A 144,179-nucleotide genomic window follows, 5' to 3' on the forward strand; every position below is an offset into this window, starting at 1 on the left:
TCGAGGCATTATTCTCAAAGTTGGTATTTCTCAGAATAGCGAAACGTTTTTTAATTTCATTTTGCAAATCTCGCCAAATAACTTTCAAAGCGGGATCGCAAGATCTTTGGTATTGCCTTCGCCTCACATTTTTAAGACGGATCAGTAGCTGAAGATCGTCGTCAATAATAATGGAGTTGAATTTAACTTCACATTTCGGAATTGCAATGCCTCTGGCTTCGACAATTAAATTTGTCAAAGATACGAGCGCATTGTCAATATCACTTTTGGTATCCAAAGGAATATTAACATCAAAATTTCTATCGATATACGTTTTATATAAATCCCAATCAGCTCTATGATAATTAAAAGTAGAGCTGATTGGATTATAAATGGCTTCTTGTGAGATTTCAAACGTCACAGGAAGGTGATCAGAGTCAAAGTCAGCATGAGTTACCAATTGGCCACACAGCTGACTTGAATCCGTTAAAACCAAATCAATTGTCGAAGGATTTCGACTGGAGGAAAAACAAGTTGGGCCATTGGGATATTGAATAGTATAATATCCCGCAGAACAATCTTCAAATAAAATTTTACCATTGGAATTGCTTTGAGCATTATTCCATGAACGATGTTTGGCATTGAAGTCACCAATTACGAAGAATTTTGATCTGTTGCGAGTCAGAATTTGAAGATCAGCTTTCAACAAATTCTTTTGCTGCCCGTTGCATTGAAAAGGCAAGTAGGCTGCAATGAAGGAAAATTGTCCAAAATTTGTTTCAACAGAAACTCCCAAGGTTTCAAAAACTTTGGTTTCAAACGAAGAAAATAATTTATGTTTGATACGTCTATTAATGACAATCGGATCGCCAATGGGATCGCCACCACAGGCGCTGTCAAGATGATCATTTCTGTAGATAAAATAGTTTGGATCTCTTTTAATGGAGAGTCCTGGTTTTAAATACGTTTCAGTTATAATGGCAATATGCACATTATGAACTGAAAGGAAGTTGAATAATTCATCTTCCTTACCCTTTAGAGAGCGGGCATTCCAATTTAGAACTTTCACACAATTATTTGGATCCATTGAAACGGAGTCCGATAACAATTTTTTGTGTGTACTTTATACCAACCTGAACAGCTTCAGGAATGGTATTTGCTTTGAACATTGCATCAATCATGTGATGCAATTGTTCAGTTAAAAAATCAAAATCGGAAGCAGTCATGCTACCTGATTCGGCAACATGACCGTTATTTTCCGTTGGGACATGGGTATAAACCTCAGTTTGAGAAGAGAAATTTTGTCTACCAGCAGCGATGTTTGCATACGTAGGTACATTGGAAAAATTGGAATTTACTGAAGTGCTTGCTACCCGTTGACGAGCGGCAAAATTTGTTTGAGAATTGTGGTGGGTATGAATTGCTCGACCGGTAACCGGTTTCGATTCTACCCGTCGAATCTGGGATCCGAGTGGAATTACCCGTCATCAATTTTGCACGGGAATTCAAAACTTTTTTGCGTGAAGGGCATTCCCAGAAATTGGATTTATGATTGCCCCCACAATTTGCACATTTAAATTTATTGGAATCTTCTCTCACAGGACATGCGTCCTTGGCGTGAGAGGTTCCACCACAAATCATGCATTTAGCATCCATGTGACAATGTTTGGTTCCGTGACCCCACTTTTGGCACTTACGGCACTGAGTGGGGTTTTGGAAATTTCCCCCAGGCCTGCGGAAATGTTCCCATGCAACACGGACATGGGACATAATACAGGCCTTTTCCAAACATTTCATATTATTTAGTTCACTTTTGTTAAAATGAACTAAATAAAATTCTTGATAAATGCCCTTTTGGGAAGTACCAGAGTGGGATTTCTTTTTCATCTTAATTACTTGGACTGGCGCAAATCCAAGTAATTGAGAAATTTCAATTTTAATCTCATCCAGTGATTTGTTATCACTGGGGAGACCTTTCAAGACGACTTTGAACAATCGCTCAGTTTTGTCGTCGTATGTGAAGAATTTATGGCGCTTCTCAGTTAAATACTGAAGAAGACGTTTGCGATCGTCAAAGGATCCCGGCAAAACGCGGCAGTCACCCTTCCTAGCAATCTGAAATGAAACCTTGATCCCCTGAAGGTTACTCAAGATTTCATTCCGAAAGCCAGAAAACTCGGCAACAGATACCACAATTGGCGGAATCCTTTGTTTCTTCGCATGAATCGAATCACCTGGGCTAGAGATAGATTCGATTTTCTCAAATTCGTCGTTAATCAAATCGAACTGATTGCTCAGTTCGATAGGAGATGAAATAATGTCAACATTAGAGTTAGAAGGAATATCTGAAGTCTCCAGCTTCCTTCTATTTTTACCGCGCTTGGGCAGGACGGTCTTGAAACCTTGTTTCTTTGAAGGAAGTGGAGAATTCAGAGACTCTCCCTTCCTCTTGTTTTTATTAATGCTCATTGCTGAGCGTGGAGACGTGACCTTCTAAGAGGTTTTTTCCCAGAACGGTGTCCCTGCAGGATTACCACCGCTTGTCGGAATTTTACTTCCGCAAACGGGTCCAACGTAAAACGAAGGCACGGGTCCTTGCAAAGATCGTAACGGGATCAGTGGGTACAAATAGCGCTAAGAAGCACCGTTGAAATTAAAATAGCTTCGGGTAGTATTAAAAACTTCCTTCCGCAAAGAGAGAAAGAACCGCACAGCACGAAAGCACGATGCGGTCTAGGAACAGTAACGGTGATTTTCTTTCGAACAGGCCGATGATTTTCTCAGGAACCCCCTTGCGTCTCAGGGCGCCCCACATATTCTCGTGATTGAGACGGTCGAAAGCTTTTTCGTAGTCAATGAATACCAAGTGAAGGGACTCTTGGAATTCGTTGACCTGCTCCAAAATGATTCGGAGCGTGACAATACGGTCCACACAGGATCTTCCGGCACGGAATCCAGCCTGCTGCCGCCGGAGAGTCGCATCGATCTTCTCCTGAATCCGGGCTAGGATAATTTTGCACAGAACTTTGAGAACGGTACACAGCAACATAATGCCTCGCCAGTTATCGCATACAGTCAGGTCACCCTTTTTGGGTACCTTCACTAAGATACCTTGCATCCAGTCGACCGGGAAAGTTGTGGTGTCCCAGATATTACGAAATAAACGATGCAGTAGTTGAGCGGATGTCATGGGGTCAGCTTTGAGCATCTCGGCTGATATGCGGTCGACCCCTGGGGCTTTATTCGGTTTCATGCTTTGGATGGCTGTTTGAATCTCTAGCAGCGATGCAGCTTCAGTATTGACGCGTGTAATACGTCGATCCTAGTCATCATGCCGAGGTGGTGATGGCCTGGCTGGCACTTTAAAAAGTTGTTCGAAGTGCTCGAACCAGCTTTTCAGCTGGTCAGTTGGGTCGGTCAATAACATTCGCGTCTTTCACATGCATCGTTGCATTCATCTTCGCCCCACTTAAGCGTCATGAGATATCGTAGAGGAGGCGAATGTCTCCGGTTGCGGCAACTCTCTCTCCTTCGTCGGCCAGAGAGTCTGCCCACGCTCGCTTGTCCCGTCGACATGAGCGTTTTACTTCCTTCTCAATGGCCACGTATCGTTGACGGGCTAGGACTTTGGCTCCTCTGGTTTTCGATCGCTCTATCGCGGCTTTGGCTTCTCTTCTCTCCTCTATCTTCCTCTAGGTCTCATCGGTGATCCATTGTTTCCTCTGGGTGCGTTGTTCGCCCAGATTGTTCTCGCTGGTGGCGATGAAGGCATTCTTGATGGCGGTCCATTGGTCTTCCACGCTGCCACCTTCCGGAATATCTGCAGCACGCGTCTCCAGTTCTTCAACGAAGGACCGTTTCACCGTGGCATCTTCCAGTCGGCGTGTGTTGAATCGTCGTCCAACTCTTTCCTCCTGCCGACGAATCCGCGCAATGCGCAGGCGTATTTCGCCGATAAGGAGCTGATGATCAGACGCGAAATCGGCACTACGTTTATTCCGTACATCAAGAAGGCTCCGTTTCCATTTTCGGTTGATGCAGATGTGACCTTGTGAACCGGTCGATGAGGGAAGAGCGATCCCCCGATCACCATGTCGTTATTACCACAAAATTCTGCGAACAGCTCTCCGTTTCGCTCATTTCTCCGAGACCATGGCGTCCCATAATGCGCTCATGGTTCGAGTTGTCGGATCCGATCTTCGCATTGAAGTCGCCCAAACAGATCTTGATATCACCTTTCGGAATTCTATCTACGACGGCATTGAGTTGACTGTAGAAGTTCTCTTTGTCTTGCAGATCGGCAGCATCGGTTGGCGCATAACATTGGATTATAGTAAGGTTTCGGACCCGTGTTCTAAATCTGGCAACGATTATCCTTTCACTTTCACATTCACAACTCCGCGATGCCGGGGAGCGTGTTCACCTCGTAAACCAGAGTATAGAAGAACTTGTCCCGACGGCGTTCAGTGTTCTCCAAAGTTTGGCCAACGGCCTTCACTCAGTCCCAGGATCTCAAGCTTCATGCGGCGTGCCTCATTGGCAAGTTGTGCCAATTTACCCTGCTGGGCTAGGGTTAAAACGTTCCATGTTCCTATTCTTGTCCGTTGTTTCTGATGGCCGAAGAACAAAACAAATACTAAAGTTCCATCTCTACACCACGGCAGGCTACTGACTGATACTTCTGCCAGCAGCTACAGTTCTCTTTATTCAACAATAGGTATATACAATAATCCATAACAAACTTCCTTAATCTATACCAAAGATCAACTACAACTAACCGGCGCCCGCTTCTTATCCATCTTCGATCTACAGCGAAGCGTCGCACACTACCTGATATTCCAACACTCCTCCTTAGTGTGCACGCCTCGCAACTCTCCTGGCTCCTTCTAACACCGAGCCTCCCGTCCAGAGCTCCTCCTCGCCGAACAATTCCTCTCCTGGCCCAATCCGTTGCCCATACAAATGGCCTCTATCCGACGTTTGCACAGCACCCTCTGTTGACCAGCTCCTGAATGTTCCGACGCTCCTCCGGGAGTTCTGCTGACCAGCCAGCATCCTACCGAACGTTCCAACCTCCTGATGAATTCCGTCCGGCGCTACCCAAGACTTACGTGGCTGATCCATGATCCCACTGCGCCTCGCGACTTATGCGGCCGATCCATGATCCCACTGCGATAACGTGGACGGCCATAACATCTCACTAAGATCACTAAGATGGAGAACGGGAATCGTTCCTGGGCCCATAACCTGTTGGCCTGAGAAAAGGGGGTTCCCTTGTTTCGCGCTAAGAGTCGTCGCCGTAAAATCAGTCCGTATTCTTTCATGATCGGATTCTCGAACAAATTGATGTTTCGGGAACAGTAGGTTGTTGGCCCAAGGTTCCCTAACCACCGGGATGGGGCTGCCATCTTAGGTATAGCTTCCGGGGAATAGCATTTCATACTCAGCCGCTGGATGCCAGAACAGACGCTGTTGGAGCCGCACCTCCTTGGTGAACAGACGCTCGGTCAGTCGGATCAATTTGTTTAAAGTCCCACCCAATACCAGGACTAGGCTAGTGCGCTTTGAGCGGCACACAGTCGCTTTGATAGGGCCTGCTTGGGGACACATGCAGCTTTTTATAGAAGTTAAACAGAGCCCACTGTCGAACCCCACCACATCCTAGGCAGACCCCACAGGACTCACTCTAGCTGATGTCAGAAGGACAACAGTGCCCAGGCTGCACTACCAGCTAAGTACGCAACCCTTAGCTGGCGGTCAATTGTCATCGGAAGACCGGTGGAAGCGTGAGTATTGGAACTTATGAGGACCAGAGCTATGTTAGGCGCTCCTTCCCGGATGTCAACTCACCATTTCGCAGCCCGGATGACTACCTTGTAGTTGCAAAAATTCGGGCGCGACTCTCCAGCGTCACGAATTCACGAAACAACAGAACGATGCGTTTCAATATCCAACGCTTGTCAGTTGAAGGAGTTGCTGAACAGTACCACCAGATGCCGGATGAGCGGATAGGAGATGCCACCGGTTCTGGCGACGTTAACAGATTGTGGGAGCATATCCACTGTGAAGCTGTGACTACAACAGCGCGGGAAGTGTTGGGCACTGCACAGCAACGCCAACGAAATGGTTGGTTTGATGAGAAGTGCCAGCAAGTGATGGATGAGAAAAATGTTGCTAGGAGTCGAATGCTTTGTTGGTCCGGGTACGACCCGGTCCAACGAAGAGCGGTACAGTGTAGCAAGGGCAGAAGAGAAACGAATCCACCGTAGAAAAAAAAGGCAACACGAAGAGAGTGTGATAGCTGAAGCGCATGGAATGTGATAGCTGAAGAACATGGATAGAAATGATATGCGGAGGTTTTACGCAACTGTCAATGGCGCGTGACATAAGACTGCGCCAGTGCCGAAAGGGGAATTTGCTGACAGACAAAACTATGGTGGCAGCCAGGTGGAAGGAGCACTTTGAAGATTTGTTGAACGGTGAAAATGAAGGTGTATTAAGGAGCAGGATGGACATAATCGGCGACGGTCAAGTTGTGGAATCACCAACGCTGGACGAGGTTAAAAAGGCTCTAAACGAGCTGAAAACAGTAAAGCTGCTGGGAAGGACGAGATCCCGGTCGAGCTTCTCAAAAACGGAAGTAAGCAGCTGCATCAATCAATCCACCACTGACTGAGACCACTTGAGGAGTCCTTCGTCGACGAATACCAGGCAGGTTTTCGTGAGGGCCGATCACAGACGGATCAGATGTTTGCGGATGATCCTTGATAAACTCCGGGAGTACTACTTGCAGACTCACCATCTGTTCATTGATTTCAAAGCAACATACGATTCAGTGAAGAGAAATGAGCTGTGGGAGATAATGTCCGAACATGGTTTTCCGGCGAAACTGAGTAGCCTGATAAGTGCAACGCTGGATGGCTTGAAATCAAGTACACCCAGGTTTTTTTACGCGGTTGGAATTCATTAATTTTTCGGTTAACCTGAACTTTTACAGCTTTTCAAATACCCCCTGAATTTTCTTTGATTTTTTGTGATTTTTTTGGTGGGGTTAACTCATTGCTTCATTGACCCTGAAGGTCTTAAACGACCAAAACCAAACCGTGTAAAAAAAAAAACCTGGGTGTATTCGGATTGCAGACGAAGTGTTAACCTCGTTCGTGACCTTAAACGGATTGAAGCATGCTGATGCACTTTCGAGTTTATTGTTCAACATTGTAATCAAAGGCGCTATGATGTGCAGAAAACGGCACTATCATCACACGGTCGCATATACTTCTGGGTTTTGCGGACGACATCAACCTTATTGGTATCGATCGCAGAGCAGTAGTAGAGGCTTTTGTCCCACTACTGAAGAGGGAGACGGCGAGGATAGGCTTAACCATCAACTAAGACAAACTACATGGTGGCAGGTAGAGATAAAGTAAGACCTAGTGGTGGGGATGTGTTTGAAGTTGTTGAAGAATTTGTTTACCTTGAAACGCTTGTGACATGTTACAATGACGTTTACCGTGAAGTGAAAAGACGTATTGCTGCTGCGAATAGGGCCTTTTACTGATTACGTAACCAGCTTAGGTCCCGCAACATGCAGACGGAAACGAAATTTGCTCTATACAAAACTCTGATTCTACCAGTGGCCCTTACGGACATGAAGCATGGACGTTAAAAGAGGCCGACCGGAGAGCTTTCGGGGCTTTCGAGCGAAAAGGGCTGCGTACAATACTCGGAGGGAAACTAAAAAATGATGTGTAGCCAATCAGGTATCCATGTACATTGATTTCAAATCGCGAATCAGACCAAAGCCTAAATTACCTACTCTGACATCAGCATGGATCACGCAAAAGCTGAAACCGATGTCTACCTTTTCTAAGCCATGCCTAGTAGCTTTACAACTTCATCTAGAATGCTCCACCAACGATGCAACAAATTACGAAACACACATTACGAAAATGCGAATATGAAATTTCTAAATAGGTAAATACTGGATTGAAATCCAGTGACCTCGCAGCAGAGGCAGACTCAAGGGAGTGATGGTACTTATTAAACTAAAGATCATAATCAGATGGCGATTTTAATTCCCCCGATGGTTTCTTGGGACGCCCACTCTAGAATTTGTTTAAAAAATAATTAAGCCTTCATCTGTTTAATTACAGAATTGATCATCTATTTAAAGATTCATAATGTTACAAACGAATTCTTTTACAGTATTTAATATTAGATTACCATTTAATTATACGTGCTAAAAAATGTCGTACCTACAATGGTTTATCAAAGTTAAGAAACTGAATGACAACACTGCACAATCGCACAACCCTCAGGGCGCGTGCTTTTCACAACACCCAGTTTAACAACAATTCTGAACACATTCCTCCTCCTTTAATCCTTGGGATTCTTTTTGTCCTTCTTCTTTCGTTTTTTCTGCTTTTCATCACCGTGCGATTCCTGCTTCTTGCCTATGCACACCCGGCAGTACCAGTCCTCGTTGGAATCCGGTGGAACCTGAATTCCGACGCACACCCAATGGTACCACGCGTCGCACCCGTCGCAACCGATCATGGGGGTTCCGTCGTCGACGCGGCCACACGCCGGACATATCCACACCACATTGCCGTCGGCGTCCTGCACATTGATGGGGGTGTTCAGCGGGGCGGGGATGGTCACCCCCAAGCTCGCGGACGCCGACGCCGATTTGGACGATTTCGGTTCCTTCGATGGTTTCTTGGGGTGATCCGACGACGACGAGGAGGAGGAGGGAGCGGAACCAACCGCGGGAGCCGGTTTCGGTAGCGTTGGCGGGGTTGGGGTGACCGAAAACAGATCGATTGAATCCGGGAGAGCTTGGATGCCGCGCGGTCTCGGCTTCGCCGGTTGATCCGTGGCGGAGAAATCCAATTTTCCGGCGGCTTTGCTCGAATGGTCGGCGGAGAGCTTGGGAGCTTTGCTTGGCTCGTCGGATTCTTTGCTTTTGCCTTTGCTGCCGGGGGTTTTGAGTTTGGGGGGCCTTGTAACTAGGGCGGATATCCGGGCCAGCTCGGGCGATGCTTCTCGTTTGATCTCAGCTGATTTGGTAATGGGTTCCGCGGGAGGTGGTGGGTGGTTGTCTGGGGTGTTGGATCGCGGCGATGGAGTGTTGGTGGAACCGAGTTTGAGCATCAACTTCGGTACGGAGGCGGCGGATGTGACGTCGGGGCTATTTCGGTGTTCCGAGGATCCCATGTACGATGTCGATGGGCCACCCGGCGTGGTGAGGTCGCCTACGTTGGAGCCGGAGAGGGGGAACGTTGTGCGTTGGTCCGGGAAAGAGGATTCCAAGGCGGCTGCAGCGGCTCGTTCCTTCTCTTTTCGTTTCTCCTTTTTGAGTTTCTCTTTCTTCTTTTCCTTTTTCTCCTTCCGACGTATCTGTTCCAACTGCATGGGATCGTCCATAGGAGGGGCACCGCCAATTGCAGAAAACGACGTTTCCATGGGACCATCCGAAAGGTCTTGGTTCATTGAGTGGGATGACCTGAGAACAAAAATAAGTATTAGATGTTATTAAATACAGCTCTAAAGTATCCTTTGCCGAAAACTAATTTTGGACTACTCACTTTGGTCGCTCCCGGTCGCGATCCTTGCTTTTGTTCTTATCCTTTTTGTCCTTCTTCTTCTTAATTTTGCCCTCCTTTCCTTCCTTGACTTTCCGATCCTTCTTGTGTTCTTTGTTCTTTCGCTTTTCGGATTTATCTTTGGAGGCCAAGATAGGCGCGGAGCCATCGCCGGGCACCGGTGCCCGGCTGGATGCTGCGCCGGACGATTGCGGTGGCGATATACCCATTGCGGCCATCGTGACCGTCGATTGGCTGTTGGTGTCCGAGTCGGTTTCGATGACGATGGTTTCGCCCGGGGTGATTGGAGGCACCGTGGGCGATGCCGCTGCCAGCGTGGGAATATTTTGCGGGACGACTGGCGCTGGGGACGGCGCAGGAGGATGATGGGATGGAGCGATCGTGGTAGCGGTTGTGGCGATTGTGGCCGGGATGGGCAGGTCCTTTGGATAAGTGGGAGCTTGGGAAAATTTGGGCTGTTGGTGAGCTATCGGAGGCTGAGAGACTACCGACGAAGGGATGGTGTGATTTTGATGCATGACGTTGGGTTTGATAGAGAGGTTCAGCGATTGCTCTTGGGGAAGATGCTCTTTGACGACCGGGGACATTGTGGGCTTTTTACGGAAATTACCGCCGGTTGGTGGAGTAGCGGGATCGATTTGTAGAGAGGGTGGTACCAAGGGGGCCACGTTGCAAGTGCTTTTCTGCAGATCGAGCGGCGTGTGAGCCAGTTTAGTTTCTGGATCCAAATTATCAAAGTTTTCCATAGGAGACGCCTTGGTAGGGCGTGGGTTTTGAAGCAATTTGTTTATGTCGAAACGAGGTGGCAATGGCATCCCGAATGGTGCCGGCGGAAGGAAAGATTGTCCCGGGTTGAATGGGTTGAAAAGAGGGTTATCCGGAATGAGTCCCGGACCAGACGGTAGTGGGAACATTCCGAACATTCCAGGATTGCGCATTTGAGAAGCAAGGAATCCTGGTTGCATAGCGTTGTTGAGCATCTTGCTGTAATTGGAAATGGCATCCTGAAGAGGTTTCTTGTCAATCGTGGGAGGACCGGGCGGAGCTGGAGGGTACTGCTGATGTATTTGTTGAAGGAGTTTTAATTCTTCAAGCAAACCTGCGTTTTTGGCTTTCTTTGCAGCGGCTGTTTCCTTCGGTTGCTTTGGCTGCCTTGGTTTCTTTTTCTTTTCTTCCTTTATAGGGGGAAGGCCAAAATTGGGGAAATCGCCAAACATAGGACTAGGTCCGGCGGAAAGTTTTCCGGAATCACTCATCCACGAGGCGGATGAACTTGAGCTAGATGGCATTTTGATATCGGGCGTTTTCGGTAGGTTGGATGGTGTTTTGGGTGGAGAGAACTCCCGGAACGAACCGGACGGGCCCATACCGCCGGAGTGGTCACTCATGTTCATGCCAAAACCCATATCCGGCGATGAAAGGGCGTCTTGAAAGGAAAATCCTGAACTGGGCATTTTGGGCGCTCGTTTTTTGCCCATCGGCGTCATTGGGAACTGCGGTTGATGGGGAGGACTTTTGTCGTCATCGATGACGATGATTGGACCCTGGGTGGTTGGTGTCGGAGGAGGTTCCTTCTTGGCAACCTTTTTGAAAATATTCAGTTTGTGTTTCTCTGGCGAGGCATGCATTAGAGGACCTGACAAAGGTGGGCCAGGGGCTGGAGTAATTTCCAAACTCGGATGAAGTTTCTGCAGAAGATCTAACTGTGATTGGGCGACGTTGTCCGGGAATTTGGGTTGCTGGTGCAGTGGTGTTTGCTTTTGAGGGGGAGGGAAAAGGGGCGATTGAAACAACCCAGGGAGAGGCTTCTTGCCCGGGGGAGTAAGCATTTCTAGAATGTTCTGAGCATTCAGGGGACCTCCTTGGAATTGCTGAAGCTGTTCCATGTACTGGCGTTCGATTTGCTTTTTGGTTAACTTTGTACGTTTGGGCTTTGGAGGTTTGGGTGGTGTAATCTGATTTACTAAAGGTGAATGAATAGGATGGGGAGGCATTGTTTGACTCAAAGGGGGGAATAAAGCACCGACATCCAATCCTTGGTTTGGTATCATTCGAGGAAGGGGCGTTTTCAATTTTGGTTCCTGTTGCTTCTTCTTTCTTGGCGCTTTCTCCTTTTTCGGCTTGGTCATAGGAGTGATCGGGACAACTGGTGGCGGAATAGGAGACTTTTGCAGCTCCGGCGGTACCGGTAGTGATGGTTTGATATCCGGAACTGGTGTGGGAGGTTTTGGAGTTGACATCAACTCATCCGGAACAAAAAGTGGTTTGATATCTTCTGCAATGGTCGAGGTCGGTGTAGACAAAGATGGAATGTCAATCTGCTCTGCCATCGGATGAATTGTCGGAGTTGCTGGTCTACTCTTAGAATCCTTCTCCTTATCAATGCTTTCCTTCTTTTTGTCCACTTTCTTCTCTTTCTTTTCCTTCTTCTCCTTTTCAACTGGTTTTTTCTTCGCTTTTTTCCCAAACTTCTCGTCAATTTTTGCCACCGGTAGAACAGTAGACACCGGCGCCGGTGGTGGCGGTGGAGGGGGCTTCGGCTTTTCTTCCGGAATTACCGGTGGTTTCGAATCCGGTAGCCTGCCCTCCCGGGCCGGTGATATAAAACCCGACGTGGTCATAATAACGCTACTAATCTCCCTGGTCGGTCGCCTTTCATCCGAAAGAGACTTTGACTTCTTCACATCTAGTCCAGCATCTGCTACCGGACCATCCAACGGTCTCTTAAACGTCACAACTTCCTCACTTTGACTAGCATCCATGATTGCCACTTCTTCGGCGCCCACCTCTTCCATCTTCTCCACAACTTCGCCGATGTCCGGCTTCACCTCTTCTACCACCTCCTCATCCGCCTCTGCCATCAAATGCAGCTGCATCTGACGTCGCCTTTCCTCTTCCTCCTGCTCCTCCTCCGAATCCACTAGCATCGGAGGCATGTGCTCCGGAATGTGCACTGGCCTCGTCAGCGTTTCCTTACTACCCGGTTTCATGAAATTCAAATGACTCTCCTTCGGCAGCGGATACTTCGGCACCTCGAATGGCCGCTCGATCGGATCCACATACTGCAGATACTCCTGCAGTTCGGTCAAGCTCATCCCCATTTCTCGGTATGCCAGCGCTACGTCATCCAAATTCGGATCCGTTCGATTGTACAGCTCCGTGTAGCGATGCGTCGTCCGAGTCACATCCCGCAAATATTGATCCAAAATGTCGATCATCAACTCCATCGGTGTCGACTGGATCGAGTGCCATCCGATCGTCTGACATATCTGAGCCACCACCACCTTCAGCAACTGGTGCGTGTAACGCTCCGACATCTTAAACGAAAAATATCATCGGACAAATTTATTTATTTTATCGTTACTTTTACTTTGTTGTTGTTTACCTTGATGAAACCCGCTGAAAAATCTAGCGGTACTTGCGCCCTCCCACAACCAACCCTCCCACCGCACAAAATCGCACGCACAGAACGAACTTCCACTATATTCCCTTTTTTTACCAGGACCACCCTCCTAACTTCCGCACCAACTTCCAACAGACGATGATGGAAGAAGCCAGATAGGCAAAATTTTCACTTCATTTTTTCGGCGCCATCGCGCACGATTTCACGGCAAAATTCACTTCCGTTCGCCGACCCGTATCCCACACCACCGGTGGACACTACTTTCCGACGTATTCGAGCACGAAATACGGACCAAATTCACGGAAACTTCCACGACTGTACGTAATCGCAAAACCGTGAGCAAAAGATGCGCGTCGATGATTCGTCGTTTTCCCTTTTGTTGCGCTTTCTACTCGGTGACGTTTCTTTTGTGTTGATTTCTGCTCGTTGGCAGTTTTGTTGTCGGTTTTTGACGTTATGCTTTCCTCCATTTATTCGGTTCAAATATCTATGGGGTAGGAATATGCATACACAGAAAAAATAAAGAACTTTTATAATATTGTCTACACGGTTAAACTCATCTACTCAAAATAAAGTTCAAACAACTCAAAATTCAGTTCAATTCACTTAATTTGGACCGTTGGTGGGGGAAGCCAAATTTGAGTTGGATGGCCGAACTCGGATTTGAGTAGTTTTCGTTTGATCCCGTGTGAAAAAGTACCTCAATATTAAGTTGTTTCCACCTAATGTTAAGTTCAAATAGGTTGAAACAACCTAAATTTGAGTTCAACTCCTTTAACCTACACGCTTACTTCAGTTCACCCAAATATGGGTAAAGAGTACCTAAAATCCCCAAAAAGTGCACATACCTAGATATGGGTGAATCACCGTTTACCCATATTTGGGTGTTTCAGTATTGGAGCGGTTTATAGGTAAATATCTGGGTGCTGCGGATAGAGCCGCTTTTCTGCTCTCAAGCAAGTGGAGGGATATTTTGAAATTAATCCCATAAGCAAAATTATTTTGCAGTTTCTTGGCTGTCAAACATTTCCCGCTCTTCGAATTTCTCTTTCCATGCTGCATGAAGGCGCACAAATGCGCAAGACTCTACATGACTTAACGATGGTTTACATACATTCCTGCTCCAATCAGCTGTTGAATTTCGGAAAATTTCGTAACGAGTGCTATTTAATTGCATTCCTATTAATATTCAACTCGAAATATAATGTGAAAATATTTGTTACAAAGAATACAAAACTCAATCTAAATTTATTTTTATTTTTTTCACAAATAATAACAATACTTCTCAATATTGGATCTGAAACGAACATAACCACAATCTTCAATGTTTGGCTCCGGCACAATAGAAAAGTTTGGCTTCAGTTTGACAACCAAATCGATTCTATTCGCACCACCCAGGTAAATATTACCCAAATTTAGGTACTTTTTAAAGCTTTTACCATGGGGCCTTTCCAATAGGAATTCAGAATTGCATTTTGTATATTTCGATTTCTTAATTATCAAATGAAAACTAATGTTTATAAAATAATGTGACAAAAATCATTTCTATTTATTCAAATTATGTATAACAAATCGCTCACCCATGTTGCATCTTATTTCACGGCCGATCGACAGCTGATTTTTGTTGACCGGTAGTACAGACGTGGCAACATGCCCACCGTGCAGATAAAATGTTTGAATTAGAAATAGCATCCCTCGCTTCGACTGCCAGGCTATAAATTCACCTTCTACCGAATTTCCTGTTCGAGATGTAGGACGAATTTACTTGCAATGTAGCTTCAATTACTGCCGACTGCAGTTTCCCTGTAGTTGATGTCCGGCCGGAAGTAAAATCTGAAATTACGGAAGAAAATGTACGCGTAAAGTAAAAATAAAATGCTTCTAGCCATTGTCTTTACTTACTCAGTTGAATATTCACCAGTAAATGATAAAAACGTCTTTAAATGCAAGCATTCCAGATCAAGGAATGAATTGTGAACACGACCGAGGAGCACACTTTATAGTCTGTCATGTTCTCGACTGAGCTGAACGAAAATGTTTTATTTTTCATCCAAATATGGGTAAACTCATTTACCCATATATGGGTAAAGCATGCTTCACCAACATTATAAGTTAACTTTACTGATATTATTGGTATATTTCACCCATAATTATGGTATACTCAAATATGGGTGAATCAAGTACCCATAAATAGGTAGAGTGAACTAAGCGTGTAGCGTTGGCTTCCCCCATCGAACTGCTATCGTTGGGTGGTTTTCTTTCTCTGTTTTAAACATCAAACGATGGAATGAAAGTTATGCCAAATCGAAAACAACTCAAAATTTGGGTTGTTTGATCTACCCGTGTATATCCGGAATAAAATTACACGCTAACCTGAAACAACTCAGTCGCTGGGTCGTTTGTACCTCAGTTTGTACCCGGATTTTTCTGATATTAGCAGTTGTCAAAATTTGGGTATGTCAACAAAATGGATATGAGTCAGACGAACCCGAAATCTCGCATGCCAGATCAAATGCTACGATTTTTTGCAGAATGCAGCAAGAAACAGATAAGAAGTGTTGAATTTATCATGGCAGAACCGAGGGCAGAACATTTTCGGCACAGCCGACAAATTACAAGTGTTGGGGAATTTGTTTTATTTAATATCCCGGATAAAAATTTACAGTTCCTTGTATGGTATGATCCATTGGAATTCAATTGGTTGTATGGTAAATAATACAATCTATTGTACTTTTATTGTAGATTTTTCACGGTTGTAAAAATCCTTTATTGTACTTACTTTAAAAGTACAATACATTTAAATGTGACCGATACATTCTATAATATTTTAGTTGTTCGCTTATGTTTTATATTGCTCATCCAAAAATTAAACAAATTATAAAAGTATTCCATCTCGGTGATCAGATAATCCGTTTTAAAGAAAATAAAAATATAATTTTAGAATATTTCATTGATTCATTATGTTGATGGAATAACAATTGAAAACAATAAAATAACAATAACTTTCATTATTACATGAAAAAACGTTCTACTGATTTTCAAATATATGTTTTAATTGCAGGTCTTGAAATATTCATGTTCTGATCAATTTAAATTTAAAAATTCGAAGGAACAAGATCTTTCACTTTTAATTTTACTTGGAGAATGACTGGATTTTGATGAGCGTGTACAATTTTCGGTTCAATCAAAGGTAATTGCCTATTTTCGGGGATTAAACCACCCGACTTGGACGTTAATTTACAATGTTATGAAAACTCATATGCGAATATGTACGTTATGTGGAAGATATTGATTTGGAAAATGTATTGGAGGTAACCACTTTCCCTTCGATGGGACTCGAACCCATGACCCTACTGTAGGGTCATGGGTTCGAGTCCCATCGAAGGGAAAGTGGTTACCTCCAATACATTTTCCAAATCAATATCTTCCACATAACGTACATATTCGCATATGAGTGTACAATTCTGTTTGTGATTAGTGAGAAGACGAAGTAAACGAAGTGTTCCTTTTATAATCGTCTATCCGGTACAAAGTTAGTACGCTTTTTATATCGAAGTTGGATTTTTCTCCAGATACAGATCCAGATCCAGATACAGATTTTCTCCCAACTTCGGAAGTAGTGCGCTGGATTCGCCTAAAGATGCGCTAAACAGCACATCAATTAGTTTGACAGATAAAATTTCGGAAGAAAGTTCGGTTCGGAAGTCCCGACTTCCGAATTCTAAGTTGATGCTACGTTGACAATACTGATTCTGCGAGCAAGCAACGGCCGATCATTTCCCGCTGTACCGTGGTGAGTATCTATCAAGGTATCTATAGTGTTATCATCATGATACCGGATCATTTTGATGTGGGATAAATCTTTCAACACGTAAAGAAAAAAACTTATAAATTAAAACCTTATAAGCAACAACATTATGCCATCTGATGAATGATCCCATACCAAAAAGCAATAATATTCATAAGTTAATGAAAAGTATCAGTTTTGGAACGTACGTGCCTAGTGTAATCTTAATAACATTATTGGTTTTTACGTGAAAGACCTTCAGGAAGGGGTCCCTCCCTAGTAACATTTCGGTTTTAGGCTGGTTTTATTACACTCTTGAAGAGTAAATTATGGTCTTCAAGAGCGTTATAAAACTTAAAATGTTACGTGGGCTTCATTTACACCGCCGAAGCAGTTCGCAGATTTTTTATTAACATGTATCCTTGTTCCTTTTCAGAAATTGAATTAATGATAAAACACTGCTGCATGCCACCATCACTGATGATTCAATATCGTTCGGCGACTATCATCGAGCTATATCACCAACGGGATACAATAAAAAATTAAACAGGTAACTTTTGTTTTTCTTCTCGGCTTATACTTTTTGTAAGAAACCTGACATGATCTTATAATTTACGTCTTACACAGAAAAAAAAATGCGAGCAGCATTAGTTACAGCGGCTTCAGTGAGTATAGCCGGTTGCATAATTGGCGATTGAAATCTACGTTTATGAATCCCGGTCTGAATAGCAGTTAACGCACTTAACAATACCACTAATAATTTTAATTTTAATTCGAACATAAATTGAACTAAAATCATTTTGAAACAAAAATAAAATTGCATTAAATTTTAAATTGAAATTAATTTAAAATCAAATTGAAATTAAATTAAAGCTGAATTGAATTTAATTAAAACTGAAGAAGAATTATCTTAAAAATATATTAAAAATGAAACAAAATTGAAATTTACTGATTACAAATAAAATTTAAAACTAAATAATAATTGATAAAATAAATTGTACATCATTAAATTGAATTGTATTTTGATTGTAATATTGAAGTCGAGATTGAAGTGAAATTTATTTAAAATCCCATTGTATTTCTACTGTAAAACAATAAAAAAATTTGAGAAAAAACATTTGAAACACATTGTTTTCTATTGTTTTGGCCTTCGAAATCATCCCATTGAAGAACCGTTAAATCAATTGTTTTGCTCTGAATTTTGTATGGAAATTTTTCGATTTTTTTATTGTAAAGATACATAACAACCCCCCTTTTTTATTGTAAAAGTCCCATTTACCATTCATTTAATCGTGGAAAACAATTGTCTCTGATGTGATTTAGTTGTTAAAATTCCATTACATTCAATGGTAATTTCTATGTTTTACATGGTGATGTAACAGTAAAATTTATAATATTCTAATCATATTTTTTATCCGGGATTGTTTACACAATAATAATTTTCTGCACCGAAAAGAGCTGGGTTCCGGTTACCCAGATTTTTTCGCTTGTATACGGTTACCCAGATGTGAGTCAAGGTACCCTTACCCATATTAGAGTAATCACGGTTTGGCCGAATCTGGGTCACTTTGACATAATTTTGGGTAGATCCAGGTTAGCGTGTAGAACGCTTTTTATACCGAAGTTGGATTTTTCTCCAGATACAGGAAAATTACCCAACTTCGGAAGTAGTGCGCTGGATTCGCCTAAAGATGCGCTAAACAATTGATGCGTTAGTTGGTTGACAGATAAAACTTCGGAAGAAAGTTCGGTTCGGAAGTCCCGACTGCTGACTGCGCAAAGCCGGACTAGTCGAGCAAAAACTGGAAGCTGGAACAACCTGAAAAAATATGAAATATGTCTGCGATTCTACCTACCTTGCTGAGCGATAAAAGTAAAATGAATGTTTTTCTCAAGTCTCAAGAGTAGTCGAGCCAGCTTGTTAAGCATTTAAAACTTTATTTTTCGGAAAATCGTTGCAATGCTTGAAAAGCATGTTAAGCTACATTTATTTATAATCCTTGTGACAATTATAATTTGATAATGCTTTAGAAGGAATAAACAGAAAGCTAATAGGCGAATTCGAGAAGGATCCAGTGATAAAGTGCGCTGCGAGAGTTTGGGAGAAAAGTCGTCAGAAGCGATTATACATTCAAAATCAAATTTTCTCCATCAAATTTACTTAACTTTTTGGTAAATTGTCTCATGTTTTCCACTGGCAATGGCTTCTTACAGTCTTTAAGCAGCTGTTGAAAACAAATCCCACCCAAATAACTCGCGAATTAAAAATCCGGGTATTCATAACCAAGATTGTGCGATGGAGGTACTGCAAGAGATGTGCTGTTTAATCGGAAAAATCATATGCAAGCACCCACCGGATGGAAGCTCATCCTAAAGAAAACAAAATTTTCTTCCTATTTGCGACTATTTCAGCTTTCATAAATGACTGGATTAACCAGAAAACGCAAAAACCGTACTACCTCCGTATGCTACCAATGCACACGGACATTTGGAAGTACCCATTAAACGGGTATCGAGTACCCATTTTTTCAAAAGGTTCTGGAATGTCAAAAAATGGGCATTTTTCTGATGACATAAAATGTATATTTTTATCCCATTATGAAATAGCTCTTCTCACACAAAATAATGGGTAAATTCGGCCCATGTTGTTAATTGTTCACCACCGCCATATTTTTTCTTCAATCGAAGTGTGTGCTTGAAAATTAACAAGTAAGCCCAAAAGTAATATTTTATTAGAGATCCGCTATTCGTATTTCCAATGTGAGATGCTTCGGAAGATAATAATAGTGATCAGCAAGATAACGGAAGACCTCGCGAGCTGAGCCAAATAGTAAGTTTTTCTTCATTTGTTCATCACTTTTTCCTTTGTAACACAGAGCATTTTTTTAGACAATTCAACATTCCTACAATTCCCAAGCGGCTTGCTCCCAAGTTTGCATCTCTCGGTACACAAAGGATTTCAAGTATTTCCCGGGTGTTCATTTTACAAGGATAAGCTGGCCGTATGCGGACAGGAAAAATCAAATCAATCTCCCAAGGCAGCGCAAAAGCTATATATGTTCAATTAGCTTAAATCCCACAACAATGTTTAAACGTTGCGTTACAATAAATATAATAAACTCATTGGTTAAAATTCAATATTTAGAATTTTCTATTCCAAACAACCCTTCTTGAAAGAACATGAAATCCGCATTACATAACCTCAATTTATCGAAAATAAAAATGGGGCTTATTTACTCATTTTAACAATGAAAGCCAGGTGTGAAAAGTACCCATTATTTGAAGTTTTGGTAGTGTACTCATTAATGAGTAAATCGCGTTTACCCATTAAATGAGTTATGCCGCTTTTCTTCGAAATGGGTACGAAAATACCCATTAATGGGTACTGGGTATGGGTATTAATGGGTAATGATTTTTTGGCCAACGACACTTTTCTCGTGGTTCTTGTGACGACCACCAGATGTCGAAATGATCGATGAGTTTTACTCAAATTCGCCTATAAGCTTTTTTCATTTTATCCGTGTAAATCAAATTTATCTTTCAAAAGATTAAATCGAAAATAATCCTGCAATGAGTGGGATAGACTATCCAGCTTTCCACGCTTGGTAATGGCGGCTTGTCGGTGCATAAAAATCAATCGGTCACTGTACTGTTTGACACTAGCTGGAGGAAAGCTCCCCAAGTAACCATGAAGCTATATATGTTTGCAAATAATACAGTAATTAAAGTTGACTTAAAGTGGAAAAAGGCCCTTTTACGACCGAAATAATGCGTAATTACTTCGACATGTTGAAATAAAGCATAGGTAACGTATCGTTGCATTCCGTTCGTAATACTGAAGTAGTGTATCGTTGCCTAACAGTTGATAAATAAATGCATCTTTACATTGGTAAAACTGATCTAATGCCATTAGCATTTAATATGCTGATTTTTGATTGATTAGATGCCTGATTAGATGCTTTAATTAATGCTTGGTGGTTACTTGGGTCACTGGCGTTCCTGGGTGAGGGGAAGGGAAAAAAGGCCTTTTCGCCAGTGAGTTTTCCTCCAGCTAGTGTCAAAAAGTACAGTGACCGTTTGATTTTTACATATCAATAAGCCGCCATTACCGAGCGTGGAAAGCTGGATAGATAGTAGAATCTATAGATGAGCGAAAGCAAGGCTGAGTCGATTTTTAGCCGTTTGACGTTTGACGTCACAGCCCTTAACGTTTCCATTGAAATCGTGACGTCATGCTCGTTTGGAGACACGTTTGACAGTTCGTCTGGAGACAGAGGATTTATCTTCGCTCATCTATATATTCCACTATCTATACACATTTAATTTAGTTTACCGGGCTCGAATTACCAAATTCTCAACAGCTGAGCTCTCGATAGTCAACCCGGTAAACGACTTCAACAGTTTGCTGAGTTCTCGGTTCTGCATTCAGGATGGCGAAATGTCAAAAAATACCGATCAAATCTGTAAACTGCTACTGAGCACTCGGTAAAACATTACTGGTAAATCTGTAAAAATACTGCGGACTTCTCTAATCAAAACTAGCGATTAAAATGTAATATTGTGGATTTACTTGACCAATGGATTCGAAGGTCGGTTCACTTGCCTATTTCAAACGTTCCCTTTTCCAGCAAGGTTTGCCAAAGTCAATAAATGTTTAGTAGATTACCTTGTTTTTTACTCCTTGTCCATCAAAACAGATGTCAAAACATCAGAAAAAGAAAGAGAAGTCCGAGGGAAACAGCAAAAAACACGAGGAAGACTTGTCAGTTTTGACAGATTTTACTATGAAGACGGGTGTGAAGGTGAAAACGGCGATTTCAACGACCGTTCAAGGAACAACTATTTCGAACGGTCGGGTCCAATAGGGAAATCCACGTACAATAAAATATTTGATTTTCTTGGTCATAGTAAAATAAACAACAAATTATAATTATTTTCAAGATTTTTTTTCATTGTAATTTTTATTTTATTGGTCACAATTTTAAGCGGTTTCATCAAAATAAACAATGGCGATGCGCAGATTCCTGAAAACGCTTTAATCACAAACCTGGCGCAAGTATTAAGTAGCCATGCATGGACCATATTCAATCTGAAGGTCTAGAAGAAATGACGGTTTGTTAATCAGTTGCTCAATTTGAGCGGCACCTGAAAAAACAGATTATTCAAAATTGGGTCCTAAAATGAAGAATCGATATTCGATTTTCTTTCAGGGAACGATGAAGGTAATCATTCTAAACGTGTCAGTTTTTTTTAGACTCAAAAATCGAAAAGAACATTGTTTAATTTAAAATCGAAAAATATATGAAAAATGCTTCCTCGACATTTTCGGTCTTGTTTGACGTACGGATTCAAACGCACTAGCAAAACACCGCAGGGCACTTGACTCAACCTTTGACAGTTAATATATGGGGCTGACGTTTTGAGCTGATGGTTTGTTCGCTCTGAAATGTTGCACAGCCCAAAATTTGCCTTGAAATGTCTTAAACACAAAAATATTATTTTTACTGATTTAGAATTTTACCAGAATTTTTATAACAACGTAATAAGTATTCTTGACCGATGCACTATCGTTTGCAACCATAAACGAGGTAGGGCTTTAGGACCCAATTGTTAATTTGAATCCAGTTTTTTTTTATAACAGTTAGACATTAATTCAGATATATCTATCAAAACTTCCCGGCAAATTTGAACTAGACGTGATGTTTCCACCACAAATTTAAGCTATGGCACTTAAATTTCCCAAAACATTTTAAAACACAATGCACATTGCTTGAAAGAAAACTTCGGAGTAGAAACATGGCGGCAAACCAAGCGTCATGAAGGACTTTTAGGAACTGAGAGCTCGGTACATAAATTACCCTAGGCTCAGTAAAACTTATAATTTTTACCGAGTGCTCGGTAAAATGACTTGTCAGAATCTAAAGTTTCAATTAAACCGAACAACTCGGTAGTTTACACTACTGAGGTCCAGTATTTTAATTCATTAGTGCTGAAACAACGGTATAAACCAGGCTATTGACATCATATTGTTAAGACCATCGCCAGATCGTAGCCATCAGGATGTCCCGGGCTATAATTTTTTATTCATACTGCGTTTCAACAGCGGGCTATGTCTATTGATGATGATGACACCACGCTTGTCACCGGCTCGGTATAAACTATTACTGAAATCGGTAAAATCTGAACATTTTACTGATCTTCAGGTATAAATTATCTATTACTGAATAAAATAGGTAAAAATCTTTCCCGAGGTGAAATTTGGGATTTAAGTGTGTAGGATAGGCCGAATATCGTTTTAGCTTAAATTATATTTTTTTAGCTTTTATCCGTGTACACGGGCAGATAAATCAACCCAAACTTTGAGTTCAATATACGCTCTGATGAGAACATCGCAGAAAAAATTTACCCAAATTTGGCTAGTTTTCCCTTTCTTTCCCATGATTGCTATCAAAACTAGAGCCAGATGCAAACACCTCACCGAGGTTGCTCAGCCCAATAACCCAAATTTGAGTAAATTCAATATGCTCTATTTTGGGTTGATTAAGGTCCGCTTTGGATAAATTAAACTCAGCTTTGGGTAAATTGTTTACACGGGACTAAAGGCAAACTACTTAGGGTCTGTCTCATTTGGAGAATTAAACTTAAAAGTGACAGTTCGAAAATTAAGAAATCACCCCGTTATAAGAATGGCTGGTGCTACCCAGCAATTCCAACAGGACATCGATGGAAAATGATTCGATATCTGTCAAAAGTAATCTTGCTCTGCGAGCAGGGTTATTTGATAATTATTGAAATGTCACTTTTAAGTTTAATTTCAGTTTAATTATCCAATTGAGACAGACCCTTAGTGCCAGAAAAGTCATTTTACTCAAATCTGGGTTGTTGGCCCAAACTACGGTTTTGAGTGGAAACAACCCACTTTTGGGTAGTTTTGGTTTTCAGTGTACACAGATACCCGCATAATTCTAAACCATTCATAGACAGTATCTCTCACTGTTGTCGACATTTTCTGTTAAAGTAAAATAACCATATATCCACATTCTGTCGAATGATTTTGACCACATCACAAAAGGTTATTAGCCGAATCACCATATGTTGAATGGGTTGTTAAGTTATGTTACCATAAAAAAATGGCAATTTTCGCGAACAAAATTTTCGCTCTACTTTATACCAAGAAGTCGATGTACTCTCCATTTTCTTGAAGCTGAACTACAACACATACTGTGGAGTAATTTTTGGAGAATATAAAGAAAAAAAATGGTTTGCACCTTATTATATATGTTTATGCCCAAATTAATAATACATACTTTTCAGAAGAAAAATAAAAAAAAGCGCATCATTATATACATCATTAAACTTTTATTTAATATAAATTACTTGAATCATTAGTTCAATTATATAATCTAATTCACCTCGAGTTCCCCGTCATTCATAAGTAATTCGTTTAGTTGATCCACTTCAGTATGCGCAGCTGATGTTCGACCTGCCAATTGACACGAAAACCACCGCATCAGTCCACTTCTATCCACGACATGGAATCTTCCGGATGTAAGAGGATGATTCCCGTTCATTTTTTACCTGTTGCAGAAGTCACCTAGAATAATTCATATGGAGCTTCAATGTAATGATGATCATCAAGCTAAAATTTCATTATTGCTTACCTTGAATCATGCTACATTGTGCACTGTATGAGGCAGGGTATGAGGGTTCCGGCTGAATGAAATAATGGTGATACTGAAATATAAAAACATTAATTTATTTCCATGTAATAGCTAAGAACAAACTCACATTTTCCATCACGGCTAGTCTGTGTTTACAAAGATGGCAGTTGAATAAAGCGAAAAAAGTGACTAAAAGATCTTGCATGCACACAAATGTTGATAACTGTAACAGATGCAGTAGCTATAACCTGAAACAGTATGATGCATCAAAGTGTGTGTGACATGTTTTGAGGCTATATGGAGAACACGCAATGATGTTCAGACTGCATACCAAAAGGTCACACCTTGTTAGATAATTCATATAAAATATCATATTATTCATTACACTAAAAAAACAAAGATGGAACCAAGGGAGGAACATAAAAATCTTTCGTTGACAATAAAACATAAATTGATAATCAGAGATGATGTGGAGTCATTGTTATGTAGAGTGAAACACTGAAGAAAAACTAAAGTTGGACATTTCCTCAATCATAATGTTAACGGTGAGCTCATGTGTTAAACTTTGTATTTGGTTGTGACAATTCGACCTAATGTTTTTCACTATGCGGGTATATACACGCTCATTTTGATTTTACTCACCGGTGAGTAGTTTTCTATCGTCGTCTCTTTTTTTCCCAAAGAAATTTTAATCACCTTTTGAAAAAAAGTGGAACTACTCAAATTTTGAGTGGTTCCACTTTTTTTCAAAAGTGAGTAAAATTTCTGTGGGAAAAAAAGAGACGGCAATTCAAAAGAAGTTGACCGAAATCTAACCTGGCAACAGGTTAAAGCGATAGCCGGGCATCGCTCAGGATGGAGATCTTTCAAGTCGGCCCTTTGCACCACCGGAGGTGTACAGGATCCATAAGTAAGTAAGTAAATTCAAAACTACCCAAGTAACACCAAGCATTACAATATTGCACATATATCAATCCCAAATCGGCATGCTAAATGCTAATAGCATTAGATCAGTTTTAACGATGTGAAGTTGCATTTATTTATCAACTGTCAGACAACGATACACCAAATCAGCATAACGAATGTAGCGATGCATTACTGATGCTTTATTTCAACATGTCAAAGTAATGAACCATCAATTCGCTCTTATAATTGCCCTTTTCCACTTTAAGTCAACTTTTAGGGCTGTGTTTTTTTCAAGCATATATAGCTTCATGGTTACTTGGGTACTCACTATTGAGTAGAAAAAAATGAGCCTGTAAATCAACCCAAAATTTGAGTTCAATTTACGCACTGATGAGATAATATCGCAGAAAAAATGTACCCAAATTTGGGTAGTTTTTCCTTTTTTTCCCATGATTGTTGCCAAAACTAGAGAAAGATGCAGGCACCTCACCGGGGTTGCTCAGCCCAATAACTCAAATTTGAGTAAATTCAATATTCTCAATTTTGCGTTGATTCAGGTCCACTTTAGATAAATTAAACTCAGCTTTGAGTAAATTGTTTACATGTGATTAAAGGCAAATTACCTACACGCTTAGATGAGATTACCTAAAATTAGGTTTTTATTATACCTAAAATTAGGTAGTGGATGTTTACTAAAAATGTCGATAAAAATTAACGATAATAATCGTTAGTTTTTACCGACTTTTGAGTATTTGACGATTTCAGATGATGACGTTAGTTTTTACCTAAAATTTAGTATTTCTTGACTTAAAAAAATAAGTGATTTTTGTGCCGCTGTCTCTCTGTTGTGCAGATCCTTTTAATCACATGCAATCGCTACTTCCTGTTCCTGCTACTGCATTCGTCAGAATTCGATCGTAAATTGACGGTAAGTATTCAACAGGGCAAATTTCCGAGGCCAATACACGAACTTTTGTAAATTTGCAGGAGTCTGGAGGATGGTTTCCTGGAATCATATTCCTCCTGAAACATTGCGGCAGATCAGTGTTCGAAAAACATATCCACAGATATTTGCTGGGTGGCTTTAAATTAGTTGGCCATTTAAGCATGCGCACATGAGCACGAAAACGCCAAGGCCATGGAAAGCCATTGAAATTTCCACCCAGATAAACTCCTAGACTGCAACAGGATTCGAACCCAATAAGGCAAAGACAAAGGTGCTGTTTGAACAAGATGGCGCCACAACATTTAAAGTAAAATGAATTTCCTTGTATGGACAAATCATCCGTTCTCATTAACTACGCATCGCATCAATATGAAACCTAAGTCAAAAAGCAACAAATAATTTTTAGATTTTTTGTTCCCACGACTTGTTTTACAGTTCTAAACAATAAAAGAGATTTCATTGTACCTCCATACTAAATTCTAGCTATATACTTTCAATTTCTTCAAGACTGTTCTCCACCTCGTGTGTGTGGAAGGAACATTGAAAGCTTACGATATCGAACAGCAGATGTCACTAGTGTATATGCAATATTACATTGATACAAACACACGGCAACACCACCTGTCGCCTGATAATGGAAATATTGCAATTATACCGTCAACACAGTGGCTGTTGTTAAAATATTTAGGAAGGGCCTCAAGCGGAATTTTTGCTAGAACGCAACTGACGATCTCCTATAAGGTCTGTTTTAAAGAGCGCGATTTTCATTGATTTTTATTACATTTATTTAACATTTCTTCAGATAACAGTGAATCAACAATTTGATGCCCCAACACTCGGTTCGTGGATACATCCCATTTTCCTCAGCTGCGCACCATCGCTCGCCAAGTGTTTTGCATATTGCTTGATTCGCTGCACTTCCGTTGTACCACCCGGATCGGATACGAACACTGCGAAAGCTGCCTGAGACAAATAATGGTGCATATCCTTCCTGAGACTGTACCGCCAGATAGTCCCGCAATGATGTGCATCGGCTCATTCATGTATATCTCTTTTCTAGCTCCCATATTCATCCTTTTCTAAAATAAAAGATATAAAGATATATCTTATTAACGAAACACCAAATAAAAACCTAATAATAGGTAATTTTTAACGTTTTCATGAAACCGAAACAAACAACATTTCGACACGGTTGTTTCATAAGGGCCAATGTCGTAAACGTAAACAATGCCTTTTCCTGCAAATTCCTCAACAACTACGACCGCTCCCAGCTAACAAACACTTGGAACTGGTGGCGCTCTGCGCCTTCTATCGAGCGGAAGTGGAAAATACCGCCATAAGTCTCTAATCTTCCTGAAATTAGCAGAAGAAGTCAATGTTTACGTTTGCGACTTTCGCCCTTTTGAAACAACAATGTCGATTTACCTATTTTACGGTAAAAAGTAACGTCCGGAAATCGGTAATTTCCAACGATAATTCTTGTTTACCACACGCTTAGTTCAGTTCACCCAAATATGGGTGAAGAGTACCTAAAATCATCAAAAAGTGCACATACCTAGATATGGGTAATGTGGGATTTACCTATATATGGGTGAATCTAGTAGGATGAATTTATAGGTAAAATTAACCCACATTTGGGTGATTTTTATGTACCGTTTTGTTGGTGCAAAACATTTTAATTACGTTCTAATGAAATAAAATAAAAAGCAAATAAAATTTCTAACCAAAAGTTCAATTTAATTTATTCAAAATAATATTTGAATTAATTCAATAATCTTGGTTTGATTTGGACTAATTACCATCGATATCGTACTGATATCATTCTGAAAATATTGGAGAGCAAACCTATGAACAGAGAATACACATCACCAGGTATCCATAACCCAGCCGCACCGGGTTCATTAACAGCAAGTACCGGAAAAATATTATCGTTAGCAAACCTCTCCTTGTAGAGACATGATTCGAGCTTACAGCGGCCAATCGATTATTAGTTAAGTTAACTGGAATAAAAAGGTTTCATTGAGAGCGATGCATTAGATAACAATATGAAAACTAACCTTAACGGGACCGGAACATCGCTTCACTGGTCCGGAGGTATTAGAGAGAACTAGCAGGATCCTCTGCTGTGACTATACGGTTCCGAAAGATGCGGCGCCGTTCTGCAGAAGTATTGAGAATGGTTTTCCTGCTTCACCTTCTGGAGCCTGGAGCGTAGCATCCTGTTGCTTGGATTTCATTTGATTCCATGAGTTTGAGCTCTGTAACAAATGATAAATATATGTTATTGAACAGAAGTAAGGATCACAATATGAAAACTTACCTGTACGTGGCCGGAACGAAAGGAGCTTTTCATGCTGAGACTGGTTAGAGTCCGCTCCCCGCTGTTTCTGTAGAGCAGTCGCTCTGGAGATAATGGACCATATTCTTTGCTGCAGCCGTTCTATAAGATTCGGCACCAGGCAGTCTGAGGAGTGCATTTTCAGTACCTATATCAATGAAAGCAGTAAGAATGTATTGCTTTTTGCATTGAAACTTTTCGTTTCGTCACTGAAACCATTGACACTTGTCTTCAGCAACTGCTTCCGCGATAGAGCATTTCCACATTTTATTCACTCATACATCTATATTGCTGTCAAAATGTGCATTTGACAATTAAATTTTCAGCTAAAAGCTCTATTTTTTGACACCGGTGCACTCACACAACCAATCGACATCAGTTGTCAAAAAATCAGGAGTACCAACTTGACCACTTGACCTTGTCGCCGAGTCTGGCGCTGAGTGTTCGGCGCGGAAACCCAAAGGTGGGAATAAAATTTTGGGGCTTATGCGCAATATAATGATGAAAGGTATATAGGAATGTTAATACTTACATTTATTGTTCACGATTTTTGAGGCTCTGACTTCAGTAAAATTAGGCAAAGTTGTTTTCGATTAACGGAACGAAAACAACTGAACTATACGAAGACTATTTTTTCAACCAAATATGGGTGAATTAATTTACCCATATGTTGGTAAAGTCTCTTTACCAATATTATCAGTGAACTTCACCGATTTTCTCGGTATATTTTACCAATAATATAGGTAAAAGTATACTATACTCAAATATGGGTGAAACAAGAACCCATAAATAGGTTAACTGATCTAAGCGTGCACCATTACCTAACTTTAGGTAATCGATGATTACCTAAATCTTAGGTATGTGCACTTGAGTTCAATTATCGGTATTTTTTACCGACTTTTAGATTATCCTACCTAAGCGTGTAGTGCCAGAGAAGTCATTTTACTCAAATTTGGGTTATTGGCCCACACGCTTAGATCAGTTTACCCTGGGAGCTGCGGACTGAGTCAAAACGATTGTCAAAAAATCTCCAAAGTAACCTGTCAAAAAGTATCCATCGCATCGAGAGAGTTTGTGAGCATTCTGAGCGCAGTCGAGAGAGCACACGTGTAAATCAACTCATACTAATTATAGTTAATTTTAAACAAAATCTCATTTTCTGGTGTTATTTCAAATCTATTGAGGAATAAATATAAGGAAATGGCATCAACTAGTTTTACAATCGGCACAATAATTTATGCGACGTAGTAAACTAACATTTTTTTTGCAATGAATACACACTTTGCAATAAAGATAAACACAATGAGGATTAAATGTGAGGAAATCGTAACGTGTACATTGGACACTGAGAGGAAATTTGTGGTTTTCAAGCAAAACATCTTGAAAATTTGAATCGATCGAGTCCGCAGCTCCCAGAGTTTACCTATTTTTGGGTACTTGTTTCACCCATATATGAGTACTGTATACATTACCTATATTATGGGTGAAATGTACTGATATTATCGGTAATATTTACTGATTTTATTAGTAAACTGAGCTTACGCAAATTTAGGTGACGGCAATTCACCCATATTTGGATGAAAAATGGAACTTGACTGAATCCGTCAGAGTTGTTTGAATTGTTTGCAGAACATAACTGATCTCGCTATAAAGAGTAAGATAATTAAAAAATTGAATCCAGTTCTTTATAATATTTTCAACTTTTTATTTTCAGATCCAACGCATTTGCCTCCTATACTGTTGTTAAATTCCTTGCACGTAGACCGAAGCCCTGAGATTCATATTTATTCTCTCCGCTGCTTTCCGATGGTGCTGCTGTGGCTTCCGGACCGAACATTTTCATTTGTAAGTTATTTAGTTTAATGGAATTTTAAAAACTTTATTATAATCAACTATATTGTTTTAGAACTAAGCATGCGGCGGATAACCAATTGTTTCGCCTAACTGATCCGATCTTGAATTACTGTTTTGGCGGGTCCGGAGAAAGCTGACGACCTTTCCCAGAGGCAACCGAAAACATGAGAGTTGGAGGAAAAACCTAAAAGAAGTCATCGAGAAATCGCGAGATGAAATATGAACGCGAAAAAGTGAAAGCATCGAGCGCTGATTCTCTTTAGTTTTTATTATGATTTTAAATATATTTTTAGATATAGTACCTGTGACGACGGATCGTTTGTTTCTTCGTACTTCTATCATCTTTTAGCTACCATGTTTCTGGATTATACACCGTCAAATTTCCAGCAGGTGACCCGATGCCTGCTGCGATTAACGATTTTCGACTGAAGCTGCTGCCCGACCCCATCATCCAAGCTGTCGTAAGTTGTCGTAAGTTCCGGTTTCGCGTGATATTAATGTTTCGATCATCAGTTTTGATAACGCAGCCGTTTCCCAACACTCGACAACGAGTAGATTATTATGTATTGTGATTCGATTAAAAAGGCAGGTCAAGATACTGCCACCAATTAATAAATAAAAATGATAACAATTCGCACAATTGGCTTATTTATTACGTGCATGCGGAATACGAAAATTTTATCGAATGCTATTTTCAATACCAAAACAAAAAATTCACCCATATGTGAGTTAATTTCACCTATAATAGTATACCCATAAATAGGTAAACATTACCAATTTTTCTGAAATTGGCTTGTACTCAAATATGGGTAAATGCCATTTCACCCATAAATAGGTATGTGCACTTTTTGGCGATTATGGGTACTATTCACCCATATTTGGGTGAACTGAACTAAGCGTGCAAACTACGGTTTTGAGTATCCAGTTTTCCGCGAGCGGTAATGGCCGCCAGCTTGCCTGCGGGTCAGTCTCTGATTTGACGTTTGTGGAGGTCAACTGCACCCACCGCTCCGAGAATTCTAACCAATGTTGCATATAAGAAGGTGCTGATTCAGTGAATTCAAGCCTTCTTATATACCACATTGATCAAAATGCTCGAATGGTGGGTGCAGTTGACCTCCAGAAACGTCAAATCAGAGACTTACCCGCAGGCAAGCTGGCGGCCATTACCGCTCGCGGAAAACTGGATAGACACTATAGCAAGGGGTGTCTCACATAGAATAAATTGAATTGATTTGCTGAAAATTAATCAAGCAACCGAAGCGACTTTATTTCGATGCAAATCGAAATTATTTAGGCTCAAAAGTTGATTTTAGCAACGCAACGATTTTTACATCTGTCAGATCGAACAGTGATTGTCAAAATATGACGACGCCTGCACAAATAATGTAAAGTTTCTCGAATTTGTTAAATACCGATAGAAAACATAGAGCTAGCCGGAAACAGTTTTTTTTAAGAATGCAATAAGTGAATTCTGTCTGATGACTCATAGCATAGATGTCGTCACTTCCAACACAGAGTAGTACAAAATGTGATGCGTTTGGATTGTTAAAGTGCCAGTGCACGCCGAGTGCGCGCTGTGTACTTTTTAGAAATTTCGTCCTGTCTCTTGATAGATACGTTGCGTTGCTGCTTTTTGAATTCATCTACAGCTGCGCCCAAACAATTCTTTGTCATATATACACAAGAACAAGAACCATAGTGCAATAATAGCGCATTCGATTTCGAGGTAAATTTATTCACTACAGGAAATACTTAGGGATTAGAAACATCTTTGTAGTTTGAAGTATGGACTAAGGACTTCAACCACACAACTCGCCGATTGAATTGAACTGATGACGAAAGAACGACTCGTGATCTTTGAGTTTAGAAAATGAAATATAATACTCAAGTGTTTCTACACGGGAACCACGTCAGATCATATCAATTAAGTCTCAGACAGTCTCTGAAAGAAGTAAACCATATCAACTATATGAAAATGCTGCCGAATATAGATGAACAATCAGCTCAACGAATATGAAAGTTGTATTTACTTCAATGAAACAACTCGACAATAAACTATCACGTTTACGGCCGCCGCAATTGCAAAAGCTTAGTTTCTATATTTGCAAATACAATAATTAGCACTGGGTAGGACTTTCTTATAAATCATCTAAGCTCCGTTTAGTGTCGTCCTCAAGCATATTTTTCCAACTAAAACCTAAAATCAGAAAACAATTTATTAGTAATTGATATAAGTACACAAAAATGGCTATTTCAGAAATCATGCCCAAGTTTATTTGTTGATGGAAAAATAAACAATCCGGTCAATGTCATTGGTAACGTACGTAAAGTCCCAGTTTGCTAAGATCAAAATTACAGTTCAGTGTTACAGAAGGTGTGTTGCAATATTGATCGAATAGTACCTTTTCATAAAAATCAATAGAAATCGACTTTATTTTGATTGAAATTCGCTGCCATCGATAGATGTGAGACACCCCTTGCACTATAGGTTCCATAGACGAGCTGAGGCGAAGGCGAGTGTAGCCAAACGAACTGTCAGTTACACGGAGAAACACGTTTACTCATTAATGGGTACTTTTTCTTTTCTATCTCTTTCCCTCTGCTGAAAATTTTACCCATTTTGGGAGAATAAGTGGATCTACTCATTTAAATGAGTAAATCCACTTATTCTCCTAAAATGGGTGATTTTTTCAGCAGAGAGAAAGAGATAGCAGAGAAAAAGTACCCATTAATGAGTAAACGATTTTTACCGGGTAGTGTAGCCAAACGAGCATGACGTCACAATTGTAATCCAAGCAACGGAGCGTGTGACGTCAAATTCACGTGGTACACTGTGAAAAAGTGTAAAAACACACTTAATCGAAATTACCCAACCGTTCCTGCGCTCGTCTACACGCTTAGTTCAGTTCACTCAAATATGGGTGAACAGTACCCATAATCTCGAAAAAGTGCACATACCTATTTATGGGTGAAGTATCATTTACCCATATTTGAGTACAATTGGTTCATGGGAATATTGGTAATGTTTACCTATTTATGAGTATTCTGTTATAGGTGAAATTCACCTAAATATGGGTGATATTTTCCTGTTCTTGTTTTGAAAATATTTTTGGATAAAAATTATTTTTATAAATATAAGTAAAATATTTGATTGGTTATAAATATACATGCAAATTATTTTATTATTCTATCTACCGCGTTTTTCATAAAATAGTTTTAATCCATTTTATTATTCAACTTTCATGTTGCTGGTTGCATTACCAACAACAGTGGCTGATGGCAGCAAATCCCGAACGAACCGGAACATCCTTCAGCAGCAGCCTTGGTAGCAGCTTCGTGTCAGTGAGGGAGTAAGCACCAAAAACTGGTGTGGAAGTTCTGCAATTCTGCCATTCCCGAACGAACCGGAACATCCTTCAGCAGCAGCTACGGGTCAGTGTGGTGTGGAAGCGGTGCGGAACGGCATGTTATTATGGAACTGTGGACAGCTGGCGGATGGTAACTCTTCCGGGCGCAGATATGCTGAATGATCCGATTAAATAGTTGCATCCAACCAAATAACCACATCCAAATATGGTTATTTATCGGGAACAGGTTGAAAAACATGCAGATTGGAGCGAACATTCCCGTTGGAGTTGTTAGACGGTTGCTGGAGGATTTATGGATTCCATTGGTACGCAGCTTTCAGCAGAAGTTCTCCGCCTATGGTTCTGGAACTAGCTTCCGGTCCTGCTGTTTGCGATTATTCGTCATTCGCCGATTACGAGGAGGTGCTGCTGATCTGCTGATTTGAGAAGATAGTTGAGAAGCTCCAACCTAAAAAATGTGTAAAATACAAATATCAAAAATACAACAATCTTAATAAAATACAACAAAATAGTTACCTTATATGAAGAACTTTCGGATCAACTTTTCTCAACTTCGACCGACTGCGTGAGAGATAAAAAAAGGAAATTTCACAAACTACTGCGATGTCGGTGCGGCGGCCATCAGTTCGAATTTGTTTATCTTTATTTTTTCACCCAAATATGGGTAAATGCGATTACTCAAATATAGGTAAAGCCGATTTTTTCAGAACATCAGTAAATTTTACCGATTTTTTGGGTAAGTTTCACTAATAATATTGGTAGAATTGGAATTACCCATATATGAGTAAATTAAGTACCCATAAATAGGTAAACCAATCTAAGCGTGTATGGAACCTATAGTGTCTATAATTCGGACGTGAGAATCTCAATGGGGTGTCTATAGTTTTGAGTGGAAACAATCCACTTTTGGGTAGTTTTGGTTTTCAGTTTACTCTGATCGACAAGGGGTAGGAATTAAGGCTTCTTGATAAAATAACGCTACCTCGCATTTTTGAAACCTTGACCGGCATTTTGCAAAACAAAATTTAATTTTGTTTGTAAACAAAACTCAAGTTTCCATAACTTTTTACTTGCGCTTTATTTTATTAAACGTAGTAAAATTCTTACCGTTATTCGTAGTGTTAATCAATAATACTTAAAATGCAACGCGAGGAAAAGCAAATGGACATGCTCCTTGAAGCCGTTCTCAATCGGCTGAATGATCTGAAGCACTCGATAGGAGCCATGATTCACCGGCTCCAAACGGAACATGAAACCATCAACTGGCCTACATTTCTGGACAATTTTGCGCTCATTTCAAGTCACGTATGTTCAATTATTTGATTATATTCTTGTTATTATATAGAAGCCTTTTTTCTTCCCAACCCAAAGCTCACCGGTTTGTCGAAAATCCTGTCATCCGAAATTGGCACCCCGCTTCGAAATTTGACCGTTTTGCCGCTGCTGCTCACGCCGGAGCGAGACGAAGCCCTGCTGCAACTGACGGAGGGTCGCATCCCGGTGTTCTCTCATGATCTGGTGCCGGACTATCTGCGTACCAAGCCAGACCCCGGAGCGGAGTCCCGAATGGCGGCCCACGAAGCCAAGGCCAACAACTTGCAGCCCGACACGGCCGCCAAACAGGTGGCCCAGTACAACAAAGTAATATCACACGTTTGGGACATTGTAAGCAAGGCCAAGGAGGAATGGGACACGGAAGCGTCGTCCCGACCCGGTATCCAGCAGACCAGTTCGTTGGCGGACACGCAGGCACTGGTGGCCGCCGTTGGCTTGGGTAATGGTTTGAACATGCCGGTTGGGCCGGGAGGGGTACCCAACTCGGGCATCATGATTCCTCCCGCCATCCGGCAAGCTTCACCGATGAGTGCCGTGTCGCCTGGAGCGGGACCACTCGGGAAGATGCCCTCCGGTATTAAGACTAACATTAAGTCGGCCAATCAGGTTCACCCGTATCGTTAAATAAAAGAGAGATGACTGTAACTTTAGATGGTTGTGGTATGTACAAATTTATTATTACTAGTTGTGAAAGCTATTTTGTGCAGGAAACTCGCTCTTAGAATCTACTTCCTAAATGTTTTATTTCTTGGGAACAACTCGCGGAAGTCTACTCTTTAATTTTCTCGTCCTCGTAAATGCATTCGCCGAAAACGTCGCAGTGGCCCATTTCCAGTGGTTTGAACCAGTGCAGTTCGGGTGGAATGTCGCAGTTGGCCCGGAGGGTGCTGCGGGGTGGGTTGAATTCGGTGATTGGTGCTCCCTCCCAGTCGTAGCCCTCGAAGCGGAACCCATCGGACCGGTTGCACTGCATGCTGAGCGGTTCCTCCAGATAGTACTCGAACAGTTGGTCCGAACGGGTTTTGGTCCAGTGGATGGAATGGTAGTTATCGGAGCGTGCTCCGCCTGGAGTCATTGACTGTTTCTCGACTCTGTGGGGAAAGAGTTTTTTTTTCATTGGATTGAAATTAGTTATGGGACTAAATACTGAGTTTAAATTAGATTGAGTTTTTATTGGGTTGATATTATTTCAGATAACTTCTTCGTCGTAAACCGTCGGAAACCTGCTGGACAGGACAGAAAGTGGTTTCAAAGTTTTGGACAAGATGCACCAAAGCGTGATTGGGTGGTAGCCAATTATCGCAAGAATGTCCAAGCTGATGATAAAAGGACGTTTCTTCAACTACAGCATTGTTAGCCACGAACAAAGTAGTCAATGATTACCACCAGTCGCGACCCTAGCGACTAGTTCAGCAAGCGCCCAGTTCCTTTCACGTCCATGGAGAAGATCGATGCGGAGCTGGACCGATTTCAATCGATGGGCATCATCACGCCTGTCGATTTCTCGCGGGGCTACCTCAAATGGCATAATGCCATTTGGCATAATGCCGTTTGGCATAAGTCCGTTTGGCATAATGCCATTTGGCATAATGATTTGAATAGCCCGGGGCCATTTGGCATAAAGACCATTTGGCATAACGACCGTTTGGCATAATAAAGAAAAATAGTCATAATGATTTTAGGGCCATTTGGCATAACGACCATTTGGCATAATGACCATTTGGCATAAAAATTAAAAGAATTATCAAAACTCTTGGAAGAAGCTCAATTTACATCTGTATTATTGCCTTTTTCTGGGCATATGCGTATTTTAAGGAGCAGGGAATCAATATTCGAGCAACGCCTAACAATATACCCATTGTCGTCAACAGAGTTTGTTACTGACAAACGCACCTCGCAACAAGCCTTTGTCAGAGCCCAAACACAATATGACAAGAATCATTTGGCTTGCATGTTCTGATATTTCCGAGAATACGATACTAATTTTGTAATCATAGTTAGATTCTCGAATATTTCCATAAAAGCAGAAACTATGATAGCTTAAAACCGAGATTTGCTGTAGAGATAATGCAAAATAACGGAATGAAAAGTTAGCAACAAAATTGTCTTCTTTTATGTTGCTGACAAAAAATTTCGGATCTTTGTCATTATTATCTCCGACCAAAACAAAGCTTTGTCGTTGGCTCTCTTTTGTCGCTTGTTTTGCATGCGCATCGAAGAAAAATTGATTCCCTGTTAAGGAGTGATTTACTTTTTTTTCTAACGGGTGCCAACCAAAAAAATGGGATTAAAAAATGGCTCGGGATAAAAATACAAAGAAGTACAGTTTAATCTGATATATGTTATACAAAGAGTTGTCCTTAGTCTTCAAACTTAGACTAATTAATTGGCATATGTTCCGTGGTTCGCCGTGCTGCTTCTGATCCTGCTTATGAGTTGCTTCTTGGCTTTGGCATTACAATCACCTTTGTATACAATAGAGCTGAGTAGACTAAATAATGCTTTGGCAGTTTTCACAACATTTTCACGTTTAAAATGTTCGACCGTGTACTTTTTCTATGATCTTTGTTCGCTTGAAAAATTTACAAAGCGCGCCGCAGTATTTTTTGTTTCTACGGCATGTTGTGAGCAGTGTTGGAGTGAAAGTGTGTGTGTGACAATTCTTAAAGTCATATTTCTTTTGCCTTATTTCGGGTAAATGCGTACTTTTAAAGAAGCAGTCATTTATTCTTTTGCTTCATCCCGGGCAAATGCGTACTTTAAAAGAAGGAGTCATCTACTCTTTTGCTTCATTCCGGGCAAATGCGTACTTTGAAAGAAGGAGTCATCTTCTTTTTTGCTTCATCCCGGGGAAATGCATACTTTTAAAGAAGGAGTGATCTACTCTTTTGCCTTATTCCGGGCAAAAGCGTACTTTAAAAAAATGAGTCATCTACTCATTTGCCTAATTTCGGGCAAATGAGTACTTTTAAAGAAGGAGTCATCTTCTTTTTGCTTCATCCCGGGCAAATGCATACTTTTAAAGAAGGAGTGATCTACTCTTTTGCCTTATTCCGGGCAAAAGCGTACTTTAAAAAAAAATGAGTCATCTACTCATTTGCCTAATTTCGGGCAAATGAGTACTTTTAAAGAAGGAGTCATCTTCTTTTTGCTTCATCCCGGGCAAATGCATACTTTTAAAGAAGGAGTGATCTACTCTTTTGCCTTATTCCGGGCAAAAGCGTACTTTAAAAAAATGAGTCATCTACTCATTTGCCTAATTTCGGGCAAATGAGTACTTTTAAAGAAGGAGTCATCTTCTTTTTTGCTTCATCCCGGGCAAATGCATACTTTTAAAGAAGGAGTCATCTACTCTTTTGCATTATTCCGGGCAAATGCGTACTTTTAAAGAAGGAGTCATCTGCCCATGATCGCATAAATGTAACATTTGCATTTTGGTTGATTTTGTAAATCGTTTGTCAATCCTCCCCACAAACTCAATCATTTCCAACTTACCACAGATAAGCAAGACAGTAAAGCCTATTTTACTGTTGTTGGATTAGATGCAGTAAATTGAGCTTTCTGAACGATTCACAGGCTTTATACAAAATGGACAAAACTGCGAGTGTTACAAATATGCGATCATGGGCAGTCATCTACCCTTTTGCTTTATCCCGGGCAAATGCGTACTTTTAAAGAAGGAGTCATCTTCATTTTTGCTTCATCCCTGACAAATGCATACTTTTAAAGAAGGAGTCATCTACTCTTTTTTATTATTCCGGGCAAATGCGTACTTTTAAAGGAGTTATCTTCTTTTTTGCTTCATCCCGGGCAAATGCATACTCGCAATCGTAAACAATGCCTTTTCCTGCAAATTTCTCAACAACTAGGACCGCTCCCAGCTAAAAATCAATTGGAACTGGTGGCGCTCCGCGCCTTTTATCAAACAGAAGTGGAAAATATCGCCAAAAGTCATTAATCTTCCTGAAATCAGCAGAAGAAGTCAATGCTTACGCGACTTTCGCCCTTATGAAACAACAATGTCGATATATTCCTACGATTAACCTTTTTTGTGCCAAGTGGTAGTTTTGCTAAACGGCCCGTTGTATTTAATTCATTTTTCAAGGATTATGCCAAATGGTCATTATGCCAAATGGTCGTTATGCCAAATGGCCTCAAGGTACCCAACAAATTATGCCAAATGGTCGTTATGCCAAATGGTCTTTATGCCAAATGGCCTTTAGACATTTAAATCGTTATGCCAAATGGCATTATGCCAAACGGCCTTATGCCAAACGGCATTATGCCAAATGGCATTATGCCTTATGGGCTTCCCCCATTTCTCGCAGTGGGCGGCTCCGATCGTCGTAGGGAAGAAGCCCGGAGGAAAAGTACGAATCTGCCGATTACTCAACTGGACTGAACGCTGCCCTGGAGCCCAACCATTGCCCGCTACCGGTCCCTGATGACATCTTTACCAAGCTCAATGTGAAGAAATGAATCAATCGAAGGAATCGGTGAAACAGAGACGTTATTGACATGTAAAATCCGAGACCTCATTCCATGACAAGCCTTCAAGCTAACCAGATGTTTTAATCATAGCTCTTCAATAAACCTCGTTACTTTGTTCTGTTGAAGACCATCTGTTCCATTCTTTGTCAATCCATACTAGAACCTCCTTAAGGTTATGGGCTCGTCAATGAAAGAAGGATCTGGTATCCCACAGCTGACTGGACCAAATTATGAAAATTGGAAATTCCGAGTCAAGCTTTATCTGGATGCGGCAGAGGTCTCGTCAGTGTTGAAGGAAAACAATTCCGGCTGTAACTGATGAAGCTAGGCCAAATAGGGATAAGCTGGACAGAAAGGCAAAATCGCTGTTGGTGGGATTCATTTCGGACGAATGTTTAGAAGTAGTCCGTGAGAAAGAATCAGCTTGGAGCATGTGGAAGGCCCTAGAAGAAACATTCGCCAAACGTTCTGTGACCAGTCAAACTCTTTTGAGAAAGCAGCTTGCAAGATTGCGAATGAAGGAGGGATCATCTATGCGTAGCCATTTCGTGGTGTTCGATGACATAGTCCGGCAACTGAAGTCTGCAGGTGCCAAGCTGGAAGAAAATGACTTAGTTTCGCAGCTATTTCTAACACTACCAGATAGCTATGATCCTTTGGTAACAGCGCTCGAGAACCTGGACGAAAAGATCTTGACCCTGGAAACAGTGAAGCAGCGGCTGCTAGCTGAGGAGTCGAAGAGAGTTGATCGTCAAGATTATGCAAGCGATGATAAAGGAACAGCTTTCGTTGGAGGAAAGAAAAATGAAAGGAAGAAGTCAACACGCGAGTTTACTGGTAGATGCCACCGGTGTAAGAAGTCAGGGCATATGAAGAAGGACTGCCCATGGAACAAATCGGATGCAAAGGCTCATTCTGTTTTTAAAAATCGAAAGGCAGTTGCTTTCATGGGAAGATCCGGAGCGAAGACACCTAGTGGCGGAAGCATCTCGTTTTGTGTGGACTCAGGATGTAGTGACCACCTCGTTAATAAAGAAAATTATCTAAAGTCATCACAAAATCTAAAGAATCCGTTCGTGGTCGAAGTCGCAAAAGAAGGTGTATCTTTGATCGGCAAATCAGTCGGAGAGCTGACAAGATTGTCAAACAAGAATGTTGAATTCCGTATGAAGGACGTAATATTCATTCCAGAGCTGAGGGAAAATTTGCTTTCGGTCAAGAAACTTTCTCAAGCTGGAATTGATATCCTGTTCACTGGCCGAGGAGGAATCGAGCGAGCGAGCAAGCTTAATGTTGAAGTCATTGGTGTGGCTTACTTAAAAGGTAACTTGTATCAATTAGATCTAGCCTATGCTGGTCAAGCTAACATCAGCACGATGGAAGCAAGCTGGTTGTGGCATCGTCGATTGGGACATGCAAGTCAACAAGCGATGGAAAATATTGTCAAGCATGAAATGGCTACCGGTTTCATAGATACAGTATGTCGTATTGGATTCTGTGATACGTGTGTGATGGGGAAGCAGTATCGTGAACCGTTCGATGGCACCCGAGAGAAAGCCACGCGTCCATTAGAGCGTATACATTTTGACGTGTGTGGGCCGATTGATCCACCGGCCTGGGACGAATCCAGATTTTTCGTTTCGTTCATTGATGATTGGACGCATTTTGCAATTATCTATCCTATCAAGCGTAAGTGTGAAGTCTTTCATTGTTTCAAACAATATGAAGCAATGGCTACCACCCACTGGCAAACGAAGATTAGTAAACTGACAGTTGACAGGACGGGAGTATTTGTTTAATGAGCAAAAACGGTATTATCAAGACAGAGGCATTCAAGTTCAATCGGCAGTGGCATACTCTCCGCAGCAGAATGGCGTTGCTGAGCGATTCAACAGAACCCTGGTTGAAAAAGTTAGATTTATTGATTCCAAGATGCCAAAGCGAATGTGGTCAGAAGCGGCCTTGGCGGCGACGTATATCCTCAATCGGTCTCCTACAAGTGCACTAGACCGAAACATTACCCCAGTAGAGCAGTGGACAAATACTAAGCCAGACCTCAGAAAACTTAGAATTTTCGGATGCAAGGCCATGGCTTGGATCCCTAACCAACTACGAAAGAAATTGAATCCAAAGAGCCGTGAAACCGTTATGATTGGGTACGCACCCAATAGCTATCGCTTGTGGGATAGATCGTCAAAGAAGATTGTCGTAGCAAGAGATGTGAAATTTGATGAACAAAATTTTCCATATGCTAGTGATGATGTTGATAGACAACCGTTAATAATTCCCTTAGTCTATGAGCCAGAGGGGGAACAATTAAGTACCATAGCTGAACCCCAAAATATAGAAAATACAACCAGACAAGATTCAAATATTGAATCTGAAGATGATGAAATTTATGAAGAAATACTTGATGAACCAAACCCTGGCGTGCTCCCTTCGCATGAAAGACGTGAAGACTGTTTAGAGTCAACCACGAGGCGCAGCGAACGGGAGCGCAAGCTCCCAGGTAAGCTATTAGATTTTTTCACTGGATACAGTGCATCCGCTGCTGCTGATTATTCCAAACCTACAGATTCGCCATTTACGTACAACGAGATTCATCAACGTGACGACAGAGATGCTTGGATGGTAGCTATTGGTGACGAACTACAGTCTATGGAAGTTAACAAGGTATGGAAAATCGTTCCGTGTCCGACTGGTGTGAAACTATTGCAATCAAAATGGATTTTTTGCATAAAAGAAGATGCCGATGGTAATGTTCTTCGGCATAAGGCAAGACTGGTCGTGAAGGGAAACCAGGTATTGACTATACCATGAGACGTACGCGCCGGTAGCTAAACTAACGACAATCCGGGTCGTACTGGCTGTGGCTTTGCAGAAGATATACATTATTCACCAAATGGATGTCAAAACGGCTTTTCTACACGGAGAACTCAAAGAAGACATCTTTATGGCGATTCCTGATGGTGTAAAAGCAGCTCCTGGAATGGTATGCAAACTTGAAAAATCACTATACGGATTGAAGCAGAGCCCGCGATGCTGGAATGAGAGGCTCAATGAAGTACTACTGAAGCTTGGTTTCAAGAGATTTTTTCATGATTATTGTGTGTACACCCGAATCAACGAGAGGGGGAATGATGTGATCTATGTAATTATCTACGTTGATGATCTGTTAATCATTGGAGAGAAAATCAAGACAATCGAGGATGTTAAACACAAGCTATCAACATATTTCAAAATGACTGATTGAGGTGAAGCTAAATATTTCGTTGGAATGAAAATTATGTATGACCGAAAACAAGGAAGTTTGGAATTATCACAAGACTCAACTATTAGAAAAATTCTGAAGACATTTTGCATGGAAGATTGTAACCCGGCCAAAACTCCAATGGAGAAGGGGCTGCAGCTTTGCCAGGGGACGATGGAAGGAATTGAAGCACCGTACCGAGAATTACTGGGCAGTTTGATGTACGTTATGATGGCTACACGGCCGGACATTTGTTTTCCAGTTGGATACCTAGGACGTTTTCAGCAGCAGCCGTCTTCTCCACACTGGACCGCCCTGAAAAGGGTGGTACGTTACCTGAAAGGAACTGAAAAGACTTTTCTGAAGTTTACTCGCAATACTCAAATGGAAGCAATAAAAGGATATGCCGATGCTGATTGGGCAACTGATCAACAAGATCGAAAATCTGTGAGTGGTTACCTATTCCAGGTATTTGGCAACGTTGTTTCCTGGTCAAGCAAGAAGCAGACGACCGTAGCAACATCATCTAGTGAGGCTGAGTATGTGGCACTCGGTTCTGGAGTAGCAGAGGCGCTGTGGCTATCTGGACTTCTTAGAGATCTAGGAATTCAAGACACTAAACCTGTAACAATATTTGAAGATAACCGCGGTTGCATTGGGATGGCCAAGAACCTGGAAAGCAAACGAGCAAAGCATATAGACATAAAGCACCACTTCATACGAGACTATGTAGCTGCAGGAAATATCGAGGTGAAACCAATCGGGACGGAGCTCCAACTTGCTGATATTTTCACCAAAGCACTAGAGGTCGGACGTTTTCGTAATCTATGTCAAATGATCGGAATCCACGATCGAGAGGGGGTGAAGAAATGAATCAATCGAAGGAATCGGTGAAACAGAGACGTTATTGACATGTAAAATCCGAGACCTCATTCCATGACAAGCCTTCAAGCCAACCAGATGTTTTAATCATAGCTCTTCAATAAACCTCGTTACTTTGTTCTGTTGAAGACCATCTGTTCCATTCTTTGTCAATCCATACTAGAACCTCCTTTACAATGGGCACCGGTATTTCAGCGTCATCGACCTGAGCGACGCCAATCTTCAAGTGGAAGTTGACGACGACTCGAAGCACCTGCTCACAATCAACACGCATCGAGGTCTCTTCCGCTTCAACCGACTCACACCAGGAGTAAAATCCGCTCCCGGGGCCTTCCAGCAGTTAGTGAACAGCATGGTTGCCGATCTCTAAGGAGTGGACACGGTTCTGGACGATATCTTCGTGGCCAGCAAAACCGAAGAGGAGCACCACAAGATGCTCAACGCACTGTTTCAACGCCTTCAAGCCTGAGGGAAGAAAAGTGCAACATTCTGCAGCCGGAGGTAAAGTATTTGGCGCACATCGTAGACGAGAACGGTCTCCGTCCAGACCCATCCAAGGTGGAAGCCATTGTCAAGATGCCACCGCCCAAAGATGTCACAACTCTACGCTCGTTCCTTGGTGCGGCGAATTTCTACGCGAAGTTTGACCCGGAGATGCACCAACTGCGGCGGCCACTCGACGCGCTGCTGAAGAAGGATGCCAAATTCGTTTGGAACAGCGAGTGCCAGAAATCGTTCAGGCGCTTCAAGGTAGTACTCCAGTCGGATTTGCTTCTAACACACTACGATCCATCACTAGACATCATAGTTGCTGCCGACGCTTCTCAGACCGGAATCGGTGCCTGCCTTCTACACAGGTTCCCCGATGGCTCACTCAAAGCTGTTGCACACGCTTCCCGCTCACTCACCCCCGCGGAGGCAAATTACGGACAGATCGAGAAGGAAGGTCTTGCACTGGTGTTTGCCGTAACGAAATTCCATCGGATGCTGCTCGGACGCAAGTTCACCCTCCAGACGGATCATCAGCCACTCCTGCGGATATTCGGACAGAAGAAGGGTATTCCGGTTCACACGGCCAACCGCCTTCAACGTTGGGCCCTGACGCTTCTGTGCTACAACTTCGACATCGAGTACGTGTCCACCACGCAGTTTGGATATGCCGACGTACTGTCCCGCCTCATCAACGGTTACGTCAAACCAGAGGAGGACTTCATCATCGCATCGATTCAACTGGAAGACGCCATCGAGATTCCACTCCAGGAAGCCATCAGTTCGCTGTTAGTTGAGTTCAAATCGGTGCGCAGCGCTACTCTCCAGTGCCCGATTCTCCAACAAGTGATCCAGTACAACCAGCGTGGATGGCCCTCCAAAATCGATGACATGGCTAACCCTGAAGTTCGCCCTATCTTCGCTCATCGAGACGCTCTATCGGTAGTGTAGGGGTGCGTCATGATGTCCAACCGTTTGGTGATTCCGGACAGTTTTCGGCAGCGGATTCTCAAGCAACTCCACCGAGGACATCCGGGAATGGAGCGGATGAAAGCTATCGCACGTAGTCACGTGTACTGGCCGAGGATCGATGACCACATTGCTGATTTTGTGAAGAGATGTGAAAGCTGTGTCACACATTCGAAGACACCGTCTAAGGTTCCGCTACAGTCGTGGCCACTCGCTCAATCTCCCTGGGAGCGTATCCACATCGACTTCGCCGGCCCAATCAACGGTCTGCACTTCCTCATAGTGGACGCCTTCACTAAGTGGCCGGAAATTCGCATCGTTCGATCCCCGACAACATCAGCAGTGACCGAGTTCCTCGACGAGCTGTTTGCTCGTTTTGGCGTTCCCAACGTCATAGTCTCCGACAATGGAACGCAGTTCACGTCGGAACAGTTCGCGGTTTTGTGCAGGAAGAACGGCATTCAACATTTCCGGACATCGCCGTATCACCCACAGTCCAATGGCCAGGCGGAAAGATTTGTGGACACCTTCAAGAGGTCGTTGCGCAAAATCAACGAGTGGGAAAGTATCTCGGAATCGCTCCAGACGTTCCTCCAGGTCTACCGAACCACTCCCAGTCGTGTTCTGAATGGCAGAACTCCTTCGCTGCCGATGCTTGGTCGAAACATCAAGACGGTTCTCGATCTCCTGCATCACCAACAACCGAAGCCAGTGGTTCTCAATCAACGCCAACAGTTCAACCGGAAGCATGGCGCAACTCCTCGTGGCTTCCGAAAAGGCGACATGGTCTACACCAAGGTCTACCGTAGCAACACCAAGTGGCAGTGGGCGTAATCATCGAGGTCATCGGACGGGTCAACCCCATGGCATGGACGGAAGAAGCCCATCAGATCGCACTCCAACCAGCTCAAGCATCGTTCCAGTGAAGCAACAACCGGCGCAGCAGATTCCACACCACTGGGTATCCTGGTGGACATGTTTGGAATTCAATCTCCTGGACCAGCAGTACAGCCCGCTCAACAAGGTCAAGCCGAGCAGGAACCACTTCCTGTTCCATCAACCTTCAACGTCCGATCCCAGGTCCAGCCACGAACCGAGGTGCAAGCCCAAGTAACATTTCAAGTTTTAATCCGCTCTAGGAATAGTTTTCAAGATCTAATTATAAGAGCTAACAATAAAACCCACTACTAAATGACAACCTTCTGATGACCACTATAAGAGTAAGATATTGCCAAATGGCCCTCTCTAGATTACCACTATAAACCTGTTATAAGAGTACAATAGAAATCCGTTTCAAGCCGCCCGCAAAAAAAAGGGAATTTGGCTGCGGCAGCTGTCGAAACTGTTGCTTTGAAAAAGAGAAACAAAAATAATAACAAAATAAACGATGATGAAAATCATTATGAGGATGCATTCAAAATAATATTTTTTCAGGTTTGTTTTCCAAAGTACTTTCATGGAAATGAGGTGCGCTTTCGATTTCATGGTGAAAGCTAGTGTAAAATTAAGATTGGAAACCACGCGCCCGCAAAATAATATAGTTCTGGGCAATAAATTTAAAATGATTACTAAACCAATATCGTAGATCTTCACTTAATCCATTATATTTCCACCCAAATATTGAAATCTATAGCCAAAAGGTGTTTTTCGCGAAGAAAACATCGTCTAATCATGAATTTCCGTGGTAAATTCCACCGACTTGAAATTGCGTCTCCTTTTTCAATATGGCCATCATAGTTTTCAATCAGAAAAATGTTGCTCTCGTTAAACACCGTTATAAACTCTTTGCAATGTAAATATTCTTATTGTGGTTATTCTTTTGACCACATTACGACCAAAAATTTTGGATTTGATAGAGTATTGAAAATAGGACTTATTACGTTCTTCGTCATAACCGTAGAACTACTCATAAGATCAATCAGCTTTTGGCGTTTAAAGCCTTTTCAGTGAATTTATTAGAGGTTTATTGATAGCAATAAGATCGCCAATAAAACTGAGCAGCTAGCTATGGTGACTGCTGTCATAAATCCCTTTTAAGAATTAAATAAATCCAACAAGCATGGAAATTGTTACTTGGGAGTAGTGCCAGCGGTTTCCAACCAAGAAGTCGAAGCAGGTTCCAGTCAACTCGATGATGTTCCCGAACGCGGTCGCATTCAGACCGGCCAACCAGAACCGGAGCATGAAGAAGATAACCAGCCACCTATAGATCCCGTTCCAGAACCACTATCGGTCCGGCCACAGAGAGTGATCCGGATGCCTTCCAGATTCGAGCCTTACCTGTTCTGGAAATAAGAAGGGAAGAATGTTAGCCACGAACATAGTACTCAATGATTACCACCAGTCGCGACCCTAGCGACTAGTTCAGCCTTAGCAACTTGATAATCAACAAATGTGAAAATTGATGACTTTGTACCCAACCATCCTAGAATAAAGTCGTATTTAAAGTACAACAAGCATCATCAACGTGCACTGTCCACACGAAGGGAAACCCGACGACGATAAAGAACCGTTCTTTGCACAGCTGGAGCAGACATACGATGGATGCCAACTGAGGGACGACAAAACTGTCATCGGCGAGATGAACGCTCATGTAGGCAGGAAGGAGATTTATAGACCGATCATTCGGACCAATGATGTATAAACTTTGCGGTCTCCATAAAATGGTAGTCATAATCACTTTCTTCCCCCTTAAGAATATCCACTAGGCCACATGGAAATCACCTAACCAAGAAACGGTAAACCAAATCGACCACGTTCTAATCGACAGCAAATTCTTCTCTGACATCGCGAAGGTCCGCACTTACCGCATTGCGAATATTGAATCCGACCACTACTACAAGGCTACAAGACGATAGACTAGCCCAAGACTATGCGCAGCAGCTGGAAGTGCCCCCCCCCCGGAAGTGAGACTATTCTCGCGCAAAGTGATTGGGCTGGAAGAGTGTGCTTTATACCTTCTTCACTTTGTGAAAGCTCACTGAGCTCCGGAAGGTTAAAGTAATCTTTAACGTCTGATCTTCAATCTGATGCTGTCCAATGTCACCGTGTTCAAGGATTCGGTCACGGAATGCGAAACTGCAATCTTTCCCCACTATGCGTTATATGAGGTGATAAGCACAACTCTATCGACTGCACCTTTCTAAGGAAAAGGAGCTGGAGAATGTTGACAGGAATGCGACGCGCGAACATATTAGCCTCAAAAACTACATTGAGGATCTAGCGAAAATCAACGAAGAACGCAGGTTACAGCCAGCTCCTGTCCTCCGCCACCTTCCCAAAGTCGCCGCTTCCATACACCATACACCGATGACAAAACCATACGCCCAGGTGTTGAACGATGAGGTGAGTAACACACAAGTTCTGTTTTCGATGTCCGAATTCCTCACTCTCGCGAGAGTGAGGCAGAGTTGTAGAAAAACCTTCGCACTAGAAGTCCTCCATACAACACATTTTGAAATTCAGCTTCTGGAATGAGTTATTGACAAACCTCTAAATGATCGAACGCAAATTACTAAATGATCGATATCATCCTTGCTTCCTTGTCCTTCCTGCAGTCCTTCTTCATGTGGCCGCACATGTGGCACTTGCCCTTGAATTTGTCACCACGCTTGTGACACTGATGGCCCGCAAACGCCGCCGGCCTGTCGTCGACGGTCTCGTCCATGCGGTCCGCACGTTTTTGCTCTACCGCGAGCAACCGTTGCTTGACCAAATCCAAATTGAGGTCCTTTTCCTTAATGTTTTCCAGCGCCGTTACAAGGGGATCGTACGAGTCCGGTAAACTTAGGAACAGCTGGGACACGAGATCTCTGCCCTCAAGCTTCGCACCTGCCGTTTTGAATTGTTGAGTTCTGAGTTTTGAGCAAGGAAGTGCATCCTGCCATGAGCCAGAAAGGGGTGAGTTTTTTGGTAAACCGTGACCAGCCTTCCACGTCAAACGGTGACGTCATCCATTTCAAGCTGGATTCGGGCGCAAGTGACCATTTGGTGAACGAGAAAATGTTATTCCATTCGGTCGAAAAGCTGCCGTGCCCGGTGGTTATAAAAGCGGAGCGGATCTGGTGGTTAAGGTAGAGGGCGAGATAAATTGTTACAGCAACCACGGCGTACTCTTGAATATGCAAAAGGTGCTGTACATAGCGGACCTTCGCGACAACCTGCTCTCGGTGGAAAAGCTGGCAACTGCTGGCGTTGAAGTGCTGTTCCTCAAGGGCAAAGCGGTGCTAAAGAAGGATGGCAATATCATCGCTGCTGCTCCGATGAAGGGCAACATGTACGAGCTTGATATTAAGGTGAGTAGCTCAACTGCTAACATTTGCCAGGTGGAACGAAACGAGCTGTGGCATCGTCACCTGGGGCATCTCGGCCAAGGAGGAATGGCCAAAATCGTGCAGAAGAAGATGGCCACTGGTGTCGACTTCAATTCTGCGATGCGTGTACCCAGGGTAAGCAGGGTCGGGACTCATTCGAAGGTCTCCTCATCGAGCGAAGCGGCCCCTCGAGTGAATTCACTCGGACGTTTGCGGCGGCCCCATTGATCGACCGCGCAGAAAGGCTTCTACAAAAAGAGGGGCATCCAGGTCGAATCCTCAACAGAACGGCGATTCAATCGGACGTTGGTGGAAAAAGTGAGGACCATGCTGATTGATTCATCGATTCCGAAGTCAATGTGGTGTGAAACAGCCCTGACAGCGGTGTATTTAATCAACCGCAGCCCATCAGCAGCGTTGTCGGAGGGTACCACACCGGCGGAATGTTGGATTGGATCCAAACCGGATCTGTCAAAGCTACGCGTGTTTGGATGCAAGGCATACGCGTGGGTCCCCGGCCAACTCCGCAAAAAGTTGGATGTCAAGAGTCAGGATGTTGTCATGATCGGCTACGCTCCCAATGGATACCGCCTCTGAAACAAGAAAAGCAGGAAGATGGTGATTGCTAGTGATGTCCGTTTCGACGAAACCTGTTTTCCATTCGCTTCTGAAGGAAGAGATGAGAAACCGTTAGTAGTGCTACCATCGTACGAGCAAGAGGAGGAAAAAGAAAAAGTAACTGGCGAGCCTGCGATTCCAGAGCCTGCCGGAGATGAAGAAAATTCGGACAACGATGAAAAAGACTTCGAGGATCCGGAAGTGGACGAGCCAACCGAACCAATAACTGTTGTGCTCTCTTCGCCAACAGATAGACGCGATGCTTCATGGCGAGTCGTCGAGGCGCAGCGAACGGGAGCGCAGACTACCGGGTAAGTTGCTTGATTATTTTACTGGTTTCTGAGCAACCTCTGCCGCATTTCCCCACACACTAGATGTTCCTGAAAGCTAACAGGAAGTCTTGAACCGAGACGATCGTGACGAGTGGCTAAAAACCATTCAAGACGAGCTGTAGTCCATGAAGAAAAACCAGGTGTGGCGGCTGATGCCATGTCCTGCTAACGTGAAGCCGTTGAAAACGAATTGGGTCCTTCGGAGCAAGGTGGACGAGAACGGACGTGCCGTGCGACGCAAAGCTCGACTCGAAGCGAAAGGTTTCCTGCAAAGAGGGACAATGTTCCGTCCAATTTCCTGAAAAGACACATTTCCAGTTTGCAGTATCCGTTGCTCCTCCTGTTTCGGTTTTCCTTATCCAGTGGCATGGAAACCTTCCTTCATGTTGGAACATTGCACAAATGTTTCCTGTGCTCAAGAAAGGGAACAAACGTGACGTGGACAATTATCGAGGAATAACTTCGCTGAGTGCAATATCAAAACTGTTCGAACTCGTTGTGAAGGATCCTCTGCTTTCCCACCGCAAGCAGTATCTGTCTGAAACTCAGCATGGATTCATAGCCGGTCGCTCCACTAGTACTAATTTATTGTGCCTTACATCTTTCATCACGAACAGCATGACGAAAAGAGCTCAAAAAGATGTCATCTACACAGATCTGTCAGCTGCTTTTGATAAGTTAAACCACTGCATCGCTCTCGCCAAGTTAGACAAGTTAGGAGTAAATGACAATCTATTGGAATGGTTCCGATCATATCTATCCGGCCGCCAACTAACGGTTGCTATCGGCGACTGCAGATCTGATTCCTTTGTGGCTACATCGGGAATACCCCAAGGAAGTCATTTGGGTCCGTTAGTCTTCCTACTATATTTCAATAACGTGAATTTTGTACTCGAAGTTCCCCGCCTATCGTATGCTGATGACCTGAAAATGTTCTTGCAAATCCAATCCATCGACGATTGCTACCTATTTCCTTCAACGTCAGTTAGAATCCTTTGCCAATTGGTGCAACGTAAACCGTATGATAGTCAATCCGGCAAAATGCTCGATGATCACTTTTTCTCGGATTAAAAATCCCGTTAGATTCGACTACACGCTTTTGCATAGAACGTATGAGTCATGACAAAGACTCGGGCGTAATTTTGAATTCCCAGCTGACGTACAAAATGCATGATGAAGAGGGTTCGACTGAGGTTGGTATATCGGAGCTACTTCTAACGGCGTTGCAGTCTTGGATAATCAAAACAAATCTAAAACATTCGTTTTGATTATCCAAGACTGCAACGCCTTTAGAAGTAGCTCCGGTACAAAATGCATATTTCATACGTTGTAGGTAAGGCTTCCAAAACCCTGGGCTTTATCCTTCGGATGGCTAAAGAATTTTCTGACATTTGCTGTCTAAAGTCTTTGTATTGCTCACTGTTGCGGTCGATACTGGAGTATTGCTCCGCCGTTTGGAATCCCAATTATACGAACGGTGCCGAACGAATTGAGTCCGTGCAACGACGCTTCCTACGATTTGCTCTGCGTAGACTACCGTGGAGAGACCCATTACGCCTGTCAAGTTATGAAAGCCTCTGTCGGCTTATCGATCTGGAGCCGCTAAGAGAACGCCGTAACACCGCTCGAGCTGTACTTGTTGCAGACGTTTTGCAAGGCCGAATAGATTGTAGTGACATTTTGGAACAGATTAATATTTTAATGTACAGCCGAGAACACTTCGCAATAACGCTATGTTAAGAATGCCATTTCGTCGAACTAACTACAGTATGAACGGTAGTATTGATGGATTACAGCGTATATTTTACAGGGTTTCTACAATATTCGACTTCATCCTGCCTCGTCAGACGCTGCGTCGAAGATTCAAAGGATTTTTCACATCGCAATAGATAGCTGTTTTAGTGTTTGTGTCCTTTTTTTTAAAGTTTTTGTCGATATGTATACTAATATTTTTTTTATTACCATCATTAGGACATAAGTAGTCTGTTGATGTTGGGAAAAAAATATACCTATAATATAAACTGCCACGTTGTGGACTTAATGCCGGTGAACCCTATCGAGAACTGCTTGGAAGCCTGATGTACATTATGTTTTGTGGCAGGCCAGATGTGTGTTACCCTGTCGGGCACCTCGGGGGGTTCCAGCATGATTTGTCGACCGTACATTGGAACGCATTAAAGCGAGTGGTGCGGGACAAAAACCCTTTGTCTAGAATACCCGAGGAACAGCGAAGCAGAAGTGCTCGTCGGCTTTGCTGACGCCGATCTTCAGGACCGAAAGTCGGTAAGCGAGTTCATCTTCAAGGTGTAGGAGTGCACCGTGTCGTGGAGCAACAAAAAGCAATCCACCGTATCGTTGTCGTCAAGCGAAGCGGAGTATGTCGCTCTTAGGGCCGCATGGGACAGAGGCCGTATGGATCAGTTGCGTCTTGGAAGATCTGCATGTTGCTGCCAAACCGGTGACCATTTTCGAGGACAATCATGACTGTATGTGCATAGCATAGTTACGGTGTACTTCGTAGCGACACCCTCATAAGTACCACGGAGTTGGATATTGGGGAAGGTATTCGTTGGGTCAGGATTTGCCTGTAGCTGACAACGTGACCGTGGTAGATCTTACACCGTAACACACAAAGGTGTCTACCCAGCGTTACGGGGCGACAATCGGGGCTATGTGTGCATGGCCAAAAACCTGGAGAGCAAGAGGACCAAACACATCGACGTGAAGCATCACTTCATCCGGGATCTGGTAGAGAAATGTATGCTAAACGTCGAATCCATTGGCACTCGTGATCAACTGGCTGATCTGTTCACGAAGCCTCTGGAAGCCACCCAATTTCAACTGCTGACATCAAACCTAGGAATGTCGGATTGAGAGGGGGTGAAAACATGTGAAAAACAACACATTTCCGCACCCAGATTTCTACACCAAAACAAAAACACACATTTCAGATTTCTCTTGCGTTCTCCTCGATTGTATGTCTAGTGAAGCTGAAAGAAGAGGTGGTGTTCTGATTGCAGTCCGTAAAAGCATCAATTATTTACAAATCAATAGTTCTACAAAAACCATTCAAAGCGTTGACATCTCAATCAACACTGCCGATACGAAAGTAAACATAATAGCTGCCTATTTTCCTAGAGCAAAGAGGCGTTCGATCTGGACTCAGTTTCGCCGAGACATCTCAACCATAACAAGAAGTGATGAATCTTTTTTCATAGTAGGTGATCTGAACTCACGCCACCGTTACTGAAACTGTTATGTTATGTCCAAAACCAACCCCGTGGCTACGCCACTGATCAGATCACCTTCCAGTGATCTTTAACATCAGCCTATCAGTACCTACCGTAGAACACACACACCTGAAATACGCTGCCACGCGCGTTCGGATTGGCTTCGCTTTCAACATGAGATTGACTCAAAAATCGATCGGTTACATCTAGCGAACATTAGCCTTAACAACAAAGCCGAAATTGATGCAGCAATCGAATTCCAATCTTTAACTATAACAGAAGCTGAAACTGTTTCGATTCCCGAAGTTCGCCAACGAACTTATCAAACCGCAGAGATTCCAGTCAATACTCGACGAATGATTGATTTACGCAATAAAATACGCCGCCAGTGGTACAGAAGAAGGGATCCCATCTACCACGACATCGTACTATCGCTGAATCGTCGTATTCGGAAAGAATGTGACCAAGCTAACTTCAGCAGATTCCAAAAAACGTTACAGACCTTGAATTCAGACCGTAACACACTCTGGAGAATCTCTATAGTATTGCAAAAGTCAACGAAATAAATCCCCCCCTTGCTTGAGGACAATAATTTCGTCGCTTCCTCTTCAGAGAAGGCTCAATTACTGGAGATGGGATTTGCGCAGGCACACACTAATCGAATGCCAGCCGATCCTGAAATTGTGGATGGTTCGGTTGATCTCATTGATCGCACAAATCTGGAAGATGGGCACTCTTGGCTGATCCACCCGAAGGAAGTTTCTCAATTAATCCGGAATCTGAAAACAAAGAAGTCTCCCGGACAAGATAATATTCGGTCGTCAAGAAGCTACCCCGGAAAGCTCAAATTTGGTTGGCAAAGATCTTTTCCGCTTGCCTTCGACTTGGGTACTTCCCAACATGCTGGAAACACGCAGTGGTAATTGTTGTCCCATAGCCGAACAAGGATTCCAGGATTACTATAGGCTGATAAGTTTATTGGCTACAAACTCTAATTTTGAAGCGCATTGAACAACATTTGGAAAACACTCGAATAGTGCCTGATGTGCAATTCGGTTTTAAAATATAACACTCTTCCAACCACCAACCCGACAGAAAATTGTCTTCTGGCATGGTGCCATTAGACGTTGAGGTGGCATATGATTCTGTGTGGCAGGAAGCAATTCTGCATGAATTGTATCAAGGACATTTTCCTATGTTCATTTTGAAAATTATCCGATCTTTTCCGAGGAATCGCTTTTTTCACGTTCTCGTAAACGGTCAAAGTTCAAATCGGCATGAGGTTCCTTATAGTGTCCTACAAGGTGCCTTTATGAGTCCAATACTGTACAACATTTTCACTTCCGACTTGGTAATGGTCGACGGCGTTCAATACATCCTTTTTTCTGACGACACTGCTTATATAGTGATTGTTCGCTAATTGGGATACGATCTCACCTCAACTAGCGAATGCCGTTCGCTAATTGGGGCGTTTTGACAAGCGTCAACGTTGTTAAGTTTTTGCATTTTCATTTTGCCATTGAACAAAGGAAAATTTTACGCGCCAGAAAATATCGATCCCGTCAAACATGGAAACAAAACGTCAACGCGTTTTCGACATCACATTTTGATCTTGACGTTCAGCTGATTTTTAATTGGGATTCGCCCCAATTAGCGAACCCTCAACTAAAAAGCGCCCCAACTAGAAAAAAAACCAATTATCGAACGTATACACTGTATCATGAGGCTAACACGATGATACTTTTATGCCCAGGGAAGTCGAGACAATTTGTAAACCGAAAATTGCCTACACCGGCACCGGAAATCGAACCCAGCCACCCTCAGCATGGTCTTGCTTTATAGCCGCGCATCTTGCCCCTAGGCTAAGGTGGGCCCCGGGTAATCTTGAGACTCCGGTATTTCAAAGGACTTCCTATATCCACACATTCGAACAGGTCGTGCTCCTCCAGCAGCACCTGCGTCAGAAGCTTCCAAGCCATACAATTGCTTCCGTCGGACAAGTACACACGCTCACTTTTTCCATCTTCTTTTATCGCGAAAACTCTATTTCACGTTCCGTTGATGATCGGAATACTCTGGGTCCATAACCTAACAGAGTTATGCAAGGCTACATGACCAATAACTTGTGGTTTTATAATCTCAAGTTATAAAGTTTGAATGAGAAAATATTTGACAGCTTAGGCAGACCAGCTTACTGCGTTTTAGTATAGTGAGCAGTAGCTAGGCAGTATTCGATTCGAGTGCGACTGGTTTCATTCGACGGAGTTGGACACTATTGTTCTTTGTTTTGACGTAGGACTTACGTCTCTCTTTACTATACCGGGTGTCATTTCAAAATTTCTAAATCGGCCGCGTTAGTGCCCAAACACAATGTGAACGGCAATGCGGCAGAACGGTAACGGCAAATTTCCAACACATGGAACTATATGGTGCAGCCCACAATGACGGCGCTGCGGCAAAAGTGACATTGTACTAAATCTCAGAAATTTGGAACTTGGCGGAACAGCAAAGCGGTAAACGTCAAACGTCCCAATCAAGATCAACAAATGAGAATGCCTGAGGTGCTTTTTAAGATGATTTGTAAACAAATATATTTTTGCCTAAAAATCTGCTCACGAATGTATATATTTTCGAAGAAACAGCAAGTCATGATTCCCTCCTTTTATTATACTAATAAAAGTGAAAATAATGACAATAATGTTACAAAAATAAACTGTTTGTGGCTATTTTGAACTGTCAGTATCGCCTTTGAACCGTTCACATTGTGGGTTGGTTAGCGGCAAAGCGGCAACGGCAGAACGGCAACGGCAGTTTTAGAACAATTCCGCTCTGCCGCAGTTCCGTTCTGCCGCATTGCCGTTCACATTGTGTTCGGGCACTTACGCTGTGTTGAAAGATTTCAAACGTTAATAGCTTTTACCCTAGTGAACAGATTTCTGCAGTTAACCCCTCAATCGACAGCTTTCAAGTATGCCTTTCATATTAATGCTTGATAATATCCGAAAACTTGTTTCAATAGGGGGCCATCCAGAAACCACGTGGTCATATTTTTGAAGATTTTCAACCCCCCCCTCCCCCCATGTGGTCTATCGTGGTCATTTGGCAGAACCCCCCCTCCCCCCCCCTTTGACCACGTGGTTTTTTTTTCAAGCACAAAAATTATAAAAAAACCTATGTATCTAAAACATATGGTTAATCCGATCAATTTTGAAGATGGACAATTTCAACTGATTCAAAATCAAACTAAAACCCAGCATGGAAATTATAAATTTTCATTATTTCGAAGATTTTTATGATGTTATCATGTTGTAATGTGTATCAGGTATTAGGTTATCTAGAACTCGCATACCTTCGATGCATCAGGAGGATACCAAAAAATGCGGACTCGCGAATATGTTATAAAAATTTCGAGAAAAATTTGTAATGGTTTAGAAATTTTCCAAAATATCCCTATATTTTTTAATTTCTTTATTGGTGATTTTTTTAAATACATAATTGCAATTTTTGCTTTTACAAGTGCTAATTTATTATTGTTTTGTGGAAAATTTTCAACTGTTTATGGAAATGTTGCATTATTTGCATTATTTGTCTTTCGAATAATTTCCCAAGGAACTTCTATTCCATATCTCGAATATGCTTCAGTCAATGGTCTTTTCATAAGCGACTCATAAAAGAATGAATTTATTATAGATCAATTATCATTTTGGAGTTCGGATCATTCGATTTATCCAATTAACCAAATTATGAATGATGTATGATATAATATCCCATTAGGTCCATTGGGTTGATATGACAATTGTTATTTGTACAAGCTACTACACTGCCGTTCTACGCATAATTGTCCCATGTACATAGGAAATCCCAGCAAACATGGGACAAATATGCGTATGACGGCAGTACAGACTTTTTAGTTAAAAAAATTATGTTGAGCTTTTTAATGGAATGTCTTTACTTGTCATAAGACGAGTTTGTACCTTCCATTTAATTCCACCACTTGATTGTACCTTGACACATACGTATTTCGCCCTCAACAGTAAGGTCGTCTTCAGTGTCTCGTACTTGACTCGACTTAGGTTATACAAAACTTTTAGGTTTTAAAAACGTCCTGGAAGTCGTATTGTTTGAACTACTTAATCATCCAAGTCCGTGAACCCAGTGCTTCTAAGGCCCTACAAAAAGGCATAGTCATTGTGCAGCTTGATGTTGACTCAAGATAATTTTGGGTACCTTGTCTCTTAGATCTCATGTTAATGGAAATTAGGATCATATTCTTATTTCATCGGATTGGGTACATACCGATGATGAGGACATTACAAATGTCATGATTGATCACCTGAGAAGTCGTGGGCTGAACTAGAGAGCAATCACTGGCTTAACGTTCAGGATGACGCATCTTATCTGAGTGTTCAGAATGATTCAAACATTTCAACTTCATTTGCATGCTCTTAGAATCGAAATCTTCCCAAAGTTTCGGATAACTGAGTTTTCAGGGTCAGTCAAATTTGAGCTCCCATATTTTTTCTGTAAAACCAATATCTAGATGAACAATTTTACTGAAGAAAATGGTGGTCTAGCTCTCTTTTGTGATTTAATAGACAATCTAAAACGCTGGGCATATATGACCCATCCGTCCTGAAAGGGTTGAGATTTGTTTTGGAATTCAATTTCAATCGTTATTATAACATTATTTATTACCTAGATTGTTTTAGAAATTGGAGAGGTTTTATCTGGAAAACTGCCACTTTTTTCATATCGCCGGACTCTTCTTAGTTCTAAAACCCTTTTATGAATTTAAAAAGCATTTTATTTAGAATTTCATGTTGATTTTTTAAATGCAAACTTCTCTATGTCATAACCTTTTTCATACGCACTACTAGAATTTTGTGCATTATTGATCGAAAAATTTAAAAATGCACCTAAATGTTCTAATTAGGTGCATTATTAAATTTTTCGATCAATTAGCCTAATTATTCAATATCATAAGAACTAGGCTTCTTAATCCTAAATAATTGCCTACATGTATTGCTTGGATGAATTTTAAATTCCAAGATCTTCCTAATTTTCAAGAATAATTATTCTGGAGTTGCAAGGGAAACCCTTCAGAATAGTTAGAAGAAATTCTTCGAAGTCTCCACGGAAAAATCTTCAGTATTTCAACGATTTTTTTTTTCGAAATTCTGTGGAAAAGTTCCTAAATAAGGTTCGGTAGAAATTTTGAAGAACTAGAAGAATCCGTAGAAGGATCTTAAATGCATATTTACGATGAAAATTCCAATAAACATCAAATTCCGAAGAACTTCCGGTATAAATTAGAAAAAAAATCCAGCTTACTTTTTTACAGAATCTCTAAAGATTTTTTTTCAAAATCCTGGGCAAATTTAATGAATCTTCAAAGGAAATTCTTCTAAATTTCCAATGGAATTTTTTTTCGTTTTTCAAAAAATAATCTTAGAAATTTTCAGCAGTTTTTTTAATTTCCAAAAGAAATTATTTGGAATATACCAAAATATTTCGGATGGAAATTCCTAAGATTTTCCAGTAGAAAATCGATGAAAAGTTCATCTAAAACACCAATAATGAATTTCCCGAGGATATTTCGATGTTTTTACAAGTGGAAATAACGAAAAAAATTGCACTTTTGTAGTACTTGTGAAGGTTGTACTTTAGAAGCAATTCCAATAGGAATTCCTTAGAAAATTAAATCAAAATTTTAAAGATTTTCTGATTTGAAAATTTCTTAAAATGTTTAAATCATTTCTTGTGCTTCTTTGCATGGTAAAGATTTAAAGCAATGTTTAGCTGAACCTACAAAGAAATCAAAATGACTTTCCGAAGAAGAATGAATTTCCCATGAAATTTTGGAAGAATTTATGGTGCAAATTAAAAAAACACGAACCTTGTGAATTCTAAAGATTTATTCTTTGAAAATCCAAAGTATTTGTTGAAGATAATCCATAGACTCTTCCGTGGAAATTCTAAATAATGCCTCGAATAAAAAAAATATTTGGAAAATTTAAAAAATGTGATAGAATTCACAAAGAGCGTAAAAAATTTCATTTCAAAATTCCAAATTTGAAAACAAAAAATCAACGGTAATATCAAAGTGTTTCATGTGGCATTGGCTATTTAATTTCTCATGAAAATTCAGAAGATTTTTTCTTGAAAAATTTAGAAGTCTTCTTCTTCTTCTATGGCTCCATATTCCAACTGGAAGTTGGTCTGCTTTTCAACTTAGTTTATTCTTTTAGCATTTCCTCAGTTATAAATTGAAAGTTTTAAATGCCAGCAATTGTACGATTATATATCTTGTGTAGCAAGTACGAAGGATACATTATACCTAGGATGTCGACAATGTTTGACACCCGAAAACATCCTAGACAGGAACGAGAATCGAACTCGTCATCTCCGGATTGGCAATCCTATGCCTTTGGTCGTAAGGCTAACTGGAGACTAAACATTTTGAAGTGCACTCCCAAAATGTTCGAAAAACTTATTTTGGAAATGAAATAGAATTTCTGGTGAAGATTCGGAAGAACTTGTCGAAGAAATTCATTAGAATGTAAAAAAAATATGAAAATATGAACATTTTTTTCCACCGAAAATTATATGTATTTCCCACGAGACTGTTTTGAATTTTCAGACAGAATTCACATAGAATTTATTTCGGCATTTACACTGGCGATATTTTGTTTTTTTTTTCATGACCAATTTGTAGCAAAATTTACAAGCAAAATTTTCCAGAGAAAATTGTTCAAAAAACATGCTGAATGCTAGCACTTTATCAGGATTGTATGAAGTAAGGTCAAAGTTTTTACAGGAAATTTTTTTACTGGATTTTTCCTGAATATCCACAAGACATTCTTTTGAAGATTTTTCTTGAATTATTGTAAAAACATGAACAGTTTTCAAAATTGTAGCTGTAGTCCGCTGATGCAAAAGTGTCGGCGGCGTGATGCCAAAAACCATCTGGGGCTGAATTTAAAAAAATATTTTTCATTTTCTTTCCCAATTTTTTTGATGAAAATTGAGACTGAAACGCAACCTGCTTTTCGTTTATTTTTTTATGGAAAAGGATCTAAAGCTAAGTTGGCCAAATAACTCAGATATGCATCGGCGTTGCGACCGACGCTGCGTTACCGGGTTTTCTCGATGCCTAATGCTAAATTCTTTTTAACACTGAGTTGAAAAGACGCTACGTGGGCATCGGCCCTAAGATGCGCTTTGCGTTTAATGATTAAATCATTAAATTTTGATGATTTGTATTTTTTACACCGCTATTGTTATTTACCAAAAATTTTCGTGTTAAAAAAACCACGTGGTTCGAGAGCAACACCCCCCCTCCCCCCATGTGGCTTATCGTGGTCATTTTCCAAACCCCCCCCTCCCCCCCTATATGACCACGTGGTTTCTGGACGGCCCCTAGGCCTAAAACTGTTTTCAAAGCAAAACATTGAATTCACGAAAACCTATAAATATGGGTACCGCATCATTCTTGCATCATTCCATTACCACGCTCTGATTGGTGCAGACGTCAACGAATGAGCTCACGCTAGGTCTGCTAAGAAGGCATAAAACAGCGCAGCGCGAATTTTTCCTCTTAATCTGACCGAAACAGGCAAAGCAATAACAGCATCGCATCGTCCGAATTTTTGAAAGGTTGCATCATCGTATCAGCCACGCATTCGCAAACCTAAAGCCTTTTTAAGAGCAAGGCAGAATCGTCAGCATCATCGGCATTTTCAGCCCGGCATTGTCGAGAAGCCAACAGTAAGCGCGGCACGGCGGTGTGTGACGATAGAGTGTCGACAACAACACTACTGATCAAGTTTTCTCGGCCGATGGCAGCAGCGGTTAAGCGTTTGGTATTCCTGCAGACATCGATTCATAATGTTTTAAACAATCATAAACTCCCAGTTGAACCGCTCAAGAGGAAATTTACATCTAACATTGTGAATGGATCTTTTCAGAACCACTAATATACTTAGTAAAGAGTTTTGACGTAGGACTTACGTCTTTCTTTACTATACTGGGTGTCATTTAGATTTTTGGAAATCGAGAGCGTTACGCTGGAAGGGAAGATTTTGAACGTTACTAGCGCCTTTATCTTTCGATGGATTTTTAAGACTTATATATCAATCGACTCGGACACTCTCCAGCAATTTGCGTATTTCATTGAAACTTAAGATTATTAACGATAAGCTATTGAAAATTTCAATTCTTGTCAAATCCAGTAAAAATTTCATATGTAACCAATCCCGTGCATTCCTAACACGGACATCAGAATGCGGTATGTTACGGGCCTTCGGGTCTATCGGAAGATTTTCTTTGTGTATAAAAGAAGCAGTGTTTGCCGTGTGCGAGTCATTACAATTTGTGGCAGCAGCGCGTACTGACGTGCTTTTTGCTCGCGCATTTTATCGTTCGTCGTTTCGTTCGTCATTCGTTCGTTCGCTGTGTTTACCTACATAGCGCATCATGCAGTCACCAGCGGTAGAACTGCCGGTGGGTCTGCGAATATGCATGAAAGAAGTGGGCGCATTTTTTTTTGTCATTCTGTGCTTGATGATGGTCGGATGCAGTGGGGTCGGTTGAGATGGATGCAATCGCCCATCGTATCGCTCGGAGCTCACGGCTAGAGGCCGATGATGGCTGCTGCCAGTGGTGGTTGATGAAGAAGTATAAAATTAGAGAGATTTGGTCTGCTCATCCAGGTGATTGGTTTCATAGTCCACATGATCCCGGGATGGGTACGAGTCATGTCATATTTGTTAAGTTGTGCTTGGTACTAAACGACACGTACATTAAAACATGGTTATACTATAACAGTTCTGATTCCCCAGCAAACAAAATCAACTACACTGATGAAAATAAAAATTTGATTTAAATAATTACTTTCATTTGTTTGCAGAAGGCATTCGCAATTAAAGATGCACAATCAGCAATAGTGTTAATATCCATTTTAGCTTAGACAATTTCGCTGTATTATTTGTAAATGTTTTAAAAAAGTTCACAAAAAAATATTTCCAATAGAATATTTAAATAAACTTTATCTTATTCTTTGTTTTGCATTTTCTGAGAAATTGTATTTATAAACTTGACGTAGACTTAATAAACTTGACGTAGAGTTTGGAATCAAAACATTGAATATTTTTTCGTTGACGTATTAGCAGTACCTCCTCTATTTTAGTAGGGTTACTGCTCCTTGATTGTTTCTTATTGTTGGGAATTTTTTCAGCAGTAAGCACGCATGTTACCAAAAAGAAGCAACGAAATTGGTGCTGTATTTCTTTGTTTGGAAAACGGGACAGTTCCCCTAAAATAGCACATTTTGCACAGGTCTGAAAATTTTATAAATAGATTTTTGAAACTTCAAATATTATCATTAATAAAAAAATATATAAATGACCTTCATTTGCTTGAGTAAATAAGGGCTTAATAGTTAGAAACAAAGCAATTCTAAGTATGTATTTAATTATTAGTTTTATTTCCAGAGGTTTTGAATAAACAAATTGCTAATAATTCTACAAAGCATGGAAGTAGTCGTTTCCAATATCAATACCTATAATCATACTCCATAGATGCAAAAGTAAGAAGTTAAATGTAAATACGTTACGTTTATACAAGTCCTACGTCTACTCGCGGTTATGTTGAAAACATTACCCATTGCTTGTTTTTTCAATAAATCAAGTAGGGGGAATGACGGCTTTGGCAGGTTTTGTTCTATTATTGGCAGGGTTTTTTATGACTGACAATGCTCAAATTTGGCCTACACATTCTTGGCATCTCAAAGAATATTGTGGCCAAATTTCATAAAATTTGGTCGACAAAAACCCCGCTGACAATAATAGAACAAAACCTGCCAAAGCCGTCTTTCCCCCTAGTTTGGTTCTAAGTGTCACGTAATTTATGAACGTTCCCAAAGTGTTTTATATTTTTCCGGTAAACTCTCCAAGATTTCATTGGAACATTTTCGGAAAATTCTTCGGAATTCCTTCGGGAAATTCTTCAGAAGTATTTCGTCTGCTACTTCTTCGTAATTTGCCCGGCAAATGCTCTGGAGTTTCCTCGAGAAATTGTTTAAAAGGTCCTTAGCTAATTTTTCGGAATTTTCTCGGATTTTTTTTCTGAATGTCATTCAAAAGCTCCTCTTCTTCTGAATTTTCTCGGCAAAATCATTGAGAACTCCTTCAGTAATTATTCGGGATTATCTCTGGAACTTTTTTCGGATTTATTCGGCAAATTCCTCAAACAAATATAGGACTTTGATTGGCAAATTCTTCGAAATTTTCTGAGAAAATTCTTCACGATTCACTAGGCAAACTGCTTGTTAGTCCTTCGGGAAATTCTTCGGAAATTTCTCAGGCAATCTTTTGGAAGTACCTCGATAAATTCTTTTCTTACTTCGTCGAGATTTTCTCGGCATATTCTTCGGATTTTCTATGAAAATTCTACGAAATTTCATCGGGAAAATCGTTGGGATTTCCTCGAAAAATACTTCGAAAGACTGACACAGTTAACATGAAACAATCCGTGAACCGTGGACGACAGTGCCAAATCACAGTAATTGATTTCACATACAAAAACTTACTCTTTCATATATTTGAAGTAGTTGTAAAGCGATTTCTCCGAAATTGCGCTTTTGCACAGTTCTAACTCTGTGGCTGGGAAGTAGTGAATGTAGTTGACGCACATTTCATCACTGATCGAAAACCCACCGAGGGTGGCCGTCTCGTAGCCCCTGGTATCGTAGTAGCAGGTCGTCATCAGAGCATCACCCTAAAAGTATGCAATAAAACAATTATCACAATAAATACCTCTAGTCTAAATAGACGTCGCCACCTACCGGCAAAACTTTCGGGCGATACCTCAGCTGTCGTATCTCCTGATAGTGATGCGAATAGAAATCATCCCGATTTACCTCCGGCAGCTCAACCCCTTTGCGGAAGTGCCTCGTCAGAACTCGAACCCCCCTCAGGTGGGTATGCAATTGGGATCCAAAAATGTGAATACCACCAGACGGCAGGGCCACCTTCGTACACTCAGCTATGCAATATCCGGTCAACGGGAACGCCACCTGCCCCGGCGGAATGGCCATCTTGTCTGTGTATTCCAAACCCAACTCCATTATCGCCGCGTCGTACTTCCGCAATTTGGAGACAACATTGATGCGCATTCCTGAACTGTCTACGATTCCCTTTTTCATATCAGGATTGTTGAAGTGCACCTCCAATCTAATGTACGGATTGAATCCTTCGCCACCAATCGGTAGACCTGTTTCGTGAGGATAAGTAAACGGCCCGGCGCCCATTGCCCACAGCGCCATCACTTTATTGCAGATCTTGGCTTCCGCCGGCATTTGCGCACAATTACCCTCGTACAGTGGTATTTTTACTCCAGGATCCACCACGCACTGAAAAACCTCCATATGGTGAACCACGTGTTCATGGCTTATGACCGGCTCGAACTGCACTATGTGATGCTTCTTCTTCGCCAACCAATCGTCCAACCGTTGAACCTTGCACCAATAAGTCGTTTCCTCAGCCGGAATTTTTGCTTTATCGAGTAGAATCTCCACACGCTTGACCACAGACTTCGCCTCCGGAATGGTGATCGCGTCAGCACGCAAAATTTGCACCGGCAGCACACCTTGATCCGCCTTCCCAACGGTCGGCATCACGGTCCAGTTCTTGCCGAAGTTCAGTTCCGTTTTGCCCCGCAGCCAAACCACGTACATGGTTCCGCCGTGAATGCTCACATCCTGCGGATCGCAGCTATCAAACTTACGCCGGAAGGCAACGGAATTCTCGTCGATCCGCATGACTTCGCAGTTCTGCTCGCTATCCACGTAGATCCGGTTGAAATCTCGCGAGGTGTATGTGTCGAGGGCTTGGCTAAACGCACCACCAGCACCCGTTAAAAAGACGCACAGGTCGGTCCGTTTGAGTTCTCCCCGAGGGGAGAATCCTAGGGCGAAAAACTTGTAACGGCCGTGTAGAAACGTGTTCTGTACGTGGAAGAGAACTTCCTTTTTGTACCAATCCATCATCCATGTCAGTTTGAGGTTGTGGTCTAAGCGGAGGGTGTGAATTTGTGTGGCGGATATGTCTGTGGGATATAGAAAATAACGTGAAATGTTATGAATTTCCTGACATATAAGAAACCTAAAACATTTCTATACGATTACTAGCAGACCCGAAGAACTTCGTTTCGCCTGAAATCGATTTATACTCTGATTAGTTATCGAGTTATGAAGAAATTGGTTTATCATTTGTATGGGAGCCCCCCTTTCCAAATGAGGGAGGGGCCTCAAACCATCCTAAGAACCTTCCCTGGCCCGAAGAAGTTTTAATAGTTTCCGACTCTATAAGGTTCAGACAAACAGAAATTCATTTTTATGTATATAGAAGAGAAGATTATGTATATAGATTAATGACTCATACTGCCTATACTTGCATATTATTCCTATCTTTGCTGAGTTTTCTATTCTTACTTGATACTTGATGGGCTACAGCTCTTCGATGAACCTACGCCGAATGGAGTATCCTTCTCCACTGGACTCGATCCTGGGCCAATCGCTTCCAGTCGCCCTGAACATTGAGCGCCCTCAGGTCCTCTTCAACTGCAAAAAGCCATCGTGTACGCGGCCTTCCACGAAGCCTGCGGCCTCTTCCGGGTTCTCTACTAAATATTATCTTCGCTTGACGTTCTTCCGGCATACGAACAACGTGACCAGCCCACCGTAGTCTGCCGTGTTGTAAATAATATCCAGCCCTTTATACACCTGGTACAATTCGTGATTCATGCGACGCCGCCAGATACCGTTCTCCTGTTTACCGCCGAGTATTGTCCGCAGCACCTTACGCTCAAACACTCCGAGAGCTCTCCGATCAGCCTCCTTTAACGTCCATGTCTCATGGCCGTATAAAGCCACCGGAAGAATCAGAGTAGTATACAGCGCGAGTTTTGTTTTCGTTTGCAGACTACGGGACTTAAGCTGGTTACGAAGTCCGTAATAAGCCCTATTTGCAGCTGCAATACGCTTTTTCACCTCGCGGGTAACATCATTATTGCACGTCACTAATGTTCCAAGATACACAAATTCTTCTACCACTTCAAATTTTTCACCATCCAGCACTATTTCGCTACCACCACCACTAATGAACCCACGTTGATTGCCAGCGACCATGTACTTCGTTTTGCTGGTATTGATCGTGAGTCCAATCCTCGCTGTCTCCCTCTTAAAAGGCGTAAAAGCCTTTTCCACGGCACGGCGATCAATTCCGATAATATCGATATCGTCCGCAAATCCCAGGAGCATATGCGATTTTGTGATAATGGTACCGCTTCTTTGCACCAGCTCTCTAATCGCTCCCTCGAGCGCTATATTGAACAGTAGGTTCGAGAGTGCATCACCCTGCTTTAATCCATCTAAGGTAACAAATGACGTCGATATTTCATCCGCAACCCTTACACTTGATTTCGATCCGTCCAACGTTATACGAATCAGCCGTATCAGTTTCGCCGGAAAACCATGTTCAAACATAATTTGCCATAATTCATTTCGTTTCACTGAATCGTACGCCGCCTTGAAATCAATAAACAGATGATGTGTCTGCAAGTTGTACTCCCGGAATTTATCAAGGATTTGTCTCAGGGTAAACATTTGATCCGTCGTTGATCGGCCCTCACGAAAACCTGCTTGGTATTCGCCGACGAAGGACTCTTCAAGCGGTCTCAATCTGTTGAACAGAATACGGGACATAATTTTGTACGCCAAATGAAGGAGGGTTATTCCTCGGTAATTGGCGCACTCCAGTCTGTGCCCTTTCTTAAAGAGAGGGCAAATGAGGCCGTCCAACCAGCTAGCAGGCATTTCCTCGTCTTCCCATATTTTCGACATAATATGGTGCAGTTTTCTATTCACATAGGACAAATATGTAGAGTGTGTCAATATAGAGGGATCACCCTTCTGAACTCAGCGTTCAAAATCCTGTCACGTATCCTGTTGAACAGACTGAGACCGCTTGAGGAGTCCTTCGTCGGCGAATACCAGGCAGGTTTTCGTGAGGGACGATCAAAGACGGATAAGATGTTTAGCCTGCGGATAATCTTTGATAAATTCCGGGAGTACTCACCATCTGTCCATTTATTTCAAAGCAGCGTACGATTCCGATAAGAGAAATAAGCTGAGGCAGATAATGTCCGAACATGGTTTTTCGGCGAAACTGATTAGGCTGATACGTGCAACGCTGGATGTCTCGAAACGAAATCAAGTATTCGGATTGCAGACAAAGTGTCAACCTAGTTTGTGATCTTAGAAGGATTGAAGCAGTTTGATGCACTTTCGAATTTATTGTTCAACATAGCACTCGAAGGCGCTATTAGGAGATCTGGCGTGCAGGGGAACGGCACTATCACCACACGGTCGCATATGCTCCTGAGCTTTGCGGACGCCATCGATCTCATTGGAGTCGTACTCAGAGCAGTAGTGGAGGCTTTTGTCGCACTGAAGATAGAGATGGCAGGTAGAGTTAGAGGTAGACCTAGTGGTGTTAGTGCTGAGGTAGTGCTTAATGGGAATGTGTTTGAAGTTGTTGAATAATTTGTTTATCTTGAAACGCTTGTGACATGTGACATTGGCGTTTCCCGTGAAGTAACCAGCTTAGGTTCCGCAACATGTAGACGGAAGCGAAATTTGTTCTATACATAACTTTGATTCTTCCAGTGGCATTTTATGGACATGAAGCATGGACGTTAAAAGAGGCCGACCGGAGGGAAACTAGAAAATGGTGTGTGGTGTGACGCATGAATCATGAGCTGTATCAAGTATACAAAGAAGAAAATATTGTGAATCGTATAAAATACGGCAGACTTCAGTGGGCTGGTCACTTAGTGCAAATGTCGGAAGAAAGAATAGCAAAAACAATATTCAAAAGATAACCAGATAGGGGCCGGCGACTTCGTGGAAGGCCACGAACACGCTGGCTGCACGCGGTGGAATCGGACATGGGGACCCTCAACGTTCGAGGAAACGTTTTTAGGGTATGATGGGGCAAGATGGGTCGCCTAAGGCGAACCCTGAATGCCTCAAAACAGAAACATTTTAAGAGATGGGCTCCCTTTTAATTCTGCAATTAATATTGTTCTTATTCACAATATTAAATCACACACAGATAGATAGGTTTATTGTCAATGATTTCATTGAATAAAAAAAAAACGGTTTTTAAGCTTCGGATGAAGAAATGGATCTACATATAAAAATGTCTGCAATTTCTTATGAAAATAAGCCGTCCGTGTAATGCTTTCTTAAAGACAAAATTTATACATTTTTAATTAACAAATTATCATCAGTATGCTCAAAAGCAACCTTAAAATGATTAAATCAGCAATGGAAAATATGTTTTGAATACGAACTATGCCCTTCAGTATGTACTGACCCATCTTGCCCCATTTGCAAGTTCATATTAGAATGTCTAATTTTCGATCAAGTTTATTTGTTTCAACGCAGTTAGTACGACATCGCCTACATTACTTATGATACTTACACTATATCTATTACTAAAAATGTTTAAATTTTAGATTGCTCGACTAGATTACACGTTTTATAGAAAGTGTGTTTCGCATAAGAAACAATGTTGAAAAATATTTTACCATGCCATACTCTACGAAAATGAAATTTTATCATCAAATCGAGCGACAATAAAGTAGAACCAAATTATTCGTTCTAGAAAGTCATAATCTCCACATTAAAATGTAGGGGAAACTGGACACACATGATCCCCACTTTTTGTTTAGCATATTTCTCGATGTAACATGCACAGATTTGCACGCTTCTTGATGGACTTGATAAAGAATTTAATTAGCTTTTCAAAAACGTCATTGGAAGCCATTATTTGTTCATGAAAGTAACCAAAAAATCGATTTTGCTGAAAGATAGAAAATTTGGCATTTTCAAAACTTGCGGGAGACTTGATCCCCATATAGGGGGAAATTGATCCCGTTATGAGCTGACCAAAGTTCTTCCAAGTTCTTCCAAGTCCAAGTATAATGAAAAGACGAATTGGTCTAGCCTCAAATCCTAACACTTCTTCATAGTCTGTCGTAATAGCAGTCGTACGAAAATTAAATAATGTTGGTATTAAGTAAGGCAAGTTTTTTGGTTCTCGAATAGAGTAATAGTGACAGATAGAATGTTTGCTATAGCAACAAAATTGGCATAGTGATGATGATTTATCTGCAAACCATTCACTCCATTGAAAGACAGTGGTCATATCACGACAACCATGATGTGCCCAAGAGGATCTCGTTTTGTGATTGATACAATTATGATTCCAAAAATGGTTGATCGATACATAAATATATCTTTGTAATTTTAGAATCCAATTTTTTTTATTAAAACTCTGAAAATTGGCCACACTGCGAATGCCATGGCAAATAGTAAATATCCCTGAGTACCTGTTTTGAGATCAATAACAAACTTGTGATACATCTAGATCGCCAGACTATTTACTACCAATACCACAACCGTAATCATACCAGGATGGTGACTTCATATATCAATATGGTACTATCACGCATCATCATTTTTATAGTGTGTGTTATTATTACACAAATGCGATTTCTCTTAAACAACTGACTAAAAGTTGTTGAATGTGCCTATTATTGAAAAATTATTTAAGAAGATTTACAAATAAATGGTGATTGTAAGCAAACAAAAGGAAAGAATTTAGTACCAGATAGAACAATACTGATTTTAAGCCCTGTGATTTGTTGAGTATTTTTAAAGCCTAATTTATACACTTTTTCATAGAAAATTATGTTAAAATGCATTTAATAAAACTAATAAAAAATAAGGATGTTCAACTACATTTTCTTCTGGTTAATGAAATAAGGCTGTTGAGAAATTCAAATTGCGCGTGTATCGTCTGATTGACAAAATTAAATAGAAATAAATTTGTTTATACTTTTTAACTAGAAAAGAATTTTAACAGATCGATTAGTTACATACAATACAATAATATGCAACGGTATACAGCAAACGCCTTAATATATGCAATTTCGGGATCAAGTGTGTCCAAACTGTGGGGGATCAAGTGTGTCCATGTTGAGTATTTATCTTGTTTTGTTTTTTCTATTCAATGGAAAATAAGCAATAGTTAATTGAATGAATTTATTCAATTCTACAATGATAAAACTTTGTTCAGTAAAAGTTTGGTACGTTTTGGTTGGACATATCCAAAGTTATTAAACTTTTATCTCTTGAAGAAAAAAAGGATTGAGAATGCTCAAATAATAAAACCTCTCTAAAACCCATATACATAAAGTAACTAATATAAAATGTTACTCAGATTCAATAATCTATCTAACGGATCCGTTTGCACATATCACTGGTATAAAAATGTGATTAGTTTTCGAGAAAACAGGGGGGGATCATGTGTCCCCGGGGATCATGTGTGTCCAGTTTCCCCTATACGATGCTCGAAAACGGCCCTGACCCATCTAGCCCCGCCTAAACCTATTGTTGTTTTAAATTTTCAAAATAGTTAGAGGCGTCATAAAATATGGGTTCTTTGGGAAAGTTGACCTTAAATAAGTCAAAAAATCGATTGAGCGAATAATTTTTTTTGACGAGAAACGTCAATTGGATTTGGAGTTGCTTGATCTGGATAGAATTTAAATTGGGTTTGGATTTGGATTGGATTTAAATTGGATTTGGATTTGGATTGTATTTGGTCTGGATTGGAATTGGATTGGATTTTGAATGGCTTTGGATTGGATTTGTATTGGATTTGGATTCGATTTGGATTGGATTCGGATTTTTTTTAGATTGGATTTGGATTGGATTTTGATTTAGATTGGATTTGGATTGGAATTGAATTGGATTTGGATTGTATTAGGATTGAATTTGAGTTGGATTTGAATTGGAATTGGATTCGATTTGGATTGGATTTGGATTGGAATTGGATTGGATTTGGATTCGGATTGGGATTGTATTTGGATTGGATTTGGATTGGATTCGGATTGGATTTGGACTTGGATTTAGATTAGAATTTTATTGGATTTGGATTTGGATTGTAATTGGATTGGATTTGGATTGGATTTTGATTAGATTTGAATAGGATAGGATTTGGATTGGATTTGGATAGGATTGGATTTGGATGGATTTGGATTGGATTTGAATTGGATTTGGATTGGATTTGGATTGGATTTGAATTGGATTTGGAATTGCATTGGATTTGGATGGATTTGGATTGGATTTGGATTGGATTTGGATTGGATTTGGATTGGATTTGGATTTGATTTGGATTGGATTTTGATTGGATTTGGACTGGATTTGGATTGGTTTGGTTTGGTTGTATTGGATTGGTTGGAGTGGATTTAGATTTAGATTGGATTTGGACGGGATTTGGATTGGGTTTGGATTGGATTCGGATTGGATAAGTATTGAATTTGAGTTGGGTTTGAATTGGAATTGGATTCGATTTGGATTGGATTTGGACTAGGACTTAGATTGGAATTGGATTGGATTTGGTATGGATTGGATTCGGATTGGATTTGGATTGGATTTTGATTTGGATTGTAATTGGATTGGATTTTGATTAGATTTGAATAGGATAGGATTTGGATTGGATTTGGATAGGATTGGATTGGATTTGGATTCGGATTGGATTTGGAATGGATTTGAATTGGATTTGGATTTGGATTGGATTTGGATGGATTTGGATTGGATTTGGATGGGATTGGGATTGGGATTGGATTTGGATTGGATTTGGATTGGATTTGGATTGGTTTTGGATTGGATTTGGATTGGATTTGGATTGAATTTGGATTGGATTGGGATTGGATTGGATTTGGATTTGGATTTGGATTGGATTTGGATTGGATTGGATTTGGATTGGATTTGGATTGGATTTGGATTGGATTTGGATTGGATTTGGATTGGATTTGGATTGGATTGGATTTGGATTGGATTTGGATTGGATTTGGATTGGATTTGGATTGGATTTAGATTTAGATTGGATTTGAATTGGAATTGGATTCGATTTGGATTGGATTTGGACTTGGATTCAGATTGGAATTGGATTCGATTTGGATTGGATTTGGATTGGATTTGGATTGGATTGGATTTGGGTTGGATTTGGATTGGATTTGGATTTCATTTGGATTGCATTTGGATTGGATTTGGATTGGAATTGGATTTTGGTTGGTTTTGGATTGGATTTGACTTTGGATTGGAATTGGATTTTCTTTGGATTAGTTTTGGATTGGATTTGGATTGGACTAATTGGATTGGATTTTGATTAGATTTGGATTTGAATTGGATTTGGATTCGGATTTGACTTTGGATTGGAATTGGATTTTATTTGGATTAGATTTGGATTGGATTTGGATTGGACTAATTGGATTGGATTTTGATTAGATTTGGATTTGAATTGGATTTGAATTGGATTTGGATTTGGATGGATTTGGATGGATTTGGATTGGATTTGGAATTGATTTGGATTGGATTTGGATTGGATTTGGATTGGATTTGGATTGGATTTGGATTGGATTAGGATTGGATTGGATTTGAATTGGATTTGGAATTCATTGGATTTGGATGGATTTGGATTGGATTTGGATTGGATTTGGATTGGATTTGGATTGGATTTGGATTGGATTTGGATTGGATTTGGATTTGATTTGGATTGGATTTTGATTGGATTTGGACTGGATTTGGATTGGATTTGGATTTGGATTGTAATTGGATTGGATTTGGATTGGATTTAGATTTAGATTGGATTTGGACGGGATTTGGATTGGGTTTGGATTGGATTCGGATTGGATAAGTATTGAATTTGAGTTGGGTTTGAATTGGAATTGGATTCGATTTGGATTGGATTTGGACTAGGACTTAGATTGGAATTGGATTGGATTTGGTATGGATTGGATTCGGATTGGATTTGGATTGGATTTTGATTTGGATTGTAATTGGATTGGATTTTGATTAGATTTGAATAGGATAGGATTTGGATTGGATTTGGATAGGATTGGATTGGATTTGGATTCGGATTGGATTTGGAATGGATTTGAATTGGATTTGGATTTGGATTGGATTTGGATGGATTTGGATTTGGATGGGATTGGGATTGGGATTGGGATTTGATTTGGATTGGATTTGGATTGGATTTGGATTGGTTTTGGATTGGATTTGGATTGGATTTGGATTGGATTTGGATTGGATTGGGATTGGATTGGATTGGATTTGGATTGGATTTGGATTTGGATTTGGATTGGATTTGGATTGGATTGGATTTGGATTGGATTTGGATTGGATTTGGATTGGATTTGGATTGGATTTGGATTAGATTTGGATTGGATTGGTTTGGTTGGTTTGGATTGGTTTGGGTTTAGATTGGTTTGGTTGGGTTGGATTCGATTTGGATTGGATTTGGACTTGGATTCAGATTGGAATTGGATTCGATTTGGATTGGATTTGGATTGGATTTGGATTGGATTTGGATTGGATTTGGATTGGATTTGGATTGGATTGGATTTGGGTTGGATTTGGATTGGATTTGGATTTCATTTGGATTGCATTTGGATTGGATTTGGATTGGAATTGGATTTTGGTTGGTTTTGGATTGGATTTGACTTTGGATTGGAATTGGATTTTCTTTGGATTAGTTTTGGATTGGATTTGGATTGGACTAATTGGATTGGATTTTGATTAGATTTGGATTTGAATTGGATTTGGATTCGGATTTGACTTTGGATTGGAATTGGATTTTATTTGGATTAGATTTGGATTGGATTTGGATTGGACTAATTGGATTGGATTTTGATTAGATTTGGATTTGAATTGGATTTGAATTGGATTTGAATTGGATTTGGATTTGGATGGATTTGGATGGATTTGGATTGGATTTGGATTTGATTTGGATTGGATTTGGATTGGATTTGGATTGGATTAGGATTGGATTGGATTTGAATTGGATTTGGAATTCATTGGATTTGGATTGGATTTGGATTGGATTTGGATTGGATTTGGTTTGGATTTGGATTGGATTTGGATTGGATTTGGATTGGATTTGGATTGGATTTGGATTGGATTTGGATTGGATTTGGATTGGATTTGGATTGGATTTGGATTGGATTTGGATTGGATTTGGATTGGATTTGGATTTGGATTGGATTTTGATTGGATTTGGATTGGATTTGGATTGGATTTGGATTTGGATTGGATTTGGATTGGATTTGGATTGGATTTAGATTAGATTGGATTTGGATTGGAATTGAATTGGATTTGGATGGGATTTGGATTGGGTTTGGATTGGATTCGGATTGGATTTGGACTTGGATTTAGATTAGAATTTTATTGGATTTGGATTGGATTTTGATTAGATTTGAATAGGATAGGATTTGGATTGGATTTGGATATGATTGGATTTGGATGGATTTGGATTGGATTTGAATTGGATTTGGATTGGATTTGGAATTGCATTGGATTTGGATTGGATTTGGATTGGATTTTGATGGGATTGGGATTGGGATTGGATTTGGATTGGATTTGGATTGGATTTGGATTGGATTTGGATTGGATTTGGATTGGATTGGGATTGGATTGGATTTGGATTGGATTTGGATTTGGATTTGGATTTGGATTGGATTTGGATTGGATTTGGATTGGATTTGGATTGGATTTGGATTGGATTTAGATTTAGATTGCATTTGAATTGGAATTGGATTCGATTTGGATTGGATTTGGACTTGGATTCAGATTGGAATAGGATTCGATTTGGATTGGATTTGGATTGGATTTGGATTAGATTTGGATTGGATTGGATTTGGATTGGATTTTGATTGGATTTGGATTAGATTTGGATTGGATTGGATTTGGATTGGATTTGGATTGGATTTGGATTGGAATTGGATTTTGGTTGGATTTGGATTGGATTTGACTTTGGATTGGAATTGGATTTTCTTTGGATTAGATTTGGATTGGATTTGGATTGGACTAATTGGATTGGATTTTGATTAATTTTGGATTTGAATTGGATTTGGATTCGGATTTGACTTTGGATTGGAATTGGAATTTATTTGGATTAGATTTGGATTGGATTTGGATTGGACTAATTGGATTGGATTTTGATTAGATTTGGATTTGAATTGGATTTGAATTGGATTTGGATTTGGATTGGATTTGGATGGATTTGGATGGATTTGGATTGGATTTGGATTGGATTTGGATTTGATTTGGATTGGATTTGGATTGGATTTGGATTGGATTTGGATTGGATTTGAATTGGATTTGGATTGGATTTGGATTTGGATTGGATTTGGATTTAATTTGGATTGGATTCGGATTTGGATTGTATTTGGATTTGGATTGGTTTTGGATTGGATTCGAATTGGATTTGGATTGGAATTGGATTGGAATTGGATTGGATTTGGATTGGATTTGGATTTGATTTGGATTAGATTTGGATTGGTATTGGATTGGATTTGGATTGGACTTGGATTGTACTTGGGTTGGATTTGGATTAGATTTGAATATGATTCGGATTGGATTTGAATTGGATTTGGATTGCATTAGGATTGGATTTGGATTGGATTTGGATTGGAATTGGATTGGATTTGGATTGGATTTAGATTGGACTTGGGTTGAATTTGGATTGGATTTGGATTGGATTTGGAGTGGATTTGGATTGAACTTGTATTGGATTTAGATTGGATTTGGATAGGATTCGGATTGGATTTGGATTGGATTTGGATTGGATTTGTATTGGACTTGGATTGGATTTGGATTGGATTTGCATTGGATTTGGATTGGATTTGCATTGGATTTGGATTGGATTTGGATAGGATTTGGATTTGGATTGGATTTGGATTTGGATTGGATTTGGATTTGGATTGGATTTGGATTTGGATTGGATTTGGATTGGATTTGAATTGGATTTGGATTGGATTTAGATTGGATTTAGATTGGATTTCGATTGGATTTGGATTGGATTTGGATTTTATTTGGATTGGATTTGGATTGGATTTGATTGGATTTGGATTGGAAGTGGATTGGATTTGAATTGGATTTGAATTGTATTAGGATTGGATTTGAATTAGAATTGGATTGGATTTGAATGTGATTTGGATTTGGATTGAATTTGGATTGGATTTGGATTGGATTTTGTCTGGATTGGATTTTGGTTGGATTTGGATTGGATTTGGCCTTGGATTGGAATCGGATTTCATTTGGATTAGATTTGGATTGGATTTGGATTGGATTTGGATTGGAATTGGATTAGATTTGGTTTGGATTTGATTTGAATTGGATTCGGATCGGATTTGGATTGGATTTGGATTGGATTTGGATTGAATTTGGATTAGATTTGGATTGTATTAGGATTGGATTTGGATTGGATTTGGATTTGGATTGGATTTGGATTTGGATTTGGATTGGATTTGGATTGGATTTTGATTTGATTTGAATTGGATTTGGATTGGATTTTGATGGATTTAAATTGGATTTGGATTGGATTTGGATGGATTTGGATTGGTTTGTAATCGGATTTGGATTGGATTTGGACTGGATTTGGATTCGGATTGGTTTTGGATTGGATTTGGATTGGAATTGGATTGGAATTGGATTGGGATTGGATTGGATTTGGATTGGATTTGGATTGGATTTGGATTTGATTTGGATCAGATTTGGATTTTATTTGGATTGGAATTGGATTGGATTTGGATTGGACTTGGATTGTACTTGAGTTGGATTTTGATTAGATTTGAATATGATTCGGATTGGATTTGAATTGGATTTGGATTGCATTAGGATTGGATTTGGATTGGATTTGGATTGGAATTGGATTTGGGTTGGTTGGATTGGTTTAGATTGGACTTGGATTGAATTTGGATTGGTTTGGATTGGATTTGGATTGAATTTTGATTGGATTTGGATTGGATTTGGATTGGATTTGGATTGGATTTGGATTGGATTTGGATTGGATTTGGATTGGATTTGGATTGGATTTGGATTGGATTTGGATTGGATTTGGATTGGATTTGGATTAGATTTCGATTGGATTTGGATTGAATTTGGATTGGATTTGGATTGAATTTGATTTGGATTGGATTATGATGGATTTAAATTGGATTTGGATTGGATTTGGATTGGATTTGGATTGGATTTGAATTGGATTTGGATTGGATTTGGATTCGGATTGGTTTTGGATTGGATTTGGATTGGAATTGGATTGGAATTGGATTGGATTTGGATTGGATTTGGATTTGATTTGGATCAGATTTGGATCAGATTTGGATTGGATTTGGATTGGAATTGGATTGGATTTGGATTGGACTTGGATTGTACTTGAGTTGGATTTTGATTAGATTTGAATATGATTCGGATTGGATTTGAATTGGATTTGGATTGCATTAGGATTGGATTTGGATTGGATTTGGATTGGAATTGGATTTGGGTTGGATTTGGATTGGATTTAGATTGGACTTGGATTGAATTTGGATTGGATTTGGATTGAATTTGGATTGGATTTGGATTGGATTTGGATTGGATTTGGATTGGATTTGGATTGGATTTGGATTAAATTTCGATTGGATTTGGATTGAATTTGGATTGGATTTGGATTGGATTTGGATTGGATTTGATTTGGATTTGATTTGGACTTGGATTGGATTTGGATTGGATTTGGATTGGATTTGAATTGGATTTGGATTGGATTTGGATTGGATTTGGATTGAATTTGGATTGGATTTGGATAGGATTTAGATTGGACTTGGATTGGATTTGGATTGGATTTGATCGGATTTTGATTGGAAGTGGATTGGATTTGGATTGGATTTGAATTGTATTAGGATTGGATTTGAATTGGATTTGAATTAGAATTGGATTGGATTTTAATGTGATTTGGATTTGGATTGGATTTTGTCTGGATTGGATTTTGGTTGGATTGGATTTGGCCTTGGATTGGAATTGGATTTGATTTGGATTAGATTTGGAATGGATTTGGATTAGATTTGGATTGGATTTGGATTGGAATTGGATTGGAATTGGATTAGATTTGGTTTGGATTTGATTTGAATTGGATTCGGATTGGATTTGGATTGGATTTGGATTGAATTTGGATTGGATTTGGATTGTATTTGGATTGGATTTGGATTGGATTGGATTTGGATTGGATTTGGATTGGATTTGGATTGGATTTGAATTGGCTTTAGATTTGGATTTGATCCGGATTGGATTTGGACTGGATTTAGATTGGAATTGGATTGTATTTGGATAGGATTAAAAGTGGATTGGATTGCATTAGATTTGGATTTGGATTGGATTTGGATTTCGGTTGGTTTTGGATTGTTATTGGATTTTGATTTGGATTGGATTGGATTTGATTTGGATTACATTGGATAGGCTTCGGATAGGATTTGGATAGGATTCGGATTGGATTTGGATTGGATTGGATTTGGATTGGAATCTTTAGATTGGTTTTGGATTGGAATTGGATAGGATTTGGATTGGGTTGCATTTGAATGGGATTTGGATTGGATTTAAATTCGATTCGGATTGGATTTAGATTGGATTTGGATTGGATTTAGATTGAATTTGGATTTAATTTGGATTGGATTTGTATTGAATTTGATTTGGATTGAATTTGAATAGGATTTTTATTGGATCTGAATTCGAATTGTATTGGATTTGGATTTGAACTTTGAATAGATTCAGAGTGGGTTTGGGATTAATTATTTTTTCAGGTTATTAATGAAATATGAATCTAATTTAATATAAATTTAATGTTGCTATCATGGATTTACCATAAGAAGTGCATGCATTTATTTTCGAATTACTTAGGGGGCTGTCCACAAACCACGTAGACCGAAATTTCACATTTTCAAACCCCCCCTCCCCCCTTGTAGACTTTCGTAGACTTTTCCGAAACCCCTCCACCACCCGCTTGAAGTCTACGTAGACTTTTTCAAATTTTACAAATATCATATGTGATTGGAAAAATATGGAAATCAACCACGTTTTCAGCAATTCAGCTATTCAAATCCATTTCCATATTCATTGTGAACATTAAAGTAAAATTCAAATTTCAAACATAACGAAATCAAACTGAACAAAATCCAACAAAACAAATATCAATCCAAAACGAAATCAAATTTAATCATCTGTCCATAGCTCTTGAAACTAAATCTCGAAGCCAATTAATTTCATTTCTGTTGAATTTGATTCCTCCTAGAGGTGTGCGCCATCGTCATCGACACTTGCATCGGCGCGCCACTGCTTAAAATCTGTCACGTATCTCATCTATAGTTTTTCATGCCGGTTCAAATTTGTAGAAAACCGATAAATTTTCAGAATTTCGAAAAATTTTGAGTTGAAATTCCGATAATGTCAAGTGTACATTCCAATAATTTTTCGTGGAAATTCCGTATAATTTCCCGATTGATAACCTGCTACGGTTTATTTTATCTTACCTGTAAGAAACAAATATTTGAATGGAATTGTGTTCGTACCATTTCCTAATGTTCTGTGTTTGGGCCTGAAGATAAGCAATAAAAATTATAAATACATAAAATTCCCAGACACAGACTGGGGCATGTGGGCATGCCACAGTTTAATTCGAGGTCCCCAAATAGGTTCTGAATCCTACACCAAATAGAGCTATGTATTCAACGCTTTGGCTGTTGTAGACAAAATGCAAAACGCAATGGAAACACATTTGCGGGATTTGACTGATGGACAAAAATCTTATAATGAAACCTCGTCACATCTCGCAATGTGTAACTACCAATGACGCCCATGCGTCTGTGGCATGGACGTCCTTACGTCCCGAGCCAGCTCACCTCTTCAATTATTCAGGGTCGGCACAATGTGCTGGGGAAAACTCACCTGTTGCCTTTTTTTCACAACCTGAAAAACTTTCTTTCGGTGCACGCAAAGAACTGATAGCAAAATATATAATTTTAACACCCAAGTAGAAGGAAATATATTGAAAAAACTAGCTAATTTTGTTGAGAGTTTATTGTAAATTTCCACAATTTATTGAAAAAAACTATTAAATCCACTCACGGCTCGACTAACTGCTGCTGGTGTTCTCGTCGTCACGTGTCGCTTCTGGATGCCGACGGCGGTTTCTCGATCCGGGTATCTGGAGCGCTTCACCCTTAACGGGCCGGGGTCCGTTCCGATCGTGGAACGTGGAGGGCTGTCGTAGTGCTAACGACACTTTAGGGGGGGGGGGGGGGGTCGTATGGTTACGGACGACCGAATAGGTTCATCTGGGAGAGGAAACACTCGATCGACACTAATCTTGCACTTCAGAGGAATTTTCCGAACTACGCGGTTCTTGCACCTTGCCTTTGCCGTTCACTCACTTGCACCACGTGTCGTTTTCAACGTTCGACCTGGATGGCGACCTCTCGCTTCACTCGCTGGCCTCACGTTGGCATTAAGGAGGACCAGCCGCCACCAAGTGGCCACCAAAGCACTTCAATGTCTCACGAACAAGAATACGGATTTATCCAATTCTGGATTTTGGGAGTGGTATGTTCACTAGAACAGAATAACGAACTTGCAAATTTTTGTCGATCACTTTAGATTAAAAAACTGGTTGTTTCCAACTGTGTTGCCCAGGAATTAAGAGAGTTGAAAATTGACGGTGGGGTGCTTATATAGACCATAGGTACCAGTTTTGGATGGCTTGTGATCTGGTTTTTCCATTCCATTCCGCCCACAGCATTCGGTGTACAGTATGAAGGTAGGGCACGTGATTTTGTCCGTTACAAATACTCTCGTGCTCCGAGCGGCTGGATATTGGTGATAGTGTAATATAGCCGAGCAGTGGAACCTAGCTATATGCAATTTCGAATATCTCGTTGCAATCTATTACTTCCTTTTTCTATTTTTATTAGAGTGTACTTTATTGCGCAAATTAATTAGAGAATGTATATAATCAAATTCAAGTTCGTGCGTGATATTTACATTTACTTTCAGCGATATTTATTTATAATTTTTTTTGTTCGCAATACTGACACCAAAATAGAGTCCTTTTTGGTTGGAACATTTTACGAATGTTACAAATGGACCACACATTGGACGTTTCTCTCGGGGCACAGAGAGATCGTCAGTTATTTAATTTGTTGAATGTGTGTGAACTGTTTATATTTGTATGTTTGTAAAATAATTTTATTGTAATATGGCTCCCCGACGGGGAATTGAACCCCGCCGGTCTCCCGCGTGACAGGCGGGGATACTGACCACTATACTATCGTTTCCAGGTAATACTCTTGTTAACACTGGCAGCAATTCTGGTCACGCTAATGTGACGGCCGATACGGCAGGTTGACCCGTTGACAGACCTGTCAGGATGACGGAGGATGACAGGTTGATGAAGGTAACCTGTCTATTATTAATTCGGCTTCTTGCTGTTTATTGAAACGAAAACGTGCAGCGAACGGTATCATTTCAGAAAGGTGAACTAATTAAATATTGTTCAGTTCAATCAAAGGTAATTGCCTATTTCCGGGGATTAAACCACCCGACTTGGACGTTAATTTACAATGTTATGGAAACTCATATGTGAATATGTACGTTATGTGGAAGATATTGATTTGGAAAATGTATTGGAGGTAACCACTTTCCCTTCGATGGGACTCGAACCCATGACCCTACAGTACGCTAGACTGGTGCTTTAACCAACTAAGCTACGAAGGACCTCCGTCGGCCTTCGCAACCTAGCGGCTACTGAACGAGCTCGAGATTCCCTAATTGGACGCATAGTCAAATCACTCGCAATCCATTTCTCAAGCCAATACTTCCACATGTGTATTGTACACGTCCACATTAGAGGAGCGTGAGTATTTAGAATGTCTGGCGGCTATACACATTCTTCATCAGCAACGGTACTGATCAAGTGAGGTTGTGTAAGCTATTTGCCAGTCGGTCGTCAAGCTCAGACCCGACCGCATTGCGTAGGCAAGAGCACGCAACTCAAGTTCAGTTCAATCAAAGGTAATTGCCTATTTCCGGGGATTAAACCACCCGACTTGGACGTTAATTTACAATGTTATGGAAACTCATATGTGAATATGTACGTTATGTGGAAGATATTGATTTGGAAAATGTATTGGAGGTAACCACTTTCCCTTCGATGGGACTCGAACCCATGACCCTACAGTACGCTAGACTGGTGCTTTAACCAACTAAGCTACGAAGGACCTCCGTCGGCCTTCGCAACCTAGCGGCTACTGAACGAGCTCGAGATTCCCTAATTGGACGCATAGTCAAATCACTCGCAATCCATTTTCATTTTCCATTTCTTCCACATAACGTACATATTCACATATGAGTTTCCATAACATTGTAAATTAACGTCCAAGTCGGGTGGTTTAATCCCCGGAAATAGGCAATTACCTTTGATTGAACTGAACTTGAGTTGCGTGCTCTTGCCTACGCAATGCGGTCGGGTCTGAGCTTGACGACCGACTGGCAAATAGCTTACACAACCTCACTTGATCAGTACCGTTGCTGATGAAGAATGTGTATAGCCGCCAGACATTCTAAATACTCACGCTCCTCTAATGTGGACGTGTACAATACACATGTGGAAGTATTGGCTTGAGAAATGGATTGCGAGTGATTTGACTATGCGTCCAATTAGGGAATCTCGAGCTCGTTCAGTAGCCGCTAGGTTGCGAAGGCCGACGGAGGTCCTTCGTAGCTTAGTTGGTTAAAGCACCAGTCTAGCGTACTGTAGGGTCATGGGTTCGAGTCCCATCGAAGGGAAAGTGGTTACCTCCAATACATTTTCCAAATCAATATCTTCCACATAACGTACATATTCACATATGAGTTTCCATAACATTGTAAATTAAATATTGTTGTTCAGGAAACTTTTATAAAAATTGAATTTATCCTGCAGCTAAATACGAGCTAAATATCCTTAACTAAAATTAGTGGTTTGTTCTCTATAAAATCGTGTGAATTCCATGCAATTAGTAAGTGTACTATAGCTATTGTTAAAACTTACCCTACCCTAAAATAATCATTACCCTATAACTAACATGCAAAATAAAATTATAGCTAAAGCTACGTTACAACCAACTCTATCAAGCGTTGTAATTTGCTGAACGAAAATCTACTTGTGGCGGACGTTCTTAACCCTACAAACATCGAGAACAAAACTTTAGATAAATCTCCAGCAGTTACGAATAATTCGTCGGTCATGGAAACAAGTAAATCGGTTCAGGAAATGCATAAAGATCTTGCTTTGCAACACGCACACACGCTCGACGAACTACGGTCAGATTGCGTAAAGTGCGATCGCCTAAACGGCGAGGAAAGTATGGTGCAGTGTGATATTTGCCAAACCTGGTGGCACTTCACGTGTGCTGAGGTTTCCGATTCGATCGACAACCGTGCCTGGTCATGTGAAAACTGTCAGGTGGACGAAATAGCTAGCATAGCGTCTAAATCACATGCGTCTCACAACTCCGTAAAATCAGGAAACTCAGCCAGATTGAATCTACAGCTTGAGAAGCTGGAAGAGCTCCAAGCAATGCAGAAGAAATTCATCGAAGACAAATATAAGCTACTTGAATCTCAGTTGGAGTTGGAAGAAGAAAACAAAAGTGTTCGTAGTAAAGGCAGTCGATTGAGTAAACGGTCTAAAATCGATAAGGTTGTTCAATGGGTGAACAGCTGTGCAGAGCAAACAGGAGCCCCGCACGCTCCAACAATCGCGGATGTACATCCCACCTTCTTGCCACCAGCATCCTCCCATCAGATCGGTCCATCTATCGCTACGCCAACTATCGTCGGAGTCCAAACTTCGGTTCAGTGTTCAGACGTCAACCTGCATAGTCCTCTGAAACATTCTGCTCTGCCCACCCAAAAATTGACTACAGTCAAAACGATGGCAGCAGATTCTAAAACAGGTTCGAAACAAAATGTTGTCGAATCCGTGGTTTTTAATAAGATCACCGGTACAGTGCCATTAGCTCAATCCACTCCAACTCAAACACAGTCTGATTCATTGGTAGGCGGTTCTGAAGTAGTACTTCCACCGCAATCATCATCATTACCTCAACCACCAGAAGTATGGGCTGCTTCATCGCAACATCATCCAGCATCAATGACAGCCTCCGCGCCGGCAAGGAGAACTTCATCGGTAGCAGCACCGCCGTCGGCACCTGGACCTTCAATGGTGCCACCTCCACCTTCCGCACCTGAACACGCATCTGTAGTGCCTCCGCGGTTTGTACAGGTATCGCAATTGCAAGCGCCTACACATACCGCCACAGGACTGTCACGACCACACGCAGTGTCGGCTGCGTCGCTACCTGGACGCACATCAACAAATCCCCAGCCACCACCCATGCATCAACCGGTGGCGTCAAACTGGTCTGTGCCAGCATCGGGGTTTGTACCAGCCTCTTACCCCTTCCCTCCCTCCGGACCATCAGGTAGGCCAGATAATAATCCTCTACATGTACCGCAAAATAATAACGATGCCAATATCCAACATCTAGTGAAGCAATTTGGTAGTATTGCCTTATCGCCCACGCAATCACCATTGCTTAATGCAAACATAGCCACCTTTGCCCCCTCCCCCTCGCAGTTAGCCGCCAGGCGTTATGCCGCGTGATTTACCCCCCTTTTCTGGCAATCCGGCTGATTGGCCAGTATTCATAAGCAGTTTTATGAACACTACACTCGCTTGTGGGTACTCTAGCGCCGAAAACCTTTGTCGCCTTCAGCGTAGTTTGAAAGGCGTAGCATACGAAGCTGTTCAAAGTCGTTTGCTTTTGCCTGAATCTGTACCACACATCATAGAAACTCTGCATTTGTTATATGGGAGGCCTGAGTTGCTAATCTCAGCGCTTCTAGAAAAGGTACGATCAGCCCCTTCGCCGAAAGTGGATAAATTCCAAACCATTATCGATTTTGGAATGTCTATACAAAGTCTCTGTGACCATTTAGAAGTTGCTGGTCAATCTTCACACCTGTCAAACCTTTCACTCCTCGCGGAACTCGTTGCCAAACTTCCACCACATCTACAAATGGAATGGGGCTCATATCTCCAGGGATTTTCGGAAGTGAATCTAAAAACGTTTGGAAGTTTTATGTCCAGTGTAGTGAAAGCAGTGAGCAAAGTGACCGTGTACGCCAGCAGCAGTGTAAGACCTAGTGCTCCAACGAAGAACAATTCTAGGGCAAGAGGAAATATCATTGCGCACCACAGTGAACCTAAAATCAGAGCCGAAATCAACGCAGTGGAAGCCAAGGCGTGTCTGGCTTGCAAGAAAATTGGTCATCGTATCCAGGAATGCCAAGCCTTCAAATCTCTCTCGGTGGATGGACGTTGGAAGTTTGTACAATCCAGTGCACTTTGCAGAAATTGTTTGAACTCTCACGGCAGAAGAAGTTGTAGAAAAACCAGCACCTGCGGTACAAATGGTTGCGATTTTCGCCATCATCCACTGCTACACTCGTCGCGCGGCAGTTCGGTTGTGAAGACACCATCAGTGATGAACATTGCGGAGAACCAGACTCACCGACAAGTGAAACAGTCCCTGCTCTTTAGGATTGTGCCGGTTACCTTGCATGGACCAAAAGGGAAAGTGAATACCTTCGCCTTTCTCGACGATGCGATGGGTCGTCCTTGACACTTATTGAGGATAGCCTGGCGAAGAAACTTGGTGTTAATGGTGTTAAGGCGTCACTATGTTTGCTGTGGACGGGGAATATGACTAGAACGGAGAACGATTCGAAGCAGTTGTCGTTAATCGTTTCGTCGACTGATGGGAGAAAGTATTCACTGGAAGAAGTTCAAACCGTTAAGGAGCTATCATTACCTACGCAAACCCTCGTACGATCAGCTGTCGAAGCAGTACGGCCATCTAAAGGGACTGCCGGTGGCGAGCTACACCAAAGCAGTTCCAAAACTGCTGATCGGAGTTAACAACCTGGAGTTGATAGTCCCATTGAAGACGCGCGAAGGAATTAGACGCGAACCAGTGGCTGTGAAAACAAGATTAGGTTGGTGTATATATGGTGGTTCAGCGGACTACAGTCAGATGGCGTCGATCAACTACCATGCCTGTGGGTGTGTCGCCGATCAAACGCTGCACGATCTCGTCAAAGATTTCTTCACCACGGACGAAGTTGGAACGAAACCAGTAGCACCACTTGTGTCGGATGAAGAGAAGCGTGCACAACGAATACTAGAGGAGTCAACTGTCCGGGTAGGCGACCACTTCGAGACCGGCCTTCTGTGGAAATTCGACCACATAGAGCTCCCCGAAAGCTTTAACATGGCTCTGCGGCGGCTTGAGTGCCTGGAAAGACGTATGAACCGGAATTCAGAACAACAACTGGAAGACTACCAACAGAAAGGATATGCCCATCGCGCAACCAAAGAAGAACTAGCTAACGGCGACATGCGCCGTGTGTGGTATCTACCGCTAGGAGCAGTTGTTAACCCTCGTAAACCGGGAAAGGTTCGCATGATATGGGATGCAAGAGCGGCAGTAAATGGTATCTCACTAAATTCAGTGCTGCTAAAAGGTCCGGATCAGCTAACCTCGCTTCCCGGTGTACTATTGCGCTTCCGTCAGTTTAATGTTGGAGTTTCTTCAGATATAAAGGAAATGTTCCATCAAATCTACATACGAAAAGAAGACCGCCACTCTCAACGATTCCTTTGGCGCAACGATCCTTCCGACGTACCAGAGGTGTATTTCATGAATGTAGCCAGCTTTGGTTCAACTTGCTCCCCAGCAGCAGCTCAATATGTGAAAAACAAAAACGCCAAAGATTACCAAGAATTGTATCCCCGAGCGGTCGAAGGCATTCTTAACAACCACTACGTGGACGATTCGCTAGAGAGCTATGAATCTGTTCACGAAGCTATCGAAGTCTCCCAACAAATGCGTTTCGTTCACCAGCAAGCCGGTTTCGAACTGAGGAATTGGCTATCGAACAGCAGTGACCTCTTGATTGCTTTGGGAGTATCTATGGATTCATCCAAACAAGATAAGGCTTTTACTACTGACAAACAAACAGACTATGATCGGGTTCTCGGGCTCTTGTGGTTGACGCAGGAAGACGCCTTCAGTTTCTCAACTGAAATGAAACCTGAAATCGTTAATTTGTTAAGAAGTATGGAGAGAAGGAATACAATGGGACGAAAAAGTGAATGACGGTCTGCATCAAAGGTGGAAAAATTGGACAAACCTGATCAAGGATGTCGCAAGTCTTAAGATACCTCGCTGCTACTTCCCAGGTGCTACCAAAGAGCGGTACCGAAATCTCCAACTGCACATATTTGTGGATGCCAGCGAATCTGCGTATTGCGCAGTAGTCTACTTTCGCACTTCGAACTCCGACGGTTTCCCCGAGTGTGCACTTGTCTCGGCGAAAACAAAGGTGGCCCCGCTGAAGACTGTTTCAATACCTCGCTTGGAGCTGCTAGCCGCAGTGCTCGGTGCTCGTCTCTCACAGTTCATCGAAGAAAATCACACACTGAAAGGTACACGAAAAGTCTTCTGGAGCGACTCCGCAACAGTTCTTTCCTGGCTGCGAGATAATCATCGCAGATATAAACAATTTGTAGCCTGCAGAATAGGAGAATTAATTACGACCACCGATGTCGAGGACTGGCGTTGGGTTCCCTCCAAAGAAAATCCAGCCGACATTGCAACGAAGTGGGGAAATGGCCCAGACCTAAAAGCAAACAGTGTCTGGTTCAAGGGACCAGCGTTCCTTCAACTAGCGGAATCAGAATGGCCAGTACAACGAACGTTGACGTCACCTACCGAAGAAGAGCTACGTCCATGCTTCGTTCATGGGACAGTTCAAACTACTGGAGGTTTGATGGAACTAGATAGATTTTCTCAACTGAAACGTGCTATACGGTCCATTGCCTACGTGTACGGATTCATAAGCAACATCAAGAAGAAGCTAGCAAGACAGGAGTTATTCGTAGGTCCATTATCCTCAGAAGAGCTACGAAAGGGAGAAAGTCTACTAATCCGCGAGACACAGTGGCAATGCTTCCCAGATGAGATGGTGATCTTGAAAAGCAACCAGACGAAACCTCCAAATGAGCGAATCTATGTGGGAAAAAGCAGCGCTCTCTATCAGCTATGTCCAATCTTAGACGAACAAGGCATCATTCGAACGGATAGTAGAATAGCGGAGGCTCCAAATGTCGGAAAGCAGATGAAGTTTCCAGTAATCCTTCCTAGGAGTCACAAGTTCACTACCTTGCTGCTGGAATATTATCACCGTAAGTACCGACACGGTAACACCGAAACTGTCGTGAATGAAGTTCGTCAGCTGTATTATGTTCCGAGACTTAGAAGGGCGATTAACAGCGTGGCCAAAGCGTGCCAGTGGTGTCACGTGTACAAGAGCTTACCGCAGATTCCCCGCATGGCGCCGCTCTCGTTAGCCAGTATGGCGTCATTTGCCAGACCCTTTACGTATACTGGCCTGGACTTTTTGGACCGTTGACGGTGAAGGTAGGTAGAAGCAGCGCTAAATGCTGGATAGCCGTTTTCACGTGTTTGACAATACGGGCAGTGCACATCGAGGTGGCTCATAATCTCACTACGGATTCGTGCGTCAAATGTATTCGACGCTTCATCTGCCGCCGAGGTGCACCTGCCGAGATCTATTCAGACAACGGCACGAATTTTGTGGGAGCCGCTAGACTACTGAATGAGCAAATTGAGGACCTGGCCGTAACTTTCACTGGGACAACTACCAATTGGGTATTCAATCCGCCTGGAACTCCGCACATGGGTGGAGCCTGGGAGCGGATGGTCCGCTCTATCAAAGTGGCGTTGGAGACGTCATACAACAACCATCGCAAGCTGGATGACGAAGCGTTGATTACATTCATGGTGGAAGCCGAAGCTATCGTTAATACACGACCACTAACGTATTTGCCACTAACGTCGGACGAGAGCGAGGCACTCACACCGATCCATTTCTTGCTGGGAAACTCGTCTGGCGTTCGGCAACCAGTGGTCGAGGCAACCGATGCAGCGCAAGGTATACGGTCGTCATGGCATCAAGTACAGCATCAGCTGGATGTGTTTTGGAGAAGATGGATCCTGGAGTACCTCCCCACACTGACTAAGAGGCCAAAGTGGTGTGGTGAAGCAAAACCTTTAACGGAGGGTCAGTTAGTGCTGGTAGTTGGTGACGGGAAACGAAACGAATGGATAAGAGGCAGGGTGGTTAAAGCGATTCCCGGGGCGGATGGGAGATTTAGGCAGGCTATGGTTCAAACTGCGAGGGGTCTTGTGCGTAGGCCAGTGGCTAGGCTAGCGGTACTTGAGGTGGATGAAGTTAGTAATACTGGACCTGGTGGCCAGTATTACGGGGGAGAGGATGTTAACACTGGCAGCACTTCTGGTCACGCTAATGTGACGGCCGATACGGCAGGTTGACCCGTTGACAGACCTGTCAGGATGACGGAGGATGACAGGTTGATGAAGGTAACCTGTCTATTATTAATTCGGCTTCTTGCTGTTTATTGAAACGAAAACGTGCAGCGAACGGTATCATTTCAGAAAGGTGAACTAATTAAATATTGTTGTTCAGGAAACTTTTATAAAAATTGAATTTATCCTGCAGCTAAATACGAGCTAAATATCCTTAACTAAAATTAGTGGTTTGTTCTCTATAAAATCGTGTGAATTCCATGCAATTAGTAAGTGTACTATAGCCACCGACGAACCGACGTGTCACTTAATGGAAAATAATTCAAATTTGCTGCCCACGACGCCATGATGAAAAATCATCGAATACTACCGCCACCCCCATAATGGCTCGCGAAGTTTTCATAGCTCAGCCTCCACCCAACGTGTATTAACATTGCAGCGGAGTTGTGTCTTAGCTAATTTGACAGAAGCGATCGCCCGCAAAAGCGAATGACCGTTAAAAAGCGTGAGACAATCAGAGAGCGCCAGTGACACGTCGGTTCGTCGGTGCTATAGCTATTGTTAAAACTTAACCTAACCTAAAATAATCATGCAGGACACACACGGAACACATATAGTACGGTAGAACTGTCCTTAAAGCTATACGTGCAAACAGATTTATGTAAGTAGAAGTTAAATATTGAAATTACCCTATAACTAACATGCAAAATAAAATTATAGCTAAAGCTACGTTACAACCAACTCTATCAAGCATTGTAATTTGCTGAACGAAAATCTACTTGTGGCGGACGTTCTTAACCCTACAAACATCGAGAACAACCACGGGGATGACAAGCTACGCCATCTTTGTCACATCTTTTCTGAGTCACCAATACGAGTGCACTGCGAATGCAACACAAACAACTTCCAGGGTGAAAATGATATAAAACGAACGAAGGCATAGACAGTGCCTTACGCAAGTAACATTTTTAAGAATTGAGCAAATAAGTTGAACATTCTTAAGTTTAAAGTATGGAATCGAGTCTAAAATAGTTTTAATTTATAGTTCGTTCTTTTTTTCTCTATTTTCTTATGATTGTATCATGTTGCATTGTTGAGTGAAATGGGCGTTTTGCATCATATTCTCCTGTAAAAATGTAAACATTCAAAATTCGCGCACATACTATTGCAAAATAAATCAGTATTGGGGTGATTTGACACTGGGGGATAAATTTATCACCCAAAAAAGCACGAACAGGTGACCCTTTTTAAAATCCATAGTGAAAAAATTGGGTGTCGTTCCCCTGAGAACAACTCTAAAGAACTCTCCGTGATAATTTCGATGTTTTTCTTGAAAATCCCATGCAATATCCCTCCAAATAATCATCCGTAGAAACACCAAGAATTTTTTTTTTAATCCAAAAGTTTTCCCGAGTAATTTTACGTGGAATTTCAGAAAATTCGGAATTCGCAAATTCGGAACATGGCTCATATCCCGAACACTAGCGTTTTAGCGCCCTGAAACTGAAGTTTTCATTAGTTTTCCATACTGAGAATCAATATTGGAAAAGAATTCAAGCATCTATGGAGAAAATTACATAAATAACGCCAAAATGGTTATTTAAAAGCGAGTGTTCGGGATATGAGCCAAAACGGTACGATATTTTGAAATTTCTCTTGCAAAATTTCCTGAGGAAATTTGAAAAAAAATTCCTATGGACATTCCAAAGAGTTTTCCGAATAATTTTCGGTGGAAATTATGGAGAATTTTCAGTTGAATTTTTGAATTTATTGAATTTGTCGTAAAAATTTCAAATAAATTTTCATGAAAATTACAAATACTTTCTTACAAGAATTGCAATTTTTTTTTTTGGAAACATAAAAAGTTTTTGGTAGGAAATTTCTTTAAAAAATGTTGAAGATTTTCCATCGATATTTCCAAAGAATCTGCATTAGAACTGCCGAAGAAATTGCCGAGAAATCTTCGAAGAATTTCCCATGGACATTTCGAAGAATTTCGTTTATATGTATGTCCAAAGAATTCCTCATGAAAATTTAGAGAATTTCCGAAATTGAGAAAAATTTTCCGGGGACTTTCCAGAAAATCTTAAGTGGAAATTCTGAAGGGTTTCTCGAGGAAATTTCGGAGAATTTCCCTTACAAGTTCCAAAGAATATCTTTTGAAAATTCCAAAAACTTTTTGTTAGGTATGCGAAAATGCTTCCTTTGTAAATTCTAAAGAATTATTCGTTATCTATTGTTCGTTATCTATTGAGAGCGATTTCCGCAAACCCTGGTGTATAACTGGTGTAACGTAACGTAAAAAGTGACGCTTTATCTAATATCGCAAAAATGATTCTAAGCATATCCCAAGCAACCAAAAGTTCGGATAACAGTACATTCCTGGCTTAATCAGCCCCAAGAGGGATCCTGGATAGAATTCTATTCAGCTCACTTTTTAAGTAGTTAACCGAACTATTAAGTTCACATAAAGTTATTTTCAAGCTTCTAAAGTGGACATCAAAGTTCACAAAAAGTTCGGTGAGAGTCCTGTATAGCATGCTATTCAGCTAGACAATGAACATAAAGTGTACATTACAAAATAAAATGAAAACCACAAGGCGATGTACTGGAAGAACTTTTTTTCTAATGATTGTTCACTAGAATGTAGATGCTGTTGTTATTTAGGATGCGAGACTCCACGTGACGATGCGCCTACCACTAGTATCGAACTGCAGTCCTCCTCTTATAATCCGGGATGCGTACCACGGCTCCATATGATCGACATGTAAAGTGGCAAAATTTTACTTCATGAGTTGATTTCATATATGACACTTGTCTCAAAGTTCACCATAAGTACAATTAGGACAAAATGTGTACTAGAAAGTTTGTATAATGTCAAAGTGGAACTAAATGTAAACTTGATGTCATAAAAAGTTCATACCAAATTGATTCTGAATTCAAAAGTTTGCAAAAAGTTCGTTTGGAGCTTGATTCTGAACTTCAAAGTTTATAAAAAGTTCATGTGAACCTGATAGGCGGCTTTGAACAATTTGATTTTGTTTTGTTTTTGTAGCAGTGTGCCTATGCTCAAGTTCCTACAAGGTATTATTTAGAACTTTTTTTGTACTTGTGAAATGAAAAAATATAATTTTGTAAACTTTTGTGCAGACAACAAGTCCGGTTTGTGCTATCGTGGAACTTGATATTAGAAGTTCGGAACAAGTTCCAAAGTAGTGTGGTGTGAACATTATAGTTCGGAATAATATTGATTTTCAAGCTGATTAGAAGTACGGTTACTACTTGAACCGAACTTCTTGTAAGAAGTTCGGAACAATAATTTAAGTAGCATAACGTGAACTTTAAAGTTCAGATGAAGAGGAATAAGCAACTTTCTTGAACTTTCAAGTTCATTAATAGTATTAATTGAGAGTTAAGTTCGGTTTATGAACAATGGAGCTATAATAGAACTAAGTGTGAACTTCTTAGTTCAATCCACAAGACTAATCCGAACTTTTGGTTGCTTGGGATAACATGCTGTTTTTCATTGCGCGGGTTCAAGGCTTTCAGGAAACACGGAAGATCTGAGCTCACTTGTCATAAGACGAGTTTATACAATCCCATTTAACCGTAGCTACTGGCAAAGTTTTGTCGCAGGACTATCACAAGAAACCTCAATGAGGACACTTTGAAAAACAGCCTGCAACATGCGGAACCACATTTCCACTAACGAGAGTAAATAATACTCCAATCGATGAATATTCAAGTTTCCAAAAAATGGCCAGTCCAGATTCAGTACCAGCTGAACCGCTATTTCAAGAATCAGTCACTGATCCCAGTTCTTTGGATGGACCATTCTCAATTCTGGAATCATCAATGTCTCTTCTTTCATGGAAAAAAACTCCGCTCCAGTCCAAGATGCGATATGATTAAATTCGATCTACCTAAAAATGTTCCATATATCGCAAAAAGAAAATGATCCTTTCAAGAATCGTCCATTGGGTTGAACAGAATGCATTACAGTCAAATACTCAGTTCGAGTATCATAAAGGTAAAGGAACAAGCGATTGTCTTGTGTTCCTCTGTTTAGATATACTACTGGTCTTTGCGCATAAAGAGCAATATGCTGCAGTATTCTTTTTTGTTTAATATCTACCTTCATGTTACAAAACAAGGTACAAAACTTTTAATTTACTCAAAACAAGTGATTGATGAATTGTATGAGTTTCTAAATAAAAAAACTGATGCTGATCACTACCAACTTTAAATATATGGATCTACATTCCCGTTGGCCTGCCGGATATAACAATAACGCAGGGAATTCTGGGAAAAGTATCTATTTAAATCATAATTTCTTAAAGTCATAATTCCTCACGGATTAATTTGTCTAAAAAATTACGTTTTATTCTATCTTCAAAGTGAAATATTTCCAATAATTACATTTTCGACAACTTCGTCCATTGGCGCGATAACACTCGTCATTTTATCTCCGGTTGTCTTACTTATCAAACTTTCATCAGGCTGTCCTACCGCAATTTCATTAAGTTCGTGCCTGCTAATTATAGCCTTGTTACAGCCCCGTTAATCCAATTTAATGGACTTGTCTTGCTTGTTTCAACACAGTTGACGTCGACGTCGTCGTCGGCACCGCGGAAACAATGTATCTTTGTAATGTTTCGCACTTTTTATCACCTCGGTCGCGGGAAATATTTTCCCCCAACTTTGCATGACGCCGCATCAGCAGACGACGACGAACCAGCCAGCATCCACCACGTGCCCCATTATGATGGCCGTCATAATTCTTTGTGATCCACCCGTCATCGACGGCACGGCGCACGCCGCGCTCCGTGGGTGGCTTAGAATCGATGATGAGTTGAGGATGCGAAGTGCAAAAGAGCAAACATTCCTCTGGGTGACTCCACTCGGCTCACACACCGGGCAGGCAGCACACTGTTCTTCTAAATGACATTCCTGGTCGGTTAGGGTCGTGTCGATGGCAAATGAAATTCTTTCTTGCATATTTCCCTTCCATTGTCCTGCGGTGGCGGCATAGGTGGTGAATATCTTCTGCCCCATTATGATGATGGGGGATTGTTCTATTCTTCCGTGATGCCGCGGTATGTCGATTACTTGCCGGCTGCTGGTGGGAAGCAGTATCTCTCTCTACTCGACTCTATATCTAAAATGGTTTGCAAATACCTTTTCCTATCAGGACTGTTTCCTGATGCACAACTTCGGCTGAACTCGTCCAAGTGGCACCGTTAGTTACGCTGTGATCCAAAAGCCTTCAATGTTGAGCTTTCTACTGGATGCGTTTCAAAACTATTTGGATACTCGTTATCTATAACAATGAGGTTTGTATTGATGGCTAAAATACCGGTGGCTTCTGACAATGGAAATTTTTATTTCTTTTGTGTTTTTTATCTTGACATTACCTTTTTTTTACATTTCAGCTAATGGCGGTCAATAATTATGGTATCAAAAATTATCGTATGAACTAAAATTGATTTAATGAATTTAATTATAGAGATTACTAATAGCGAACTAACCAAAATCTCTTAGTTTTTTGGCATATGAAAAAATGGAAAGTTATTACAATATATTGTTTTTTTTATCGTTCGTTTTCAAATTTCAAATCCATGGATCCTATTCTACATGTATGTAATAATATTACACCAAAAAATGGAAAAAATATATATCATTGCTGCTTGAAACAATCTTTGTTGGAAATAAAGTTCCAATATTTCTGTTCTTTTGAATCACCGTAGGTGGTTGGTTGTCGATATATGAGCAAAGCTTCCCTCAATACGATCTCCGCATTCCGGCACGTTTCGATCATCTTTCATTTTTTACACTCTTTCCCATCTTGAGGAGCTTCCACCCGACATCATCGTTTGAACGACCTTAGAGATTCTGTTTGATATCATTATTCTCCATAATGTAGAGGCATGCCAGAAGCTGTGAGCTCATTAGTTTTCCCTAACGTGGAGGTGTTGTCGTTGTCATCGGCGTCGTCTTTTTCCCGTCGTTGAGACTGTTTGACCACTTTTAGGATCATCGCTATCCGCTTTTTAGTTCCAACACACCCAGTGTTTACTGTCCTCCCCCCTATCCATGTTCCATTTTTCCAAAGCCGGAAAGGCTCCATGAATAGCAATATGCCAGCTGGCGACCACGCTTCCGACCTTGGAGGGGGAAAGTTTCGGTTCTGTTTTGTAGTAGGTATACAAATTCCTGTCGCTTATCAGCGTCATTAGGCGCGACCCTTCAACTTTGGGCATCAGGAATTTTGCTTTCATCGAAGAAATCGATTCCCATGGGACTCAGGTACAATAAGAAATTAGTTACACCTAAGCCAACAAAAAAACACTGTAAGCCAATAACTTTCCAAAGTGTGGAACAGTTTGTTCAGAGAAACGTGCTCTGTGTGACATGGCAAGCGCTCGGATCACAAATCCCAAAACATATTATGGCCCACACTCGTAGCTTACGAAGAAACTTTTCCAATACTGTTGTTCGGCGCGGGGAGTCGGATGCAGATAAAATAATTCTTGTGGGAAAATACCTCCTCGTGTGATGGATCAAGCCATAACACACGTGAGTTGTTTCACTCGAGGTTTTACGAGTTGTCTATCGAGATAAATCAAATTACTTAACTTTTGTTATGATATATTTAAGAGATTCGATTTCGCTTATAGATCAATGGCTGAATTACTAGACACGATTTCAGTTAATAATTAGATCATAATTGCAGTGCATAAAATGTGTAATCAACTAAAGTTAGTTTGGGTAATCAACGAGATCAGTCATTGCAAATAGCAGGGAGATGGTTTTGATGGGTTCTAAAATAGTTATGTTGAACTTTGACTTTAATTAGGAACGAAAAACATTTGGAGACATTTGAATCTTTTTTAAGTGCAAGTACATGATGTTCATGAACTCTAAATCAAGGCCTGCGAAACTAACCATAACCGTTGTGTTCCTCGAATGCAGAGAGTCTCAGCACATAGTTTCAGTCAAATCTGATCTTTTTGCGTAGTACTCGACGTCGAATCAACAGTTTCACTTCACGATACTCATCTCACGACCACTACATGTAGGGGAAGGGGGGGCAATATGCCCTAGCTAAGCAAACACTGCTCTATTGTCGTATTTGTAACGCTATTCATGGGTATTTTTATATTATGCATCAGTTAAACAAGATAGCTAGTTGATGCCATTCAAAAATTGTCAAAAATCTCAATCATATTGATAATATTCACATTTCAAAAAAGTGGTGATATTTTGTTGCTGGAAAACTCATGAGGCAAAACGCCTTTCAGCTGGCGGCTCCTAGGGAACAAAGTACCACGCGTCGGCGAATCAGCATTCTAGTATGGATAGTCCGTGGAGACGCAAGTACTTTGTAGGTTATTGCCACTAGGGCGTTTTGCCTCGCCAAAATGTTAGATGTTTCTTCAAAATGTGGAAATTTTCGGTTTTTCCGACCTTCCCATGCACTATTTTGAAACTTTCTTCGCCTATCCTACATAATTTTAGATCTAGTTTTGTTACGGACATATTAATGATAGTAAATATGAGGGAAACCACAAAAGGCGTTTTGCATCGGGGGACCGTTTTGGAGCCTCTTCCTCTAAGCGAGTACCACTTTTTACAGCATTGATGTTCGGCATTCTTGCAATATGCCGTGCCTATTGCATCCACTATTTACCACGTCCAGAATACTGAGTTCGTGGCCTCACACCGTTATTTTGTAGGGGAAACAGTGCATACGGCACCCACGGGGAAAAATAGCCTCTCTCATGGAATCACTCATATAATTTTTCAATTCATTAAGACAAAACAAACAACCATGCGTTCACCATTATTTTTTGCATTGGTGGCAGTGGTGGAAATCTGTGAAAACGATAAAACGAACCCCGCAAAATGTTCGTGGAGCTTCGTGAGTCATTCGGATTACCGTCGACCCCCGATAATTTATTTGCATCAGAAAAATAGATTCTGGCTACTCTCTTTGCTGGTTTGTTTTGATTCTGCGTTCCGTTTCACGATGTACCATTTTTCTTTTCTCGATTCCACGTGCTAAATGACGTTTGAAACATTTGTAATTTGAACGATGTTCAATGAATGGGGTTCAAATTAAAAAGTGTTCAGATTTAAAACGGTCATATTACCGGGGATCCACGGTAATTTGCATAGATTCATAAAACAACCTCGGAACATGTTTATCACGGTTGTTCGAGCAAGAACACATGTTATTGTGATTTGTGTTCATCTTAAGGGGAAATTATCCATTGTATTCGAAGTAACCACATATACTCGCCTTCGTGATTTTAACTCGTGAACAAAATATTGTTCTGCTTTTTATTGTAGGGTGCTGTCAAAACGATACACCGCGCGGCTGTTGTAATGTTTCCAAAAGCGCATTTGCACAAGATTTCACGCGGCGTTCCACATTCGAAAGGAACAACCGCACCTTAGGAAACGCCGCAATGTTATCTCCCCATAAGAATCGAGTATACGGGCAGCAAAAAGCGCGGTGCGTCGTTTCCTGTGGGGAGCGCCGCGTGTACTTTTGGGCAAATGCGTTAATATCTTTGTTCTGCCAGTACTCGCGAACAAAGCAAGCGCCAGAAAAATGTAGGCAATAGGTTCGGCACGGCAAATGCTGGGTAAAGCGTACCATTGGTACTTCGCGTACCTGAAGGACTACAATAGACCCCATATCGCGGTCCTTAGCCTCTTACCCAGCTACTCCTATCCCTACCTCCCCGTGGTGCTGGCCGGGATACGAGCAACCATAGGGAAAATCGGGTAACCAACCCCGGTGGGAACTATGGTCGTATGCTGACAGGTAAGGGGGGGGGGGGTTTCTCCTCTCCGGAGGTGCAAATCTTACTGAGCGTCTGTTCTCCATGTCAGAATCGGCTCTCAACAGCGTCTGTTCTCCATGTTAGGGGCGGCTGATCATCGTCCGAGTGCCTGTGAGGGACTCTAAATGAAACTGTGCACTATGGTCCACCGGGAATAAGGAGGAATGGTCCTCCGGAAATTTAGGGGGTTTGGTGTGAGGCCCTGCAAGCCAGCCTTAAAAAAACATAAGCAACGGACAATCAATAAGAGAGGACGGACCGGAACCATCGGCGAAGACCACTGCGACGAAAAGGGACTAGCGATTGGAAACTCGGTTCGTGGAACTGCAAATCTCTCAACTTTATCGGGAGCACACGTATGCTCGCCGATGTGCTCAAGGACCGAGGATTCGGCATCGTAGCGCTGCAGGAGGTTTGTTGGAAGGGATCAATGGTACGAATGCTTAGAGGTAATCATACCAACTAGCAGAGCTGCGGCAACATACACGAGCTGTGAATATCTTTCATAGTGATGGGCGATATGCAAAGGCGCGTGATCGGGTGGTGGCCGATCAATGAAAGAATGTGCAGGTTGAGGATCAAAGGCCGGTTCTTCAACTTCAGCATAATCAACGTCCATAGCCCACACTCCGGAGGCACTGATGATGATAATGACGCATTCTACGCGCAGCTGGAACGTAAGTACGACAGCTGCCCAAGCCACGACGTCAAAATCATCATAAGAGATTTGAACGCTCAGGTTGGCCAAGATGAGGAGTTTGAACCGACTATTGGGAAGTTCAGCGCTCACCGTCTGAAGAACGAAAACGGCCTACGACTAATTCAAGACAAAATTTTTAAAAGGACTTATCTGCTTTTGTAAACAAAGATTCAAACGACGATTTGACGAATCTGATAGCTCACCCACGCAAACCAACACCATAAACAGGTAGCAGAAACCTTCACCTACCTATTGGTGTTGTTGGTTTGCTTGGGAGAGCTACCAGATTCGTCAAATCGTCGTTTGAATCTTTGTTTACAAAAGCAGATAAGTCGTATTGAAAATTTTGTCTTGAATTGTTTTCGCCGCCTCCAAGAATATGGCCATTCGCAGCACCTACTTCCAACACAGCCTTCCGTATCGGTACACCTGGAGATCACCACTGCAGACAGAATCACAAATCGACCAGGTTCTGGTTGATGGACGGCACTTCTCCGACATTATCGACGTCAGGACATATCTGACCACTATATGGAGATGATTAAACTGCGCCCAAAACTATCCGTCTTCAACAATGTTTAGTACCGCCGACCACCGACCGCCGCGGTACGAGCTTGAGCGACTGAAGCAACCTGATGTCGCCACTGCATACGCGCAGCATCTCCAGACAGCGCTGCCGGAAGAGGGTGAGCTCGATGGGGCCCCTTTTGAGGACTGCTGGAATACAGTCAAAGCAGCCATTAACGACGCCGCGGAGAACAACGTCGGGTATGTAGGACGAAGTCGACGGAATGATTGGTTCGACGAAGAGTGCAGACAGATTCTGGAGGAGAAGGACGCAGCTCGGGCGGTCGCGCTGCAGCAAGGTACCCGGCAGAACGTGGAACATTATAGATTGAAGCGGAGACAGAAGACCCGCCTTTTTCAGTAAAAGAAACGCCGCCTGGAAGAAGTGGAGTGTGAGGAGATGGAAGAGCTGTGCCGTTCTCAACACGCAAGTTCTATCAGAAGCTCAACGTATCCCGCAAAGGCTTCGTGCCGCGAGCCGAAATGTGCAAGGATCAGAACGTCGGCTCCAGGGGCACGTTCACCTCAATTTGGGAGATTTGTACCAGTCAAGGCAGCGGAGGAGATGACTACGTCAGTTCAGCGGACGATGGAAGCCAACCAGCCCCCACCTGTACGGCAAATCCTTGAAAAATGCCGTGAATACCAGGTCCCAATGCACCATCTGTTCATTAATTTCAGGGCGGCATACGACAGTATAGACCGCGTAGAGCTATGGAAAATTGTGGACGAGAACAGCTTCCCTGGGAAGCTTACGAGACTGATGAAAGCAATGGTGGATGGTGTGCAAAACTGTGTGCAGATTTCAAAAGACAGTGTGTGGTGGCGAAGAATAAACCACAAGCTCACCCTGATCAGCGAACCCAGTATCCAGAAGGTAGCTAAAGCCGGAAGGGTACGATGGGTAGGGCATGTTGCAAGAATGCCGGACAGCAACACTGAAAAGATGGTGTTTGCTTCCGATCCGGCGGGTACGAAACGGCGTGGAGCGCAGCGAACGATGTGGGCAGACCAGGTGCAAAACGACTTGGTGAGCGTGGGGCACGTTTGAGGATGGAGAGATGCGACCTCGAACCGTGTATTTTGTGGCGTCAAATCGTTGTTTCAGTGTTATCTGTTTAGATGTAAACTAATAATAATAAAATATATCTATGTTTTCTTAAGAAAATGAACATAGAAACCCTTGAAATAATAATCAAACTAGGACTCTAAGGAAAAACCTCTGCCAGTCGATGGATGTAGTCTTCCAACGAATCTGAAGCAAGACAGACGCTTTTTTCAAGAGACGGATTACACACAACTTAGTATGGATGAAAATATGTTGCGAAGGATAGAAAACCTCGAAAAACTGGAAAGTATTATCTAGGTAAAGGTAAATAATATAAATTGATACCAGTGTGGCATAAAAATCAAATTACTTTGGCGTTTGATATAGGGTAAAATGTCCAATAGTGGATCCCCTAGTGGCGAAATTTTGTTCTTCATGGCATAAGGAGTGACAACTTTCAAAATATTAATTTTGCGTGATATCTATCAAGCTTTGCATCTCCTCTTTACGATACATACATAAAACGCTCATATACTCGACGTTATTCGTTGAAATTAACATATTAAAGTCTGACTGAATTCGCCCTATAGTAGACCCCCTGGGGGTCCATAACAGGAAATTGCTTTCCTATAGTCGACACCAGTGGCGTAGCCAGAAAATTTGGCGGGGGGGGAAGGGGGTTTCTGAACATTTTTTTTCTTGAAAAAAAAAATTTCTTCCGAAAATTTTGTCTTTGGGGAGGGTTTTATACCCAAAACCACCCTCCTGGCTACGCCACTGGTCGACACTTCATTTGATTTTTATGTTCCGTTTCGGGACGTTCTTCTTTCCTATTATGAAACCCCCAAAATATTCCTATAATGGACACTCTCGTGTTTATTTTTCATAGAATTGAAAAAAAATCATCTAATTTTACTTTCCATAGCATTTCCAATGCATGTAGTCAAATCATAGGAGTGTAAGGTAGGTTCTCCCGATGGAATTTCATCACATTGTGCTGTAATAATGCAAACATGGCTGGAGGGTCCACTATTGGGCAATTTACCCTACGTTTGTAACGAGGTTACAAAACAAAAAGATATACTTATCCACAACCTACCCTTATCATACATTCTTTAAAAAAATACTAAGCGTTAGCAATCAAGGACTTTCGTGTCGACTAGAGCACCAAAGGGAGCTGTCAAAATCATGCATGACATTCATGTTTAGGCCACCGGAAAAAGGTTTCCGAAGGCGAAATCAACCGATGTAGGTACTCGGGTGTAGAATTAAAGGCAATATATGTGTATAGCCAGAATATTCCATCTGCGTAATCAGATATCATTCCGACCACGAAGCAGTGAAAACGTGTCAGGAAAACTAAGTAGTGAGCATCCAAACCCGAACAGTGGTTTAGCATAGAGAAGTTAGAGTTTAGTGCAAAGGTTGAGCGAGTTGGTGATAAAAAGTAGTCGTGGTTAGTATGAAATGATCAGGGAAAGACGAGAAGCTAATTTAGAGTTAGTTTCAGGAAAGAATTGACTAGAGTCTGTGAGAAGGTGGTACGAGAAAACCTAACCAAGACTGCTCAACACTGCGTGAATTGCAGTAAACTAAAAGGTATGAAACATAAAAAGAAATGTACCAATGTTAACTCCTAAAATTCGTTTGAAGGTAAACCTTCAAACGAAGGTCCCACTCTAGGGCTAGAAGTCCGGCCGCGAGCCCACCTTGGTCAGCAGGCCCAACCTACACGTGTCGACAAAACGAGTGACACCCTGGACGGTGGTACGTGTCGACCCGAACGACCCGAACCCTCTCAGCTAAAGCTTCCCAGTTATCGTAGACCACCGTACTAGCCGCCTGCAACCACGATCAATACCGCCGCTCTGTAAGCTCGTATGCGGCCAGCCGCCGTTCGGTAAGCTCGGTAAGCATCCATCTCTACAGTGACGTACGCAGTAAGCGATACCCGATACTAACTCCTAGAAATTAATGTATTGGAGAATGGATGGCGTTCATTGATTAAAAACCTATGTTTGAATGAAACGTTGAGTTGTGAAGTGGAAGGTTTATTGTATCGTTTTTGGTTTGAATTTAAACAGTTTTTCAGAGGGGAAACTTGAATCATCTGAACAAGTGTTGCGATAATTGAACAAAAAACAAGATATTTGATCTTCAATGTCCAGCTGTCTCATTTGTGGATCAAGCAAAAACTTTTTCAAAACCTCCTTCACTACCCGAACCATTCTCTCAGCTTGCCAATTACTAGAAGGGTGATATGGTGGACTTTACATAACATTGATGCCCTGTTTTTCCCAGAAATCTATGAGGTATCTTGAATTAAACGGAGGACCACCGTCGGTCACAATGACATCAGGCAATCCAAACCTCGAAAACAAGTTTATAAATTTGGTTTTTACTTTTTTTGCATCAGTTCCGTTTCTCATTAAATCAACCTCAAGCCATTTTGGATAATTATCGACCACGAGAAGGAAAATTTTCTGTTCAAAGTAGAAGAAATCAGCATGTTGATTTGTAGGAATCCAACTTGTGTTCAATGGTTTCTTTGGTACTACGGCCATCTGGTTACAAACATTACAGCTCCTGACGAAACATTCAATGTCACTGTTAATACCACACCAATAAACCGTTCTACGGGCAAGCTGTTTAATTTTGTGAATGCCAGAATGATTTCTGTGGAGCAATTTCAATACGGTAGTGTGTAAAACAGTGGGTATTACAACACGGTCTTGGTATAACAAACATCCAGTCAACAATTCAAGTTCCTGGTGATGCGAGTAAACATCTTGAAAACTTTTTTCCAACCTCTTAGACCAACCATTATGCATAAAAGTCAAAAACTTTTGAAGAAAGTCGTCTCTTTTGGTCTTAATTGCAATTTTCATCCAGCCCAACGGTAACTCGGCAGTGATATTTATGTTCTTGATATAATCACGTGATAGTTCTTTGGAGATTTTTTGGGGCAATGGGAAACGAGAGCAGAAATCTGCGTTTTCCATTTGAGCAGATGGCCGATACATAATATCAAAGTCATAAATTGATAATTCCATTATGTAGTATCTCTGTAGACGGGTAACAAAAATTAAGTTTTTGCCTTCCTTTCCAAAAATGAATTCGGAGTAGTGGCATTCAGGGTAATGGAATTATGGGTAGTGTCGTACAGTCATGTTGGTTGCTTTTGCTTGCTTGTTGGCTTGGCTCGTGTTCCTCTGTTTTTTTCTGTGGGTCGGTGGGCTTTACCGCGTTTCGCAATTCACTGACGATCTGGTCTTTAGTATCTAAGTTGGCTAGAAGTTTATTCACTATGTATTTGTGCAATTTTGCGGATCAGATCCTCGAAACGGCTTCCGAGGTTTTCTTACTGCTGCTGCTTGACAAGATTCTTCATTTGTTTTTCTTTCTCCTTGTTTTCCTCTTGCAGTCCTTTGGTGGTCTTCTTGAAGACAATCTGTTGATTCTTGCTGATAAGTTCCACGTTTGGTTGCAAAAGAAAAAAAAACCTGGCTCGGGCGGTACGAGTTCCAGTTCTCCCCAGACTTGAATATAGGGAATGTCCTGGTCAACCCAGATGTGCTAGATTTCGACCTCTTTCGTCCTAACCAGGCATGTCCTGCTCGACGTGCGATGGCTCTTGTTTTTGTAGAACTTGCAATAGGCATGTCCAGGACGATTGGATTGAGCATTGGAGGCTTCCTCTTGGCCGCACCTCCGCAGAGGAGCAAATCTCCGTCCAATTCTCTGTCAGCATACGAAGAAGGTTCCCACCGGGGTCGGTTACCCTAGCTTCCATGAGGTTGTTCGTTGCTTGGGAAGTATGAATAGCAGTTGGTTAGGAGGCTAAATAACACGGAACACACAATGGTGTCTGCTTCATTCTTTCAGATACAAGGGAAACTTATGGCTCCATGCCAGCAGTATCAGAGAAACAACCTTTTGTTTCAATCAAAGGTAATTGCCTATTTCCGGGGATTAAACCACCCGACTTGGACGTTAATTTACAATGTTATGAAAACTCATATGTGAATATGTACGTTATGTGGAAGGTATTGATTTGGAAAATGTATTGGAGGTAACCACTTTCCCTTCGATGGGACTCGAACCCATGACCCTACATTACGCTAGACTGGTGCTTTAACCAACTAAGCTACGAAGGACCTCCGTCGGCCTTCGCAACCTAGCGGCTACTGAACGAGCTCGAGATTCCCAAATTGGACGCATAGTCAAATCACTCGCAATTCATTTATCAAGCCAATACTTCCACATGTGTATTGTACACGTCCACATTAGAGGAGCGTGAGTATTTAGAATGTCTGGCGGCTATACACCTTTTGTTGATAAATTCTACAAAGAAATTTTACAGCTTTCAAAAACTTTACCTGTAGGATATACGAGTTCATACCATTTTGATAAATCCTGATACTTTGAAAGGATAAAATAGAACTTATTGTCACATCCGTACGAATCGTTTTTTATCTTAAACTATTCTCTTGGCTTGCTCTAACCGTAAATTAGTAACTCCTACAACTTCAGTGAGTGAAGTAAAGTAAACAACCAATATTGAAAATATCAGTATCGTACAATTCCATTGATCGATTTACTGCCGTAGTTCTGCATCTTCAACCTCATCGGATTACTCCCTGAGCTGTCGTACATGACACATTGACACACCAGAATTAATCAACCGAAAATGTAAACACACACTTTGCTACCTGTGGGACCGGACGATGCCACCAGCGAATAAACGGGAATAGCGATGCTTATCTCTGGGGAGCAGTAAACAACCAGGCAGGACCAAACACCACCACCTTACATTGGCCAAAACTTTCTCTTTTTAATCTATCGTCAATATTCCGCACTTTAATCCGCAAATGCAGTGGGGGAAAGTAATTCTATGTTGTAAAAATACCATGAAAAGTAATGGACCAGATTTCCAGCAAACTCATTGTACTGATAAATGCAAAAAAAAACAATGTTCATGTGTCGTGCTAATATTATTTATTACTGCTTCGAATCAGAAGTGTCCAGCACTTTATATTCTAGTTCAGCTTAGTTTCATATCATCACCTTATACGGCATAAGATGGTAGCATTAACGTGCCATTATTTAGCCCACATACTCGTACGAATTTCCCCATAGTGTCATTTGCAGCCGGTTCTACCAAGAACTAACATCCACTGCACTTTTCCGTCCGTCGGCTTATCGTGGGCTTACACGTGTTTGCTTCGTTAGCATTACGTTTTTCCCACAGACACACATCCGCACGCCGGCGATATAGCGGATGCTCTCCGATGTTCACGATTTTCAGCTTGAATCACCATAATTACAAACTTTAACCCGCCCAAACTTAATTATACTCCCCGGTACGTTCAGCTTCATCGGTCCAACGGTATGCATATCAACTTTTAGAACCAATCCTGGAGAAAATTTTCATCCTGACACGAAACAAATTAATCTCGGTAGTATCATCAACTATCGCACCGGGCCGGGGAGAGTCGCAAAGGCTTGAAAAATTGCCGAAGGCACGTCATCCGCATCAGCGCAACAACATCATTAGCAGCAGTCGAGGAGCTCAGAAGAATTGCTTCTGGCCCGCGAGGCTTCTGCTCGCTCTGATGACACACCGAAGGCGCAAAAACCGGAACAACCCCCGCATCCTACCGGAGCATCAGCATCAGCAGAATGCAGCTGGGTGTTGAGCCATTAATTAAACCAAAAGCCATCCATCAATTTAAATATCTGCGGAACCTGCACCGAGCTGAGTGGGGGCTGGGCTTGACGGTGACAGGGGCGGTTGTTGTAAGTTTTTCCCGGTTTAGTGAAATTTCAGTGTGGTTGGCTCCGTTTTCGGCGTTGTAAAAATAGAAACACAAGGCATAATTTGGATAAGGCTCGCTGAATAGTTTTATAGTATTGCTCGACATTCAATACAGGAGTCACTATGGTTATCAGAATCGAGCATACATACTGGATTACTAACATACACCCAGGCTTTCACACGGTTGGAATTAATTAATTTTTCGGGTAACATAAACTTTCACAGCATTTCATTGACGCTAAAGATTATACTTATATACTTGATGGGCTACAGCTCTTCGATGAACCTACACCGAATGGAGCATCCTTCTCCACTGGACTCGATCCTGGGCCAATCGCTTCCAGTCGCCCTGAACATTGAGCGCCCTCAGGTCCTCTTCAACTGCAAAAAGCTCTCCGATCAGTCTCCTTTAACGTCCATGTCTCATGGCCGTATAAAGCCACCGGAAGAATCAGAGTAGTATACAGCGCGAGTTTTGTTTTCGTTTGCAGACTACGGAACTTAAGCTGGTTACAAAGTCCGTAATAAGCCCTATTTGCAGCTGCAATACGCCTTTTCACCTCGCGGGTAACATCATTATCGCACGTCACTAATGTTCCAAGATACACAAATTCTTCTACCACTTCAAATTTTTCACCATCCAGCACCATGTCGCTACCACCACCACTAATGAACCCACGTTGATTGCCAGCGACCATGTACTTCGTTTTGCTGGTATTGATCGTGAGTCCAATCCTCGCTGTCTCCCTCTTAAAAGGCACAAAAGCCTCTTCCATGGCACGGCGATCAATTCCGATAATATCGATATCGTCAGCAAATCCCAGGAGCATATGCGATTTTGTGATAATGGTACTGCTTCTTTGCACACCAGCTCTCCTAATCGCTCCGTCGAGCGCTATATTGAACAGTAGATTCGAGAGTACATCACCCTGCTTTAATCCATCTAAGGTAACAAACGACGTCGATATTTCATCCGCAACCCTTACACTTGATTTCGATCCGTCCAACGTTATACGAATCAGCCGTATCAGTTTTGCCGGAAAACCATGTTCAAGCATAATTTGCCATAATTCATTCCGTTTCACTGAATCGTACGCCGCCTTAAAATGTGATAAACAGATGATGTGTCTGCAAGTTGTACTCCCGGAATTTATCAAGGATTTGTTTTAGGGTAAACATTTGATCCGTCGTTGATCGGCCCTCACGAAAACCTGCTTGGTATTCACCGACGAAGGACTCTTCAAGCGGTCTCAATCTGTTGAGCAGAATACGGGACATAATTTTGTACGCCGAATTAAGGAGGGTCCTCGATAATTGGCGAACTTCAGTCTGTGCCCTTTCTTAAATAGAGGGCAAATGAGGCCGTCCAACCAGCTAGCAGGCATTTCCTCGTCTTCCCATATTTTCGACATAATATGGTGTAGAACTACATAAAGCAGCTCACTGCCGTGTTTGAGAAGTTCAGCCGGGAGCTGGTCCTTCCCCGCAGCCTTATTGTTTTTCAGCTCTTTAACAGCTTTTTTAACCTCATCTAGTGTAGGTGACTCCACAGCTTGTCCATCGTCGCTAATATTTATTCTGTTCACCGATGCACCGTCACTTCCTCCATTCATCAAAGTCTCGAAGTGCTGCTTCCACCCGGCAGCCACTTCAGTTTTATCTGTCAGCAAATTCCCTTGTTGGTCGTTGCACATGACGGGAGATGGAGCTGTCTTTCTTCGCACGCCATTGGCAGACTCATAAAACCTCCGCATATCGTTCTGCTCCATTTTTTCCTGCGCCTCACTAATAACCTGTTCTTCGTACTCTTTCTTCTTCCTGCGGTGGGTTCGATCGTTCGTTCGTTTGCTTCCTTGTACCGATCTCTATTCGATCGGGTACCCGACACCAACATCCGTCTTCTGGCAACGTTCTTCTCGTCTGTCACTCTCTGACACTCCACATCGAACCAACCCGTTCTGATTCGCCTCTGAGCAGTGCCTACCACTTGTGCTGTTGTGCTCACCGCTCCATGGATCGACTCCCATAGATCGTTGATGCTGTCGCTAACGTTAATTGCACTTATCCGTTCGTCGAGCTTCTGGCGGTACTCAGCCGATACTCCTTACGCCGACAATCGCTGGATATTGTAACGCATCGTTCGCTGTGATTTTTCGTTCGATACAGTTGACAACCGTGATCGAATTTTACTGACAACGAGGTAGTGATCAGAGTCAATGTTCGGACCTCTGAATGTCCGCACATCGATAACATCCGAGAAATGGCGCCCATCCAGTAGAACATGGTCTATCTGGTTGCATGTTTCACCATTTGGGTGTCTCCAGATGTACTTTTGGATGTTATTTCGTGCAAAGTAGGTGCTACTGATGGCCATCCCTCTGGCAGCAGCAAAATTTACTAGCCATAGGCCGTTGTCATTGGTAGCGGAGTGAAGGCTCTCCCTACCGATTATGGGACGGAAAAAGTCCTGAGCGTTAGCGTCTCCGATAACAATTTTCACGTCATGCTTTGGGCACTCTCCATAGGCTTTATCGTTTGTCGGTGCGTAAACGTTGATTAGGCTGTAATTGAAGAATTTGCCCCGTATCCTCAACACACAGATTCGTTCGCTAATGAATTTCCACCGCATCACTCGCTTCATCTGCTTGTCCATAACTACGAAACCGACGCTAAAGATTATAATCCACTAAAACCAACCTTGTGAACCCGTCTGGATTGCTAAACAAAATCCGTTTAGTATTGGCAACATAATCTGTTTGAGATTCGGAAAAGAATTCGTTCGGGACACTTAACAGGATTCGTTCGAAATTTTAAACACAGTCCGTTTGGTATTGTAAAGAGTATCTGCGCGTGGTTCTGAACAGAAATCTGGTCGGTTCCGAAATGGTTATTAGGCCGTAAACGGTTGGGCCGAAAATGTCATTTGGCCGAAAGCGTCATCCGGTCGAACCGGTCATTTTGCCGAACAGGCTGAATATGTCGTTTGGTTGAACAGGTCGTTTAGTTTAGCTTAGCTTAGCTTGATTGACTGTACACTTCGTAGTTGCTAGTCGTGATTGGGAAAAAAACAACAAATATGCACAGCTTACTAATTGAATAGCTTTTATGGGATTAGAAAACTGTTATCACTGGACATGTTATGGAGTTTCATTAATTCAACCAATAACGACGCTGGCGACGTCCTCACAATCAGTTAAGGATTATAAGAGGGAAATTAGTTCGACACTCATGGCTACAAAGAGACCGAAGAACCCTCTGCATCTCCATGAGCGCCACGGGAATGGAATAGTTGATTAGATGAGAAGGTAATCCAAAGGAAGTCGCCTTGGTAAGCCACTAAATAATTATAATGTACGAAGTTATGTCGAATTAATTTACTCATCGTCACACTTATTTGATCGCGCGATAGTTCGACGTGAAATACAAAACACGAGAGACACGCACTTACTTTCTAAATAAATTGCTCTCCCGCACAAAGCAGACCCAAACACTTCTTTATTCGCGTAATCGTTCTGCGTCCAATATAAAATATGAGTAAACTAGCTTTATGTACCCGGCCTTGCTCAGAGTTGCCAGTTTAATTCGCAGTTTTTTCACCATCGGAATTGGAATAGGTCAAAAGGATAATTGTGTTTTCTTATTGATATTTCATCATTTGATTAAAAGAAGGTAGATTACATTTGAAAACATTGACTGATTTTGAAAATGGGATCAAACCCAAAATCGCTTTATTCCGGGCAAACGTCTATTTCTAAAGAAGGAAAAACATACACCGATGCCTTTATTCCGGAAAAACGTCTATTTTAAAGAAATGATCACATTTACCGTCCAGAAGGAAACACTTTAATCATTGCTTTTCTCTGGGCAAACCATGATTTCGATGAAGTGTTGAGTTGATCGATCCCTGTCATCTTCGCCTTCTTAAGAAAAAGAATGTTTGTTCCAAATTTGGTTGAAATCGGGCAAGGGGTACAGAAGTTATGCTGGAACATTGGATCATTGCATACCTTGCTTTTATTTATTAATCTTGAATCATTATCATATAATTATCATACCTTTTAAAATCTATATATATAAAAACCAATCTATGTATGTATGTTCGCTAACTACTTCTGAACCACTTGGCCGATTTCAACCAAATTTGGTACAGACATTCTCTATCCTCAGAGGAAGTTAACAAAGGGGTGGGATGGTCATGTAGAAAAGGGGAGGGTGGTGGGAGGGGTTTTGTTCAGAAAACGAACAATTCTGTGTAACTTTCAACTCCCAGGACCGATTTCAACCAAATTTTGTACAGACATTCTCTATCCTCAGAGGAAGTTAACAAAGGGGTGGGATGGACCTGTAGAAAAGGGGAGGGTGGTGGGAGGGTTTTGTTCAGAAAACGAACAATTCTGTGTAACTTTCAACTCCCAGGACCGATTTCAACCAAATTTTGTACACATATTCACTACGAGGAGGTAATCATATGGGAGGGATTTGGGAAAGGGGAGGGTCTGGAGGGAGGGGTTTTGTTTAGAAAACAGGCAATTCAAAGTAAATCATGAACCCCTGTACCGATTTCAACCAAATTTGGTACACATTCTACATCATAAGGAAAAGATAACAAAGGGGATGGGATGGTCATTGGAAAAAGGGAGGGTATAGGGGAGGTGTTGTCTTTGGAAAACGAGCAACTCAGTGTAACTCCCAACCCCAGGACCGATTTCAATCAAATTTTGTACACATATTCACTATGAGGAGCCGATCGTACAGGAGGAAATTTGGAAAGGGGGAGGGATCTGAAGGGAGGGGTATTGCTCAGAAAACGGGCAGTTCAGTGTAACTTCTGAACCCCTGTACCGATTTCAACCAAATTTGGTACACACATTTTCTATCCCTAGGAGAAGATAACAAAGGGGGTGAAATGGCCGTTGAGAAAAGAGGAAGGGTAAAGGGAAAGCGGTTGTCTTTAGAAATTTTCTGTAACTTTTCTGTAACGAAATTCAGTGTAACTCCTGACCCCCAGGACCAATTCTAAGCAGATTAAATGATTAAATCATTCAACTCTATGATTAAAGATTATGATTAATGAATTATAATTTTTTGAAAATGATGACTGATAATGATTAATGATTAAATTCATTTTTGACAATAATTAACTATTATGAATAATTAAAAAAACCGTTTTATTATGATTAACGATTACCGATCGTGATTAAATGTTGACACACTATGTGTATGGTTAATGATTAACGATCGATATGATTAATGATTGATGATCATGAATGATCAAATTGCATAGTGATCCATAATCGAGTAACCTTTATTCCAAATTTTAAAAGGTATGATAATTATATGATAATGATTCAAGATTAATATAATAAATAAAAGCAAGGTATGCAATGATCCAATGTTCCAGCATAACTTCTGTACCCCTTGCCCGATTTCAACCAAATTTGGAACAAACATTCTTTTTCTTAAGAAGGCGAAGATGACAGGGATCGATCAACTCAACACTTCATCGAAATCATGGTTTGCCCAGAGAAAAGCAATGATTAAAGTGTTTCCTTCTGGACGGTAAATGTGATCATTTCTTTAAAAATAGACGTTTTTCCGGAATAAGGCATCGGTGTATGTTTTTCCTTCTTTAGAAATAGACGTTTGCCCGGAATAAAGCGATTTTGGGTTTGATCCCATTTTCAAAATCAGTCAATGTTTTCAAATGTAATCTACCTTCTTTTAATCAAATGATGAAATATCAATAAGAAAACACAATTATCCTTTTGACCTATTCCAATTCCGATGGTGAAAAAACTGCGAATTAAACTGGCAACCTGAGCAAGGCCGGGTACATAAAGCTAGTTTGGAATAAAGGTTACTCGATTATGGATCACTATGCAATTTGATCATTCATAATCATCAATCATTAATCATATCGATCGTTAATCATTAACCATACACATAGTGTGTCAACATTTAATCACGATCGGTAATCGTTAATCATAATCCAACGGTTTTTTTCATCTATTATTCATAATCGTTAATTATTGTCAAAAATGAATTTAATCATTAATCATTATCAGTCATCATTTTCAAAAAATTATAATTCATTAATCATAATCTTTAATCATAGAGTTGAATGATTTAATCATTTAATCTGCTTAGAATTGGTCCTGGGGGTCAGGAGTTACACTGAATTGCCCGTTTTCTAAAGACAACCGCTTTCCTTTACCCTTCCTCTTTTCTCAACGGCCATTTCACCCCCTTTGTTATCTTCTCCTAGGGATAGAAAATGTGTACCAAATTTGGTTGAAATCGGTACAGGGTTCAGAAGTTACACTAAATTGCCCGTTTTCTGAACAATACCCTCCTTCAGACCCCTACCCCTTATCCAAATTTCCCTCCCGTACGATCGGCTCCTCATAGTGAATATGTGTACAAAATTTGATTGAAATCGGTCCTGGGGGTTGGAGTTACACTGAGTTGCTCGTTTTCCAAAGACAACACCTCCCCTATACCCTCCCCTTTTTCCAATGACCATCCCATCCCTTTGTTATCTTTTCCTTATGATGTAGAATGTGTGTACCAAATTTGGTTGAAATCGGTACAGGGGTTCATGATTTACTTTGAATTGCCCGTTTTCTAAACAAAACCCTCCTCCAGACCCCTCCCCTTTCCCAAATCCTCCCATATGATTACCTCCTCGTAGTGAATATGTGTACAAAATTTGGTTGAAATCGGTCCTGGGAGTTGAAAGTTACACAGAATTGTTCGTTTTCTGAACAAAACCCCTCCCACCACCCCTCCCCTTTTCTACATGACCATCCCACCCTTTGTTAACTTCCTCTGAGGATAGAGAATGTCTGTACCAAATTTGGTTGAAATCGGCCAAGTGGTTCAGAAGTAGTTAGCGAACATACATACATAGATTGGTTTTTATATATATAGATAGAAGATAGAAGACAAGCACTGAGGTTTTACTTTCTAATTCATTTACTCACTCACACAAAGCATAATCAAGCACTTCTTTGGTCGCACGATCGTTCTGCGTCCAATATAAATCATGTACAAACAAGCTCACTCGTCGTTTAGTCGAATAGGTCATTTATCGTGAAATGCCGATTGGCCGAACGTCATATGGTCATATGGCCTAAAATGTCATTGTGTGTAATAATTGATAACTGGGAAGTGAGAAGAAAGAAATGAGAAAAGAAAAATAGGAAAACGCCTCACTTATAACCATCAATTGTTTCTCACACCTCATTTCCCACTTCTCACTTCGTTTTAACTACAAAAAGAGATAGATGAGAAATGAAGAGTGAGACGTCTTCTTCTTTGCTGGCATTACATCCCCTTATTGGGACATTTCTGCCTAGCAGCTTAGTGTTCATTAGGCACTTCACAAGTTATTACATTTGTGGTTTCTCAACCAATTACCATCTTACCATCCATCCACCACTGGCATCGGAAATCGAACCCAGCCACTCTCAGCATGGTTTTGCTTTGTAGTCGCGCGTCTTACTGCTAGGCTTAAGAGGAGCCTACGTCATATCTCTCACTTCTCATTGTAAAAAGTGAGCAGTAAGAAATGAGGAGTGAGCAGTAAGAAGAAAGACGCTTCTTACTTTTCACTCTTTTTTCTCACTTCTCACTTTCACAGTGAGAAGTGGAACGCCTTCTCGCTCACTCCTAATTTGTTACTTTTCACTTCGTACTTGAAGTTTGTTTGACTCCTCAATTCTCAATTATCAATAATCACTACAATCTTTTCACATTCACTATTGTTTGACAAAACTAAATTTGTGGCCCTTTGACCCGTTCGGCCAAATCACACTTGCGGACAAAGGGCTCTTACTGCCATTACATCTGCCGTTATTTCTAGACCTTGCGACCATTTCGGCCACATATCATTTTGGCCAAATGGTTCATTCTTCCAAATGACCGTTTCTGCCAAAAGCCATTTTCGGCCAAATGAATTTTTCGGCCATATGACCAGTTCGTCTGAAGGACAAGGAGATTTTCGGCCAAATTATGGTTTTCGGGCAGATGGGTTTCGGCCTAATGGAGCAAACCGTATTCGGCCAAACAACTTCCGAACTAGTGGCTTTTGCAATATTATGGCTTTTGGCCAAATGACTATAGTCAAAAGACTTTCAGCCAAACAGCCCTTCCCCATTATTAAATAAGTGGGTCAAAAACACATTCTAAATGTCCAATTTATAGCGTTGTGACCAAACTTCGTAGGAACAAATATGGATCAAATATTAGAATATACAAAAAATGGATCGAAGTCTGAACCAAGTTTATTTCTGCCGAATAAATAGAATATAGCATTTTCGCTAGCTAACTTTTTGATTATAGCAGATAATATTATTATTCGATAATATATTATTTGTGTATTTTTTTAACGAAGTGTCAGTGAAGCTCCTCGTGATTGAATAACTGTTATTAAGTTAAGTATTTTATATATCTTTGGTCTTCCGAATGTGCATACCCGAGCAGGAGAAAATAATTCAAGAATACTTAATTCTGTTATTTATACCTTGCTTACTTACTTCTGATTTTTTTTTCATTTAATTGGTTTAAATTTTTCAAATAGACTTCAAAAATATGGTATATGGAAATATATGGAAAGCTTACCATCAATAGGACAAATAATTGAATAACAACAAAACAAGATATTTTTGACGTAGGACTTACGTCTCTCTTTACCATACCGGGTGTCATTTCAAAATATTCAAATCGACCGCGTTACGCTGTGTTGAAAGATTTTTAACGGTTATAGCGTTCGTCTCAGTAGACGAATTTCTGCGGTAAGCCCTCAATCGACAGATTTCAAGTACGCCTGCCCAGACCATGTCTCATACGACCCCAAAAACTTGTTTCAATAGGCATGAAACTGTTTTCAATGAAAAATATTGAGATCAAGGGAACCTATAAATATGGGTACCGCATAATTCTTGCATCATTCCATTACCACGTTCTGATTGGTGCAGACACCAGCGAATGAGCAGCCGCTGGGTCTGCCGAGAAGCCATAAAATAGCGCAACGCGATTTTTTCCTTCCATTCTGACCGGGACAAGCGGAGCAACCGCATCATCGATTGAACAGCACTCACACCTTTTAGCAGGGAATGAAGTCTGCACCGACCGCTTTTTCGGCTCGACACCATCGAAGCGACCATCATCAGCCGGAACCTAGCCAGTACATCAGCAGTCCACCCTACAGACCCGACAAAGCAGCAAATGCTGAGCAGATACCGGCAGCAGCAGCAGAGGCGAGCCGAGACCGGCCGGCATCGGTGCTGAGCCGAGACAGGCTGAAGGAAAGCCACATAATGCAGCATGTATGTCCAAAAAACAAACGGTTCTTCAGACAGCCAATAATAGAGATCAATATCAATGCTTTCAATACCCTTCGGGATAGAAATTGTACTTGGGTGCCAAATCCAATATTCTAGAGATACAATTTTATGCGTGATTTTCATAAACAGCGTCAAAACTAACAGTGGATAATTTTTCTGAACCGCGAAGTGAACGAAGGACTTCGCTTGACCATGCCTTTAAAGATTCATAAGATGTCATATTTGGATTAAAAAACACCGATAACAGCTCAAACATTAAAAAACTATCAATCGATTTTTCATCAAATGTTGAATTTTTTGGCATTGATAAAAAAAATATGTAGATAATGCTTATACTTTGATACTGACCGCACACAAAGCGAACGTGACTGAATGATCGTCCCATGTTACCAATTCTAATTTTATCACCCGAAATCCCATGTCCGGGTGTTTCCTTCCTTCTACTACTAACAATGTTGTCTCAGAAAAGAACACGTACTTCCCACCTGAACTGCAATTCTAAGCTCGCTTGCCCGGCTTATTGGCCTGTATCTAGCGAAAAGTCCCGTTAGGAAATAGACGCCAGCAGCGAGCAACAAGCGTAAAAAAGAAGAAGCCCTTCTCGAACGCGTTGATGATGATGACGCTTTGGCTGGCAAAGAAGCGGGATACAAGACACTAGCTGATTGGCCCACCAATTGGGAAGCAGAGAAGATTCAAAATAAGGTATAAAAGAAAAGTGCATTCGCTCGCAGAGCATTCAGTCTTTTTTATACCATCACTAGAAATTCGTGGCTATTTGAAAAGATCGTTTTCTTACTTTTTGCACTTAGCCGAAGCAAACAGCCTTTTTCAAGGCTCTAAGAGTTAAAAATAATGTTCTCCTTCAGTCGCTATCGCACGGTTTAGAAGGCTCTTCAGTGGAAGGGCTGAGATACAGTCTACATCCCCTGCTGAGCCAACTTGTAGTTTATTTCAGGCAGTCCTTCAGTGGGAAGGTTGCCACTGTCGAGGCTAATATTTCGTGACCGGACAGATACCTCCTGAATTTTTTGATGATTCTTGTTCGAGGTAGATTTGATTTCTTTGTTGGTTTGATGAGCAGAATTTGCCAAGGAATGGTATGCAACGCCGATTATTTATCCAAAATAGTTGATGTGAGAAATTTGGACATATTATGTATCTTAAAGGCATGGTAAAGTCAAGTCCTGCGTCCACTTAGCTGTTATATCACAGACATTACCCACTGTTCGTTTTTTATGATTCAATTTCCAGAGGATTCCCATAAACCTTCGAATTTCAACTGGAAATTCCTTTGGATTCTTAAAAAACCTTTCAATTCCAACTGAAAGAACTATTCTAAAAAAAATTGATCCCGTGAAAATTTAAAAATATTTCCTGTGCAAAATCATGGGATTTTTTTGTGCAAAGTTAAAGTAATTTACAATATTTTTTAGAGTTTTTTTTATTTTAAGAAAATTGCTTGGAAATGGAAAACTTGAAGTTGTTTTTGGTAGAATTTCATACGAATCTCCTGGCTGGGAGGATTTTGGAAAAAATTGCTAGACGAGACACATAATGAACTCCTTAATAGGAAGATGTCTTCAAACTGTCGAGATGTCAAGAGGAACTCATAGACCTTCCCGAGAAACACAAATCTTTTAAACATGTTTCTAAAGGGTGTACGGAATCAAATTGCACCACTTTCAAAAGTCGATAACATTTCACCTACTGGGCTGATTACAACGAAATTTTGTGAAAGACGGCTTCAGCATGTGTTATTCACACTGCGTGAATTTCATTAAGAAACTTCCAGTAGTTTCGAAAATACAGCCGAAGGAACAGGACGTGTGAAAATAAATCTTGCGCATTCACCTCCATATTCCACATCTTATAAAAAGATGTTAGTAATCCAATTTTTTGCCTTTGACCCCGATATCACCAGAATTGCAGCAGATTGAAAGATACTGGTCTGGAATGAAAACACGAGCTTCGGAAGCCTCTAAAATTGATTATTACGGAACATAAAATGTTAATTTGGCCTTTCGCGTCAACATTTCGTATTGGTTTCTAACTCCAACGTTAACATTTTCGTTTATCCGACTAATACAGGTAAACTTTTCAAAAAACTTTCTGTTTTGTCGCTTCTATAGTAAACAACCAAAATCAAAAAAACAAGAAAAGCGCTGAAATCTAATTTTGGACTGATATTTGTCAGCATGAGAGAGCATCAATCTCATTGTTCAGGCCGGTTCACACTACAGCACTTTTTTGATTTTTTGTTTTCGATTTTTGTAATAGTTAGAAGCGTCAAAAATATGGTTTCTTTGGGAAAGTTGACTTTAATTAAGTTAAATAATCGACTGCGACAATAAAATTAGTTAATTTTTTTGTTGGGATAGATTGCAAAGCTTCTATATTGTATTTCAGTCCCTGAAAATTTCACGACAATCGGTTGATAGACTAATTTTTGGCGAGTAGTTCAAAGTGGTGCAATTTGATTCCGTACACACTTTATTCCTCATTTGAATTAAATCAGAATTAAAAAAAAAATGTTTTGTTGCGTATGTATTATGGAGGTATGCTTATAACAGTTGTCAACCGAACATAAATTATGAAGGTGCGTTTGGATGTTCTTATGTCTTTTGTTGTGATTCAATTTGAATAACTAAAGAACGGGTCCGAAACGCTAAAATTTCCATTTGTAAAAATAAAAAATGAATTGAAATATTCTGTTATTCAACTTTCCAGTTTTATACACAAATTAATCAATTTTTTGTCCATTATTCAATTTTCATGATTAACAGCTATTACATAGAAGTGCCCCACATCACAATGTACAATGATGAACGCTGAACCTGTTCCTATGAATAGTATCTGAAAAGTTATGCAAATTTCCGACTGCTTAAGTGTATAGATTTCGGCGCCCAATGGTTCTACTAACCTAAACATAGTCACACCCTTTATTTATGCGCCTATGAATTGGATACAAAATAACAGAAGCAAGGTGCTAATAGTAGGCTAGGTATAACACCGCATTGGCAATTTGTTTGGCAAACTCACTGAAACATGATACACTCTGGTGGGTGACACCGGTGACAATGAGAAGTACCGCTCCTGTTAGCACTATCCACGTGGGATGCCACATCTTCCGCTCCGCCTGCCGCTGCTGTTGCCACTTGATAAAAGTCATGTTCACTCTAAGAACTTTCTTCTAATTAATTCATGAATTATGAATTTTGCTTCAGGTTTTTTTCCCTGTCTATTCCGCACTCGCTCTCCAGTATTCGTCTATTTTATATGTAACATATCTCACGTCACGTTCTTGACACGTTCTTGAGTCCTGGGTTTAGAGCGCGACCTGTCAACGAAGCTCGTTCCTTATTCCTCAGCCGGCTTGCTGCTGTGCTCGCGGCCGTGAACTCATCGAACAACTGCAACGGAGGCTGCATCAGCATCGGCGAAGCAAGCCATGCTGCACGCGGCAACGGAAGTCGAGCACACTTTGTTGCGCGCGCTTTATTCGCCCGACTCGGAACAAGAATAGATACGAAGATGCACTGCTGTAGGTTGTTCCGCTCGGTTCTACGGTTACCGGCAAACTGAAGGAGTATCACACTTTTCGATCTAATTTATTCGCAAAAATTCTTTCTGCTCTTTTTCCGCACCCGTGCTTATCACACTCCGAAGTGGCCGGTAGACCGACCGGTGTGTCGCACTGTGGAACACCCCATGCCAGCAAGTGGTTGTCTTTCGGTGTCGATATACCCACCGACACGGACTAACGGAAGGATGCGATGGCATGGCGATGTGCTTCCGGTATTCGAGGGTAGGGTTTCCAGCGGCTTTACGAATCGGCAACGGCGACAACGATGCTCATTGGGGATTATTCCGGGCTTTGTTGGATTAACTTATCAAACTTTGAATCCTTGCTACGCAGAAGAGTAGAAGTGAAAGTTGGAAATAAGTTGTTTAAAAGCCGGCGGAAATAGTAATTGTATTACTGGAATCAGAATAGATCGCTGAAAAGGGGTGAATGAAAGCTTGATTTCATAATAATATTGAAATTGAAAGGTAAATGAGAGTCCGTATCAATTTAGCACTTGGAATCAATTGTCGAGCAGTCGTTCTGTTTTTAATTTACATTGGAAACAGTGATTTACAACGATGCGTTATTATTTCAATAGTAAAACAAGCAGATTGTATAAAACATAGCTAAACAGACATTGATATTAAAATCGATTACTAATTAAAGGAATAATTAATTAGGATGCAATTTTTGTTGAGTGAAAGTTTTTGAGTACTGCTTTTAGCTACGTGGGTTCTTTTTTCAACTGCGATCAATGGGGAAGTTTAATAACCATCAAATGAAAATTTTAATTTCCATGTAAACTTAAAAATGCTTCTACTAAGTGAGTTTTTATCCACATTAGCTCAAATTTTTGGCAAACATTCAGAACATGATACAAAATCGAAAGAGTGTTGTGGAGCAAAATCGATTTTTTTAACCACCCTAGTGTATATCCAACGAACATGTGAGTACCGTAAGATTGCAATACATAATTTGTATTCTTCGAATGCCTATTCAATGCCTTTACATCAATTATTCATGAATGATTCATGCAACTTCCAAAGAATGGCTGATACAGTTTTAATGAACAAGAAGAACATAAAAGGAATGTTACTTCAAACATTCTGCACCACGTTTCTCCACAGAAAACAGATGTTCATTTTAGACTGGTTAGTACTGGTCAGTTAAAGTGTGTCGTTATGCCGTTGCCTTTTTCATGTTGATGAAAATTTGTCGTATTTTACATTTCTGCGCTAGTGTTCCGCTTTGCCAATCGATTGCAGCATCACCTTGTTTACGTAGTATAAGCAAACGCCATCCCTAGGTGACAATGAGTTTGTATGTCGGGCAGTCTTCGTTGGCGGAGCTGAGAAGCTTTAAAAACACGTTTTCGACAAAATTTTGTAGCATCCATTTCTGTTCTCTGTGCTTTCTCACTATACACCTTGGGGGTGTAACTGCGTATCCTATCCATTTTACACAATTTCGAGAAAACAACCAAAAACTGTTATTGAACAAATTGGCAACGAATCTTTCGATTTCTTCGATACAGATCAATTTTGGCAAAACTTAACACCTTGGGGCACTTCCAGAATCAAAACTGTAAGCAGTACTCCAATTGCTCTTCAAAGTGCGGAACAAACGCTTCTGAACAAAATTTTTGCCAGAATACGTAGTTTTGGACGAGGATTCAATCTCAATTTGGCCAAAAATGTTGCATATGAAGTTTCTCAAACGTCAATTACGTAAGAGGTTGTGACGCAGGACTACGTCTGTCTTTTCTAATTCTTAACCACTCAGCCGTTTCTCGATGGATTTTCAATTTATTTGGACCATTCAATCAAGGATGAGTCAACGCTTCTTTTCACTAAATACTGATTTTTAACTATTTATTTTCGATAATTGATAAAAAAAAGTTTAGAAATAGGTAAACCAACCAACATGCATCACAAGCACAGACATCAAAATCTTGCGGGTTTGGATCTAATCCTATAGTTTGAACAAGATTTCACGCAGAGCGAACGCATCTAAACGATCGCAGCGAAGCGGACACAGCATCACGGAGGCGCTGGTAACATTTTCAACGGAAGTCCATCGCATTGGTGGTGGTTCTCGGTGTTTTGCTGAATACAAGAAAGCTGCTTTCCGGCGCGAGCGAGCCATTTTGATCAGGATTCTGCAAAGAGCGCGAGCGGTTCGACAAAATTTGATGCAGCGGAGCGGACACAGCCCAAGTAACAATTTCCATGCTTCTTGGATTTATCTAATTCTTGCGGACTTATGACAGCAATTACCATGCTGATTGCTCAGTTTTTTTGCGCTTTTATTGCTTTACGGCTTTACAGAAAATCAAATCGACCACATCTGCATCAGCCGAAAATGGAAACGGAGCCTTCTTGATGTACGGAATAAACGTAGTGCCATTTCTGATTTCTGATTCTGGATTTCTGATAATCACCTCCTCATCGGCGAAATACGCCTGCGCATTGCGCGGATTCGTCGGCAGGAGAGAAAAATTTGGACGTCGATTCAACACACGCCGACTGGAAGATGCCAAGGTGAAACGGTCCTTCGTTGAAGAACTGGAGACGCGTGCTGCAGATATTCCGGAAGGTGGCAGTGTGTGGCATTGGACATGCCTATTATCGTGAACAGGTCTAGCATGCATGTGTTAAATGACAGATCGTGTCAGTCATCGTGAGTATACACATAGCAGTCCAGTCAATCCCCCCTTCCTCGCGAGTGCAGCAGTGCAAACATTATGGGTGACAAATGTGCGCGATGTTGAATTGCACATTTGGCGATCCTGCCATGAGTTCTTAAAAATATATCGCATGAAGTCACCCATCATGTTAATAGAAGTGTGTGAAAGAAAACAATTTCGGACGTAGCCGAAAAAGTAAAAGCAGCGGAGCTTTTTGCATCGGTAAGAAGAGTGACGATTAATGTATTTTTGCAAATGGGATTCTGCTTTTTGGTTGTTGTCCACGGACTCAAATCCATTTTTTTTTTGCAATGGTTTGGACAGTTTTTTTTGCTTGCTCTAATTTGGGAGATAAATTTATCCCTCAGTGTCAAATTACCTCAATACTGATTTCTTTTGCGAAAGTGTGTGTGCGTGTGTTTTGAATGTGTGTGTGTGTGTTTTGAATGTTTACGTTTGTTACAGGAGAAAATGATGCAAAACGCCCCCACTAATGAATAATGCAACATGATTATTATTTATTTATTCAGACTAAGGCCGAAGTGGCCTGTGCGGTATATAAGAGTCTTCTCCATTCGGCTCGGTCCATGGCTACACGTCGCCAACCACGCAGTCTACGGAGGGTCCGCAAGTCATCTTCCACCTGATCGATCCACCTTGCACGCTGCGCACCTCGCCTTCTTGTGCCCGTCGGATCGTTGTCGAGAACCATTTTCACCGGGTTACTGTCCGACATTCTGGCTACGTGCCCGGCCCACCGCAGTCGTCCGATTTTCGCGGTGTGAACGATGGATGGTTCTCCCAACAGCTGATGCAACTCGTGGTTCATTCGCCTCCTCCACGTACCGTCCGCCATCTGCACCCCACCATAGATGGTACGCAGCACTTTCCTTTCGAAAACTCCAAGTGCGCGTTGGTCCTCCACGAGCATCGTCCAGGTCTCGTGTCCGTAGAGGACTACCGGTCTAATGAGCGTTTTTTAGATTGTCAGTTTGGTACGGCGGCGAACTCTATTCGATCGGAGCGTCTTGCGGAGTCCAAAGTACGTACGATTTCCAGCCACTATGCGTCTCTGAATTTCTCTGCTGGTGTCATTTTCGGCAGTCACCAGTGAGCCCAAGTACACAAATTCTTCTACCACCTCGATTTCGTCACCACCGATGCAAACTCGCGATGGGTGGCTCACATTGTCTTCTCTTGAACCTCTTCCTATCATGTACTTCGTCTTCGACGTGTTGATGACTAGTCCGATCCGCTTAGCTTCCCTCTTTAGTCTGATGTAGGCTTCCTCCATCTTCTCAAAGTTACGTGCCATAATATCTATGTCGTCGGCGAAGCCAAATAGCTGGACGGACTTATTGAAAATTGTACCACTCGTGTTAATCCCTGCTCTCCGTATTACCCCTTCCAAAGCGATGTTGAATAGCAGACACGAAAGACCATCACCTTGCCGTAACCCTCTGCGGGTTTCGAAGGGACTCGAGAATGCCCCTGAAACTCGAACTACGCACATCACCCGATCCATCGTCGCTTTGATCAACCGTGTCAGTTTATCCGGAAAACCGTGTTCGTGCATTAGCTGCCATAGCTGGTCCCGATCGATTGTATCATATGCGGCTTTGAAGTCGATGAATAGATGATGTGTGGGCACGTTGTATTCGCGGCATTTCTGCAGTACTTGGCGAATGGCGAACACCTGGTCCGTGGTGGAGCGTTCGCCCATAAAACCCGCCTGGTACTGCCCCACGAACTCCCTTGCAGTTGGTGCTAGTCGACGGCATAAAATTTGGGAGAGTACCTTGTAGGCGGCGTTCAGCAATGTGATTGCGCGGTAGTTGCTACAATCCAGCTTATCGCCCTTTTTGTAGATGGGGCACACGACACCTTCCATCCACTCCTGCGGCAAAACTTCCTCCTCCCAAATCTTGGTAATGATTTGGTGCAGCGCTCTAGCCAGTGCCTCACCACCGTGTTTAAATAGCTCTCCTGGTAGTTGGTCAACCCCAGGGGGTTTGTTGTTCTTCAGCCGGCCAATCTCCTCCTGGATTTCCTGGAGATCCGGAGCCGGTAGAATTATGTCCTGCGCGCGTTCCCCAGGTCCATCACCATACCGCCATCTTCGTCTGCCACATCGCCATTCAGGTGTTCTTCGTAGTGCTGCCGCCACCTTTGGATCACCTCACGCTCGTTCGTAAGAAGGTTCCCGTTTATGTCCTTACACATATCAGGCTGTGGCACGTGGCCCTTACGTGAACGGTTTAACTTCTCATAGAACTTTCGTGTGTTATTAGCGCTGTACAGTTGCTCCGTTTCTTCACGGTCTCGATCTTCCTGCTGGCGCTTTTTCTTCCGGAAAATCGAGTTTTGTCTGTTCCGCGCCTGTTTATATCGTGCCTCGTTCGCCCTCGTGCGGTGTTGCAGCAATCTCGCCCATGCTGCATTCTTCTCTTCCACTAACTGCTCACATTCGCCGTCATACCAGTCGTTTCTCTGATCCGGGGGCACCGTGCCAAGTGCAGCGGTTGCGGTGCTACCAATGGCGGATCGAATATCTCTCCAGCCATCTTCAAGAGACGCTGCGCCTAGCTGCTCTTCCGTTGGGAGTGCCACTTCCAGCTGCTGCGCGTATTCTTGGGCCAGTCTACCGTCTTGTAGCCGCCCAATGTTAAGCCGCGGCGTCCGACTTCGACGCGTGTTGTACACCGTCGAGAGTTTTGAGCGCAGGCATACTGCAACGAGGTAGTGGTCGGATTCAATATTCGCACTGCGGTAAGTGCGGACGTTCGTGATGTCGGAGAAGAATTTACCGTCGATTAGAACGTGGTCGATTTGGTTTTCCGTTTCTTGGTTAGGTGATCTCCATGTGGCCTTGTGGATATTTTTGCGGGGAAAAAGGTGCTTCGGACTACCATTTCGCGGGAGGCTGCGAAGTTTATGCATCGTTGGCCGTTGTCATTCGATACGGTGTGCAGACTATTCGGTCCGATGACCGGTCTATACATTTCCTCCCTTCCTACCTGTGCGTTCATGTCACCGATGACGATTTTGACGTCCCGCAGTGGGCATCCATCGTATGTCTGCTCCAGCTGTGCGTAGAACGCTTCTTTCTCGTCGTCGGGTCTCCCTTCGTGTGGGCAGTGCACGTTGATGATGCTATAGTTGAAGAAACGGCCTTTAATCCTCAGCTTGCACATCCTTGCGTTGATTGGTTGCCACTCAATCACGCGTTGGCGCATCTTACCCAGCACTATGAAGCCGGTTCCCAGCTCGTTGGTGGTGCCACAGCTTTGGTAGAAGGTAGCCGCTCGATGCCCGCTTTTCCACACTTTCTGTCCTGTCCAGCAAATCTCCTGCAGCGCCACGACGTCGAAGTTGCGGGGATGTAATTCATCGTAGATCATCCTGTCGCAACCTGCGAAACCTAGCGACTTGCAATTCCATGTTCCAAGCTTCCAATCGTGATCCTGTATTCGTCGCCTAGGTCTTTGCCGATTATATCGAGTCGCATTATCTCTTATATTGTTCGTAATGATTGGTTTTCTAGGCGGCTTATTGGGCCTGCGCAAACCTCCTGTCTCGTCGGAGGGCCGTCGTGTCAGGGCTGTTTAGCGTCCCACCTAACACCAGGACTTGGGCTTGTGCGCTTTGAGCGGCACACGGTCGCTTTGGTGGGGCCTACTTACGGATACATGCAGCTTTTTATAGAGGTTTAACAGGGCCCACTGTCAAACCCCACCACATCCTAGGCCAGCCCCACAATTCGCAGATGGCCTGTGGAGGGATCGTCAAGCCCTTGGACATAGTCCCTGCTGCTGCAACATGATACAATCATGAAAACAATAAGCAAACTACAGTTTTAAAACGATATTGCGCTCAAAACAAGTTCATTTGGAAATAAAATGTTAAAATGTTCAAATGTTTTCATTACAATAGTTTGAATTATCAAGAAAACGTATTCTTACTGTTCTTTGAATCTAAGTGCAATGGATTGGTATGTGTTAGAGAAATTTTCTACTTGAGAATGGCTAGTGTTGGCTACGAGGTTCGTCAAGTTTCGAAAGATCGGGGTACTCTTTGAATGTTTTTCAACTATTCTTTAGAAAATTTAAGGTTTAATATGGGATGTGACTTGCGAAGAGGAAGTGTAACGTCATCTGCATTTAGCCAAACGCCACTACGAACTATCAGATGCATCTAGCATCTTGAATAAAATATTTTGAATTATATTTGATTATCGAAGATTTCTCTCATTTGAAAAGTATTAGAACACATCCGTGATGTCTAATATTATAAAGTTATGAATGTGTTTTATTCCGATATGAAAACCATTGTGAAACATAAATTACACTTTAACGAATTGGAAACACTTATAGTGCTATGAAAAGTCGGTCAACTGTGATAAGAAGAATAATAAAAGACAAAACTATGAAAAAGAAGAATCTTTTTCGCATGCGTTGTCTCGGGGAGCGACAGAGTTCAATAAGGAGAGTTTGATGGGTGTAGCTGTAGATGAATCACACTTCTGCGTGGTGAATATTCACATTCAAGTGAATGATCACAATTCTGCGTGGTGGGACGCCCGCATTCAAGTCTTTCTTCCTCTGCGTTGGTGGGACGCCCGCAAGAAGAACGGTGTTATTGTGGATCGGAATGATCACAATTCTGCGTGGTGGGACGCCCGCAAGAAGAATGGTGTTATTGTGGATCGGAATGATCACAATTCTGCGTGGTGGAACGCCCGCATTCAAGTGTTTCTTCCTCTGCGTTGGTGGGACGCCCGCAAGAAGAACGGTGTTATTGTGGATGGGAGTGATCACAGCTCATCCAAGAATCTCTTGGTCAGCGATGGTCGATGGCCTACAAGTAGTTTGGTGTTGTAGATCCGAAAGGTCACAGGTACAAAAGAGATTTTTTTTTTAATTATTATCGAGACTTTCAGCCCGAGGCTGGCTCGTCTCGTAAACATAAGAGATTTGATTTAACTGAGATTAGATATTCGCCATGATTTGGAGCTGTTTATCGGGCTTTTTTTAGTTACGATATCTGTTTTTTTTGCTGGTTGTTTCACAACTGTGAATGCACAGTGGATTGGACGTGTATTCGAAAAAAGTAGAAGTAGTGGTAGTGATTTGAAGTACAAGCGAAATGTTACTACACGAGTTGCGAGTACAATTGCGAGTCGAGACGCCCACTGCACGGGAGTTCCTTGAGAGTGGTTTCCCATATGCATGTGTGCCACCATTTAAGTGTGTCTGGAATGATTGTTTGCTGCAAGATGCTTTTGTATTATGATGAGAGAGTAACCGAATGATACATAATATGCCGTAGGTGTTATTTTTCTTCATGCAGTAGAAAAGGGTGACAGCATTTTTTTTGGAGTAGAGGGGAGATGTGTGGCATTGGACAGGCCTATTATCATGAACAGGTCTAGCATGCATGTGTCAAAATGACAGATCGTGTCAGTCATCGTGAGTATACACATAGCAGTCCAGTCGATCCCACCTTCCTCGCGAGTGCAGCAGTGCAAACATGATGGGTGACAAATATGCGCGATGTTGAATTGCACAGGCAGCGTGGAAGATCAATGGACCGCCATCAAGAATGCCTTCATCGCTACCAGCGAGAACAATCTGGGCGAACTGCGCACCCAGAGAAAACACTGGATCACTGATGAGACCTGGAGGAAGATAGAGGAGCGAAGAGAAGCCAAAGCCGCGATAGAGCGATCAAAAACCAGAGGAGCCAAAGTCTTAGCCCGTCAACGATACGCGGCTCGCGAGAAGGAAGTAAAACGCTCATGTCGACGTAACAAGTGAGCGTGGGCAGACTCTCTGGCCGACGAATAAGAGAGAGCCGCCGCAACCGGGGACATTTGCCTCCTCTACGATATCTCACGACGTTTAAGCGGGGCGAAGATGAATGCAACAATGCCTGTGGAAGACGCGAATGATCAATTATTGACCGACCAAACTGACCAGCTGAAACGCTGGTTCGAGCAGTTCGAACTACTTTTTCAAGTGCCAGCCAAGCTACTACCACCTCGGCATGATCTGCCTAGGATCCGACGTATAACACGCGTCAATACCGAAGCTCCATCACTGCTAGAGATTCAAACAGGGGTCGATCGCATATCAGCCGAGATGCTCAAAGCTGACCCCACGACATCCGCTCAACTACTGCATCGTTTATTTCGTAATATCTGGGACACCGCAACTTTCCCCCCTTTCCCGGATTTTTTCGATACACTTTAGTTTACAAATATAAGGACATTGGAATCGATCCAGGATCGAAGCAATCCGTTCTAGAGGATGGCAGTTTTAAATTTTGCTGCTCCGTAATTTTCTGATCTCGCGACAGTTTTACCTATCGTTCGGCCGATTTCCTTCCGAAAGAAATGACAAATTGTGCTAATTTTATCAAGATTAAAATTCACCTTTAATTGAAACGTCCTATGGAGTGCACACTCAGTCGCATAGACAAGGCGGGGTCTGCGCCCAGGAAGCCCAGTGTAGTGATGGAACAAATGGAAAAATGGTTTCAAGCCGGATTGAATTTTCAAGCACGATACTACCTAATGATGACGTCGGTGATGAAGGTCTGCTGTTCAACATCTCAATAATCGGAAATACCAAACAGGACTCGACGTGAGCACCAATGGTAACAGCCTGGATGATACTGTGAGTACTTAGTTGAACTTTGTTCAATCAAAAGCAATAAGTGAAGGTAAGTCTCCGTTTATAATTTATTTATTTTTCCGCCATCAGTTATAGTGTACGTTATAATATACTTGAAATATCTCATGTACACCCAACCGGCGGTTGATGAATTTTCTGTATGGGAATCTACCGGGCCTGTAGGGGAGCTGGGCGTGTGCGAGGTTGCTGGATTCTTGTACAAGTATTGTATAAGAGTCTAACAATTTGTAAGCTTTTCTTACAATATTTGTTTGAGGGCTTACATTGTTTGTATGAGAGTCTAGCGATTTCGCATGTGCCCGGTTCTTGTGCAGGCTTTGGTGGATTTTTATGCGGAATTGTTGGATGATCTAACAACAGTCGGTTGCGTGTATATTACATATTTCACAAATGCATATCACATATTTAATTCAATATCTGCTTCATTCATTTCGCATAAATTGTATAATTTCAAACTATTGTTCCGCAGCGATTGCGTAACTGTTATAGTGAGTATATACATTCGACGGGTGTAAAATATCTGAGATAAGTGAAACAGTGTCATTTATAAATATGACCATGTTACTATTACGGCGCTATTATAAAAAAAAACTTTCCTGCCTGATTTCCTTAAAGCGTAATAGGAAGATGAGTTGATTCGCTCTCCTGCTTTTTGAAGTGGGTGACCAAAGTTGTGAACAACCTATAAAAATTGAGCATATCATGATGTTTCAAGGGTAATCATGAATCTTTCATGATGCATTTACCATTTTGCCATTTGAAATTTGCCGATCTTTTTTTCTGCATAGATCTTTTTGGATCTGCGAATAACTTTTCTCGAACAAAATCTATTTTGTGGATTAAAATAAATTTGACATTTTTAATTCGAGTTTTACCAAGATCTCTCGATCTTACAGCTGTAGTGGAAGATTTTATTTCATTTTTAATTTGTGTCGGGTCTCACAATAAGTTTGAAGCAATAGGTTGATCCGATGTTTCGATGGAGTAATTTCCGAATACAAATAGCTTTGATTCAACCAAAGTACAGACTGTTATTGGCTTTCCTCAATATTCCTTTTTAAAATTTTCCGTGAGTGTAAAGTTACATATTGGTTTTCGCTTATTACTAAGGGCATATATTAATTTGACTACATAATTTCAATTGGGATCGCATAACGGGAAGGAAAAATTAATATATTTTATATTCTTTCTCGTTTCAGAGAGCGAACAATGGCGCCTAAACGTAGGCTAATTAGCCAGGGCAAGTTTAATAGCTTCGCCCCATCCCAGGAAAATTAACAATGGAGTGACAAAAATTTCTTAGCATGGTCACTCCCAACGTCTGTTTAAACGCATTATATCATTTGCTTATGATGATATTCCTAAATACTATATTCCCTACCAACCATCCAACTCCTTGACATCTATGAGGGCGTCGGTGAGTCGCTGGCCTCTCGTTAAGTAGATGTCATATCATCATTTCCTTCCCTTCCTTAGTAACAGAGAAGATGGGCGTGGCCGGCAATGGTAGCTTTCATGCTTTATCATTTTTGACCCCCAATTGGGTTGCTAATTAATCCCAAATAGTAATCCATAAGCAGTTGGGGTAAGAAAGTTAAAGAAAATACATGACAGCTATCAGTATGCAATCTACGAAATACTCTGTTTCAACGCAACGCAACGCAACGCAACGCAACGCAACGCAACACTTTAGTTTACAAATATAAGAGTTGAATTTTACAATAAAAGTTCATGCATGCATTTTTAAAATAAAAATCTACATCAGCAGCCCTTGAGGATACTGTAAGCCATGTAAACAGTTTGAAATATGGACAAGGATAATAAAAACGTAATTCAAAATAAACTTATATGAAACTATAGGTAATCGCGTTGGTTTTTCAAATCTATATAATAAAAATGAAATGGTCTGTGTTCGTATCCGCATAACTCGAAAACGGCTGGATATAGAAAAATATATTAGCTCTTTTAGTGGAATGTATTCAACCGTCTAAGGCTGAATATATTTTCTACATTCCTTCAGCAAATACGTCCGTTATCGTTTCCGATGGGGTTATATGATATTTTGTCATGCGAAAATCACGAGTAAGGGCGGAGAAATTATGAAAAACTAAAATTAAGATATTTCGCATGGGCATCAACCCAGAACGCGCATTTTCGCCTACTATTGTCGCGCTTATCTTTTTCTAGACTTTCGCGTCGGTCTTACTCTCGCAGGCTTGACTGCGAAGGTAGACGTCAAGATAGCCGCCGGGTTAAAAAATAGGGAAAATTTTCGCTCTCAAAACAAAACCACGTGCATTTCGCCAAATGACAGCAGTACTCGATTGTATTAGTGAGAGGCAACCGGAGTCACTGAGTACGCATGGAGAGTGTTTGTCATGACAAGTGCATACGGCGGGTTAGATTTTTATTGACTCTGTCGTATTTAGTGACTGTTGCGATTACCTGAGAAACAGCCAGCAGAACACCGCAGCATTCTATATTTTCTCGAGATGCATAATATACAGATTGCAGGACAACGTCTGCCGGGTCGACTAGTATAATTATATTTATAGTGAAAATGTGATGTGCTTTATGTGTTGTGAAGTAAATTTAAAAAGATACATTTGTGTTAGCATTAAATTGAGAGGAAAACAACTTCGCGAAAACAGGTGTATCTGCTAGTAACAATCGAGCAGTGCATCAAATTGACAGTTCAGAGGTAGGAAAATTAAAATAAATGTGTTTTATAACAATTAATTGCATATTATTCGGCAACTCGGCCGTACGAAAACCATTTTGTTGTTAAATATCTTGGCTGTGGATATGCACAGCATATGTTTCGAAATGGACAAATTGATATGAAATTTGCGAAAAAGAATCCACGTGTCTTGGAGGGACTCGAACCCTCAACCTCCTACTCTCTAGATAGGCGTGATAACCCCTACACAACAAGACCACTTAAAGGTCACGTTTGCGGAAAAGCCATCAGAATCCGAGTACCAACCTCCACCGCGGTTAGCTCTCTTTTATGCAAATTGAATATCTTTGGAAGCTTGATTTGCCCAATCTCCACATGTGCTTTACTGTTGTATATATATTTCATATAAATTTGTCCATTTCGAAACATATGCTGTGCATATGCACAGCCAAGATATTTAACAAAAAAATGGTTTTCGTACGGCCGAGTTGCCGACCGTTACGCGACCGCTTACGTAAGGCAATCAAACTCATCAAATGCTTTAGCCAAGCAAGTCTTTGGCACAGCAGAGTGCGATTGAATTCGCATTCTATACCGTCCCACCCAGCCCGTTACTGGGGGGCATGGAGTGCGATCCTCTCGTTTAATAAACAATGTGCACTCGCTTGACTGTGGATATACAACAGTAAAGCACATGTGGAGATTGGGCAAATCAAGCATCCGAAAGATATTCAATTTGCAAAAAAGAGAGCTATCCGCGGTGGAGGTTGGTACTCGGATTCTGATGGCTTTTCCGCAAACGTGACCTTTAAGTGGTCTTGTTGTGTAGGGGTTATCACGCCTATCTAGAGAGTAGGAGGTTGAGGGTTCGAGTCCCTCCAAGACACGTGGATTCTGTTTCGCAAATTTCATATCAATTTGTCCATTTCGAAACATATGCTGTGCATATGCACAGCCAAGATATTTAACAAAAAAGTGTTTTATAACTTTATTTTCAATAATTTGAGTCTGGTGAACTAAATTATTACTTTAATGGAGTTTTAAATAATATTCCAAACATAGAAGAACGTTTTCAATTCATTATTGTGAACGTTCGATGTGAGATATTGTACTTGCATCGATTTTCAATTTGGTTTATTGACGGTTGTGATTAATATACGAGCTGTTACTAATATGGGAACATTTACCCCAAGTCCCAAAAACTCGAAATAACACCAGATCTTTCATACATTTTTGAGACATTTTAGCATCAAAAAAATATTTTTTGATCTCGAAAAATTTCCAACATTTTTTTTTCAATTTTTTTTTGTATAGCATCAGATCTTGACGTTTCATAATATGTAGATACACATATTTTAAGGATCGTTTATGATAATTAAGTTTTTCTTGATATTATCTCGGAAAAAAGCAATAGTTTGCATTTCTTACCCCGCGTAATGAATCATTTTTTATGAAAACTCATTTCAAAATTTTGAAATTATTGAGGTGTTGAATTTTTATGATTTTTACTTTTCTTTTGATGACAGCGGTCATTCGTTCTTCTAGCGTACCTTTAAAACTTCCACGTAATCTGAGAACCCTATTTTCACGTTTTTATGTGCAACCTTTGAAAACTAAACAGTGGAGATAATCCTGGCCAGCATTCTGCAATGAGAATTGTGGGAGACGCCATAGTAGGCCATCACTAGACTTGCCCAAATATCTGATCATCCTGTGGTGCACATTATTGAAAATTAAAAACTGATTTGATTGTTGAATTGGAAATTCTAAAACAAACTCAAAATTAAAAATGCGGTGGTGTAATACCCGTGAGTGTTGTTTCGACTCTATTAACGGGTATGGAATGTTACAAACTGCGGTTTATATTTCAAAGGAAAGCGTTACAGAAAGGTCTCAAGTTCATTTAATGGTGTAACAATTATATGATGGTCAATTAGAGCTATCACAATAAGATTTTGTGAACATTCCTACTTCATTAAATTCCCCACAAGAGGTTCACATTCACATTCCTGTAGAATTTCTGTTCCATTACATGACATTCTCCTGAAACGAGCCACGTGAAAATACAACTCTAATTCACACTCATTTAAACCTGGATCAGCCTAGACTACACTGTTGTTGACTGACGGTAGATAAAACCGATAAAACGAAAAGCACTGCTTGCTTAGAAAAAAAACTCATCAAACTCCCTCTTGCGTTTACAAGACAGGGAGAAATCGGAAACAAAACAATATACGTACCCTAATCCGGCGAGTACGCCTAAACCTGGATTCAAATATCTATTACTAGTTTCCCAACAAAAATGCCTCGCTTATTGCCACCGATATCTGTGATGAAATCAATTATCAATAACGTGCACATTTTGTTTTAATGATTTAAATTTAGACGGTCGTAGATTTCAGCTCCAGTATTAACCCCAGAATAAGCTGCAGTGAGCCAAACATAACATATCATATGTAACTAATGAGTGATGCTACGCAGAATGACCGAATGAAGTAAAACATACCGAGCAGGAGCGACGACCTCGATAACACAAATTTGTATGAACTAGCCTTGCATAAGAGGTAAAATACCAAAAAATAATAGCAAAAATTAATATGCAAAATACATTGGGGTAACCGTACCCTTAGTGGAGGTAGCACCAATAGTGGAGGTAGTGGGGTTTTAATGAGATTTATCATAATTATGCACTTTACGATGATTTCAGTTGATGCGTCGTGCTTTAAAGATCATGTTAACCCTTTATAAGGCAGTGGCAACTCTATTGCCACCAACAAATAATATGTTTTTCTATTTATTAACAAGAGCTCTACTTATTATTCCACATGTAGTGACTTTATTTGCTTCCTAGTAACACCCCAGATGAATTTGAGCCATAAAAATTGAAATGTCAATTTGAGAACAGTTTTTACGAACAGATTCGTAAGTTTCGAGTGGAAGAAGGATTTTCAGTTATAATTCGTTAAAAAACGACAAAGATATATTTTTCCCGTTGGTATCAATTATTTTGAATCTCCTGGGTTAGTTTAGTACGTGATTAGCGTGAAAAAAGCTTTGCCTTTCTGTATATTTGGTTTTTGGATTTTTGACGAAATTGTGTTTTTTTCCCAAGGGTCCCCCCTTTTCACTTATAATGCGTTTTCCGACTAGGACTCTTCCCCAAAAAATGTAACGTACCTTGATTTGACTGGTTCTACGTAAAATTTTTTTAAAAATCTTTTTATATTTTTGTTGTTGCCTGTTTTACCGCTTGGCGGGCAGTGAGCAGTGATAGTTGCCACAAATTTTTCAATGTTTCTGAACTGTTTAATGTATAACAAACATACATTTGAGTTTAATACCATGTCAACATTGTGTCATATTGTTGTTTTTGTTAATTTATTGTTTAGATTCGTCTGCCTTATAAAGGGTTAAATGCAACTTATCCTAAAATTTCACTTGAAAAACTATTGAAAACAAAGATTTCCCTTAATAAAATTGACTCCCTTGCATCTATAGTGGTGCAACTGTTAGGCTCGCCACTACTAGTACAGTACTTATAGTGGCGAGCCTCAGAAAAAATTAATGGATAGCACCACTCATTCATTTATTCATTTATTTAGTTTACATCTAAACAGATAACACTGTTTCGACAATTTGACGCCACAATACACAGTTCGAGGCCGCATCTCTCCATCCTCGAGTACGCCCCACGCTCGCCAAGTCGTTTTGCACCTGGTCTGCCAGATCGAAAGCGAACACCATCTTTGCAGGGTTGCTGTCCGGCATTCTTGCAACATGTCCTACCCATCGTACCCTTCCGGCTTTAGCTACCTTCTGGATACTGGTTCACCGTAAAGTTGGGCGAGCAAGTCCTCCTCGAGCATTGTCCATGTTTCATGTCCGTAAAGGACAACCGGTCTTATTAGCGTCTTGTACATGACACATTTGGTGCGGTGGCGAATCTTTTTTGACCGCAGTTTCTTCTGGAGCCCGTAGTAGGCCCGACTTCCACAGATGATGCGCCTTCGTATTTCACGACTAACATTGTTATCAGCCGTTAGCAAGGATCCGAGATAGACGAATTCCTCGACAACCTCGTACGTTTCCCCGTAGGGACGTTCCGATGTTTCCGATATATCGGAATATCGATATTTTTGTTTCGATATTTTGCTTTCAATGTATCGGCTAAATCGATATCCACGCGAACTACTAATAAAATATATATCCAAATAAACTTTATGTGTGGTCTCGAATTAGCAATTATTTAATTTATGTGTGGTTCTATATCAATTATATTAGGGTGGAGCTATTGCAAAAATTTATAACGGCGACACATATATCTTATATAGAGGTAAGGTTAAAAAAACAATAGAATGGATTTGATTCGCCTTACATTAAAAAGAGACAAAGTTTTTTTCTCAGTAGCGTGGATGGTGTGAATTGACATGTCCGCCGTCACCGCAAACAGTTTTGGCAACATGCCTCCACCAAAAATGTTGCATTAGTGCGAAATCTGTCACACCTTTATTAAAAAAATCCTTAATTAAGAAAATCAGAAGAATTAGGGTGAAATGGGAAGAATTTCCTGACGAAATATAAAAGAATGGATTTTTGAAAATTCAAAAATAATCCTGCTGAAATTTTGTTTCGGAAATACAGAAGAAATGTAAATAAAAGAATAAAAAATATGTGGCAATTAAAGACAATTTCCTTCAGAAGAAGAAGTTGAATTATCGTATCGATTCAAATATCGATATTTTGAAGTACTTCTCGGAACGTCCCTGATCCATGTCTATCGTAACACTGCTTCCCAGGCGGGCCCTGTCACGCTCGGTTCCGCCCACAAGCATGTACTTTGTCTTTGACGCATTCACCACCAGTCCAACTTTTGTTGCTTCACGTTTCAGGCGGTGTACAGTTCTGTCACCTTTCCAAATGTTCGACTGACAATGACCATATCATCTGCGAAACAAATAAATTGACTGGATCTGTTGAAAATCGTACCCCGGCTGTTACACCTGGCTCTCCGCATGACACCTTCTAGCGCAATGTTGAACAACAGACAGGAAAGCCCATCACCTTATCTTAGTCCCGGCGCGATTCGAACGAACTGGAGTGTTCGCCCAAAATCTTCACACAGTTTTGCACACCATCCACCGTTGCTTTGATCAGTCTGGGAAGCTGTTCTCGTCCATATTTTTCCATAGCTCTACACTGTCTATACTGTCGTATGCCGCCTTGAGCTCAATGAACAGATGGTGCGTTGGGACCTGCCAGAAAGATTTGCGTACAGTGAAGATCTGGTCCGTTGTCTGGCGGCTGTCAACGAAGCCGGCTTGATAACTTCCTACGAACTCATTCACTAATGGTGACAGACGACGGAAGATGATCTGGGATATCACTACGTAGGCGGCATTAAGGATGGTGATCGCTGGAAAGTTCTCACACTCCAGCTTGTCGCCTTTCTTGTAGATGGGGCATATAGTCCCTTCCTTCCACTCCTTCGGTAGCTGTTCAGTTTCCCAGATTCTGACTATCAGTTTGTGCAGGCAAGTGGCCAGCTTTTCCAGGCCCATCTCGATGAGCTCAGCTCCGATACCATCCTTTCCAGCAGCTTTATTGGTCTTTAGCTGTTGGATCGCATCCTTAACTTCCCTCAAGGTGTAGATGTAGGCTGGTTGGCTTGCATCGTCCGCTGAACTGACGTAGTCATTTCCTCCGCTGCCTGTGCTCTCAGCGTTATTTAAATGTTCCTCGTAGTGCTGCTTCCTCCTTTTGATAACCACACGTTTGTCCGTCAAGATGCTCATATCTTTATCCCTGCACATTTCGGCTCGCGGCACAAAGCCTTTGCGGGATGCGTTGAGCTTCTGATAGAACTTGCGTGTTTCTTGAGAACGGCACAGCTGTTCCATCTCCTCGCACTCCGCTTCTTCCAGGCGGCGTTTCTTCTCATGAAAAAGGCGGGTCTGCTGTCTCCGCTTCCGTTTATAACGTTCCACTTTTTTAGGAAACAACGCGCAAAGTGTCCTACTACACCATAATTTCGACATTTCTCCATTTTTGACGGACAGTTTGGATCGCTTGATGAGTGTTGGTTATCACATCGGGTGCATCTTGTACGAGCATGGATCTTTTCTCCGGTGTTGACTTTTAGAATGGATTCATTAATTAGATCAGTTTTTAGTTCAGTAGGATCTATTTTCGGTTTCGTTACGGTATCCCAGGTAGCAAGCTGCAGATCAACAGATTCGTGTGTGCAGGATTCTGAAAAGTTATTTTCAGAATAGGGTGCTGATATACGACACGGATGCTGGTCAAAAGTCGATCGTAGTGTCTGCGGGTGTTCCACAGGGATCGATCCTCGGACCGGTTCTGTGGAATATTATGTACGACGGAGTATGACGCTTAAGTCTCCCGGCCGGTGTGAAAATAGAAGGCTTCGCGGATGACGTATGCTAGAGGTAACAGGAGACACTGAAGGCTTCATACGCGATTGGCTCAACTCGAGACGGCTGTCCCTTGCATATCACAAGACGGAAGTCATGGTGGCGCATAACCGCCATGGGTTGCAGCAAGCGAGGATAAGAGTAGGGACCTGCACAGTTAACTCCGTGAGGTCTCTTAAGCACCTGAGCGTGATGATCGACGATAAGCTCAATTTCACGAGCCACGTCGATTATGCATGCCAGCGGGCTTCATTGGTGATAAGATCTTTATCACGAATGATGTCCAACAGATCGGCGGTGCATAGTCATACATACTCTCGACATACTCCTAGAGGAAGATGTGGAGTGCTACAACGAAAGGGACTCGGTGCTAGTGCGACGTGTCAAGAGAGCAGCCTCGGTGTTCAAATGGCAAGAGCATGGAATACCGCAGTCAAAAGTCGTTGGACCCACAGACTGATTCCGGATGTGTCCAACTGGGTAGATAGAAAACATGGTCAAGTCAATTTCCACCTAACACAGGTGTTATCTGAACATGGTTGCTTTAAAAAATTCCTACACAGGTTTGACTTCGCAGATTCTGCGGAGTGTACAGAATGTGTAGGTGAGGTAGAGTCGGCAGAGCATGTGATGTTCGCAAGCCTTCGATTCGAGGTAGAACGCAATGCCATGCTGCTTGTTAGCGGTATGGATACAACCCCGGACAACTTCGTCGAGAGGATGTGCCGGGAGGAAGTCATAGGGAATGCGGCGAACACAGCTTCTCAACAGATTATGTCGAAACTGCGTCTGGTGGCGTCTTGAACAAAACCAACGAATGCAGTAAGGGCACCTGTGATGCAGTGAACACTTTGCTTACCCCGACAACCAACATGTCGCGGGTGGGCTGCGGGGACCTCCGTATGTGGATATAGAGGTCATTGCGGTTCATGCGCGGTGGTTGTTGTCGGGGTGCACGTCTCCAACGTGAGATTATGATACGGACCGCTAGGTTACTATCATAGCTTGCGATCGACGGGTGGTGAGGTTACCACCCTTCAAGTCGATGTGTATTAACGTCAAGTGCGTTAGCATAGGCGTGAGCGTTCTCAATATTAACCCCTCATGTATTGCTTAAATGCGGGCCGGGGTACGGACTGACGAAAGGGTTTTGGTTTTAGTGGGTCGGGTAAGAGTTAAATGACATACCCATCCCCACACTACCTGAGTTAACCTCCTCAGGTGTCTGGAAGCAGATTTCCGTAAATCCTTGCTCAAAAAAAACTCGTGTGTGTGCCCTAAGGTCAACACCAAGATGAATACAGTAGTAGGTGCTCCAACCTGCCAAGTTTGTGGGAGAGAAGACGGCGGGGAAGAAAAAATCATTTTCAGTGCAAAACGAAAACAAACCGGCTGGGTCTCCCATACTAAAATCCAAGATGGCTGAATCGTGAATTTGGCAGATTGGAACACCTAGTGGTCTATTCATCTTGGTCAACACTTGATCGAGCGTATAATCTTTTTCCGCAGTTGAACACTTTTTGTTGTAGCAATCACCTGGTCTACTAGCATGCTATCAGTTTGGCCAAAATCGCAGTAGGTCGCTTGTTTTTCAGTTGAAAAGTGAGAGTGTCTAGTTTCTCGATTGAAACCGATAACATTTGACGAAACTTCCGTCTTTCATACGCTTTCGACATTCGTGAGACGAAATATTCGTCAAGCATTTGCGTCACTAACTTGATATCGGTTTCCCAAAACATGATCTTCATTGATTTGAATTTTTGATACGATATTGCGGACATCCGGTCCGCCGTACCACTTCAAGGATTTGAATTTTTCTTCGTGCTCATCTACGTCCTTCCACACCAAATACGCATCGAAATGCTCTCGCCATTTCTTTCACCGTAACGCAGTCGAGCGTTCTGCATCTTAGACAAACAGCGGAATGAGATGGTTCACCTATTTCAGGAATGTTTTGGATTTTAGATGCCTCCCAGAGAAAGGGAATCATAGACTTCAATCACTATTCTGATACAACGGAGCTACCCACACAAGTTATTCGTAGGACTTTCAAGTTTTCCTCCTGCTCAACCATTCTTGGTATTTTGACACAGAGCGTTACCATTGGTTTAGGAAGGGCTGATTAAAGTAAGAGCATCAAGGAATGACCTCTTCAACTTCAATGATCACAGCCACTCTCCTACAACCATGGCCCGTGAGATTTTGTCAATCTCACATGAACACGGTGTGTTTATGAGGAAACATTATTTTTCCAAAATTAGTATATCTGAAACACCCACCACGTAAAAGTAGATGCTCTCCTCTTTCATATAGTGGGTCAACTAAAATGTTGTATCTAGGGATCTAGAATTTTTTTTCTTTATTTTTAGTGCATACTCCATAGAAATCTCGAGTGATAGCCAATTCAACCCCCAAAAAAAGGAATGGAAAAATGAACCCCGATAGAACATTTTATAAATGCACTTGCATGTAAGAGGAAAACCTATACTTTCGTGTAGTAAGTGTTCTAGAGATACTGATTTTTTGAAAATAAGCCTCTTCGGACAAACACGCCGTGTGAATAGTGAATAGTTTATTTACAATTACATTTAGTCATAGACCAGCAAAAAAGGCGCTGCCGCGAACTATATTGTTAACCGAATTTCTAGTCCTTCGGATATGCAGTAATTTGGTGAGATTGTTTCGATTTGTTTGTACTCTGATTTTATTTTAACGTTTTTGTGAACCATATAAGTGATGTCTTGGTAGTCAACGGATGTGTTTTCGGCCCCAGAAAATTTTTCTCCCTTTAAAAAAAAAGTTTCTCCCGCACCTATTAAAGCTCTCAAGCCATTGATTGAATCTTCATTCGTTTTTGCTGAAGAAGCACCTGAAGCATCCAGAAGTCGTTGATCGCAGTTGATCGTTATTCCAACAAGAAACGTTGATGGGCGACAAATCTGTTTTTCATCTGTGTTGTCCAGGAAGAGGATTTCGTGCGATACTGTCTGATCATCAAATACAGCTTATTTAGTGCCGTTTCCGTGGCGTGCCTACGTCGAGGAAATGAGAAAGTTGTCGGTGGTTTGATGTTTCAACAATAAATCCATTAATCAAACTAACCAAACCATCAAAACAATATGAGTAGGAACAAGCAGGTAGAATTCGCCAAACTTACATGCATGGGGACACGTTTGACCTATCAAAATTCTGCTTTGGTATCGATGAACTGGTGAATGACCATGAGAACGTTATTTCGTATGGCGGAATTTCACCAAGGAGTAAACTAAAAATGCTAGACTCAAGATGAAAATGAACGAACTGGATTTTTTGATGGATGGATCAAACAGAACTGTGGCAGCGATAGCGACAGCCTTGAAATTAACAGCCAGCCGAACTTCCTCAACTACGAACACCACGAAAATCTCCAGATCAGCCATGTTGAGAATTGCGGCCACTACTGTTGTTGACGTCTTGGATATCCTGGTGCGCCCTTTCCAGACTGGATCTATTTTGATAGTGGATAAACTCAACTGGTGAGCACGTTCCAATTCTTTCCTTTCTTTTTTGAATTGCTTTATAAATGTAAAAACTTGGAAATGGAACACTAAATACGTACAGGGAATCGTTTGCTGCTATTGCCGCGGATATTGTGGGAGTCCCAGATATCCGGTTCACGCTTTACTTAGCAACGGTGGCTCTTCTCGACCTTCTATTCCCAGAGTAGTTAGTACGAATAAGGGCGTCCTTGTGAAGTTTTGCTGTACCTGTTATGAACGACTAGTACATCCCGTTCCCTGCACTATCTGAAGAAACCTTTCTTGCTTCAGAAGTGAATCCTTTTTGTAGTGCTAGTCTTCGTAACAAAAAGGGCACTATTATGGACCATGAGATATGATCAAATTATTCGTAGTACTACTTGATCAACACCCCCAGATGGGTGAGGGATAGAGGATGACGCACACACACACAATTATATTTAGTCATAGCTCTTTATATAACAATGGCTACTGGGATCCTACAGCACTTACCATCGTTACCCATTATGAGTTCTCGGTTTCATGGATGAGATGATGGTGGGATGAGTGGACATCTGGCTATTTGGAGAGAAGTATGTTGGACAGCATTGTTTGTTACACTGACGGCACGTGTCTACTCGCGTGAGCTGAGATTGGAACAGTCTTAACCACTGGGTAGACACTGCACTGTCTTTGAAGCGGAAATATTTGCCATTATTTATGTGTGGAGTGCAATCAGCACTGCAACAACACATTATGGGCCAAGTAAAATACTTCTGTTCAGATAGTCACGCAGCTAGTAAAGCTCTCGCTTCTGCCAACTTAAGATCGACGTTAGCAATCGCAGTTAATACGTTACACTGGAGCATCACAAGACTTTATTGGTCCTGCCTGAGCCAGCTATCCCAATTGGGTGAAGCATTTGATTGGTTCTTGGGCTTCCACTCAGCACAAACGGTATTGGAGTAGTTTGGATTCATGTCGACAAACAAAATTGTGTATCCGAGAGCCATCTCCGGTAGTAGCAAACTATTTAGTCCAAATCTAACTGCAGTGTCATATTCAAGGCCTTAATGACAGGTCACTCACGTTTATAGAGATTTTGCCAATTTTCGCACAAACCGTTCAACAATTACCCCTGAGTCAAATAATCTCTAAAGTCGGGCAAATAAACGCGACCGGTGGTCTCTCTATGAGAGTGGCGCTTAAGCCACCAAATTATAAAAACCTTGAGGATATTCACTGAACGGTTACAGTGCCCCTGGAGCCGACGTTCTGATACATGATATCTGCCTAAAACCGAGCAAATGCCTGAATTGAATGAAGCAAACACATCTTATTACGCTTTCTACCAGACAAAGGCATCCTCTGAAAGAAGGAATCATACCTTTCCGTGGGGAGCGGGCCATTTGGCATAAAGTCATGTGGCATAACGCCATTTGGCATGAGGTCATTTGGCATAAAGACCATTTGGCATAATTAAGAACAGCGACCAAAGTGAGGGTCATTTGGCATAACGGACATATGGCATTTTTTTTGTGTTCATGAAATTAGTTACTAAACTAAGTGGTGCTGAAAAAAAACCGAAATGGTGAATGTAACACAGCTCGATAATAATATTTAAAAGACATAATCCTTTCGAAGAAAGCATGCATTAGCCGAGTATGAAGCAATGATAAATGTTATATCTCCATTGGAAATAAAGGATCCATCGGGATGCGTTTGCCCGGGTTAAGGCAATGGTGGATGTGATCCCTTCTTTAATAGTAGACGATTGCTTGGATTAAGGCAAAGGTGGATGTGATCCCTTCTTTAAAAGTAGGCGCTTGCCCGGATTAGGGAAATGGTGGATGCAATTTCTTTTTTAAAAGTAGGTGATTGCTCGGATTAAGGCAATGGTGGATGTGATCTTTTCTTTAAAAAGGCGTTTATCCGGCATTAGGCGATAGTGGATATATGACCCCTTCTTTAAGTAGGTGCTCGCCCGGATTAAGAAAATGGTTGATGTGATCCCTTCATTAAACCAGGCGCTTTCTCGGATTAAAGCAAGTGTAGATGTGATCACTTTTTGCCCGGATTAG

The 144,179-nt window shown here is 41.4% G+C and overlaps 3 protein-coding genes and 3 long non-coding RNA genes across 7 annotated transcripts; 2 read left to right on the plus strand and 4 right to left on the minus strand.

Annotated features, from left to right (window-relative positions):
- Positions 1-8,121: 8,121 nt before the first annotated feature.
- On the minus strand, positions 8,122-13,365 carry LOC134207191 (transcription initiation factor TFIID subunit 3-like). The gene is made up of 3 exons (XM_062682917.1): positions 12,970-13,365; positions 9,567-12,901; positions 8,122-9,484 (listed from the first exon to the last, which is right to left on the minus strand). Exons 2-3 carry the CDS (start codon positions 12,899-12,901, stop codon positions 8,356-8,358), a joined length of 4,464 nt encoding a protein of 1,487 aa, XP_062538901.1. The 5' UTR covers positions 12,970-13,365; the 3' UTR covers positions 8,122-8,355.
- A 3,103-nt stretch (positions 13,366-16,468) lies between these two features.
- LOC134213453 (uncharacterized) lies at positions 16,469-17,328 on the plus strand. The gene is made up of 2 exons (XR_009979457.1): positions 16,469-16,780; positions 17,211-17,328. It is a non-coding gene; the product is annotated as an uncharacterized LOC134213453 (long non-coding RNA).
- A 6,785-nt stretch (positions 17,329-24,113) lies between these two features.
- Positions 24,114-25,015, minus strand: LOC134213460 (uncharacterized). 2 transcript variants are annotated; one of them, XR_009979459.1, is made up of 4 exons: positions 24,767-25,015; positions 24,563-24,683; positions 24,436-24,508; positions 24,114-24,368 (listed from the first exon to the last, which is right to left on the minus strand). It is a non-coding gene; the product is annotated as an uncharacterized LOC134213460 (long non-coding RNA). The 2 variants fall into 2 exon arrangements; XR_009979458.1 differs by having other exon boundaries at positions 24,563-24,940.
- A 3,066-nt stretch (positions 25,016-28,081) lies between these two features.
- On the minus strand, positions 28,082-28,764 carry LOC134213466 (uncharacterized). The gene is made up of 3 exons (XR_009979460.1): positions 28,608-28,764; positions 28,345-28,545; positions 28,082-28,287 (listed from the first exon to the last, which is right to left on the minus strand). It is a non-coding gene; the product is annotated as an uncharacterized LOC134213466 (long non-coding RNA).
- Positions 28,765-34,856: 6,092 nt separating this feature from the next.
- Positions 34,857-35,835, plus strand: LOC134207196 (mediator of RNA polymerase II transcription subunit 8). The gene is made up of 2 exons (XM_062682921.1): positions 34,857-35,155; positions 35,222-35,835. Exons 1-2 carry the CDS (start codon positions 34,991-34,993, stop codon positions 35,807-35,809), a joined length of 753 nt encoding a protein of 250 aa, XP_062538905.1. The 5' UTR covers positions 34,857-34,990; the 3' UTR covers positions 35,810-35,835.
- Position 35,836: 1 nt separating this feature from the next.
- On the minus strand, positions 35,837-120,111 carry LOC134207195 (tyramine beta-hydroxylase). Its single transcript, XM_062682920.1, has 4 exons — positions 119,584-120,111; positions 64,603-65,864; positions 64,348-64,535; positions 35,837-36,276 (listed from the first exon to the last, which is right to left on the minus strand). The coding sequence occupies exons 1-4, from the start codon at positions 119,711-119,713 to the stop codon at positions 35,955-35,957; spliced, it is 1,902 nt and encodes a 633-aa protein (XP_062538904.1). The 5' UTR covers positions 119,714-120,111; the 3' UTR covers positions 35,837-35,954.
- Between the last annotated feature and the right edge of the window lie 24,068 nt (positions 120,112-144,179).

The sequence above is a fragment of the Armigeres subalbatus genome, chromosome 1, assembly GCF_024139115.2.
Source record: "Armigeres subalbatus isolate Guangzhou_Male chromosome 1, GZ_Asu_2, whole genome shotgun sequence".
NCBI classification, from domain to species: domain Eukaryota; kingdom Metazoa; phylum Arthropoda; class Insecta; order Diptera; family Culicidae; genus Armigeres; species Armigeres subalbatus.

Bases quoted from the DNA above. Each gene is read 5' to 3' on its own strand.
- LOC134207191 (XM_062682917.1), bottom strand. From the start codon at position 12,901: ATGTCGGAGCGTTACACGCACCAGTTGCTGAAGGTGGTGGTGGCTCAG. The intron at 9,485-9,566 runs GTGAGTAGTCCA...TTTTGTTCTCAG, and splicing joins CGCGACCGGGAGCGACCAAA to GTCATCCCACTCAATGAACC.
- LOC134207196 (XM_062682921.1), top strand. From the start codon at position 34,991: ATGCAACGCGAGGAAAAGCAAATGGACATGCTCCTTGAAGCCGTTCTC. The intron at 35,156-35,221 runs GTATGTTCAATT...CCCAACCCAAAG, and splicing joins TTGCGCTCATTTCAAGTCAC to CTCACCGGTTTGTCGAAAAT.
- LOC134207195 (XM_062682920.1), bottom strand. From the start codon at position 119,713: ATGACTTTTATCAAGTGGCAACAGCAGCGGCAGGCGGAGCGGAAGATG. The intron at 65,865-119,583 runs GTGAGTTTGCCA...TATATCCCACAG, and splicing joins CCAGAGTGTATCATGTTTCA to ACATATCCGCCACACAAATT. The intron at 36,277-64,347 runs GTAAGTTTTTGT...CTTTCCCCACAG, and splicing joins TACTTCAAATATATGAAAGA to AGTCGAGAAACAGTCAATGA.